Raw genomic sequence first — 119,447 nt, forward strand, 5'->3', positions numbered from 1 at the left:
AAAACTAGACAACAGAAAATCTCATGCTTAGTGTAAAATCCTACTTGCTTTCCTTCCTGCCTCTGAAGGAACTTTGAACTTCCTGAAAAATACTGAAACCTGAATATTTAGGCCTGAAGTAAGTCTTAAAAGTCTACTTTGTAAGCTTTCTCTTATTCTTTGAATTATCTTTCTTTTGGGGATGGGGTATCAACAATCCTTCCTCCCCCCCTTATTTTTTTTTTTTAAAAATACACTTGGCATAACTTCAGCCTTTACTACTCTTCATTCTAGTTCGGTGGCCCGTGAATTCATCGCTACCAATTAGTCTCTTGAACTCTCGTCCAACATGTTATGCAAAAGCATCTATGAACTTCTTGGGAAACTTTTGTCCTAGTAGCTAAGAGTCAGGCAAGCTAGCCAAGAAGGATTGTTTGCCATTACCTGGATTTAATTAGAATGTTCTCTTCTCAAGTAATCTTAACTGCAAAGCAAGCATTAAATCAAACACTTAGTTTCAAAAGTAGCTTTGTTGTGTTGTAGGGCAGTGGAATGAGAAGGGAAACGTATTTGAACATTACCTTTTAATTTTTGCTTCTGCTATACTTGTTTCTCCTTGCTGTTCTATGATGTTGCCTCTTGTTTTCAGGGCCCAGTGAACTGTTTATAATCATCCAGCTACTTTTAAGTATATGCACCACTTATTCTCAACAGCTACTGTGTACAGCATGCCAATTAGGCCTGAATGAAAACTTTGGTTTTACTATTTGGTTTCTTTTTTTCAAATTCATTTGTACTTCCACCAGAGAAAGCAACTCCTTTTTCATGATTTTTTTAAAAAAATGCTTACTACCCATATTTATTCGTTTTGTCTAGACTTAGAAACAGGCTTTACAATTTGCATTTTAAAGTGTTTTTGGCTCCTGGATAGGAATATATATATATATATATTCTCTTAATTTCCTTTTTTTTCTTACTGTAGAAACTATGCAGCATTCAAGAATGAAAGACAGATCTGGGGGCCAATTTCTCCTAGAGGTCCTACTTTTGGAAGGAGGTTTCAATAACTGAATTAGACCTCTTCATAAATACGTGAGTACAGCTAAGGATTTTTGCTGAAGTTCCTAATTTGGCATCCTTTTCCAATCTGACCTGAGAAACAGGTACATTGTCATTGCTGTCTTGGTCTTCATCTAAAATAATGAACATATTTAAAGCAAAAAGAAAAAGACGAATCTCGTGATTTCATTTAAATCCACCATTTTGATAAATAAAGATGCAAAAATCTTCAGTGCATTTCTTACTTTTTTTTCAGAATAAACTCATTGGTCAAATATATTTATGGGCAAAGGTGAAATTTTTCCTGGTAGATTGCCAGATAAATGGTCAATATAATCTATGTTGTAGCTGTTGTTTGGTTGATCAATTAGTTCCAGTTCTTCACAACTCCATGGATCATAGCACACAAACGCACACATCCCACTCGCAAACGTCCTCCACTGTCTCCTGGAGTTTGCCCAAATTTGTGTTCATTGCATCGATCTCATCCTCTACCATCCCCTTCTCCTTTTTTTTAAAATCCCATTTATATCCCGCCCTTCTCCGAAGACTCAGGGCGGCTTACAATCTAAGAAGCACAAATCAATGTACTTAGCAATAGCCTTCATTCTATATGCCTGCTTATTAGGGCTTTCGGGGCCCCCCCAGCGGCATTTTTTTTTACAAAGTCAGCTTATTGCCCCCAAAAATCTGGGTCCTCATTTTACCTACCTCGGAAGGATGGAAGGCTGAGTCAACCTTGAGCCTGGTGGGACTCGAACCTGCACTAATTGCAGGCAGCTGGTGTTACTTAAGGAGGCATTAGCACACTGCTCCACCAAGGCCTTCAATTTTTCCCAACCACAGGGTCTTTTCCAAAGTGTAATTATACCATGAAACAAAGGTCAGCTTCCGTTCCACCTTTTCTTTTTGCCATAGCATATGCTGACAAAACCTTTGAGCTGAAAATTGATTTTTCTTCCTGAACTTTGATATAGATAAGAGAGAGAAAATATAAATCTTTATAATTCGATTGTACTGCATTAATAAAAAGTATGACTTTCTTTTTGAAAGTCGAGGTAATTCCCTTTGCCCCGTTTGTTGCCTTAATTATGAGACTGAAAGCCTATACACCCCCCTGCTTTATGCCTTACTCAAAGCGATGAGATTGTATATAGATAGCGTAGCCTAATCAGCATGCTAGCTGTGGAATTCTGAGAATTGAAGGCCACTCATCTTAAAGTCGCCAAGTCTGAAAAGCACCGATCTAAAGCAACATTAAAATCATAACACAGGCATTAAGTCTGGTCTTCAGATTAAATAAGGAAAACAAGCCCAATGAAGACATGGGGAGCAAGCAACAATTTAACACTGACAAGCTGGAAATTGGGAAAGTCATCTAAACTCCATAGCCATTCTTGGATGAGTTTGTATTTCTGTGAAGAATCTGGTTTGGGTGGCAGAATATCATAGACTCACTGCTGCTACCTATGGAAAGTAGAGTGTTGACGGCCAGTGTCCTGGAAAGCTGATGACCTCCAGCTAATTTACCACCGTGGGAGAAGAACACTGGATCAGAGTCCTATTTATTTTATTTTATTTTTAAAAAAGAAGGATAAGTAATTATGCTATTTAAAGGTTTATGGATCCTGTCTTTCTTGTTTCTAGGTATTTATACTACTGGAACACAAACATCTGTAAATGCAAAAGGATTTAAGACGTAGAAGAAATTAAACTGAAGAACTTGACATTTGAGGGCAACAGAGGCACATACAAAACAGCTTTTGATTTAGAGGAGAGGAACAAATGTTTTGAAGAAATATGAAAAAAGGTATATGGGTCATTTTTAATTTTTTTTTTAAAAAAACTTCTGCAAAACATTAATGGTTTTGAACTTAAACCCAGAAAAAGTGCAGCTTCTTATAAAAGAAAAAATCAATGCGGCTGCGGCTCAAAGCTAGTTTACCCATTAGGTCAAAGTATTTTGGGCAGAGCTCCTAATGAGCACTGTGGCTTTGACTTATATAGCCTGGTTTGTTGGGAAAACTGATATATGAGTGGCCTGAACTCTGTCCAAGCTGTACAGAGACCTGACTTACGCATTCATGCTTCATAATGATAGCAATATCCTTCAATGAGAAAAAGGGAAATTTATGCACATTCTTAGAAACCTTTGACTAGGCTGGTTTCTCATATCTTAATGCATCTCCATTTGCCAACTATTTCTATGTGATAATTCTACTAATGAGAGAGTAGTAGAGTAGAGTAATTCTCCTCTAGGACTGATGAGGTTACCTACTTTGGGTAACAAAACGTCTTCAAGAAAACCAGCAAGCTCAGAGAGCACCAAGGACTCCTTAGGTCAACCTTGAGCTACAAATATTCTCCTCTACCCATGTGTCCCCGAGGCAATCTCACTGGTCTTTGAGCAACCTAACAATGATTGCTTGATTAATTATCACTGGATCCCACTGGATCACTGGAGAGCTCACTACTTGGGGAATAGGCCTGCCTTCACATTTTATCCCCACCTCACAACCCTGTGAGATATGTTGGGCTGAGAGGTAGTAATTGAGCCAAAGGCATCAAGGTATTCCTACATTTTAAACATAGGAAAAACTAAAGAGATCATTGTCTGTTAAGGAATTTGTTGTGCAGAGATCTCCTTGTACTGTTGCTATTGTGTATGACCTGGACTGTTTATTTTTTGACTGTGCATTTTGTTCCTACACCACCTCAAAAGTAAAATACTTTTTGCTTTTACAACTCAGTGTACTCTTGTGGTTACTGTGTGACTCTTACTGCTCTCAGTACCCTTCCTTGTCTGTGCAACTCTTTGGTAGCACAAGGAGACCTCTGCACAACAAATTCCTTAACATTGTCGATTTCAGAAAATCAACAAGGGAACAAGGGAAGCAAGAAGGAACAAGAGGCCATTTCTCTTTTCTCACTCAAAACAAGGTCCTAGTAAAGCAAAGGAAGAGGAACCAGTAACACCATCAAGAGATTTTGATTGTATCAATAGGAATCTGCAGAGGGCCTCACAGTTTCTTAGGAAGGACCCAATCATCCCAGATATGGTCCTGGTTCTTCTGCTGATTTGCTGCTGTGCCTAAAGGAATGTACAGGGAAAAGAGCAGCAGACTGAAAAAGCTGATGCCCCAGATTCCCTTTTCCTAGTTAATGCTTGTTTGGATTGTTCCTTCTCTGAATGAAATCAGTGGATCTTGGCCACTGCAGCAAGGAGAAGGTGGGCCTTGACTCAGAGAAGGAAGCAGACCAAGAGCACCTGGCCAAACGCCTTCTAAAATCTGGAATTGACACAGGCAGCAGGGAAAGGTTAGGGAAGGACCAATAGTTGTCTAAGTCATCCCAATGGCAAGTTGGACCAAGACACAGTAAGAGGAAGACTGTAATTCAACAAGAGTCTGCTTTTGGAGGGAGGATTCCCCCCCGTATAGCTCCCTGGTTAATTTGTGTGTGTGTGTGTCCCCATAAAAGAACAGCGACTTGTCCTCTTTAGTCATAGGGGCAGATCTGCTTGGCCCATCATCATTTAGGCCATTCACCAATTCCTGACTGAAGAAACAAATGTTATTATCTTACTCCCACTCACAGCCTATTGGAAATGATCCTCACATCCACGTTTTGATGCAAAACTGCTGTTTCCCAACCTGAGTTACTCTTCAAAGCAGATGATCCCAAGGCTTCATTTCATTCTTGCAGCAGCCACAACTCCTACTGGTGGCAGAACCTGGCATGGCCCTTTACCTCCAGTGGCTGGTAGCTGCCCAAGCAGTTATTTTGTCCAGAGCTGCCAGGATTCTGTATTCTCTGCTGGTCAGCAGCTGCTTTTTCAAAAATAAGCTTGTGCCTGATCCAGCGTGGTCTGTTAAATCAATGAACTATCCTCAACTCATGCTCTAGTCCAGGGCTGTCAAACCTGCCACATCACATGACGTGTTGTGACATATCACGACTTTTCCCCCCCTTACTGGAGTTGGGGTGGGTGCAGCCTTTGTGTGATGCATCCGCCCGGCAGGCTGGCATTTTGACACCCCTGCTCTAGTCAATCCTTACATCTCCCAGTGGACACCTTTCTTTGATTTCTGCCCAAGCTGAGGGAGGCATGCTCTCATTGCTTCCCCTTCCCCTCCCTTTCCTTCTCCCCCCTCAAAAAATATTTAACTTGCAAGATATGTTACTACAGGTAGACAGACTTTTTCACTTTCATTTAATGACAGTTCCACACTCATGTGCTTGCAATTTGGGTGTTAGGCAGTTGGCTTGCATTTACAACTGGTTACATCTTTCTGCCATCATACGATTGAGATTTGCAATTTTTTGATGCTTATTTCCAGCAAAAAACAGCCATTGGGAAGGCTGGATTTCTTAAAGACCACAAAATTTTGTCATAAAATTGGATGCAACTCAATTTACGTCTGCAATGATCTACATTGAAATTCTGGTCCCAGTTATGTCTATAAGTAGAGGACTAATTGTACTTTGCTTCCATGAAGCTGAACTATCAGTTGTGCTTCTCTATTTCCATCAGTTTCCATGGATCTACAGAGGAATTTATAAAGAACAATCTGTTCCCTATTGCTTTGATTATTGTATCACAAAGTGGGGGGGGGGGAGAAAAAGCCCTTGTATTAGTGTCAAGTGAGATATGTGGGAAGGGAGTGTGAAAGCACCCATGTGTGCAAACATTTTGGAATTCAAAGAAAAGGCCTGGGGACTAGTGAAGAGCAGACAATACATAAAAAGAAAAGGCTGACACTGGTAGGCCAGTCCACACAGGAGCCAGCCAGTGAGGCTAGCCTTCCTGCATACATAAGTAGCGCTAGAAGCAGAGGAACAACCCATGAGGTCTTGTGGTGACCAGAGTCTAAACCAAGCACCAGCCCAGTCCCCTTCCTGTCCCAAGACAATTCAGACTGGAATTTCTAAACCTAGTTTAAGAAACAGCCTGGGAAACAAATTGCTCAGGCTGGGGTGGAATTATCCATGGACGGAAGCAGTGGTGAGATTCAAATAACTGAATAACCAGTTCTCTGCATGGATGCAGGTCTGGGCCTCTGAGGCCTAGAATGGACTTCCGGAAGTGCCATCCATGCACTTCCGGCGGGCCGTTCTAGGCCTGGGAGGCCTCCTCCAGGCCTCCAAGGCCTAGAATGGACATCCGGAAGCAGTGTGCATTCAGCCAGTTCTCCAAACTCAACAAAATTTAGCTACCGAACCAGTGCAAACCAGCTGAATCCCACCACTGGACAGAAGGATGTAAATCAAATGAATTTATATAGGATAGTGTTCCTTGTTTTTTCCTGCAGAGTGCAGATCAAAATGTGGAAATGTCTTGGAAAAGCAAAGAACACAGACTTAAGAGTAGATATTCAGGGATACCCCACAGAGATTTACAGAAGAACGATTAATTCCTCCCCGTTTTTCCACAAAAGCCCTTCTTGAATAGACCTTCAATGCCTACCATCTTTATATTGTGCTTGTCTTTCGCCCATCACCATGGTCTTCAAATATGAAGGATTATTATGTTTCTCACAAATGGGAAAAAATGTATTCATGCTTTAAAATTTCTAAGAACTGTGTGGCATGGGAAGTCTATGCTAATTCTATCCCCCGAGACAGTAAGTCGTTGAGTTGGGGGAGTTGTCTTACTACCAGAATTTTCTAGAACCTTCTGCTTACCATTGAGAGAAGGGGGCTGGACAAGATAAAATTTCCCCTATCTTGTATTTAAATGGGATGGAACATGGAAGTTATGAATGAATGCAGATACTCTTCTGTTTGCAAGCATTTCTTTAATGGCCATTTAAAGTTATGATGACACTGAAAAATAGTGACATGACCAATTTTCACACTTATGACCATTTCAGGATCCTCACAGTCACGTGATCAAACTTTGGGTGCTTGACAACCGGCATCTAATAATGATGGTTGCAGCATCCTGGGATCCTGGAATTGTCGTTTAAAACCTTCCTGGGGAGCTTCTGATAGCAAAGCCAACGGGGGAAGCAGGATTCACTTAGAGATTGCATGGTTCACTTAACAACTGTAGTGATTCGCTCAACAACCATGGTTAAAAAAAGTCATAAAACAGGGCATGACTCCCTTAACTGCCTTGCTTAGAAATAGAAATTTGGAGCTCAATTACGGCGATAAATCAAGGACTGCCTGTCTTGAATAAGTATTGTATTCAAAAATATTCTAGATTTTTTTTTTAAATTGAGCTGTAAATGTGTAAGAATTACAGAATCAGTCTCAGGATGTTGCTACTTTCCATATCTTTCAGTAGCAAAAGATGCCTATATTTTTCAGTTTCAGTTAATAATTTTTCCTGCTGTTATCTGTTAGTTTGCTTTATATAGACAAATTTCATGTATAAGAATGGTATTTTCATGGAGAGAGGGAGGGAAGGAGGGAGGAGAAAGAGAGAGTGTTATGTATTGGGCTCAAGTGTAACACCACGTGGTAAGCTGGAGCAGCTAACGGCTCTCCAGCAACCCAGACTACAGGTCTCAAGTGCTGCTATTGGCTGCCCCTAGGCGGGAATGGGTTACTTTAAATCTATTAGCTGCCGCCTAGGGGCCAGGCTATAAATTGCTGCAAGCTGCAGCCCAATTCTCAGTTCAGATCCTGCAAGCAATAAACCATGAGCTTTGTTGAACTCACTTGCCTTGTCTCCTTTCCTGCACGAAGAACCCACTACACAACAGAGAGAGAGAGAGAGAGAGAGAGAGAGAGAGAGAGAGAGAGAGAGAGAGAGAGAGAGAGAGAGAGAGAGAGAGAGAGAGAGAGAGAGAGAGAGAGAGAGAGAGAGAGAGAGAGAGAGAGAGAACATAACTCAGTGTCATAGCACATATTGTTTGATGCAATGTTTCCAGACTTAGAAAAATAGAAACTATCAGTGTACATAATACAGGACTAAATGGACCAGTTATTTAATACGGTATAAAGCAACATCAACATTTGCTGAATGTAAAAGATAATAAGTAGAAACTTCTGTGTTATGTCTGAGCCCCAGAACTTGTAATTGTCATGCATCACTGTCTGTCTGGCAGCCATCTGCTTAACCGGAACTTCTGAGACTTCTTTCTTTGGGTCAGACTTTTTCTCAAAACACATTATTTAAACTAGCCTTTTCTCCCTTGGGGCTTGCCAGATAGATTGCAATCTAATTCCTGTTGGCCCTATAAAACAGCAGAACAAGAGATCCATGCCATATGGGGTTTGTGGCATATGGTTATGCTGGTGGGAGTCAGCAAAAAGAATGAGAAAAGGAGAGGAGAAAGCTCAGTTCTGGTCTTGCAATGCAGTTGTGCTGTCACAAGGCAGATGAACTAACCTGGCTGCTAACCAGGGCGGTTGTGGGAGATGTCGACATAGCAGTCCTATTATTCCAGCCTGATGTTCAAGTGTGGAAGGAAGCTGAGGAGAGGGAGGGAGGGAGGGAGGGAGAGAGAGAGAGAGAGAAAGAGAGAGAGAGAGAGCGAGAGCGCAAAATGGAATGGCTGGAGAGAAAAGTTGGAGAATGAAATTACTTCAATGTGTAGAGCAGCTGGTGCTTCCTGGTCAGGGAAGGGAGAAGAAAGGTCCATGGATAGCTTCCCTGGAAGAATGAGAGTGAAGACCCAGAGAGAGGACATCTTCACCCAAGACAGGAAAGATGGAGCCAGCTGGCTGCAGGCAGCATCTTCATCTTTCAAGGCCCAAGATAGAAAGGAGAGGTTTGTTGGTCATTGGCAAAGCCCTGGTCTCTGGGGAAGGACTGGGCCGAAGACCCTGAGACAGTGGTGGGATTCAGCCAGTTTGCACCAATGGACTTCCAGAAGCGGCATCCACACAGAGAACCAGTTGTTCACATATTTGAATCCCACCACTGCCCTGAGAGAGGTTCTTCCCTCAGTGAAGAAGCAGTGGATGTTTGGCTGAGCAGATCCAGGGGAAAGTCAACTTGTGCTGAGCACACTACAGTAAATCCAGCTGTTTGTTTCTTCTCCCTCTCTCTTCATAAGCCAGAAACAAGGGGAGCAAGATGAGGTAAAAGTGGAAGAGAGCAAGAGGGGCATACTCTCTGGGAGAAAGACCTGGGACGCTATTTGATACTAGGTGAACCTCAGGATTGTATATACCCCGGGAATACATGTTGTAAATAACCTCACCATACAGATAGTCAAGTACAACCACAATTGAGCCCATAATTTCTGTTGCCAAGCAAGACATTGTTAAGTGAGCATTGACCTGGGTTCATAATTTGATTGTTATAGATCTCTTCATAAAATAGCCAGTTTTGGGATTTCTCCACAGGACTTTTAGGCCAACATCTTTTTGAGAATTGACACTCACAGAAGGAATAACAGGAAGACAACATCTGGTAATAGCAACAGTAAGAGAATGAAAACATCTTTTGGAGGATAGAAACTGCTAAAAAAATTATCTCTGACCATATATGGTCCCTTTTTTCACATTAGCCAAACTGCCTCGTTATAATGTTTGATGTTCGTCATATGCTATCCAGCTGGGCAATTTAACTCGGGTATTTTAAACATAAAGCTAAATAAAATCAAAATCAATCATTTAAAGCTCAAAGAAAATATTGTCCTTTTCCAAAATAATAAATTGTGAACTTATCAGAAATTAACGTCACAATTATTTGTGCACTGCAGGTATTAGAGTAAATTAATATGCTGGGAAATGCAAGGTCAGTTTAATCAGAGCAATTTCAGAGAGGCTAATGTAACCTTTTAGTCTACAAAGGAACATCCATGCTAATATGTCTGATTAGCAAACACACACAAACAAATAAGTCTGATTCAAAATGCATTTCAGAAAAGCAAGGAGAATAAACAAGCAATCATCATCATCATCATCTGATCATCATCATACTGAGTTTTGTGAGTGTCTAGAGTCACCTTTGGAGAGATGGCAAAGGTGACTCTAGGCACTCACAAGACTCAGTATGATATATATAACAAGTTCAATAAATAAACCCCAAAACCTCATTCTAAAGATACCATTACTGAAAAACTGCAGGAAAATTAAGCATTATGTATTACACATTAATAATTGCATATAGTAGTAGATTTAAAAAAAATATAAGCAATTTTTAATGTGTAATCATTCTGTAATCATTCTGATGCAATCAATGCCATGGTTGCACAAATAAGTACTGAGAAAAAAAAGTGACTGGACAACTTCAAAATGTGTTTTCAGAGCATCATACGTTGAATTGCAAAAGATAATTTTCTTAGAAGAGTCCAAAAGTGAAATGTAAGATTCCTACTGGGATTAGAAATCCAAAGAAATGAAAGCCAGAAAATATCTGTCCAAGTACTGCAAGGAAATGTAGTGCTAATTTCGTAGTTGGGATTCATACAATCAGATAACTCCTTCTAAAATGAAACAAGAAAGGAAGCTGCTTTCAAAATAAGTGTCATGGTTCCGACAGATGAAACTCTTCAGAAGAACTTTGAGGCATTGTTTACCTTAAAGCAGGGGTGTCAAACTCAATTTCATTGAGGGCCGCATCAGCATTGCGGTTGACCTCAGGGGGGCAGGGGTGTGTGGCCTGGGTGGGAGTGGCCTGGGTGGGTGTGGCTCAAGTGCGTATGGCCTAATGGGTGGGCATGGCCAGCTGTACATCGTTCGCATCAAGGGTGCCTATGGGGGCCTGGGCAGGAGTGGGAAAGATCTGAGGGTCTCTGGCAGGAGGAGGGTCTCTGGGCCAGGACCAAGGCAGTGGGGGCCGTTCCCTCACTGTTTCCAGGATGGCTTCGCGGGCCGCATGAAACCACTTCGCGGGCTGGATCTGGCCCCCGGGCCTTGTGTTTGACATGTCTGCCTTAAAGGATCTTTTATTCGAGTAGCATAATATCGACACTTACATAATCGAAGCCAAAAACTGAATTCTCCTCCCCTGGGCACATAGTATCAAAGCACAATTCCCTCCTCCAATTAAGTCATAAATCACATTTCCCAATTAGCTTGAAGCATGGGCTTCCTATCTAGCTCTCCAGCTCACCAATTCTTTATCAGCTCTGAGTCCAATAACCTTGGTTCTCACGCTAAGTTGTAGTGTTGTTATGTCTAGCTGGACTCCCATTCACATCCCCCCTCCTCTTCCCTGGTTATCTGGATGTGGCATCTAAATCTAGTTTAATAAGGCTGCAATCCTGTGCCAATTTACCTTAAAGCAGGGGTCCCCAACCCCCGGGCCACAGACCAGTACCGGTCTGTGGCCTGTTAGGAACCAGGCCACACAGCTGGAAATGAGTGTCAGGAGAGCAAAATTGCACATGTGCAGTATTTAGGGATCTAGTTTCACTGTCAAATTAAGTAAACCTTTGGTTCTCTGCTTCTGAAGATTTCAAGTATATCATCGGATATAATGAGATGGGAAGTGTTTGTGTTTTGAAAGCTTCTTATTATAGTGGTTACAAAAATGTTTGAAATATTTGGGCAATCCCCTTGTCAAGCTGTCTACTTTTATTTCATTCTGTTCACTGAAATGTTGCACATTCCCAGATGCTGGAGAGTTTCCTGAAACAACCTCAAGAGCCCCAGAGGGTATAAAAACCTACTCCCTACATGTGCTCTCTCTCTTTTCTTCCAGAGCCATCTTTCTGTCTGGCTCTTCTCTTCAATAAACTGCAACCTTGTTTCTAAAGCAGTCACCATGTTGTTTATTCCCGGCTTGGACTGAACCACAATGAAGACTTTTCCTTCAATAGTATCCTACCACATTTCCTGTACTTTTGCCCTAGGAATGAAGTTATTCAGGGATAGGTTGGAGCCAAATTGTTCAGAAGCACCATAGAATAGAATAGAATAGAATAGAATAGAATAGAATAGAATAGAATAGAATAGAATAGAATAGAATAGAATAGAATAGAATAGAATAGAATAGAACAGAACAGAACAGAACAGAATAGAATAGATTCAGTGTTCTCTTGCTAAGCTTTTGTTATTTAAAGGGATTCTTCTCCATTAATATGGAAAGAGGTTAGAAATTCCTGAACAGAGTATCAGAAAGGAACAGGGAACATCTGTTCCAATGTTGTTGTTTATTTCCAACAACAGCATCATCCATTTAAAAATGAGAGTCTTTGTTTGCTGTTAGCTGAACGTGCTGGTGCAATGCCTGGAGGCTCAGTTCATTCTTTGTTTGTCCCTGCATGAAGATACCATATTGAGTTGTTTAGGACATCACTGCTCATCATCCTTCTCAATCTGCCCCAACTTATTGTCAACGCTGCTAACATCGGATGTTTTTGCATTGATAATATATAGAAATGTAGCCATTTATTACCTTTCGCTTTTAGAGTTAGATGCTCAGATTTTTTTTAAAAAAAATCAGAAGTCAGTAGTAAACAACTGCTATATTGTTGCCAAGAACAAAACATGGATGTGCCCTTTCAGTCTTTAGGAGTCCTGCTCAGGTCAAAAGAAACTTCCCCTTTATTGGGGAACCCACTTGATCCAAGCTCTACTTCTCAGGGAGTCTAGAGAAATACTGTAGCCTTATTCTCCATTAATATGGAGGCTATGAGCCTGAAAGGCAGCTGGTATTTGATTGTTGGATGAGGCTAAATTAGACATACTTCAATAACAGGAGACAATTTCTCAGGGTCTTGTGGAAGAACAGGGTAGAACAACGGCTAATGACCCTCTTTTACCGGTCTACTATAGAGAGCGTCCTCTCGTACTCCTTTGTGGTTTGGTATGCTGGTCTGACAGCCGCGGATAGAAAAGCATTACAGAGGGTGGTGAGCACAGCACAAGACATTGTGGGCTGTCCCCTGACACCACTGGATGACATCACCAGGGCTCGCTGCCTTGGAAGAGTGAGGAAAATTCTCAGGGATGACTCACACCCTGGACGGTACCTCTTTACTCTCCTACCATCGGGTAGGAGATATAGGAGTATAGTCAGCCATACCAACAGGCTGAAGAACAGCTTTTATCCATGGGCTGTTAGGCTTTTGAACGGGAAATAATTTTATAAACTTTATGCATGATTGACTTGCGAGGCCAGTGTGTTGTGCAATTAGCTCACATGGTGTAATAAGATGGAGGGTTTGTTGTCACTGTGAGTTGGGGTTGGGGGCACGAAGGGAGGCTCAGCCAATTTCAATGTATACATGGTTGTACTTTGACAATAAAGGTTCATTCATTCAATTGACATTGATACTGTGTGCTTTTCTGGCTGAAAAAAAAATGATACCAACAAATATAATAATATTGATTCTCTGTCAAATTTATAAAAGTCCGAAGAAGTCACTTCATCTTCACGTCTAACCAAGCATTTTAAAATCAGAAGCTCTAGCTAGAGATATTTTAAAAACGTGAATCTCACTGCATATTCAGTGGTAATTCTCAAGAAAAGTTAAGCATGATCAGACCTGGCTGACACTTAGATGAGTGAACACCAAGGAATTTCTGAACTTTCCAGGGAAAGCATGACCATCAAGGAATTCCAAATCACCTCCATATTTTGCTGAGAAAAATGCATGGAACGGGTTCTTCCTCACACCTACATTAGTTTCCCCCCAATCTTTCAGCAGGCAGAAAACTCCACTGGCATAAATTTTGCTGCCCCATTAATTTATAATAAGGATAAGGATTACTAGATTTTCACATAACAGCTTTGTTTTCCTCCCCATTCCCCCCACCCTACCCTATCTTAACTTCCTAATGGGTGACGGGACTGGCACTAAGAAAGAGATTTGGGACGAAGTTAATTTTGAGAGATGACGAAGCCAGCAGGTTTATCCATCTTCCAAAATTTACTCACGTCAGCTACAAATGTTTTGTGTGGGCAGTGGTGGGATTCAGCCAGTTCGCATCACTTTGGCAGAACTGTTAGCTAATTTTTTTGTTGCTCAGGCCCAGAATGGACTTCCGGAAGCAGCATCCACACAGAGAACCAGTGGTTCACATATTTGAACCCCACTACTGTGTGTGGGCAATAATCATCATCATCATCATCATCATCATCATCATCATCATCATCATCAGTGCTTTTTTTGTAAAAGAAAAAGGTGCCGGAACTCACACATGTCATACAACCTGCCTTACCTACCCTACAAGGTTCCATCCAAAAAAGGTGCCGGAACTCCGTTCTGAGCGTTCTATGAGAAAAAAAGCCCTGATAATAATAATAATAATAATAATAATAATAATAATAATAATAATAATAATAATAATAATAATAATAATAATAATAATAATAATAATAATAATAATAAGAAGAAGAAGAAGAAGAAGAAGAAGAAGAAGAAGAAGAAGAAGAAGAAGAAGAAGAAGAAGAAGAAGTTGGAAGGGACCTTGGAGGTCATCTAGTCCAACCCCCTGCTCAGGCAGGAAACCCTATACCATTTCAGGCAAATGGCTGTCCAGTCTCTTCTTAAAAACTTCCAGTGTTGGAGCATTCACCACTTCTGGAGGCAGGTTGTTCCACTGGTTAATTGTTCTAACTGTCAGGAAGTTTCTCCTTAGTTCTAGGTTGCTTCTCTCCTTGACTAGTTTCCATCCATTGCTTCTTGTCCTGCTACTGATACTGAGCCCCACCATGCTGGCGATCAGCTGGCAATCAGATTCCTTTCCTGAATAACAATATTTTTGAATAGCTCCATTCAACTTTTGTTCAACCTTTGCTCTTTATCCAAGAGACTTATTGTCCTTTTTAGAAATCTCTCAAAACGTGGTTTTCCAACAAGCCTGGGGATTCCTTGGAAATAGGGAGACGTGACATGGCTTTACAGTATTCTGTGTGAGTCAAACACTCTCCAGCAGTTTTACTTCTATGTGTGTTTTGTTGTTTTTAATGGTTAAGAAGGTTTTATTGTTTTGTCTTATCTTATGTCACCCAAAGTCTCATTTGGAGATGGCTGTATAAATAAATAAAAATTAAGTCCAGTGATGAGCTGGTATCAGCTGATTCTCAAGCTCCTTTTGAGTAAAGTTTGAAAGCTGTGGGGGAAGAGCATTAAAAGGAGGCCAAGAAGTCACTGGCAGATGTAAGCAGAGTTGTGTTATGAAGCAACTGAGATCCTTTTGATTTTACAGTGTCGCTCTCCCCCTCTGCTGCTGGTCAGACTGATGCAGGTATCTGACCTGGTGTTGGTTTGAAACCTGACAGGTACATAGGAGAGCAAAAATAGACATTCCTGCTACAAAAATAGTCCAAGAAGATGATGCCTTGAGACTTCAGGAGGGCGGCTGAGCCTGAACCAGCCTGAACCAGCCAATGGGTGTTGGGTAACCTTCCCATTTGCCACCCACAAAATAGTCAGCAATGTGCATCAAATTGAACTCATGTATTGGGATAAAATAGGGACGCGGTGGTTCAGTGGGTTAGGACGCTGAGCTACAGTAGTCGATCAGAAGGTCGGCAGTTTGGCAGGTCAAATCCCGAGTGCTGCGTAACAGAGTGAGCGCCTGTTACTCGTCCCAGCTTCTGCCAACCTAGCAGTTCGAAAGCACGTAAAAATGCAAGTAGAAAAATAGGGACCACTACGTTGGGAAGGTAACAGTGTTCCGTGCGCCTTTGGCGTCTAGTTATGCCAGCCACATGACCATGGAGACATCCTCGGACAAGCGCTGTCTCTTCGGCTTTGAAACGGAGATGAGCACCGGCCCCTAGAGTCAGAAATGACTAGCACGCATGTGCAGGGGAACCTTTACCTTTACCTATTGGGATAAAGGGGAAAGCACTACTTTAAGCACTACGTATGCCTGTATCGAAAGCAGCCTTGTAGAGGGTGACATTAAGCTTTTACCTCTTATCCATTTGGATTGCACATACTAATTTAAATCCTTAATAAGCCAGTTTTTCCTACTGGTAAATAAAAATTTTTGAATGTTAGTAATTTAATTTATTTATTTATTTATTTAATACTATTTCTATACCGCCCTTCTCCCGAAGGACTCAGGGCGGTGAACAGGGCAAGAATAAAAATACAGATTACAAAAGTTAAAACAAGATTAAATAAATGCCCACATACTAAAATACATCTTTAAAACCCAATAAAATAACCATAACAACCCCCCCCCCAGTCCCTTCATCAGGCCAGGCCAGCTTGTTCAAAAAAGTATGTTTTTAGCTCGCGGCGAAAGGAGCGAAGGTCGGGCGCCATCCGGAGCTCAACCAGTAGCTGATTCCATAGCTCCGGGGCGCCCACAGAGAAGGATCTCCCCCTGGGGGCCACCAGTCAACATTCTCTGACCGGTGGCACCCTGAGGAGGCTCTCTCTGTGGGAACGTGAAGATGTATCTATCTATCTACACACACATACTTACATAGAAACACACATGACTTGAAGATATATGTATTGTAGTTGACTTTCTTTTTACAATTGCTTGCATAAAATAAACATAAATTTAAAAGAATCATTAACTTTATTCAACTTCAAAAAAACCTTTTTTCCTAAATTAAATTAATTTTGATGCTACTTATTATTTTAAATATTTTATCCATCCATCCAGAAATCTGTGTCAAGTACCTTTCTTCAAAGCAAGATTTCTTATTATGGCTCTTCGTTATATTTATACAGCTTGCATTTATAATGAAGAAATAGTTTTTAAAATGTTTTAGATTGATGGAAACACTGATGCACATCACATAAAGTTTTTTTCACACTTCCCAAAGATGGGAACCCTGTGGATAGGATGTAGCAGATGGGATAAATGACATTTCCCATGACTCAGGGCTAATGTGCAAGCTGTCAGTTGACCCTGGAAGTCTGGGAAATGCTTAATAAATCTATCAAGTGTTGCCACCTTTTGGAAAAGAAAGGAAAGGAGAAAAGGAAACCATACAAAGAGAAGAGACACAAATATAAATTTTATATATAGGTAAAGGTAAAGGTTCCCCTGCACATGCGTGCTAGTCGTTTCCAACTCTAGGGGCCGGTGCTCATCTCCTTTTCAAAGCCAATGAGCCAGCGCTTGTCTGAGGACGTCTCCGTGGTCATGTGGCCGGCATGACTAGACACCAAAGGCGCACGGAACGCTGTTACCTTCCCACCGTAGTGGTCCCTATTTTTCTACTTGCATTTTTTACGTGCTTTCAAACTGCTAGGTTGGCAGAAGCTAAGACGAGTAACAGGTGCTCACTCTGCTACATGGCACATGAGATTTGACCCGCCAAACTGCCGATCTTCTGATCGACAAGCTCAGTGTCCTAACCCACTGAGCCACCGCGTCCCTTTTATATGTGATCAAATTCAAATGTTTGAGAAGCACATAAGGGAATCCTCAGGGTTTTATCAAGGGCATGCTTTTATCTTTAAATATTTAACAGCGATTGTGCTATCGGCTTGAATCAATATTGCTTGCATAAGCTCAAAGAAATATTTACAGTACTCCTCCCTCCAATTGTATCCCTTGACAACAACTCTGTGAGGAAAATTAAGAAATATTAACTGGCACAAAGCCATCAAGGGAACTCATGTGGCTAGAAGCGGACCTGAATCATGGGCTCCCTGGTCCTAGTTCAATACCTTGGTAAGTATACCACATTCAAACCCTGCCTGTTCAATTCAGTGGGTTGTGCAACCCATACACAGGATTCTTTAATGGTTCTTCAAGAAGTGAGGCCAATATGTACATTTGTCTATTCTGAGTAAACAACACAGTCGGACATCGATTGGCTGAATGGGTGGCTGAAATGATAAATGCCTCACTACTAGAGATAGATCTCGCAAGAATCTATGATAGATTTATTAAAGAACATTCTCCCGAAGGATACTTGAACATTCCCTAATATTCCAATTTTGAGATTCTTGCTCATGAAATAATTTCTCAACTTCAGATTGAATGAAATGGTCTCCTCTCTTTTAAAAGGTGAGCACCTCATTTTGGATTTTTTTTCCTAAACATGACCCAGGTGTTGACAGTGTCCAGGAGGCCAGTATTCAGGAGGGCCCTTTCCTAAAATATGCAGATCTATCATCTAGTCAACATGACACTTACATATTGTGTAATATCACTACAAAACTGGATTCTTACAGTGCATTTCACACAGCACTGCCTTTAAAGTCTTTGGAAACAACTGCCTAAAAAAATATTGTCCAAGCATCCATATGTTAACAAATCGTCATGGAGGACAGATCGTCATGGAGAAAATCTATTTATGTGTCTACTAAGAATTGACACCAACTTGATGGCACATAATCCATCAATACTTTAACAGGGCTGACTATAGAAAGCAGACTCTCTTCCAGAAAGAGCCATCTTAGCTTCCAGAGTAAACACTAACCACTGGTTATGACCTTTACAGCTCTGAATGATTTAGGACTATGAATATTTTAATGACTAGCTTATCTCATACGATCATGTTCAGAAGCTCTCTTGTTACACCCAACAATTTTTGAGATTCATTTTGAAGAGGATCATTTATGCCTAAGCTTTAGAATATCCTTCTCAGGAAGGTCTGTTTCACTTCTTCACTAACAATTTTTCAGAAGCGAACAATACAGCTTTATAGAAAGGCCTTTGTTGTTTATTCTTCCCTGCTATTTGTGTTCTGGGTTTTTTGTTTTTTGTTTGGCTACTGCTTTGTGTTTTCTGTGTTTATGCACTAAAGTCATTTTTTAAGAGCTTCCTAGAACTGTAGAGACTTTGTGGAATGTACAGTAAAAATAAAAAAACCACAATAAACTGCAAAAACCAAAGCTTAATATTGGTTATTCCTAATACTTACAACACTTAAGAGATTTATCTATGACGTGAACTTTTAAATAGTAACGGCTGATTCAACTGCAAGTTTCAGTTGCATTGTTTATTTGACCATAAACTGGAAATTATAAAGCCCACTTCATAAATACTATCCAGAAAGCATAAAGAAGTATTGCAAACTAAATAACATTTTTATAACCAAGAAGAGTTCAGAATACATCAACTACACTTAAATAGTTCACAACCAAACTTTGGCCAGGCTACTTTACGGCAGAGGAAAGTGAGACTGAGGGGATGATGTGGTACTTCCAAAGCCCATTCAAGAGATGAGCTGCACTCCAAATGCAGAACTCTGATCCGAAGCCTTTTGAGAAATTGTTAATTAATTGAGCTTCTGCCCACAAGAACTCTAATTCTAATTCTAATTGGTGATTTCAAGCTTCCTGGATGTAGGAGGTACAAAAGAAAGTTGCAGGATCCAATCTGGGTTGGTCACTGGGACCAGACCCAGTGACTGGTGACCAACCCACATTGAATCCTGGAACACTATCCTGGGACACATATATTCGCCTTCATTCGCAAGAAAAGAAAGTGTTTAGATTGGGTTTGTCTCTCAGATGCTTTTGAGGTTGGGATAACAAGAAGCTAGAATAGGATAATTGATAATAACAGAGAGATAGATCACAATAGAATTCCTACAAATATAATAATTGGAAATAGGAGTTTCAACCCCAAGTTGGAATCACTCTTTATAATAAAGTGTTGTATGACATTTACTCTGATATGTTCTAATATTGTTCACTCAGCAATTCCAAAAGACAAATGCAAAAAAAAGGTGGTGGTGGTGATGATGGTATTGTGGATGGAGTGTAATTGAAACTCTGATTCATGTCTTTCTGTATTCTTCATTTCATTTTCACAATATTTTTTGGACCCTATAATTTGTAAAATCTCTGTTGGTTGAGAAGATCTTTATCTTATGTGTGGATTCAAATTCTGAAGCGGCATGCGAGATTAAAAAATTCTATTGGGCTCTTTAGGGAACAGCAAAGTGTAATGAAATACTGCAGAATAAAGGTCATATTTTTATTATTTTATTTATTAAAATTTTTATGCCGCCTAGCTCTCCTATAAAATCTGGGTGGCTTACAAGTTATATAAGTTCTTTAACATTATGTTACTTAACTGTATTTGAGTTTTATTTTGTTGTCTAAATTGTCTGTTTAAGGGGTGAACTTGAATACTGATTACTGACCAATACTTCATAGATTAGTGGAGGTTTAGCTGGGTAAATTACTATAAAAATTTAATTAATGTCTTCTCCCAAGGAAAGAATTTTATTCTGGGCATCTCCTCTGAAAGCCATAATCCTTTCATTGTCTTTGGAAAGGAAGAAATATTGATTTTTATAGACTTAATAGATTTCTATGGATTCTGTTCATAATTTTTGTATTACCCTATGACATGTTGGCATTGCCTTTTGGGCATACTGGCTGAATCTTCAGTTCTGCTTTAAATCCCCTGTTTACTAATTATTGTTTACTAAAGTGTTAAGAGTTTTTAATGTGTAATCTCTTGGGGAAAATATAGTCCTTTTTGGGACTGTAGGTGTGCCAAATTCATCGTGAAATCCTAAATTGTGCTGTGTACACATTGTGCCAAAGTAACATAATAACTGCGCGTGCACATGTGTGGATGTGCGTGAGTCTTTCAGAAGGAAAGAAAAAAAGAGGAGGGAGTGAAACTTTGATCTGTCCCAGCTTTGCTTATATTACTTCGTGACATTTGTGAGGAAGGCAGAATGAGAGAGAGGGAGGGAGAGAGGGGGAAAGAGAGAGAGAGAAAGAGAATGTATGAGTTATAGGAAATGCTCTTTATATAGTCACAAAGTTGGAAGAAAGTTACCACCGCTATCATTTGGAGTCATCCAATTTAGTGCCGGGGGTGTGTGTGTAGAAGACAACTAGTGTTTACAATGCCGTCTTTTGATGAGGTTTTAAAACAGGCTGGAGACTTTGGAAAGTTTCAAAAGAAGGTCTTCCTCCTCCTCTGCCAAACTGGCATTACCTTCTCCTTTCTATTTGTTGGGATTGTATTTCTGGGACGAGATCCCGAGCAATATTGGTGCAGGATCCCTGATGTATCTGAATTGAAGAAGCAGTGTGAATGGACGCTTGAAGAGGAATACAACATTACCATTCAAGCCTCAAGCCTGGTGAATTCTTCGCAATGTAAGAGGCATGACATAAAGTGGAATAACACCAGGCATAATTGTACGTATCCACTGGCTCATCTTACCAACAACTTTGCCGGTGAGTCATTTACTACATGCCAGGATGGCTGGTTATTCAAAAAACCTCACTCAACTATTGCCAGTGAGGTAAGTAAAAGCAGTGTTATCCAGAAAATTACGTTTATTTTCATAAGGATATGAAATAAATGGTTATTATTAATGCAAGTCAATAAATTGTATGGATATACAGTATATAAGGTAATACATTGTACAGTGTAAAAATAGATTTCATATTTGGATTAAACATTTGGTTTGGTTCATTTCCTATTTTCTACACAGTGTAAAAGTGTCGTGGATAATATGAGCCTTGTTTCATTGCCTTTTTGAAATAAGTTATATCTGGAGAGAGAGAGAGACAGAGACAGAGACAGAGAGAAAAAGACAGAAGAATGGAGGAATGCTATTATAGATGTTGGTTTGAACATAGGAATGGGAACAACTTCAAAAATTGAACATATTTGCACTGACAGACAATACTGTCTCAGTTACAGAGTTGTGCCTTGGTCCTCCAGATAAATCAGATATATTTTTTCATTTGAATACATTTTTTTAAAGTATTCCATTGATGGAGCAGGTCAAAGGGAATAGATTCTTTCCCCAGCATCTCCCTTTTAGGACGTTCCATATAGTATAATAGGTGAGATCTTTTCCTTGAGTCTTGGAAGAGCTGCTGTCATTTACAGAAGAACATCCTGATTGAGCTAAGTGAACAGCTAGCCCTAGCTAGACTAAAGCCATTTTCTTTTAGTTTTTAAATTCCCACCAAATTTCAGGGCAGTTCAGTAGCATTTATTTTAGTACAATCTCGTCGAAAATACGAGGTGGGAAGAAACAGGAAGCAACAGCTAGTATCTCAGCCAATGCATTTTCAAGACAGAACTAGTGTGCATAGCACAAACTATTACTTAAAACTACCTAGGCAGTTTACACAAAACCAGATTTATAGCAGCAGCTCAGTCATTTGGCGTGGACTGAAAGTCAACAAATCTTGAAACAGCTTTTGAGTGTCAAGAAATACATAATCAGGTGTTAAATGGCTGGAGGGGGAAGGAAAGTAAGAGAAGAGAAAAAAGAAGGGCTGCTCATATGAGCTATAATGGAAGCTCATTTGTTCTTTATGGATGGTCATTAAAATTGCAGAACTGAGTTCAATTAACTAGGGAAGACCCTTCAGATAAGGGTCTTATGTCTGCCTTATGGGTAAACTAGATAGGAATCACAGCCAGGTAAGCTAATTTTATTTTATTTAAAGCAGCACTGATAGAATCTTGCAAATCTGAAAGTACAATCCTCTCTTCTGTCTCCTTTATAATCCTGAGTGGGAGGGCGTCTTCTAAGCCTCTTGCCCCACCTACTCTACAAATGTAGGCTATGCTGTCTCTTATCTGACCGTTCCCTCGGCAGCATTTCTTGGCCCAGTTTCTCAAGGTCTTTCCCACATACCATGACACTCTATGACCTCAAAAGTAAGTCTAACTGAATGCATTGGGGCTTACTTTTAAGTAGGCTTGTATCACATTGCGCAGAAGATTGGGCTACACGCCAAACCACATGGTGATAAAAAAGCAATAACTCTTTCATTAAAAAAATATATAGAAATAGTAGCTATTGACCTGCCCAGCTATGACTGGTGCACATAGTATCCTCATGAGATGCATGGCAGTCTATATATTATACACTGCATCTTCCTCTTAGGCAGAAACTTCACAAAATGTCTTAAAAACATAATGGACTAACAGAATAATGAAAATAATTGCTTTATAAGCAACATCCAAAATAAACCCTATTAGTACCATACAGAACCAAAATCAGTGCAGTCATAAAAGATATAGTAAGTAGAAAGAAAATTGCAGGAAGCTACTGGGTAAAGTATGCAGGTTATTCCACTAATCGTATTTGTAATTTGAAAGACCACTATCATAAATGCATGCTTCCTAGGTCCCATAAGATGACAAAGCTTACAAGAAGGAAGCATGGAGCATGCCCTCCCAATGAAACAGGGAATGTTCTTGGAAAGGCAGTCCTTCAAGTACTTATGCACCCATTACTACTCATATCCTGTCTTCTGGACCTACTGAACTTTCCAGATGGTCTTCAAGGGTAGCCCCAAGTACAGCATATGGCAATAATACAGTCAGGAGATGAGAAAGGCAAGAGTGACCATGAACAGAGCCTCCCAGCCCCCCAAAATGAGCACAACTGGTATAAAAGAAGCCATTGTGCAAAGCCCCCCCCCCCACAGTACGGATGAAACCTGCTCTTCAAGCATGAGTCAGGAGTCCAGAATGAGTCCACATTGTGCATCAAATTTGAATGGGGCACTGCCACCTCATGCAGAAGCAAAGGTGGGGACACTTTAGATCCCAGATCCAGGGGATTCATAAGGATTTATTCTTGGCAAGGCTGAATCACAGCCTCTTCTTCCCTTCTCATATTCCTACAGCCTCCAGATACTGGGACAGAATAAAAGTGATGAAAGATTAAGATAACTAAACACAATTAAAATGGATTGTCTTTGAGTTAAATTCTTCTTATTTAAAAATAAATTTAACAGATCACATATATATATTGAACAGAAGTCATTCAGTACCAATCCTATCATATTACATTTGTGGCTGGTTATTGACTAAAGCCCAATTTTTTTGTCTGGGAAGAAATGTACATGTGTATATTTATGTCATTTTGTGTAAATATTATTTTTACTTCTTGTATCTCCTGCCAATGCATGCTTTAGATAAATAAAGTAGTAGCAGTTTTATGGGAACATTCCAGCTGTGAGTGGGGTTAGAAAAATGGCCAAGTGAAACTCATCTTTTCAAGTCTTATTGTGGTCCTTCCTGCTAATATTTTGTCAATTATTAATACAGAACTGAGGCAGTCAAAGAGTTCTTTGAAAGAAAAGGTTGAGGCGTTAAAAGCAGTTACTTTTCTAGTGCGGTCTTCCCCCCACCTTGGTACCCTTTGGGATTGTTAGTTGTTCCCACCTTCCTGGTCTAAAGTCTGTGGCATCTTAAGAACAAACCTAGATCAGCTAAGTTTTAGCCACAATCTCAAGCCAACCCCACTGTAACACTCTGACTGAGATCATTTTGAGGTTGTGAACTCAGGAAAAGTGTTCCATCAGCATTAGAAAGATCAACTACCTTAAGCTAAACCAGACCATTCATTTATTTAGCTCTGTATTATTTCACAAAATTGTAGATGGACATCCTTTCCTGCAATTCCTGGAAAACGATAGGAACTGAACTCTTGGCCTTTCGTGCACATGGGCTCAGGGACTTGGCTTGTGACAGCAGCTCTAAACCTGACCTAAATAAACATCTCTAGTAAGGCAATGGGTCAGTTACTATGCACCAATAGGATTTGCTCTGTATGGGTGTTTTATTTATTTATTTATTTAAATTTCAGTTTAGCTCATGCAATCAAAGTCCCTCTCAATAGTGATTTTTTTTTTAAAAAAAATGAAATAAACCTTCTGTGGGGAGGATTCAAAAACTGTCAGTGCAATTCTACACGGTCCCAATTTTTGTCTCTTTCTCAGTGATTTATGGCTACTGATATTCATGCAAGAGAAACGAAGAAGAAAGCCAGCTTGAATCATAGTTTAAGAAGATCAAATTAGGAAGTAAATCTGACCTTGCCAGGCCCTTCTGGTGACGCTGTAAATAACCAGTGCATCCTCTTCTCTCTTTTTTTTGCAAGTTAATTTTTTTAGGGAATCTTCTTTACATACACCTTACATTAAAATGTAAAACACAGAGCACAATCACAACACCAGGTAGTTAATGACAGCACAAAGGATAGTTGTAATTGGACTAATTCACATCATATGCTGGACAAGTTATTCATTTTGTTTTGCTGTAAAATGTTATTATGAATGTTTTATGACTTCATAATGATTCATCAACATAATTGCACTACTCTACTCTACTAACATTCATTGAAAAATCAAACTGCTAGGGGATCCTATAAAAATAAAACAATACAAAAATCCTGAGGATTTTGTCAGGAAATAACTCTCCCAGGACGTTGCATCAAATCCTGAGCTCAGATCCAGCCTCCTGGAATATATCAGTTGTTTCCCCATTTTTCCTAATGAGAAGCAAGAAACATTTGTGAGAAAAGAGGAATTCTTGCAACAGGTGTTCCTGGCTTGTATTCCTATATCATCTGTATTTCCAGCACAGATTGTGCTGTCCGAAATGAGATTATTGATAGCAGAAATGACTGAGCTCTGCATATTTTTTTTTTGCATATTTAGAGGAGCCAAAATAAGAGTATGAAGGTCGTGCGTGCCTTCTTTTGGTTTGCAGTGTGCAGTTTGCATACTGTCATCTTCTATTGCTCTAACAAATTCATTGGCTTAATTTTAACACAATGAGAAGTTATTTAATCTCAAATGTAGTACAATTACTGCACAGTGTGGAGATCTGTGTGTATTGCTAAGCACATTGGTTTGTGCTTAAATTGTAAGCCGCCCTGAGTCTTCGGAGAAGGGCGGGATATAAATGGGATTAAAATAAATAAATAAATAAATAAAAAGTATGCAAAACAGATATCTGACAGACATGAATGTCCCCAGCCCTTAACCCATGTCCCAGCAGATACATCAACTATCAATGACTCTGGAATGGCTTTAAGAGACCAGGGAAGGAACAAATCCTCTTTAGATGTTAATTCTCACGGAGGCATTCTCACCAGGGTGTTATTGTGATGCATTCTTAAAGATCATTTTTTAAAAAATTTATTCTCTTCTCTCTCTCATATCCTGGAAGACTGGAACATCCCTTTACAAAGCGATGCATGTGCTGAAGCTCATGGGTTCAGTATGATAAGTGGATGACAAGTGGTTTGTTTCTAAGAAAAGGGAGTGGGGAAGGGAAGAGAGCAGCATTAAATCCATAAAGCAACAATAACACTATTATTTTTTTCTCCCAAGACCTAAAACCCATTGTCCCTCTACTGAAACTTACTGTAGTTTTACGCTTCCTTCTGCAGTATGACCTTGTCTGTGAGAACAAGTGGCTAATAGACCTGACTCAGTCTATACTCAACATGGGATTTCTGGTAGGAGGTTTTGTTCTGGGATACGCTGCGGACAGGTAATGTTTGCCTGTTGAACTATGACCTATGAACTATGACCTTTGGACTGTATTGTCTTCCATGACAAATAAGGCTATGTCGTGCAATATGTAGATGGAGAGAGAAATACTTTACAGATAGTCTTCCATTTATAACAAGCAGTTGGCCAGTCAGTTTGGCCCCATTTTATGACCTTTTTTGCCACGGCTGTTAAGTGAATCATTGCAGTTGCTAAGTTAGTAACTTGGTTATTCTGTGAACCTAGTTTCCCTATTGACTCTGCTTATCAGAAGTTCACAAAAAGGAGACCACATGACCCCGGGACACAGCTGCCATCATCAATATGAACCAATCATCTGAATTTTGATCACATGACTATGGGGAGGCTACAACAGTCGGAAGTGTGAAAACCGGTCATAATTCACTTATTTTCAATGCTATTGTAGCTCTGAACAGTCATTAAATGAATGGTGGTAAGTCAAGGACTACCTGTGTGTACTGCATGCTCCTCTTTCCCTCCCTCACATTCAAACTTGAGGAAAGGACACTGAAAGCTTGCATTCATGTTTTGCAATAAAACGTATTTTTCTTTATTGTTCAAGTAGGGGAAAGTGTGGTGTCTGTCCATTGCAGTTTGCTAAGAAACCAAAGTATCCAAGCATTATCCTAGTCGGGGGGGGGGAACTATGGCCCCTTTACATCCAGATGGGAGTTGAAGTCCACAGGTAATAAAAGGGCCATAGTTGCCCACCTCTGATCTGACTGATGGACAGAGATTTCCACACTCTGGAGGCAAATTCAGACATAAAGCAGATGGCCTGCTTTTCTGGCTCTGTTCTGACAGCTGCAAGCATTTAAATGTAGATAAGTAGAATTACTTTATTTAAATGTAGATAAGTAGAATTATGAGGGACGTGGTGGCTCAGTGGGTTAGGACACTGAGCTTGTCAATCAGAAGGTCGGCAGTTTGGCGGGTCGAATCCTGAGTGCCGTGTAGCAGAGTGAGCACCTGTTACTCGTCCCAGCTTCTGCCAACCTAGCAGTTCGAAAGCACGTAAAAGATGCAAGTAGAAAAATAGGGACCACTACGGTGGGAAGGTAACAGCGTTCCGTGCGCCTTTGGTGTCTAGTCATGCCGGCCACATGACCACGGAGACATCCTCGGACAAGCGCTGGCTCTTCGGCTTTGAAACAGAGATGAGCACCGGCCCCTAGAGTCGGAAATGACTATCACGCATGTGCGGGGGAACCTTTACCTTTACCTTTTTAAGTAGAATTAAGCAAGATGATGATGATGACGGATAAGCTTTTGTTAAAGTTTTGTCCACTTTGACTCTAGTCTCTTGTTCCAAAGCCTTCCCTGATGTAAGAGATGTGGGCTACCGAAAGGTAACAAAGATGGCAAAAAAAAGTTTTTAGGGATTTATTGACTGTCATAGTATGTGGCATTAGTCATTCTACTAATGTCTGGCAGTGCTTCTACTCATTCTGGGATTCCTGACTTGTGTTTTCATCGTTTTCAGAGGTCCTGAGTCATAATTTTGAACCCTTAAGGCCCAAAGCAACAACAAAATAAATAGCTTTTGAGTATTTAACTAAAATACTAAAGGATAAAAACTTCCAACCCGCTGTGCTCCTTTCATGATAAATAGACAGTGTTAATTACAATCATTCATAGGTAGAAGAATGGATGTAATTTTCACATCCTCAATCTTCAATTTCTTACAGTTTAAAAGTGTAATCATTTTAAGGCACTTATCTTCACTAGTACAATCAGTTGTGAAACATCTGATCTCTTCCAAAGATGTGCATCCACCCAGGATGTGGCAGTAATTAATACGTGGAAGGAGTAGAACTGGTGTGAGATACCTTAGCATTCAACTAAGAATTATATTTAGAAGATCTAGCTCTATAGCAGTAACAGAGTCCTATGCATGTTTATGTAGAAGATATTCCCAAATAGTTTTATGAAACAACCTAAGAAGTTAATCTAATAAAGGGAGTAGCAATAAACCACGTTGATTGACGATCATGTAGCTTGTAATTGAATGTATCTGGGCAAACGTAGTACAGCGTCTATAATCTGAGGGAAGAAGAGAAATTTCACTAGTGATTTTTAAAGTTATCTTTGCCTCCTCTTGGCTCCATTTCTTCTTTATTCATTCGTTTATTTTGCTTCCCTTGACAGATTTGGCAGAATCACCATTTATCTCTTTTCTTGCTTTGGGGCAGGACTATGTGGCCTAATAGTGGCTTTTGCACCAAACATTATTGTATTTTCAATATTTCGCTTTCTACAAGGAATCTTTGGAAAGGGAACCTGGATGACAAGCTTTGTATTGGGTAAGGCATGGTGTGTTTTCCGTTCTTTCCCAATGCAGCTGGGGCAAAGTACAGAAGCTGAATAGCTTCACTGAAGGAGCTTTGCTGAATTGGATTTTATTGTAGAATTTGCTACAGCATCATTCTGATGAAGGTTGGTTTCCTATTTTTTCTGCTGGAAGCACAGCTTGACTTGCGCAAGTGGCAGGCGGGTGCACATGTGCACATGTGAGTGCCAGCCCACTGCTTGCACACGCTGGTTCTCCTCTCCCTTTCCTGGTCTGCCAAGCCATAAAGGTTGGGGATCCCTGACATCAGACGCTGGGGGGAAAAAAAGTGCTATTACTTCAACTATGATTTTTTTTATAATGGATCTCTTGTTTTCTTTCAAAGTTTTTTGTTTGTCTTTTTGTCAATTCAGTAACAGAGCTGGTTGGTTCAGATCACCGACGGGTCGTTGGAATTGTAATACAGATGTTCTTCACACTCGGAGTTGTGATTCTTCCTGGAATTGCTTATGTGATTACCACATGGCAGGGGATTCAACTAGTTACCACAATTCCCAACTTTCTTTTCCTGTTATATTACTGGTAACTCTGACATTACTTTCCTTTCCCCCCCCCCCACAATTATTTTTTCATGCATTCATGACGAGTCCTATTTAATGCAAATAGCAGCTGTTTCTTGCAATAGAGCCTTTCCCAACTTAGTCTTTTCTAGAAGTCGAACTCTCAATGCATCTTCAGAGAAGCACATCCAAAAAATTATGAAAATCTTGAGTCAAACACTTATTAAGGGCACTAGGTGGAGGAAAGCTAAAATGAGTTATTGTAATAAGCTGAGAATCATTTTTGTGTTGTGATTAAGACAATTTCTCTGTCTAAATCTCAGTCATTAGATAAGCTTTTATGACATCTACATTATGGGAGCAACAATAATACTCACCTATATTTTGGAGTTGTCATATAGACTATGAATTTATATAAGTTTGAAATCTATAAAAAATAATGCTTATCATTATTAATGAATAGCCATAAGTCATCATCCTTACTATGCCATGACTATATTCCATTAATATAATTGCTGTTCTTAATAATAAGATAATTAATGCAATCAGTTTAAAACAGGGGTAGTCAACCTTGGTTCTTTTATGACTCTTGGACTTCAACTCCCAGAATTCTTGAGCCTGGCTCAGGAATTCTGGGAGTTGAAGTCCATGAGTCATAAAAGAGCCAAGGTTGACTACCCCTGGTTTAAAACAATCCTAATACCTAATAAAAATGGGAGCACGTTTAAATATAAAGAAAACCAAATTCATGACAACAGGTACAGCAATCAGGTTTAAGATTTACAATGAAGACACTGAAGTGGTGATTATCTTCAATCTTCTAAGATCATCTATCAAGAGGAAAGAAACTAGCAGTTAAGAAATATGCTGCAGACTAGCAATTGATATAGTAGCAATGAAGGCCATGAAAAATATATTCAGATGTTGGGATGTATCTTATATCCACAGAATTAGAACCATGGAAAACAATGTTTTTTTCCCATTTTCTTCTATGGAAGTAGTTTTCTTTTATGGAAGTGAAATCTGGACAGTGACGAAGCAGGATAGAAAGAGGGTTTATGCTTTTGAGCACTGATATTGGAGTAAACTCCTGAGAAAAGCACAGCCAAGGATCATTAAACAAATCAACTCAGAGATCTCACTTGAGGCACAGACTTAAATGATCAAACCCACCATCTGGTCAGAGCTGAAGAAGCTTCTCCGGTGAGATGTGAAGCGTCTTCAAAAGGAAAACAAGAAAATCCAGTTGCCTCTTGAAAAAAAGCATCTTCGGGACAACCATGACCGGGATGACTGAGAATCTCTATAGACATCTAGAGAAACCATCTATATGATCACAAGGACTTGACACACATTTGATTGCATATAATCAAACTTGTTGATAATAAAGTGTTTGTAAGTCCTAGGTAGAATTTCAGAGCCATCAAATTATAGGTGTGAGTCACCTAATAATCAATAACAACTTCTAGCTTACTGTTGGAATGATTAGGTTCACTAGTTTCACTGAGTTCAATTGCGCTGGACCTCTTGTTGCCTTATCATATGCAACATCATTTATTGGCTCAGAAAAAGTCCACAATATAATTAACAGTCTCAACCAAACTGACACAAAGAGTATGAAAGCTTTTGGAAGGATATTCCAAAAAGCAGGGGAGGGGGCTGAAGAGGCCAGATTTGCAAGAGTCATTTTCCCCAGCCAAAGAAGTTTTCAGGAGGGAGAAGGAAACTCGGGAGTGCCAGGAAAGAACTAAAAGGCCTAGGAACTCATTAAGATGCTGATGAAGTTTTGGCATTCTTGCAGGCAATAAATCTAACCTGCTGACAGCTGCCAACTCTTCCTCATTGGTCTCTCATTTTTGGCAGGCTGGTCCCTGAATCTCCACGGTGGCTGATCACTCGCAAAAAAGGCAAGAAGGCCCTGCAGATTGTGCAGTCCGTTGCCAAGGAAAATGGACAAAGCCTCCCAGAGCATTTTTCAGAGGTACAGACTTTAATTTAATTTGTAAAATGTAATGTTATTGCATTACAACCCAGGGTGGTGTACGATACACCAAATTTAAGGTAAAACGATCCATGCAATAGACAAAGGGTGTCTGGAAGAAACAAACCACCATCTCAGAAATCAAGCAACCCACTCTCGCCCAAGGTCTGGGAAAAGAGCCAGAGCTTAAGGACTCATCTAAATATGGTCAAAGTGGGAGCCAAACAGATCTCTGGGAGTGGAGCAATGTCATTCCAGAGGGCAAGTGCTATAACTGCAACAATGGCTGTTTTTTCTACCACTGTATCTTAAAGAAAGTATTCTGTAAAAAATATCTCTTGCCATTTATTTAGACAAGTCTTCATATAAACCCACAGACTGAGCCCTGCAGGGTTTCAAAGCATAGCATCCCCTCAGCACAGAAGTCCTGTAGTCAAAGCAAGAATGGCTTGTGGGTCACATGTGCATGTGATGCTAGCAACCATTAAATTTGCTATTGCTAATGCTAAGCACATTGGTTTGTGCTTAAATTGTAAGCCGCTCTGAGTCTTCGGAGAAGGGCGGGATATAAATGGAATTTTTAAAAAAAAATTCTTTGAGGTGTTACATCACCTAGCACAGTGATGGCGAACCTTTTAGAGACCGAGTGCTGAAACTGCAACCCAAAACCCACTTATGTATCATCGGGTGCTGGGTGGGCTTGGCCCATTGGGTGGGTGTAGCCCATTGGGTGGGTGTGGCCCATTGGGTGGGCGTGGCTGCGGTGGTCACAGCAGACTGGGTGGGACTAAATTTTCAATCAATCAATTCCAACTTTGCGAGATTTTTTCCCCGCGAGAAGTTGAAATTGAATTGATTGAACCTTTTTTTTTTGAACACAGCGGCGGAGGCCTAAAGCAAAAAGGTTTTATAAAACCCAGCTAAAGGCCTAGGACTGGGACAACAGCGCACGTGCCCACAGAGAGGGCTCTGAGTGCCACCTGTGGCATACGTGCCATAGGTTCGCCACCACGGACTTAGCATTTAGGGAAAACTCCCCACCCCCTTCAGTTTTTTTGTGGCTTTGATCTGCCTCCCATTTCTCCTAGATTCCAGTTCAAATGGAAGAGCAAACTGAATGCCACTTGTAACAGTGTTTTGATTCCCTTCCTCTGTCTCTTGCCTCTAACCAAAGCACATGTTTATTAACAGAGCCCCACAGCAATTTCTTCTTACTCTTCTGGTTATGTCCTCACGTGTTTTCTATACACAGCTTAACCACTCTACAGTTGTAAATTAATAAGATTACCGGTACTCTCAATAGTTCTCTTTCTTTCATGATGGATTTTCTCAGTGAGATGGGTTTTACACACACACACACACACATACACAGATATACACAGAGAAACACATAATTCTCTATCTTGGTGATCCAGCTTGCTTCTAAGTAGAAATAGGCAACTTCAAGAAGTCAGTTTCATTCAGTCCACTGCAAGATGAAAGGATTAATATGATAGGGGTTTTTCCAACAACAGCTTCTGTTTTTACTAACGTGGATGTCATTGGCCAGAACTTGAAGGATTTATCAAACTTTTCAGCAGAACATAGGCAGAGTGAATCCTTTCCCAAAGAAATGGAACCTGTCTGTTTTCAGAAAAGAAGGTGCAAGGATTTGAAATTCTGTTGTTGCTTTTTATGGAAAACATTGTTTTAGACAACATTTAATGATTTTGGATAAACTCTAACAGACTTTAGATCACGAAGGATTCTTGACAGATTGTGAAGGAAACATTTGCCAGAATCTCCCCACCAACAATCCTTCCCCAACAATTGTTGAACAACATTTATGAAAATAATAGACATTATACAGGCATCGCTTGTCTTCTGAGAAAAGTTAGTTAGTTCTAAATCCTATAGTTAGACGTTTATGGTATAGTTTGAGCAAGCCACCATCAAATTAAATTTTGGATTTTCCCCATTCCTAATAGTATATAATATTTCTAAAGAAGAGGGTTTATGAGCCTGCATTATCTGTCATTATATCTTAGTTTATCTTGTACAGTGCACTTAATTCCTTGCTTGGAAAATGTTGTTAGTAAACTAAACTATTTTTTTTTGAAAGCGAAATGGAATGGAAAGTTGGCTATTTTTCCAGTCTCTTAAAACAGCAAAATTATGCTCCATCCCACATTTCCAAGAAGAATGTACTAAAACTTCATAAATCACTTATAAAGAGATTTTCTAACTTTTCATAACACTTGAACAGCACTACATGAAAGAGTCTCTTTCGACATAAATGTTATAAAGCATTGTGCATATTTAAGTATATTTATATATAAGGTCAGATTAAAAATAATGAACAAAAGTTGATGCTGGGGAGGGCATCAAATCAGTTTAGATTAAATTCAGTTTGTTCAACCACAATATTTTTAGAACTTTAACCTTGGCTTCCAGATTGTATTACTTTTCCTGCGTCATTTCAAAAATTTTAGTCTAACGTTTCGAGCTAGTGTTCTCAGCCACAATCCTAATTTATTGACAGCTGCACCTGGTCAGTTTTCAGTCATATCTACATATCTAAAGTGCACTTTGGCTCTTTTCCAAAGTCCTTTTGGATATACAAATACAGTCATTCTTGGCTCTGTGCCCAGCAAAGAGCACGATGCTTCCGGAAGTACTATGAAGGGAACATCAAATGCATTTTACATTCTGTACTGTCAGTGGAGTTTCTCCCTAAGTTTTGTAGCTCCAATTTCCAAAGGAAGGTTGAGGCTGGGTAGACAATTACATCCCAACAACTAAGTGTAGCAAACACCTAGTGCTAGGCTTGTAACAGAACAGAAAAGGATTGTGTTATTTAACACCCTATCATTGGTGGAAATAAGTTGGCGCATTTCTTTTGGGAAAAAATGATATGAAAACATTTCAAATCATTATCTATGTAAGACTTGGAAGAAAAGAGCAGTATGGGAGATGCCAACCCTTCCCCTCCTTGGATAAAGGATGCCAAGATGCCTTCATAATATATATTTTCTTCCATGTTCCCATGACTCCATCTTCAGCTTGTTCTCTGCCCATGAATGAGATAGCCATAAGTTATTTTGGCTGTACCAATATTGCTTTCTCTTTAAGCCAACAGTATCAAGCATCAATAGGAAAATACATAACTGAATTTTCTTTCCTACCCATTGTGCCAGTTGACAAATAGTAAGTGGAATTGGACTGGTGCTATGGGCCATCTCATGCAGGTGTGCCCGTTCTCTGGTCCCTGATAAGACTCCTATACCACCATTTTGCAATTCGCTCTTTAAAGAGCTGATTATGTACTTTGCTGCTGCTCTATCAGAATAGACTATTCAATAGGCAAGACAGTAGGTGTCCCAAAAGTTCAGTGAATACTTTAGTATTAAGATCAAAGATCAAAACTTATAAAATAATTCAGGGCATTTTGCAACTGTTCCTCAATGTCGGGCTTAGCATTTGTACAGTAACCGTGCGTCGTGGCATTTTAAAAGCCATATTTAACCCTGATACAAACTTTTTTTCACCACAGTGTTAAGAATTACTATTTTTTATTGTGTAAACAATAAAAAGTATAAAATTTTATAAAATGTAGCTGGCTAGTTTGTGTTCAGTCTGTTCTATAAACTTAAGTATTAAGTAAAGTTCATTCCAACCTGGTAATTGTTAGCTCTAAGCTAAAAATAAGAGTCACTTTTTTGGGTAGTGAGATGGATAGCATATACATTTAATAAATAATAGGTGGGGTGGAGTGGGGTGGGGTGGGGTGGAGTGGAGTGGAATGGAATAGAATAGAATAGAATAGAATAGAATAGAATAGAATAGAATAGAATAGAATAGAATAGAATAGAATAGAATAGAATAGAATAGAATAGAATAGAATAGAATAGAATAGAATAGAATAGAATAGAATAGAATAGAATAGAATAGAATACATTATAGTAGATTGAACATTTGTGGGGGTATATCCAACTGTACTCTGTTCACAGGGATGTAGCCATGTAGTTTAGGGAACGCACATATGCCATGGCGAGGAAAAAATGAAAAAAATATTAAGATGAAATGTGTTGGCTTATTAACAACTCTTTCATCATCCCTCTTGCCAATTTGCCTTTTGTTTTTAAAATTAAAACTAGTGCATTTCAAAACTAGAACACTTTTCCCCAAAACTATTTCTTTGCTGTTATTGGGAATATGAACTCTGCCTCTCTTACTTCTTAGATCAAGGTCTCCGATGAAGAGGTGAGCAACCCTTCTCTGTTTGATCTGGTTAGAACTCCGCAGATGAGAAAATTCACTTTGATTCTCATGTACGCCTGGTAGGTATCTCGCAGATGCACTGTGGCTATGCCTGTCACGTTTGATATTTCCCAGGCAATCCTGGAGGCCCCACTGTTTCTTGTTTTGTCTTGCTCTTCAAGGTTCACCAGTGCAGTAGTTTACCAAGGGCTTGTGTTGCGCCTGGGACTCATAGAAGGGAATCTGTATTTGGAGTTCTTCATCTCTGCGGTGATAGAGTTGCCTTCAGCTTTCTTAATCTTAGCGACCATTGACCGACTTGGCCGGCGTCCTCTGTTTGCCTCAGGAACCCTCGTGGCAGGGGCCGCCTGCTTAATCACAGCATTTTTACCAAAAGGTAACTAGATGGCTTCATTTTTCTTTTTCTTTTCCCTTTGTTATCTCACTTGTCTCTCAAAGCACTCAATTTAAGTACAAAAGTGCTTTTTAAAACCAGGTTCAAATATTTCAGTTGGTTGAAATAAGACTATGTGATACTCTTTCAAAAGAAACGCACTGCTTTTCTGAACATGATGGAAAATAATACAAGGGGTGGCAGCATTCAGCAGTAACACACAAGGCTCTTTCACACTGGGCGTTGATACCAATCTAGCCTGGAGGCCATATTGGGGGATTCCTGTTATTTGCCCTCCTTGAGCAGCTCAGTTGATTTTCCTCCAGATTGTCTGTGGTGTAAAGCTCGCCTTTTGCACTTTGTGACTCATACTGGAGTTACCTATTGGAGTTAATATAGGGGGGTTGTTTGCTGAGCAAATGAAAACAGATGGAGGCTATATACTCCCGATACTCCCGATACTCCCATTTTACACCTCTGCTCCGCGAGCTGCATTGGCTTCTAGTTGTCTTCTGGGTGAGATTCAAGGTGTTGGTAATGACCTACAAAGCCCTACATGGCATGGGTCCGGAATACCTTGGGGAGCACCTGCGGCCGGCATCAACTTCCCTCCGCCCAGTGCGCTCCCACAGAGAGGGCCTCCTCAGGGTGCCACCGGTCAAAGAATGCCGACTGGTGGCCCCCAGGGGGAGGGCGTTCTCTGTGGGCACGCCGGATTTATGGAACCATCTTCCGGTTGAGCTCCGGATGGCGCCCGACCTCAGCTCCTTCCGGCGCAATCTAAAGACTTACCTCTTCGAACAAGCTGGCCTGGCCTGATGGGATGGGGTTGGGTTTTATTAATGTGTTTTAACTTTTTTATTGTATTTTAACTTATTGTAAGAGTTGTGGGCATTCTGTTTAATCTCTTTTAATTTTTGTATTTTGTCTTTTAACATGCATTGCCCTGTTCACCGCCCTGAGTCCTTCGGGAGAAGGGCGGTATACAAATAAAATTAATAAATAAATAAATAAACTTCAAAACACCTTAGAGGTATTGGAGAGTGACCCCAAACCAACAAATAGAAATGTCTTAGTTTCCAACAGTGCCTGATTCTTATTTGTTGTATGATTGATAACAAAGTATATGTTTAAGTGACAATAGTACTGTGAAACTCTGTAATATAAAATAATGAGAAATCAATGAAGGCCACTGGGCTTGTTTCCCAAGACTTTTGCTTCAGACTTATCAGTCAGCTTTCATTAATTCGCTATTTATCTAAGCAGAGACAGCTGCGTTAGCACAGAAGGATGTGATTTGCCCGTCATTTATAATCTGAGTTCTCAACTCAGGCTTCTGAGAACAATTATCAGGTGATTCATCATCAATGCGTCATCCTGATCAGAGTATCTAGAGCAGGGGTAGGCAACCTTGGCTCTTTTACGACTCATGGACTTCAACTCCCAGAATTCCTGAGCCTCGATTGCTATGCTGGCTCAGGAATTCTGGGAGTTGAAGTCCATGAGTCGTAAAAGAGCCAAGGTTGCCTACCGCTGATCTAGAGCCTGTACTAGATAGACCTGCCCTGAACTACAGAGAGAAAAGGGATCATTGGAGTCATGAATGGGATATGAACTTGCAGAGCTCAAAGGAGCCTTCTAAAGAGCCTGAGAAATATCTCTTTGATTAATTATAATTATGATCCCTCCTAACTTTTAGGCCAGAAGGATCCTTCAACTTTAAGCAAAGTCCACAAAGAACAAGAGATATTGAGGATGGGGGCATGCAGGGTTTTTTTGGAGCCCATTGTGAATATCTTCTGAAATAAATTTCACTAAGGAAATTTACACACGTACAATGTAGTTGTATTAGAGGATAGAAAGCTCCTCGTTTTGATTTTTATATCCCCAGAACGTTCCTTGCTATTTACAGGTCACTTTTGTTATTTTTCTAAGCAGGTGGGTATACTTCCAGACCAAACCCTCGATGGCAACCTGCAGCTATCTTTGTTTTGCAGGAAAGTTTATGGTATTCAAAGGCATAAAGATGATGTGGCAGGCTGGGGATTCTATTTTGTGGAGTGTCATCTTTTCTGTTAGCTCTTTTTTTAAAAAAAATAAATACCTGCTGGCTGGGGAATTCTGGAAGTAGAGGTCCATACACTTTAAAGTTGACAGGGTTCACTGATTATACAAAGCTAAAGTAGGTGGGGAAGGAAGCCTGTAAGAATAGACTCATAGATGTATAAGTGTTCATAGATGTATAAGTGTCTTAGACATCAGAGAGTGGTGGGCAAGAATACATCTTACAAATACATTCCATTCATTGGTTATTTCTCTTCCCCTGAAAGAATAAAAAACTGATGCAATCCTTTAAGATTGGAATAAATATTCTCTTTGCTGGAATATTGAAAGGGGTTTGTTTTTTCTGTACGATCAATTTAATTAAAAGGAATTGCGGTCCTGTTTTCTCCTTGGGAAAACAAGTTCATAATACGCATCTGCCCACCATCGCCTGCTGCTCAGGAGCCCAAGCCATATAATCAATGCATTGCAAAGATTTGAGATCAATAATGGCAAAGGTTAGAAAAACTAAGAAGTTTTTTTCCCCTGGATTTTTATTTGCTGACCTCACAATACACTAGAAGTTAGGCAAGTTTTTCCGTTCTCCCCTTTTAATGAGATACTTGGGCACCATTAGCCCTAAGGCTTTGGCAAACATTGGGCAAATAATTCATCTTATCAAGGGTTTTTTTAAAGACTTTAGACTTTCTCCATTGGGCAAAAGGGGGCATTGATTTCCAATGTCACAATCAGACACACCGTGTCCATGATCACACCCTAATCCCATAATTACCGAATGGTGAGGATTGCCACATGACATTATCAGGCTACCTTATTGGCATCCAAATTAACTATAGTGGATAGGCTAAAGTTAACTATATTCATCGATGTTTCTGTGATCATTCAAGAGAGATCCATTATCATTTTTAGGTACAGTTGAGGGAGTAAGAGAGGACAAAACAGCCTATGTCTCTTTTTGTCTGCAATGACAAAAAGTTTCAAATACTTCCAGAGACCTGTTGATTAAATCCAAAAGCAACAGTTGCTGGGCAATACGCTTGAGTGAAGCTTAATTCCTGCGGATTTCCTTGGCAGGATTGCTAATGTCTTTTTGCAATACTGTATTTCTTTTTTCCTCTCTAATTCTCAGTTAAACCAACAGCCCCAGATCAACTGCAGGTGGCTCAGTGCTGCCATCAGCTGCAGTAAAATCAACAGTACAAGCAGAGTGATTTGGATCTGTCCCTTAATGCAATCTGGAAATAATGGGCCCTATGAAAACAAAGACTAGAACTCAAGGGGGAAAGAAAAAACAAAAAACGAAATAATTCTTCTCTATTTTTAGTAAAGCTTATCAGTTCCCTTTTGGGCAAACCTGAGAGTTTGCGGATTTTAACAATAATGCTATTTGCACCAAGAACAAGAATCCTTAACAGGATAACAATACATAGTTATTGAAAAGTAAATTTCAGCAGGACCAGTATTCTTCCTCTCCACCCAAAATGAACAATTTACGGTTATATTTTCTCCCCTTTTTCAAACACTGCAGTCTTTTAAGCTGCAGTTAAAGGTAAAGGTAAAGTTTCCCCCACACATGCGTGCTAGTCATTTCCAACTCTAGGGGCCAGTGCTCATTTCTGTTTCAAAGCCGAAGAGCCAGCGCTTGTCCGAGGACGTCTCCGTGGTCATGTGGCCGGCATGACTAGACGTCAAAGGCGCACAGAACGCTGTTACCTTCCCACCGTAGTGGTCCCTATTTTTCTACTTTTCTACTACAAGGGGAAAAAAGAGATTCATTTGATGTTATTTTCTGTTGTGCAGATAGTAAAAGTTATTCCTCTCAGCTAAAAATGATTTGCATCATGTCTTTAAGGGGGCAGGTGAAAGTACATATATTTATTGTATTAACATACTGTGATGGCTTCACTGGAATAAAGTTTATATGTATTCACCCTGTTCAAGCAGGAGACCCTATACCATTTCAGACAAGTGGCTTTCCAGTTTCTTCTTAAAAGCCTCCAGTGATGGAGCCCCCACAATTTCTGACTGGATAGTTGTTCTCACTGTTAGGAAATTGGTTCTCTCTTTGATTAGTTTCCAGCCATTGCTTCTGCTCTGCCTTCAGGTGTTTTGTACAGTAGATTGACTCTCTCTTCTTTGTGGCAGCCAGTGGTGGGATTCAAATATGTGAACAACCGGTTCTCTGTGTGGATGCCACTTCCGGAAGGCCGTTCTGGGCCTGGGCAACAAAAAATTAGCTACTGGTTCTGCTGAAGTGGTGTGAACTGGCTGAATCCCACCACTGGTGGCAGCCCCTTGCAGATGCTGCAACCATTGTAAATACGAGACAGTTGCCAAGATCCTGAATTGCAATCATGTGAGTCAGGGTGGTGGTGGGTGGTGTGACAATCACAACTACAAGGGTGGGTTGTAAGTCACTTTTCCCGAGGCCATCTTAACTTCAAACCATCATTAAACAAACATTCATAAGTCAAGGTCCACTGTATACCTGTGATCTTAAAGATAAATCTAAACTTCCGAAGCATTCTTAGACAGTGTTTCTGTTCAGAATGGCAGAATATTTCTACTATGAACACTAACCCTCATGCAAATTCTTTGTTAATAAAACTTGCCACCTAGAGATTGTGAGGATTAAAGGTACTGGATGAATTGCATTATCATTATTATTATTATTATTATTATTATTATTATTATTATTATTATTATTATTATTATTATTAAAATATAAGTGCCCCGGAGGTGCTTTTCAAAAAGCACCTGGAATTTCTTGTTGTTGTTTTTTATTTGAAAACATTTTGCTTCTCATTAACAAGAAGCCTTTTCAGTTCTGGCTGAATGGTGGGGAATGGAAGTATTTATATTCCTTAGCAATCATCTGGTCATTGGTGCTCTGAAGGTCAGTCTGTATCATTAAAATCACTAAAAACTGGGCTATTTTCTCAGGCCTTAAGACAGGGGTCTTCAAACGTGGCCCTTTTATGACTTGTGGACTTCAACTCCCAGAATTCCTCAGCCAGACTCGCTGGCTGAGGAATTCTGGGAGTTGAAGTCCACAAGTCATAAAAGGGCCAAGTTTGAAGACTCTTGCCTTAAGATAAGGTGGTTATTGGAATCCCCTGTACTTAAATCTGGCTTGGTAGCTGTTTGTTTTGTTCTGGCTAATCTCTCTCTTTTATATGTACTGGTTTTTTAAAAATTTGTAATCCACCCAGAATCATGAAGAAATTGAGCAGCCTTGAGCCTGGATAGTAAATACTTCAATGACTCTGAAATCAATCTCTTTGGCTAATTTATTTGGAAGATGATTCATGAAATAACAATTGTCAGACACCAAGATAATAAAATCAGTTAAGGTATAGGATCGTGATGCCTGGGTCCCAAGTTAAGTGAATTTTTTAAACATTTTCTTTCTGCATACTGTGTATCTCAACAGATATACCATGGTTAAGTACAGCAGTAGCCATCTTGGCAAGATTGGGGATCACTATCACTTTTGAACTTGTGTATCTCGTGAATAGTGAACTGTATCCTACAGTTTTCAGGTAAGTGGAATCTACATGTTGAGCAATTTTCACAAGATCACAGAAAAAAAATCAGCTTTTTCTCTGAAGGCATTTTAAAAGTAAGAAATAATATTTAACAAGAAAGTGGCTCATAGAGTTGCAGGGCAATCCTAATGTCTATACATATTGAGAAGTGAACCCTATTTTATTCAATATGATGTAGTCATTAATAAATATATAAAAGATGGGGACTCTAGAGAAGAGGCAATTCACAGGTCATGAGCTATATGCAACTGTCAATACCCTATTTGGATCAGCTTACAACATCCCCTAAATCAAAACAAATTTACCTTAAGAGATAGGCTTATTTCTCAGCCTTTTTGTCACTTTTCAAGAAGTGGGGAAAATAGTTTCCTACTTTAATGTCATTATGTTTCACCAAGCAATGTAAAAGGCCAATCCAGTATTAACTCATTAGTTTTCTAATTCTTACAAATTAAGACATTTATTTATTTATTTATTTATTTATTTGTTTTTATAAACCGCCCTTCTCCCGAGGGACTCGGGGCGGTGTACAGAGTAAGGTTGGTATACAGATTGAACAATAAAAAACAATAGTAAAAAAACAAACTGGGACCCCAATTAAAGCTATCACGCCAGGCCGGACTGCTGGAACAGGAGGGTTTTTAAGTCGCGCCGGAAGGTGCGTAGGTCGGGGGCCATCCGGATTTCGGTTGGTAAGCTGTTCCAGAGGGCTGGCGCACCCACTGAGAATGCCCTCCCCCTGGGGGCCACCAGCCGACATTCCTTGAGCGGTGGCACCCTGAGGAGGCCCTCTCTGTGGGAGCGCACAGGACGGTGGGGTGCTGACATTGGCAGAAGGTGCTCCCGTAGGTAGTCCGGACCCATGCCATGTAGGGCTTTGTATGTCATTGTTAGCACCTTGAACTTCACACGGAAGGCAACCGGAAGCCAGTGCAGCGCACGGAGGAGAGGTGTGATATGGGAGTATCGGGAGGCTCCCAAGAGTGTCCGTGCCGCTGCACTTTGCACCAGTTGAAGCTTCCGAGTGGATCTCAAGGGCAGCCCCATGTAGAGAGCGTTACAGTAGTCTAGGCGAGAGGTCACAAGGGCATGGGTGACTGTACGTAAGGCATCCAGATCCAGATAAGGCCGTAGTTGGCGAACTAGTCGAACCCGGGAGAAGGCCCCCTTGGTCACAGCTCCTATGTGATCTTCCAGGGAGAGCTGCGAGTCTAGGAGGACACCCAGGTTGCGGGCCCTGTCAACAGGGGGTAGTAACTTGTCCCCGATGTTAAGGGATGGGACGTTCTGAATATCCTGGCTTGCCGGTACGTACAGCCATTCAGTCTTGTCCGGGTTCAGTTGAAGCCTGTTCCTCCCCATCCATTCCCGGACCGCTTTCAGGCAGCGGGACATCACGTCGAGGGCATCACTGATATTGTTTGGAGTTGAGATGAAAAGCTGGGTGTCATCAGCATACTGATGGTACCCTACTCCAAAGCTGCGAATGATCTCACCCAGCGGTTTCATGTAGATGTTGAACAGGAGAGGCGAGAGGACCGACCCCTGAGGAACTCCGCAAGCGAGAGGCCTCGGGGTCGACCTCTGTCCCCCTGCCAGCACCGACTGCGAGCGACCCTGGAGAAAGGAGGAGAACCAACGCAGAACCGTGCCTCCCACTCCCAGTCCCCTGAGGCGTCGCAGCAAGATACCATGGTCGATGGTATCGAAAGCCGCCGAGAGGTCTAATAAGACTAGGACAGAGGAATGGCCCCTCTCCAGAGATCATTCATCAGAGCGACCAATGCCGTCTCCGTGCTGTAGCCCGGCCTGAAACCCGATTGGTACGGGTCTAGATAAACCGCTTCATCCAGGATCTGAGGAAGTTGGTGCGCCACCACGCTCTCAACAACCTTCGCAAGGAAGCGAAGATTGGAGACAGGACGAAAGTTATTCAAAGAGGATGGGTCCAAGGTGGGCTTCTTGAGGAGAGGTCTCACCACCGCCTCCTTCAAGGCGGTGGGGAAGTGACCCTCACTCAGAGAAGCAGAGATGACCGCTAGGAACCAGCCTCGTGTCCCCTCTCAAGCTGCATAGGCCAGCCAGGAAGGGCACGGGTCCAGTAAGCATGTGGAGGCACTCAACCTTCTCATAATCCTGTCCACTTCCTTAGGAGTCACAGGATCAAATTCCTCCCAGATGACGTCGACAAGACTGTCCATGTCTTGTTCTTCCAGCTCAGCCCAGTTGGAGTCCAGGCCAGTCCGAATCCGAGCAATTTTATCCAGCAGATATTGACCGAATTCCTCGGCTCGACCCTGCAAGGGTTCCTCCCTCACCTCTTGGTTCAATAGGGAACGAGTCACCCTGAACAAGGCAGCCGGGCGATTATCTGCGGACGCGATGAGGGTGGAAAAGTAGTTGGATTTTGCCACCCTTATCGCAGCGAGATAAGACCTGGTGAGGATTCTTAATCGCAATCGGTCGGATTCGGATCGACTGGATCTCCAACGGCTCTCTAGGCCCCGTCTCCGACGCTTCATCTCCCGGAGCTCCGCGGTGAACCATGGGGCTCGCTGGGATCTGCGCCGGGTCAGAGGCCGCAAGGGTACAACTCGGTCCAGAGCCTCCGTGGCTGCCTTTTCCCAGGCTTCCACTAAGGCATCCGCCGAGCTGTGAGCAGGGAGTGCATGTGTGTCCCTAAGCGCTGCCTGGAACTTATCAGGGTCCATTAGGCGCCTAGGGCGGTACCATCTGACTGGTACCGTGCACCCACGGTGGGGGGTGGCAAAGGGGAAGTCTAGCCGCAGGAGGTGGTGATCGGTCCATGACAGGGGTGTAACAGTCGTGGCACCCCCACCGATATCATCACGCCACCGTCCAGACAAGAACACCAGGTCTGGGGTGTGGCCTCTCTCATGAGTCGGTCCAGAAATTATTTGCGACAGGTCCATGGCCGCCATGGAAACCATGAACTCCCGAGCCAGTTCGGAGGATCCTCCCAGGGACGGTAGGTTAAAGTCGCCCAAGACCATGAGTTTTGGGACTTCAACCACCAACCCTGAGAGGACATCGAGTAGCTCGGGCAGGGCCGCCGCTGCACGATTAGGTGGTAGGTACGCCAGCAGCAGGCCCAACTGCGCCCCTGGGCCGTATCTCAGTAGGAGAGACTCACACCCGACCATCTGAGGGACGGTGGTCTCTCGCGGGCTAAGTTTTAATGAAACTTATCTGGAAAGTGTCTGATTCCCTCCAGTTCTGAATGCATGGACATTTCCATACAAAGGTTTATGTGAAAGTGTTTGTGATCCACTATTTGTAATGGTGTGTATTAAACTTTGTGACAAAATTGGTCTTTTCTTGGAAATACCAGTTTTCTAGGACTTTTTAGTGGCCTCTGTTTTGCCATTTGTAGGAGGTCTTCCTTATTCAGATCCAGTCTTCAGGGCTTCAAGTGCTCTAACAGCAAGAGAAATTTGCATTTCCCCTCAGAGGAGCCTTCCTTCCTTCCTTCTTTCCTTCCTTCTTTCTCCCTTCTTTCCTTCCTTCCTTCCTTCCTTCCTTCCCTCCTTCCCTCCCTTCTCCCTTCCTTCGCTTTCTCATTTCCTCCCTCCCTCCCTCCCTCCCTCCCTCCCTCCCTCCCTTCCTTTTTGTTTTAATTCCATTTATTTTAAAGATTTATACAGCTGCCTATCTTATGCAATGTAACTTTGGACAGTTCACAAAAAAAAACCCCAGAGATAATTCTTTCCCCTCCAATCCATTCTTTCCTCCATTCCAAATGTTCAATGTAGTTGAAAGGTTATTTGCGAGATACTTCAAGTGGTTGTTTTGACCAAACATGTCCTGAATGAAAAACCAGTCTTTTGGACTGAAAAGCCTTTTATGAGGTATCAGATTTTTGCAACCAGGTACTTTTCCTGATACAGTACCTCCACCCATGCTGCTATAGAGGATGGAGTGGGTTGAAGGGAAGATATTTTTCTAAAGATTGCCTACAACCAGACATTAAGAGAAGATGCTGAAGCCTTGAGAGAAGGAGAGATTAATGGTTGCTTTGGAACCTACAGCTGGGAGATGGAATAAGACAAAGTGCTCATCAGTGGGATTATGAGCTACCAATAAGAGCTCAAGAGCTTCTGTTTTGCAAATGGAAAGCTAATCTTTCCTAGTTTTCTGGATACACCACAGATGAGTCAAAGACAAGTAGGTAGCAAGCAAAGGATCACATGCGTGATAGATACCTTGCACACCTATGGGAAAATTTCTTGTATATGGTGACAAGAAGTAAATATGTTCATCTGAAACTCAAAACTATACATGATAAGTAAGATGTTTTCTTTTCTTTTACAGAAATTTTGGTGTTTCGCTATGTTCAGGAATGTGTGACATAGGGGGCACGGTAGCCCCATTTCTGCTTTACCGATTAGCAGACATCTGGTCAGAGCTTCCTCTGATTGTCTACTGTAAGAAATTATTTCAAAATTTGCTTTTCTTTTGCCAGTTTGGAAGAAAGATCGAGGCTGATGCTACCTCAGAACTAAAAACCCCCACATACAATACAATGAGCAAATGCACACACCGACACCTGTGTTTAAACCAACTTTGAAAGGGAATTTTCAGAAAACAGGGTAGGGGGTTTGGGAGGCAATGTGTATTATCTGCACTGTATCCTCCTTCTTTGTACGTTCTTTGTAAAATATCTTTACAAAGATACAAACACATCTGGAATTCTGCATAAAGGCAAGTAGTTTGGAGGAGAGGAAGTTGCAGGAATGGCTGAAGGGGATGGGATTTAATTTCTTTTGTTATTACGTCCCATGGAAATGGCTCCTTTCCAAAGTCAAATCACCATACACAATCAGTGTTTAGGTGCACGTTTGCATAAAAAGTGATCTTTTTACTCAGGATGATGATGAATCTACAATACAGGTAGTGTTCAACTTACAGGCATTTGGTTAGTGACAATGGCACTGAAAAAAGTGACTTAGGATGGGTTTTTATATGACTGTCACAGCATCCCCTGGGTCACAAGATCAATTATCAAGTTCTTGGCAACTAGCTTGTGTTTATGACAGTTGCACTGTCCCGGAGGTCACTATTTGTAACCTTCCCAGCTGGCTTCTTACAAGCAAAGTCAATGGGGAAAGACAGATTAGCTTAATAACTACATTGATTCAGTTAACTGTGGTTAAAAAAAAAGGTGATAACATGGGACAAAATTCACTTTACAACTGCCTTGCTTAGCAATGGAAATTTGGGGCTCAATTGGAGTTGTAAATTGAGAATGGGGGCTGGACTAGAAGACCTCCAAGGTCCCTTCCAACTCTATTCTGATTCTGAGAAGTACCTCTATTTTATTTTATTTTGTCCAGGAATTTAGTTTCCCGTAAGAATACTGTGCATTTCAAAAAAAGACCTCCATGTTGGTGATCTCACCACATTCAGTTTTATATACTCTCAATTAAAGAAGAGAATAAACTTTGTTGAGGACTGGAATTTATTTTTAATGGAATTCATCTATGACTGAGACCACTGTTTTACAATGAAATAAAAACAAATGGTTATACTATTCCTTAAATAAAATAATTATATTAACCAATCCTTATATTTTAATCCTTATATTTTAATTCTAAGTGCAACAGTTTCTGCACTTTTCTAAGTGCAACAGCTGGTCCTGAAATCCTAATGAACCAGAAAAGTTTAAATTATAGCATTCTTGCTAGGAAAACACAATAACAAATCACATCCATATTGTTATCAAGAAAATGGCATGGTTGTACCTATGTAGTCAGCAGGAGTTGAGCTCAGCTCGAGTAACCTGACACTACATCTTTCCAAGCATCATTTCCAACAAATATGACCCTAACAAGTATGGAACTGTGGAACTCTGGCTTGGGAAAAATTGACTTATGGATCACCATCTATAGGGCTATGACAGGATTCTATTTCAGGTCTGCCTCTTATATATGCACCATGTCTGCTAGAACAATTCATTGTCAAGAGTGAATTGTTTAGCCCAAATCCTATTTCTGATGCAACTGGATAAATTATATTTTAAATATATAAAACGTGGTGGCTCAGAAGGGACGTGGTGGCTCAGTGGGTTAGGACGCTGAGCTTGTCGATCAGAAGGTTGGCAGTTTGGCGGGTCAAATCCCGAGTGCCGCGTAACAGAGTGAGCGCCTGTTACTCGTCCCAGCTTCTGCCAACCTAGCAGTTCGAAAGCACATAAAAATGCAAGTAGAAAAATAGGGACCACTACGGTGGGAAGGTAACAGCGTTCCGTGTGCCTTTGTCGTCTAGTCATGCCGGCCACATGACCACGGAGACGTCCTCGGACAAGCGCTGGCTCTTTGGCTTTGAAACGGAGATGAGCACCGGCCTCTAGAGTCGGAAACAACTAGCACGCATGTGCGGGGGGACCTTTACCTTTACCTAAATATATAAGATGCTGCCTCAATGGAATATTTCATGGGATTGGATGAATTCTTTAATCACCTTTTCTTTTCTTGCTCCTTACATAAAAAAACCCTATTTAAACTGTAGCTTTATTTTTTTTCCCCAGCACAAACAGTAGAATTACAAGAAAATTCCAGGACAAATGTCTAATGCTTGATATATTTCTCATTTCATTTTTTCATAGGTGGACTTTCTCTTCTCTGTGGGATTCTGGTGCTACTTTTACCTGAGACCAAGGGGCAGCCCTTACCAGAGACAGTGGAAGACGTAGAGAAAATGTCAAGGTACTGACTAAGTATCCTTAGCAGAAAATATATGTATCCTTAGATATTCTTGCATATCTGCTGGAAAATTCAGCCTTCCAATGATTAATTCTAGACTTTAGGTCTAGTTCAACAATTTTTGAGAGACTTAGCACAAACTCTACACTAAATACGTACGCATCTTTGTGTGTGTGTGAATTCATGCACCTAAACATCCATGTATGACCTGGCAAGGAGCAGCGGCAATTAATCCCCCCTCCCTCCCACAGCACGAGTAAAATTGTCTTAGCACAGACATAAGCTGGTTATGACATGCAAATTTTACCTTCTTCCAAGAAAATGAAAGCAGCATTTGTTTTCGACCGTTACTGTTCTAATTATCACAATTCTTCAAAATAGGTTAGGCTAAAAATAATAGATCAGTTTGTACTCACATTAAGCTATTGATTATTTTTATACCATTTGGTGATTAAGCCATAAAAGCTAGGTTCAACTAAGCCAGAATGGCTGAATTCATACAGCATGGTAAGCCAAAACAAGTCACCTTATACTTATGGTGTCATGCTAGATGAGTTGGACTTGCAATGTTATCTCCTTGGTTTAGTCTGAACACAGCACCCCTAATTTAGGAGAGAGAGGAATCAATATTCATCGGTTCACTGGTACCGGAGGAAATTCATTTGTAACTTCATTCATGAACCCGCTCTACATTTGGCCCTCTAGAGCTGCCTATTTTAAAACATGCCAGTGCACATTACAAAGTAAGATTCAGTCTCAAAAATTAATTACTTTAAAGAAACAGCATTTCTGTTTAAATTGGTCTGCCCAATAAAGTTAATTGCTTATAAACTTTTTCCCCCTTCTCTACACAGTTTCAATGGCTGTTGTGAAAAAAAACAAGCAGCAAAATTCCAGCAAAGAAATTTGACCTTTTGTTAAAACTGCAAAGCCTCATGAGCTACCCGGTTTTCAAATTCATGACTGCTGGACACCATTTTCTTTTTGGAGGAGATGGATTCAATTGTGTCATAAGCCCTAAACGAACCTTTTTATAAAGTAAGCATAGAATTTTTCTATGGGATAAATATGAACATATTTTCAGAACCTATTGTTTCCAGATAGGGAACTATTATAAATGGCTCTCATAGAAGAGTAATCACTTTCATTAAATATTTTGTTCTATTGTCAGCTTACATGGAATCAACCAAAAGCCATTCATTTCATTCATTGGAACAGGATCAGAATGGAATTTTTAAAACGTTTTCAAAGAAATATGTTCCTTATTTCAAAGGTACATATAAATAAAGACCTTTTTACAAGAAGTGTAGGAATTAACTCTGCTTCCTATGGATTCAGAACAACATGTGTATCACCTTTATCCTCACAATGATGCTGTGGTGTGAATAAGACTATAAAATTGTTTCTTGATGCAGACTCAACATGGACTTTCACGTTGGCCTGGGGATTAGAAATTAGCTTTCTATTAGAAACAGCTTTCCATTAAACAGCAGAGTTTAGCACTACAAGCTGGTGTTAAATTGCTAGCCTGTCTCTGGATGAACCCAAGTTCCTGAGATTAGCCCAGCCACAGTTAAAAAAGTTAAAGATGCAAAAACTGCAGGTGCTGTTAATACTTAAAGTTTACTTAAGTTCTTGATATGAATGAAGGTGAATATATGTGTCCCAGGATAATGTTGGTTTGGTCACTGGAACCAAAGGTTTAGTCTTTCGAACTTTTGGACTTTTGCTGGATTTGGATCACACAGACATCAGGCTCACATAGAAGATATGGAGAAGGAAATTCGCTCTTTAGGTTTTTTACCATCCTCCAGAGGAAATTCCTTCCTTTGAGGGTTTTAGTTGCTTTGGGTAAAAGTTCGTTCAGAAGCAAAAGCCATTTCAAATTCAAATGAATATATAACTAACGTAACTAACTTTGCTTGCATTATAGCTGTGTGCTGAATATAAAGCCAGATTAAATCTCTTCTCTGATTTCTTTCTGAAGATTTATGGGCCCATTGTTTTCTCCTCCCACACCCAGCAACTGGTCAGAAATTATAAACTGATGATCAGCTGACTTTGCCTGGAGAAAAGTAGCACTGTGTCTACAAGGATGTAATCTTAAATACTGAATAAAAGAAAAAGAGTAAAATTTAGACTGCAATTTAAATGCTTTTGGATGCTTTTGAACAAAATGAATGAAAAAACTTGGCAACCTTAAGACTTGTGGACTTCAACTCCCAGAATTCCCTAGCCAGCATGACTGGCTGAGGGATTCTGGGAGTTGAAGTTCACAAGTCTTAAAGTTGCCAGGTTTGGAGACACCCCCCCTCCCCCAGACTTAAGCAATAACTATTTTAAATTCTAAACAGTAGTCTTAGTCCAACAAATAAAATGTTTCTTGTAGTTGTACTGAATCAGAAACAGGCTACTTTTCCATTTAATATAATGAAGAGTAACAACCTCCCCATATAGGCACTCCAAGTCCCTTGAACAATGTTTCCCCCTCTATCAGCTTGCACAATCTGTTATAAGGCAGGTTTTACTCCTCTCCTGGGTAACTTTCTCCCTCATCCACTGGAGGAGGTCTCTATGAAGGCATGCACTGAAGGCAGATGTCTGCTTTAGCATCCATGTTAGAGTAATGGTCCACATTGAGTAGGCCAAATGCACCCTTTGTTGTGCCTAAGAATCTCTCTCCCATCTAGACCAACCAACTTCTCTACTCTAGCTTAATGTCATGAAACTTAATGTCATGAAACGAGCAGAATATCCCGTTCTTTGGTCTTTGCTTTTAAAAGCTAAAATTGTTTATTTTCTAGAACACACTTTATCATTTCTTGTATGCCAGATTTTTTACTACACTCCTTTTCCAAATAAATGAGTTTTTTTGTAGTACACAATGACCTGTTTTGCACCTGGTTGTTCAGAAGTCTTGTTACAAGCACAAAACTGAATCAACAATTCTAAACCAGACCAATAATTTGGATTATTAGATCTGAACTGAAAAAAAAACAGACAATCACTAGGTGACAGCAGACGGATCTAGAATACTCTTGCTCTCCACTCCTGATTAACTGCTTTGAAGCTCAGACTTCATAACCCCATTATAGGAGGCAATACTAAGATCAAAACTAGCATTCCCTTAAAACTTCCCTTAGATTTTAACACTTTTTCTTGAAGCAAAAGCCATTTCAATTTTTTCACACATACATAACTAACATTACTTGCATTATAATTCAGCACCGAATATAAAGCCAGATTAAATCTCCTATCTGGTTTCTCTCTGGTCAGTTACAGGGTCCACTCGTTATACTGGGCCAGGCTTTCTTTTTAGCCATGGTTTTAGATGCACTCTAAAAGTGACTCAAAGCAAGTCAGACAAAATAATATATAAAACAGAAATAGTCAGAGAGGGATGTTGTATATGCATATTCAATTATAACTTGGAGAAACATTTCTTGGTGAATTTTCACTCATGGTGCTCATGAAACAGAATGAGCAATGAATGTAAGGCAGCATTAAAGATGATGCCATTTGTAGAAAGAATTGAATCTGAATCATTGAATTGAATCATAGCCATCCAACACTGCTGTACAGAAATTTTGTAGAAATCCTTCTCCATGTCATCTTAAGAAAGAGTCTTTCCTTTTGAGACACATTGTGTTCTTCTGGATACTAGGTAGGTAGATTGGTAGGTAAGTAAATTAGATAGATAGATGATGATGATGATGATGATGATGATGATGATGATGATGATGATGATGATGGAGGAGGAGGAGGATGGATGGGTGGATGGGTGACCTAGATGGATGCATGATAGATAGAGAGACAGAGAGACAGACCAGACAGATAGAGATTAGAGATAGCAATAGCACTTAGACTTATGTACTACTTCACAGTGTTTTACAATCCTCTCTAAGTGGTTTACAGAATCAGCACATTGCCCCCAACAATCTGGGTCTTCATTTTACCAACTTCAGAAGGATGGAAGGCTGAGTCAACCTTGAGCCGGTCAGGACTGAACTGCTGGCAGTGAGCAGTAAGTTAGCTTGCAATACTGCATTCTACCACTGCTCCTAATAGAAAGATGATCAGACAGAAAGACAGACAGGCAGGCAGGCAGACAAACAGACAGATGACCTAGATGTCATGTGTCCCACAGATCAAAAGTCACACTATATTATATCGAAAGTTTTCCTCCTTCAGTGGCTGTTAATCCTGCCAAATACCAGTGATTCAATTTCCTCAGATTTTCTACGTCATAACTAACACAGCTTACTGCTCCACAAACTCAGGCATCTTGTAAACCAGTGTTAACCAACCGACAAAGAAAAGGATGCTTACAGGATATTCATGATATTTATTTTTACATTCATGTAAATGATTTCATTATATTGCACTTCACTCCTACTTATTCTTCTTTCTCTTTGTTGATTTCGGCAAGAGGTTATGGACAGCTCAATTTTCACTCAGTGTTTTTTGGATCCATGTAATAAAGCGAGACACTCGTGCATAAACGCCAGGTTTCATGGGCTGGGCACAGCCCAGACCCCAGGAGGTGACTCCATGTAGCACATATCGTCCTTGCTCTTCACAGACCAGAGGTCCACCACTGTCACCCTGGAACCAAGTATTTAGAAAAATGAACCAGGAGTGCAAGAGAAATCAACATAGCCCTAAGATAAGTTACACATCATTCTCACTGGATGATTTTTATTGCCTGACAATGTCTTACCAAGCTAATCATAAAAAGGACTTCATGAGGGTCAAACTGGACCCAAAGGGGGGGATGTTATACAATGTCATGTTATACAAATAACACGAACTGGATGGGTTCTTAAGTCAGAGGATCACAGCAGATATTTATTTAATTAATTGGCTGATTTATCTAGCCACCCATCTCAGCACGTGCCTCTGGATGGCTCACAACATCAAAAGAAATAAAAGTACACATAAAGATAAAATAAACAAGAAATAAAGCAAATAGTGCTGGAGAATCATAAAAAACATCCTCAATATAGCCTGGAAACTCGGTTTCGGGATACATATGGAGATAAAATGAATCTTTTCTTCACTTGCTGTAATAATGAGAGGGAAAGGCCCTGTGAAGGTGGCATTTTCACTAGGAAAAACATTGAAATATCCTTGGGTTTATCTACAAAGCCAACATATAATACTAAAAGGTTTCCTCCTTCAGTGGTAGGATGGAAACATATCTTACCTGACAGCTATCAGCTATGCCATCAATATTACCAGCACAAAGTTCGTGGTTACGGACTCTGTTATTTAGAAACTCAGGCCGATTGCACACTTTATTTTCAATGACAGGGAAGCCAGTCTCTTTAAGGAAGCCTTCTCCACCAGTTCCTTTGAAAAGCAGAGGGGAGGGAGGAAATAATGAAAGGAAAACCCATACAGCATAATATATGTTTCCTGATTTGGTAAGAAGGAGAGCAGCTATATTGTTCTAGCTTCTGCGTTTGTTTTTTAATGGAAATGTTACTTAAAGCTTCAGGATGCAGGCATAATTTGTCCAGGGTATAAAACAAAACCAATATTATTCTAATATGCTCAGGGAAGCATTGTCCTCACCAAATATGGCACTATATTTAAAAAAACTCCCTTTTTTATCACCATTATTCCCTGAAAATTCCATATGACTGCTAACTGGCAGCTCAGAAATTTTTTTAAAAAAATAATCCTTTGCTGCCATCTGGTGGTCATATGGATTTTGCAGTCCAAATCTAGTTTAGGAAATCCTCATTTAGCAATCACAAGTGAAACCACCACAGTACTTATGATCTTACTTCAGCTTTACAGATCTGTGAAGGTCATAAATGTGAGCACTTGTCACAAAGTTACTTTTTCATCACCGTCATAACTGCAAATGGTCACTATTACTCTTAACCAAGTGTTTTGTAAAATATTTTCTTATTAAATTATATGGCTGTCCATGCTAAAAACAGAAATGTGTCTAATTTGTGTGGGGTTGTATAGTCTCTAATGCAAGTAGAATTCCTTTACTTGTTAAATTAATACTGATCTCTATATTAGCCATCACTGTGATGGAATTTACCTATCCAAGAACCATCCAGAAGCCTGAAACATCCTATTGTAAAGTACACCCCTTTAATAAATATTTTTCTTCCCCAAATTTCCCATAGTAACTAAATTGTGTTGTGTCCAGATAATAAATATAAATGCATTCATTCATTTTTATTCATGCATTCCAAGTCTCCCCTGATGTATAAAAGAGAAAATCCATCGATAAAAATTCATCAGTTTTATAAACTGATAAAAAAGATGGGAAGAGGAATGGAAGAATTGTAGTAACAGAATGGTGGATATTTTGGATTTTTTAGCCTCTCTGAGGTTACTCACCTTTTGTTTCACCCCATCCTGTGACATAACATTCTGACCCACCGGCTACAACAACATTTGCTGAAGGCAAGCAGACTGGAATGACTTCATTGGTGATCGTTACTGGGCTGGAAGAAAAACGATATTGCCCCTCTTTTCATTCTAGTCACTCTATTGTATTACACTATGTGTCTGTATGTGTCTTGCCTTTATAATTTTTTTTGCAAATAACCCACCGTGGCGAAACCAACATCCAACACAACATCCAACACACTGCCCCACAACGACAACCCTATGAGGTGAGCTGAGGCTGAGGGAAGAGAGTGACTCTCCCAAGTTCACCCAGCTGGCTCTCATGGCTGAGGCAGGACTTGAACTCATGGTCTCTTGCTTTCTAGTATTGTGCTTTAACCGCTAGACCAGTGTTTTTCAACCTTTTTTGGGCAAAGGCACACTTGTTTCATGAAAAAAATACACGAGGCACTCCACCCTTAGAAAATGTTAAAAAATTTAACTCTGTGCCTATATTGACTATATATAAAGTAATTCTCTTGAATAGGAATCAAATAAACACAAAGAAAGTATTTTATAATTACTTTTCAATTTTTCCCACGGCACACCAGGCAACATCTCGCGGCACACTAGTGTGCCGCGGAACAGTGGTTGAAAAACACTGCGCTAGACCAAACTGGCTTAGTAGCTGCTGATTGGTTAGTCACTGGATATTTTGTTAAACAAAACATTGCTAGGAGGCTAAAGTTTACACCTTGTGAAGTCAGCTTACTTGCCAGTTCCTTAAGCACATGAAACTTCAGAATCTGACCTCTAAAAGGAATATAAACATAACATTTACATAAATGCAGTAGCTGTAATTGAGCATTGTATGGTATATCTCCCTGTGTCAGCTAGTCTGTTCTTCAAGTCAAACAACTCTGGCTACTGTAGTCACTTTCTGAAAGAAAGATAAAAGGTAAAGGTAAAGGTTCCCCCACACATGTGTGCTAGTTGTTTCCGACTCTAGGGGCCGGTGCTCATCTCCGTTTCAAAGCCGAAGAGCCAGTGCTTGTCCGAGGACGTCTCCGTGGTCATGTGGCCGGCATGACTAGACGCCAAAGGCACACGGAACGCTGTTACCTTCCCACCGCAGTGGTCCCTATTTTTCTACTTGCATTTTTACGTGCTTTCGAACTGCTAGGTTGGCAGAAGCTGGGACGAGTAACAGGCGCTCACTCTGTTACGCGGCACTTCGGATTTGACCCGCCAAACTGCCGACCTTCTGATCGACAAGCTTAGCGTCCTAACCCAGTGTTTTTCAACCACTGTTCCGCGGCACACTAGTGTGCCGCGAGATGTTGCCTGGTGTGCCGTGGGAAAAATTGAAAAGTAATTATAAAATACTTTCTTTGTGTTTATTTGATTCCTATTCAAGAGAATTACTTTATATATAGTCAATATAGGCACAGAGTTAAATTTTTTAACATTTTCTAATGGTGGAGTGCCTCGTGATTTTTTTCATGAAACAAGTGTGCCTTTGCCCAAAAAAGGTTGAAAAACACTGTCCTAACCCACTGAGCCACCACGTCCCTTGAAAGAAAGATAACCTCGTATAACAGGTAAGAGGGTTGCACTTCATAATTAGCTTTGAGCCATCCTTCGTAAAAGCGCTGTCTCCAGGAGACAATCCTTGATATGACAGAACTGAATCTTAATGTTGTATGAATAAAGAACTAGAAACTATTAACTAGTTTCAGCGTCACTGTCGTCTCTAGCGCAGTGTTTCTCAACCGTGGCAACTTTAAGATGGGTGGGCTTCAACTCCCAACTCCCAGGCTGGCTGGGGAATTCTGAGAGCTAAAGCCCACCCATCTTAAAGCTGAGAAACCCTGCTCTACTGTGGCTCTTTTGTGAAGTCAGCCTATTCCACATTGTCTGCTATTTTCCAGCAAAAAAACCACAAATACCTCAAACGGATCTTCCCAAGCGGGCTGAAAAAAGCCTGGGTTTTGAAATGAGATACATGTGGTCCTTGACTTGCAGCCATAATAGAGTCCAAATGTTCTGTTGCTAAGCAAGACAGTTGTTAAGTGAGTTTTGCCCCATTTTACAACCTTTATTGCTACAGTTGTTAAGTGAATCACTGTCGTTAAGGTAGTAACACAGTTGTTAAGTGAATCTGGCTTCCCCATTGACTTTGTTTGTGAGAAGGACGCAAAAGATGATCACATGACCCCAGGACACTGCAACTGTCATAAATATAAACCAGTTGCCTAGCATCATGTGACCATGGGGATGCCACAATGGTCATTAAGGATAAAAATGGTCATAAGTCACTTTTTCAGTGCCACTGTAAATTTGAACAGTCACTAAATGGACTGTTGTAAGTAGAGGACTACCTGTCTTTACACTTCTCTGGAAGCAAAGGAGCAAGAAGGGGTATCAAGCTTGGGGGTGGGGGAGAGGTTAAAAAAAGAAAGAAAAGAAAAAGAGTAAAAATTTCCCAAATTTAAGCTGGAATCTAGCCAAAGACAAAATTTTCCAGGAAGTGCATTGCCTGTTCCAGGATGAGTTTACTCATACTCATATTTCTCATACTTGGCAATTTTAAGATGTGTGGACTTCAATTTGCAGAATTCTGGGAATGGCTTCTGGGAGTTGAAGTCCACGCACAAATTACCAAGTTTGAGAAGCATTACTTTAGACGAATTGAGATCAGACAATCAAAAACTTGAAAAACATAAACTTGTGTGGAGGGAGTGTTATGCATACCACCTTGAGCTTTTGGAAGAATAAAGGTAAAGGTAAAGGTTCCCCCGCACATGTGTGCTAGTCGTTTCCGACTCTAGGGGCCGGTGTTCATCTCCGTTTCAAAGCCAAAGAGCCAGCGCTTGTCCGAGGACGTCTCTGTGGTCATGTGGCCGGCATGACTAGACGCCAAAGGCGCACGGAACGCTGTTACCTTCCCACCGTAGTGGTCCCTATTTTTCTACTTGCATTTTTACATGCTTTCGAACTGCTAGGTTGGCAGAAGCTGGGACGAGTAACAGGTGCTCACTCTGTTACGCGGCACTCGGGATTCAATCCGCCAAACTGCCGACCTTCTGATCGACAAGCTCAGTGTCCTAACCCACTGAGCCACCGCGTCCCTTTTTGGAAGAATGGAAGGACATAAATCTAAGAAACAAGTAATAAAAATAAATCGTCTGTTAGAAGAAGAACTCTGCATTTTGATCATTAGTGGACCCAAACTTAGATTCTCATGCAACAAAAGCACCAAGTACTGTGTACTGTTGTTATAGATTGCTGGTTATATTTGTTTCACATATATTTACTGCTGAAGCCAAATTTAAAATTAGTATTCTTACTCCTAAATTGTACATAAACCCATCTATATCATTTTTTTAAAAAAGAACTATGTCGATATTCTTCCATGCCAGAAGTTTACCCCAGTTACAATGATTTTGTCCATAAATGCAATGCCACTACCTGAAAACAAGAGGCACAGTGTGCACCAATAAATTTGGAAACTACTTCAGACAACTACTGACCCATAATGAAATTGGATCAATTCAAATGTCATGTTAAGCAATGTTAGTATATTCACAGCAAGGAGTTTTGGAATGGAGGGTAGAGAGATTATTAAAGATAAATATGGTAGCCCAAAGGATACCTGCTTAATTTCAGCAAGGCAATGTCTGCCCTATGTGGTTCTTTGAATATTTTCTCAACATCGCGATGCTGGGCAGATGGTTCAGAAGCTGCCTCCGTGTGCAGGCCAAGCGACACTTTGTAATATTCAGCAAAGGGTGACCTAAAAAAACCCAAATTTCCCAGGTGAGGATATCTTTATAGATCCACACTCGGTTAGATAAGAAGAGGACAATTCAATGAGAATTTCTGAAGACTGGAACCATAGCTCAATCTATGTTATGCAAGTCTGCAGGTAGGACAAATAGGGCCAGGCTAGCTCTGAGAACTGTGAAAAAAAAAGGTCATAGGTATTGCAAAGATGCTTTTTCACAAGGCAACTGGACTTTCTTGTTTGTCTTTGAAGGTGTTTTGCTTTTCATCCAAGAAGCTTCTTTAGCTCTGACTGGACGGTGGGGAATGGAAAGATTTATACTCCTGCAGACAGCTGTTCATCGCTAAAAGAATGCAAATGAACAGCTGTCTGCAGGAGTACAAATCTTTCCATTGGATTTGGAAAATCTGGTCTCTTGCCCAAGGAAAGTTTTATTTTTATTTATCATATTTTGAAGCTGCCCATCTCCCTCAAAGAAGAACTTTGGGCAGTGTACAAATAAAGATTTTACCGGTCTAAGCAGTGAGTTGCTGTCAGAACCCATTGTGGGTGTATTAATGTGCCACCACAAAAATGTAGATTGGTACGACTGAAAAAGAAAAAAGAAAACAGAAGATTAATTTTACAGTAAATAATTCACATAAAAATCAGAGGCTGTCCATTATTAATTCAATCTCCTCATTCTCAAGCATTACACAGAGCTAATACCAGCATCCATGAAATGGTTTAAATTTACACAGTTCATAGCAAACTGAATGGCATTTCTTTTCTTGCTTCTTTGAGACTAATAAATTTACAGAGTGAAGCCATATTTGCACAGCAGAGTCTTGTACTACCTTAAGTACATGATTTATTATGGCTTTAGGCTTTGTGGATCAATCATGCAAAGGGATATCTAAATTAACAATGTATTACAAGTAGATGAGAAACAGATGTGAACCATTAGGGAAAGCGACAATAGAATGCAAACAGCACTGTTTCAATAGTACAAGGTAAATGTGAAGAGGATAATAATTGCTCGTGACACTATTCCAAGTAAGGATAGAGTTGGCTAGTGCTAGAATGGTAGACCACATGGAGATCTCACAGTTGCATGCTAGACTTGGAAGTTGAAGGCAGACCACTTCCAGGTATTACCACTAAGTCATGGATATATAGTTCCCAGGAGTCAAATGTTATCTGAGAGAGCCTTTACGTCTTTATTATTACTGTTATATTATTATTATTATTGTTGTTGTTGTTGTTACTAGTACTATTATTTTGAATGCACTGAATACAGTGAGTCCTTTCACCACTGCTGAGTTGAAGAGCTGCTATCCACTAATCAATGATTTGAAAAAATACTATACCAGCATGAAAATTGTAGCCAATCCCAGGCCTGCCTCTACTGTTACCTCTACTAAGTCAACATAACCAGTTGACTCTCTTCCAGAGAGGTGAGTGACAAAGTCCAGGATAATTTATACCCTCTCAGGCTACTTTGTGGCACTATCACAATAAGATAAGAAATAGTATTTTAATAAAGTTGTAGTTAAAGGCAATTTATGCCTGTCTCACTCATGGACTGGGGAGAAGCTATGAAACCAACATCATGGGATGGTGGCGGAAATGATGTTCCCACTGTATGTTTGTGCCATGGATAGAAGCAGCTGGGGAAAGATCCTGAGTGATATAACATTGCACAATTAACTTCTCTCTTCCTCATCCAAAATGATGTCTGGAGATATCAGCAATGTAAGAGAAGGCTCGGAGAAGGAATGCAAACATGGGAACACCTGGCACCAAGATTTAGTGAGAGGATAAAGTACTGGTGTCAAACTCGATCGCGATTCATATCGTAACGTATCGCAATGTTTTTTGCCTTTGTGGAGCCGGGGTGGGCGTGGCCTGTGTGTGACGCATCCAGGCCACCAGTTTGACACCCCTGGGATACATAAAGGCTTTACTGCTTGCCTGGAAGCGAAATGCAAGCTAATTTCACCCATGTGGAATAATATATTTTGTCTGCTCTCAATAGCCAGGGTATACAGGTAAGTCCTCAACTTATAACTATAATTGAGCCGCAAGTCATAGTGACCATAAAGAAGGTCACTACATGATCTGATTTGACATTATATGACATTCCTCGTTTACTCAGGTGTGGTCATTAAATGGATGGAGCAAAAGAACTGTCTGCTGAAGCTATCCCCTTCACGGGCAGAAGAGAACAAACAGCAGCAATGAGCTGGAGAAAAGAATTTGGAGTCTCATGATTCAATTTCTTCCAGCTTCTCTTCTCCAGGTCAGTGCTGCAATTCCCCTTCTGCCTGCCAGACAGCTCTGCCCCAAGCGGGCTGAAATCAAACCATCAGGCAGTGTTTTTGCTCTCAATGAGGCTGAATGAAGAAGTCCCTTCGCGACAGATCATTCAACCCCTCTGAGAGCAAAAATGCTGCCTGATGGTAAGGCTCGGCCTCTCTGGCAAGCCGCATTTTTTGCTCGTAAGGAGGCTGGCTGAAAAAGGTCTGGAAATCCGGAAATCCAAGCTTGGATTTCAGGATGGGACTTTTTTCAGCCAGCCAGGTGGCCACGGCTTGCGGCTTTTCCTTCCGGCTTCCCTAGTGACTTCCTGGGGAAGCCAGCAGGGAAGACTATGAACAGTGATCACATGATCATGAGGCACTTGGCAACTTGTCATAAGTATGAATGCTTGCCAAATGCGTAGATCACAATTATGTGACCGTGGGTGTCCTGCAAGCTCAGGAGTAGGTAATCAGTCCCTTTGTTCAGCACGGTTGCAATTTCGAATGGTGGCTGAACAAATGGTCGTTAAGCAAGGACAAACTGTATAGAGAAACAAGCTTTGGAAAGGAAAGAGGTGCTGCTATTTAGAACTTTGGGGAAAATAATCTGGTCCTTTAAAAAAGATGCATAAACAAATTCATTTAAAAGTTTCAAATAAGGAAGGTACAATAAAAATAGTAAATCAAATAGGACATGGGAGAAAAATCAAAATCCAAGTCCAGAATATAACAACAGAGAAAGATTTTTGCTTATTAAGTGGATCAGAAGTATAAAAAATAATCCTATTATTTATTTATATCCCACCTTTATTATGTTTATAAATAGTTCAAGGTAGCGAACATACCAAATATTCTTTCCTCCTCCTATTTTACCTACAACTGCAGTATGTAGGATATTTATATTATAGGTAAAGGTAAAGGTTCCCCCGCACATGCGTGCTAGTCGTTTCCAACTCTAGGGGCCGGTGCTCATCTCCATTTCAAAGCCGAAGAGCCAGCGTTTCTCAGAGGACGTCTCCATGGTCATGTGGCCAGCATGACTAGACGCCAAAGGTGTGGTCCCTATTTTTCTACTTGCATTTTTTACGTGCTTTCGAACTGCTAGGTTGGCAGAAGCTGAGACGAGTAACAGGCGCTTACTCTGTTATGCGGCACTCGGGATTCGACCCGCCAAACTGCCGACCATTTGATCGACAAGCTCAGTGTTCTAACCCACTGAGCCACCGTGTCCCTTCATATATATATTATATATTATATTTAATACCGAACACGGAGACTGATTTGCCAGGGCCAGGAATGGGGATTTGAAACGCAGCCACCAACAACTCTTCCAAAACAAAGAAGGGGTGGATATTTCGCTTTTCCGCATCCATCATCAGGAACACCTAAAATATGAATGGGAGAGATGTAAGATAGACGTATTTCAGCAAATGTTCAATAATTTATTTCCTTTAATATGAATTTCCATTGTTTCTGGGGGAATAGGTCCAAAGCTTAAGAGTTAATAATTTCATCAATAGCTGAAGCCTGAAATAGTTTAGTTGGGGGTATCTGAAGAGAACCATGGGCAACGTCTGTTTGCGTATGATGGGACAAGCGCAGGGGATTAGCGATGGCTACTGTTATCAAAAACAACCTTAAGCTATTTAGTTCAGCATGGAAAACTCTTTGGAATTTTTTAGTGTAAACCACTGAAATACTTTGATTGCCATAGTACATCAAGATCACAGACAGACAGATGGTTGGATGGTAGATCAATATAGATAGTTGATAGATTAGATCAGGGGTAGGCAACCTTGGCTCTTTTACGACTCGTGGACTTCAACTCCCAGAATTCCTGAGCCTGGGAGTTGAAGTCCACGAGTCATAAAAGAGCCAAGGTTGCCTACCCCTGGATTAGATGGTAAATGATAAATTGATGGATATAGATGGAAAGATAGAGATAGATGATAAATACTTCTACTGTAGACAGATACAGATAGATGAGAGAGAGAGAGAGAGAGAGAGAGAGAGAGAGAGAGAGAGAGAGAGAGAGAGAGAGAGAGAGAGAGAGAGAGAGAGAGAATATAAAACCTTTCAAATGAAATATAACAAAATTGAGAAGTCAGCAATGGGAACCAGCAATCTAACTTCTGGCTGCAACCTTCAGCAAATTAATCATTAAGAAAAATAAGTATGTGTTTAGGGCATCCAGGGCGGTGGGGGTAGGGACAACATAGAATCTTCCCCCCCCCCAAGTTATCTTGCTCTCAATTCTTTCACTGCAACATTCAAACTTTACTTTTATTGAGTAATGTCTTGTCAGTTAAGCAACAGAAGGGCAAAGGGGCATCACTGTTGGGCTATGCTTAGGATGTCCATTGGCCTTAATCTGGCCCTCCCTTACATCTAAATTACTCAACTGAATGTGAGGAGAAGAATTTTGGGCAGGGAAAGTAAATTCTATAGTGAGAAGTAGCAGAAGAGAAGAAGATGATAAAAATTAAATAGTCATTGCCAGATATGGTTATCCCACGGTGGCCCCATCCATCATTTTTTCTCACTAAACAAGGATTTCTCACTCTCAGAATAAAAACGCACTTATGAACAGTGTACTTACGGCACTGTGGAACATCACAGTACTCCCAGCCTCTTCCTTTATCTGTTGTATAGCACCAAGGACCATTTGCATCACCATCAGGATTTCTGCAATACTGTAAAGAAATAAAGTAATATTAATAAGACTGGACTACAGTTAGCCTCACTAGTTTAAAAAATGCAGCCAAAGTAAATGTTGACTTAATAAAATGAATATAGTTATGGGAATATGAGGTGAAATAGTAGTCATTTATTTATATATAGTACCGACAATGTATTGCCTTGCCCAGAATCATGGTCTGACATTCAAGAGTGAGCCCTTTTGCTACCTTCTGTTTCTCCTATCGTAAACACAAATCTTTTCACTTCTTTTAGTAGCCTTAACAACAATAACTCACTGTGTCTGAGTTTTGCAGCATGTCATTTTCAATGAGGTTATGAAAATAACCTAAGAGACCAAGAAGCTAGAGATCCAGTTTGGTCTAGTGCAGGGGTAGGCAACCTTGGCTCTTTTATGACTCGTGGACTTCAACTCCCAGAATTCCTGAACCAGCTGGAGAGTTGAAGTCCACGAGTCTTAAAGCTGTCAAGTTTGGAGACGCCTGTCTCAGCCCAACCCACCTCACAGGCTTGTTGTGGTAAGAAAAATAGGAGGAAGGAGCATTAGGTATGCTAATGAATTGAATTATTTATAAAAAATAATAAAGGCAGGAAAAAATATATTAAAAAACATAGATTGTAATAAGTGATTTCGATTTACTACAGTGTCATGTTTTCTAATTAAATAAATTTTAGAGCAAGATATAGAATATTCATAGAGAAGGGAAGGATAGAAAAAAGAAGAAATCATGTCCAAGAACAAGAGATATTGATGGGGAAAGGTCACTTTTATAATTCCTGTCGCAAACCTGAACATAAACTTGTCTGATAATATTGTTATTATTATAGTTGGTCACATAGTCAGCTGTTTAGATGGAAATTGGCATTTGTTTCTGCTTATCAATGCTGGTGGTATGCAGCAGATATTTTGGGATTGTATAAGGTAAAAGGTAAAGGTTCCCCCACACATGCGTGCTAGTCGTTTCCAACTCTAGGGGCCGGTGCTCATCTCCGTTTCAAAGCCAAAGAGCCAGCGCTTGTCCGAGGACGTCTCCATGGTCATGTGGCCAGCATGACTAGACGCCAAAGGCGCACGGAACGCTGTTACCTTCCCACCGTAGTGGTCCCTATTTTTCTACTTGCATTTTTACGTGCTTTCGAACTGCTAGGTTGGCAGAAGCTGGGACGAGTAACAGGCGCTCACTCTGCTACGCGGCACTCGGGATTCGACCCGCCAAACTGCCGACCTTCAGATCGACAAGCCCAGCGTCCTAACCCACTGAGCCACCGCGTCCCTTATATTTTGGGATTGTATACTAAGTGTCTATTATTATTGGTACTATCTTTGCTTTCTTTCTTTTGCCATAGTCCTTCTACTTCTATTTACAGGTCTTTGTATTTTGTGATTTTTCTCCAGTTCCTTCTCTTCTCTCATCTCCAGGGACTACCATGTCCATTATTCAGACTTTTTTTTTGTCTTTCTTACTGACAATTGTTAAGTCCAGGATCTGATTCTTGTGGCCAATGGTACTTACATTTTTCTCCAGTCCTGACCTTGGGTGAGTCTCTGGTGTGAAAGAAGAATGTTCATGAGGGACCTGTGATTGCCATTCTTGGCAGGTCCTACCACTCTCTGTGGTTGCAATATGTCCACGATAGTCTCTACCGCTTTCAACCCTACAGTCTTTAAAGATGGAAATGGATGAATTAGAATTTGCTATTATATAGGATACAGATTTGTTTCAGCACAGGTTGAATAGCTATTTCCTTTTATGAGAAATTCTGGGAGCTGCCATTGTTTGCTATTAGAGTTATTAATGAAAAGTCCTTGGTGCTCTCTTGCAGATGTTTCTTTACCCAACCTAGGTAACATCATCAATGGTAGTAATGAGTGCAGTTTGCTGTCAAGAAACTGCCAAAGAAGCCAACAGCAAACAATCCAACCAAAGAATCTCTAAAACCACCCCCACCAACACTGTCAGGGCAAAGCTACCAGAATATAAAGTGACAGCATGCTGCACTCCTTACTAGCACAGATGATATTATTACCTAGGTTGGGTAATAAAATGTCTGCAAGTAAACAAGCAAGCTCAGAGAACACCACGTCAAACCTGACCTACAAATATTCTCCTTTATTAGAGCTGTTAATTTTACCAGTAGCTGTGGTCTGGAATAGCAACATTTGGGCTATCTGAAGAGAATAGTGAGGGCAAGACTTTTCATGTTGCAAGAAGTGAAGCCCAGATTACTTCTGAATGTTTTAGTTTCTGACATTCCCTGGACTGTAACCCCAAAGGGCCTTAAAAGCAATTCAACATTCGTGTGGTAGATGCTGGATTTCAGGTGAAAGGGCCCAACTTTTCCAGGCTTTTCTGATAGGTCTGCAGGGATGGCTAATCTGAAGAAAAAGGGGAATGGATAATTTTACAATGTCAGAAATGAGAATTAACAATCACCTGAGGTTTATGAGTAGACACAAAAGAAATAGATGAAATAAAGCAAAGTAGATTGAAATGAAATAGGAAAGAAGGAAGACTCAGAACAGGATCCAATCTGGGAAGGTCACTGGGACCAGAGGTTTAGTCTTTTGAGCTTCTGGACTTATGTAGAGCCCATCCTCAGGGAACTTCTCTCTAGCAGTGTGTGTGCTTTGGGCTATTCTGTGTGTGGTATTTATATGGTACCTGGTTATGTACGACTTTTTAGTTGTCAAAACAACTCAGAATAATCTTATTGTGGATTTCAAGAGCTATAGTACTGTAAGCCCAAAAATATATAAATATGTATATGTATATGTATATGTAGAGGGACGCGGTGGCTCAGTGGGTTAGGACGCTGAGCTTGTCGATCGGAAGGTCGGCAGTTTGGCGGGTCGAATCCCGAGTGCCGCGTAACAGAGTGAGCGCCTGTTACTCGTCCCAGCTTCTGCCAACCTAGCAGTTCGAAAGCACGTAAAAATGCAAGTAGAAAAATAGGGACCACTACGGTGGGAAGGTAACAGCGTTCCGTGCGCCTTTGGCGTCTAGTCATGCCGGCCACATGACCACGGAGATGTCCTCGGACAAGCGCTGGCTCTTCGGCTTTGAAACGGAGATGAGCACCGGCCCCTAGAGTCGGAAACGACTAGCACGCATGTGCGGGGGAACCTTTACCTTTACCTTATATGTATATGTATATGTATATGTATACGTATATGTATATGTATATGTATGTGGATCTTTGGTCATTCGGGTTTTTTCCCGCGTAGAATTGAAGGTGTAGGAGCTCCTACACCTTCAATTCTACGCAGGAAAAAACCCGAATGACCAAAGATCCACATACAAACACCCGTGAAAACATGCATATGTATATGTATATGTATATATGTATATATGTATATATATGTATATATGTATGTATGTATGTATGTATGTATGTGTATGTGTATGTGTATGTATGTATATGTATATGTATATGTATGTATATTAGTGAGTCTCAATCTTTGGTACATGTAGAAAACAAAATATCTTCAGCAGGATACATAGTAATCAATGAAATATTGTGCTACACAGATGGAATAAATGACTACTATAATAGTGGAATGCCTATTAAAACAAATTTCCTTCTCAGAAATTTTTTTCCTTTTTATTTCTGCTCTGGTAACTCCATGATTCTTTGACAGAATCCTTGATGAGATTTCAACATGAAACCTGTGCACCAATGTTACACGTGATGACTCAAAAAACTGACCACCAAGTTCAATGAAACTTACATTCACGTAAGTAAATGTATCTATTCAGTCCTATATCTATTTATCTTGAAATAAGTTTCTCAGATGAGCTTAATTATCTAATTGTCACTGAAAATTCATCAAAATGGAGTATGACTTCTATTGAAGTATAGACAAAGATTAAACAAAGTTTTGGAAGAAAAGGTTGATATTAAGAATAAAGTATGGAGTGATGGTAAAAACCCCAAAGCTGCCCATTCCTAAAAAAAATCAAAATCAAAATCAAAATTAAGTGAGGGGAGAGGTAGGAAATAGCCAGATCTCTCAGAACTCTTAAGTCCTAATCATCTGGTCCTCTGTTCTTATGCATAATTTTTTCAGAAATAATTATCTGAAAAATTAATAGAACATAATAGAAAGAACAGTGAGCTTGGCTATGGATTGCTAATGGTCCCTTAAAAACTTCATGGCTTGAGGTGGAGTTATCTCCAGCCACTGAGTCACTCTTTTCTGCATTGAAAACAGCGTCATTCACAGTTTAAGATTAGCTTTTCCCTGGTTGTTTGTTCTAGGAGAAGAGGAGAAGTCATACCCATGTTTAGTGTCAATGTCTGCAAAGTTTCCGGTTTTGCACACTTCTGTAGATTGCAGTAGTCCCACCTTGTCTCAGGATCAGTAGTATAACACCAGGGTGCTTTGTCACCATCAGGGTTTCGGCAATAGTTCCTTCTCAAGTCCCTATTAATAAATGCATAAAGTGAGTTAATTGTTATGTTACAGAGCAGACAAGGGCAACATAGCTGGCTCAGAAATTCTGGGAGTTGAAGTCCATGAGTCATAAAAGAGCCAAGGTTTCCTACCCCTCCCCTAGACAAAGAATGAATTATGAAGACCGTATGTTTAGAAAGGCATCTCTCATTTTCTCAGAACAATATTCTACAAGTTTGCCATCTAATACTTGTTTATGTCTTTATAATAGTCATATTAAATGTTACTGTCAATTGTAGAGGCAAAAAAAGTTTTTTCTTGTCAAATTTTCAGATAAAACTGCCAACAAATCTCCATGTTCTGATAGATGTGCGGCTTCCCCTTTGTCCCATATTGTTCCCTTTTTCTTAAGCATTACGTAGTTATAAAAATATATAGAACACTATCTCATCGCCCTGCAGGTTTTATCACACCCATGTTTGTAGGGGGGTTCAGTTGCTATGTCATGTCTGACTCTTTGTGGTCCCGTGGACCTTAGCACACTAGGCCACCCTGTCCTCCACTATCTCCCCAGGTTTGCCCAAATTCATGTTCATTGCATCAATGACACACACTATCTAACCATCTCCCCCTCTGCCGTCCTCTTCTCCTTTAGCCTTCAATCCTTCCCAACATCAGGGACTTTTCCAATGAGTCTTTTCTTCTCATTTGGGGCCAAAGTATTTGAGCTTTGTGCTTGATCACACTCATACGAAGTCCCATTCTATCCAAAGTGAAGTAGAAGAACAATCAAGTGGAAGAACAGTCAAGAAGGATCAAGTTCTTCCTCTCTGTAGATAGGGCTGGAGTATCTCTGAGATGCTGGTTGCCCAAGTGCATAGCGTGATTGCTCACAGAAAGGATTCCTAATGGATCTCTGCATGTGGAGATCAGCTATGTACTGAGATCACTTGGAGAGAGGAGAGACAGTTCGCTGCTCCTGTTGTGTATTACCTGAACAAGGCTATTTTGTACCCAGGGGAATTTTGACATTGAATGGTGAGCACACACAACAGATAACAAACACTTCAAGAAACCTACGCATCTGGGAATGCAGATGGTGTCTTTAAGTGACGATGGGGCCACATAGAAATCCATGCTTGGCATTTTTTCCCTGTGGTAGTCACTGCTGCAGTACCCCGATAATTTGAGCCATTGTCATAATAGCAATCATCAACCTGTTGAGGTACTTGTGGAGGTATCTGGGGAGGAACAGCAGGGGCAGCAGCTACATTAAAGGAAAAAAGCAGAAATAAAACCAACTTGTGGGAAATCATAGTATCGTCTTTGTTTCAAAAGCCTTATTATCAATGTCCCATTCTCACATAACTGTATAGTAAAAACAGAGCAAGCCTTCCAATTTTTGTTATAGATCGGTGACAATACATTATTTATTTACTAATACGTAGTCAATTCTGTTTTACAAGTTTGTAGCAGTTGCAAGCCACTATCCAAAATATTTTAGCCAGAAGAAAGTTCTTCTCACAGTCCTCTTAATAGCTGACTATTTCTAAAATTAGAAGACTTCTATCAAAATTTTGAACTGATCCTGTCATTTTATGTAAATAAGCACTAATATGAAATAGATATAAGCATAACATCTGAATTTAAAACATGCTGTACATGAATCATATTGAATTCACACAACTTGCCAAGTCTATTTCTATTGCCTTTTTCTCAACTTTATTTTAGTTTTGCACCTTTACTTTCCTAGAGTTTTGTTTAAAAGTTCAAAACATTTTAGTTACTTCGTCCCTTTCTCAATTACACAAATACCGGTACAAATATTCTTACCAGTAACTGTGATGACATCATCACATTTAGTAGCAATATTGCAGTATTCCCATCGAGTATTTGGGTCAGTTGTATAGCACCAAGGCTTAGTCTCTCCATCAGGGTTTCTACAATAGTTTTCTTCTAAACCTCTGAAATAAAATGTGCATAAAAGTAAGAAAAGTTTAAGGGAACAAGAGAGGTAAACATTACTATAACATGAAGTCTGAGTTACTAACTTGAAAACAGGTATTGAATAAAGCAAAAGTCTTCATTAAGTTTCAGATTTCAATCTGATTCTGCACCCATTTTTAATGCAATGGTTGGGTTCATAACAAGGATTTTTCAATGAGCGTTTGTTAAGGAAGCCATGGGGGCTGCTCCATGTATAATTTGTTATTTGTTAGAAATTTTTCCACAGTCGCTCCCGTCCTTCTTTTGGAGATTAGAATGGCCCCAATCTTGTTAGCTTTTCATAAGGCTCTAAAAATTTGCCTGTATTCCCATTCCTGATGCACTGAATGTGTTAAGGGGACCATTTCCTGGCTGTATTGCTAACTGACCAAGTATCCTGGCTGCTATGTATATTTATTTTGGATGTTTCTGTTATTTTTATTATTTTAAAACATATTTTTAATCCCATTTATATCCCGCCCTTCTCCGAAGACTCAGAGCGGCTTACAATCTAAGCACAAATCAAATGTGCTTAGTAATAGCCTTCATTCTATGTATATGCCTGCTTATTAGGGCTTTCGCCCCCCCCCCCAAGCGGCATTATTACAAAGTCAGCTTATTGCCCCCAACAATCTGGGTCCTCATTTTACCTACCTTGGAAGGATGGAAGGCTGAGTCAACCTTGAACCTGGTGGGATGCGAACCTGCAATAATTGCAGGCAGCTGGTGTTACTTAAGGAGGCATTAGCCCACTGCTCCACCAAGGCTCTTTTAAATATTTTTACTGTAATTTTTTAAATTATAAGCCAACCAGAGTCATTATCTATGATGGGCATTTATAGAATTGAGTGAATTAATGAACGATTAATGATGCGCCGTGATTGAAAGATGCATGCATCAAACAAAGCCAAGAAGAAATAAATAAATAAGCCATGTTGTAGCTTGGCACAATATGGAACTACTTATTATTTGAAAGATGCTAAGTGAAACTATGTCCCTTAAACAGATTTGGGCAGCATTAGCTTCTTAGACCAAGCCTTCCCCAAATTAAGGTCAATGTGAAGCCTTCCTTCAGACGAACCTGACCCCTGACTATATCAACACATCCATTTGGGGTATTTTTAGCAACACTAAAATCATGAACTCCTTCCAGTATTTGGGAGAATGAAAGAGAAAGGGAAACATCTTGGGATTTCTTAGTGGTTTTCCATCCAAATATTAAGCAGGTCTTAATATTTAGCTTCTATGAGATCTACTAGCTAAATGAATTCAGCTTCAATACTTACAATAATCAGCTGGCACCAACTGGAAGCCTTCAATATGAGGAAAGCCAATTAGTTTTTAAGATGCCTAACACAAGTTGCATACTAGTTGGCAGATATGATATCTCTGCCAAGTTCTGAGGTAGCAGAATGAACCTGAGACTGAATTTCGAACAGAATTCTCTGGTTGAAATTTGTTTAACTCACGAACCTTCACCCTCATCCTACATCCGATATTCGCCACTATTGCAGAATGCAGTATCGCAGGCTACCTTACTGCTCACTGCCAGCAGTTTGATCCTGACTGGCTCAAGGTTGACTCAGCCTTCCATCCTTCTGAGGTCGGTAAAATGAGGACCCAAATTGCTGGGGCCAATATGCTGACTCTGTAAACCGCTTAGAGAGGGCTGTAAGGCACTGTGTGAAGTGGTATATTGCTATTGTTATCTGAGAAGCAAAATAACTGAACTGTTGTTTCTTTCAAGATGCCTTGCCTTTTTCTTTACCGTAGCAACAAGGTGATGACAGAGTTGTTTAACATACTTGCAAGGGTAGTTTTCTGGACTTCTTGCATGGGCATGAGGTTCTTGGGATGCCCATGATTGACAGGTTTTTCCTGTTTCAGTCACTCCTATATTTCCTCGGTAATCTTCTCCATTTCCTACAAGGCACTGTTGGCCCGTAATAGCTGGCAGAGGTGTAGCTATATCCGCAAAGGTAATGCAAAATAAATCAGCACCTTCAGACTCTGTATGCTAAAAATTGCAAGGCCCTGGCAATCCAGAGGTGAAAGGCCAAAAAAGCTACTCCATATGAAAAAAAAAATTACAGGTAGTTCTCATTTAGTGACTGCTTAATTTGGTGACCATTTGCACTTACTACAATGATAAAAAAAGTAACTTTGTGAACAATCCTTGGACCTTTTCAGGTCTGTAAAGCAAAGGAAAGCTGAAGAAAATCATAAGCAGTTTCACTTAGCGACCACTTCATTAACAACAATTGATGGTCCCATTTGTTGTTACTAAATGAGGACTACTTTAAAAATATAGACATATGGAATATACATGCTATATAGACAAATAGAATATATGTGCTATTTTCTGAAAAGCCACTTGTGTATATGTTTTACGTTTATAAAAGTGAGATCACAGAATTCCCCCCCCCAAACAATTAAAACATTGTTTTCTCCACAGAATTGTTACTATATTGTGATTATTGCAGGTCAGTAATTACATAAATGATACTTACCGCACCGTGGAATATTACAGAATTCCCAGCGTTTCGTCAGGAGGGAGGTGAAACACCAAGGACGTGGCTCACCATCAGGATTACGGCAGTAGTTTGATATCAAATTCTTTTCTGGGAATCTGAATATTGGATGAAAAGATAGAAATGTCTTCCTAACCATCTCTTGACAGGTTTGGTTGAACCCAATGGTGTTTCAATTTGAACCCAATGGTGTTTCAGTGTTGATAGAATGGTGTTCAGCCAAGATAATGTATTCCTGTATTCCTCTTCCACAGTACCACATTCTCTGATCTCAAATTTCTTCCTGTTAATCTCTTCAGAGATTACTCAGAGCAGATTTGATATGTGGGAAATAAAGGCCGAGGAGAAAAAGGAAAAACTCCTTTTGAATCCCCAGAATTTCCTTTGGATGTAGCCCAATATCACCTCAGAAAACTATGTAAACGTGGGTGTTGGGGATTATGTGTGTGTGTTCCAAAATCCAAGACAGTAAGGCTAGTGTGACTGAATGCATCGATGGTAATGTGTAAAAAGGGACAATGACTTTTATTTTATTGACGCCTAGCATTTTGACTTCTTTTAACCACCTGCCCTCTGAGCAGATATCTCTGCATGCTAAATTACATTATTTCTGTTCAGACCACATATCTAAGCTAAAAAAAAACAACAGCAACCGAAAATTTATTTATTAGATGCCAAAACCTTTAGTTACGATACAGATAAAAAAAAAATGCTACTTTCAGTCACCCTTAATGAAATTTGGAGTAAAAGTCTTTCCAGTGAACCAGGTGTGCTGCTTAATACATTACATTAAAAAAATAATATATGCTCTTATTTTCCTTTTCAAGGACAAAAGTTACCTGAAATGATTTGTCTCCCACACACACTTTCACTTTTCCCCATATGTCTCTAATAAGGGTCCACGAGTGAAACTGAAGCTTGTAGACTTACTTTGAAGGAATGTACCCGTGAGCATGGGGCTCTTGGGAAGCCCACGCCTGGCATGTGAGCCCAGATTCCGTGGTGGAAACTTTGCCTCGATAGTTTTCCCCACTGCAGTGCATACACTTGTCTGTAAGGATAAATATCCGTGAGTCAAGCAGGTTTATCCTACAGGATTTTTTTCCCCCTGCCCTCTGGATGGTAGGAATCATGATGCCCAAGTGTTCTTCTGTCTGAAATGGGATCTGTTATCCTAGGTTGCTCAGCGATGAGATTTCTCATTTTAGAAGGAATCTAGAATGGTCAGGATTCATACTTCAAATTGCTTTGAACTACCGGTAAGTCAATCTAAACAAAAATTTATACATTAATCTTTTCATTTTGTCTTTATAGATGCTTAATTTATGCTATGGTGAGAGCCAGTTTGGTGTAATGTGAAGGCATCAGGTAAGGTTAGAAACCAAGAGGTTGTGAGTTCTAGGCCTTACAGGCAAACACACCTATTGACAATTTGTTTTGATTTATGGAACGATTTTTCTTGTTTTTATCTTAAGGGAATCACGTTTGGGGGTGATCAGATATGGGCTAATACAGAATTTTTCTCTGCTAATTTATTTATTGACTAATAATAGCTTAAACATAACAATAACTTTTAAATATAACAACATTTGAATCATCCTAGGTTTGCAAATGTTTCAACTTCTGTTAGTTGTAAATGTTTTAAAATATTACCATTTTCATTATTATCAAACTATTTCTATTTACGAAATGCTATTGTTAGAGAAGTTACACGATCCTCGAGAATAAATATATTGCAATTTAATATAACCTGTTCTGTATCATGAAACATACATAGATTAATTAGATTTAAGTAATTATCATTCCACCTTGATCGCTTCATTGATATTGTTATAATTATGTTCGCACTTTGTTTTATTTGAAATAGAAAATAAACGTTTATTTTCTTTGTGATCCTGGTTAGTGACCATAAAAAAAGAATGAAATAACATCATGTCTAGTGGGCACTTACTCAGAATAACAACAACAACAACAACAAAGTTGGAAGGGACCCTGGAGGTCCTCTAGTCCAACCCCCTGATCAGGCAGGAAGCCCTATACCATTTCAGACAAATGGTTGTCGTGTCTCTTCTTAAAAACTTCCAGTGTTGGAGCATTCACAACTTCTGAAGGCAGGTCGTTCCACTGATTAATTGTTCTATTCAATTATCGGCTGTTAAATAAATACCTAGCATTATTTCATGTTCTCTCTTACACTTGAATAAGAAAGTGCTACTCCAATGTTTACTTTTTTCCTAAATATTTTTTCTAAATTTTGTACAGCAGACTTGTCAAACTTGCAACATCACACGATGTCACGCAACATATCGGAGGTTTTCCCCATTGCCGGCAATGGGGTGGGCGCGGTTTCCCCGTGACATGTTCAGCCTGCAGTTTGACACCCCTGTTGTACAGTGTATAGGTTGTCTACCTATACATCATTAAAAAGAACAATACTTTGCATTCAAAATTTTCTTGAGGAACTAAAATTCCATTGTGTGCAATTCTACCTTCGCATTCAGGAATGTTGCAATAATCAAATCTGGTTTTAGGATCTGTTGTATAGCACCAGGGACCTTTCACATCACGATCTGGATTTCTGCAGTAATTTTCCTCTAATGAAGCATTAGGGTAAAGAAACGGTGTATACCTAATGAAAACAAAAGACAAGACTATTGTTACATAAGTCATACCTTTTTTTCTTAGAGATTCAAAAGATTAAGTTATATTAGACAACATTGTGACTCATTTAATCATCCTTTGGGAGAAAGGTAGTGAAGTCTGATTTGACCAGAATGAACATTAATTTTCTTTATGGCATTGCTATCGCTTTGCTTTGAAAACTAAAGAAGAAAACATCATTTTATTAAAGAAGAAAGACCTAAACAGATAAACAGAACGATCACAGGCAGGCAAAAAAGCAGCCAGAGTGGGGGCAACTTCTGACTTCCTGTAGGCTTCCCCATTGACTTTTCTTGGGGGAAGCTGACAGAGAGCATCATAAATCATGATCATATGACCCCAGAGATGCTGCAATGGCCACCACTTTGCAAATAAAACCGATCTGAATGTGGACGTTTCACTTTCACTGGAGTAAATGGGTCCTAGATTTTTTACACGTTCTTTGAATAACATTAAGGTAAGGTAAAGGTTCCCCCGCACATGCGTGCTAGTCATTTCCAAATCTAGGGGCCAGTGCTCATCTCCATTTCAAAGCCAAAGAGCCAGCGCTTGTCCGAGGACGTCTCTGTGGTCATGTGGCCAGCATGACTAGACGCCAAAGGCGCACGGAACGCTGTTACCTTCCCACCGTAGTGGTCCCTATTTTTCTACTTGCATTTTTATGTGCTTTCGAACTGCTAGGTTGGCAGAAGCTGGGACGAGTATCAGGCGCTCACTCTGAATAACATTAGGTTAGACAAAGAAATGTGAACAGGACACAGTCAATAAGTGTTTAACTTGTTAAGGCTTCCAGCACTCTAAACAGGAGAGGACACTAGAGCTGAAGTTGCTCACCTTTTCCCCATTTCAACTGGGGGAAAGGAGGGGAGGGTTTTAAGGGAAAGACAGCTGTCTCTCTTTGGAGACTTCACATACGTAAAAGCATTTATTTCTTGCTTATACTATTGCTTTCACCAATATTCTACACAGGTAACTGCAGCATGCTACCTGGGTAATTCTGAAAGTTGAAGTCCACACGTCTTAAATTTACCAAGTTTGAAAAGCACTTAATTATACCATATACCATTTTTTATATATCTCTCAAATTGTCCTCCTAGTCAAACTAAGTACTGTCTTGCAACTTTTAACTACTTGGAAAAGTGTCATTTAACAACAGCAACAATCTCAACAACAACATCATGCTCATCCACTGTATGAGGTTTTCCTGGCCATGATTCAGAAATGGTTTTAGCTTTTTTTTTCAAGATGAGAAAGAATTGGCCAGAAGCCATTGCTCATTATGGTAATTTTGTAATAAGTGAATTTGTTGTTGTTGTTAGCTGCGAAGTCGTGTCCGACCCATCGCGACCCCATGGACAACGTTCCTCCAGGCCTTCCTGTCCTCTAAGTGAAGTGAATAAGAGAGCGATAATAAAAAAAAGTATTTTAAAAGGTATTGAACATGTACTAATTCAAAACTTTTGGGGATAGCTTTAAAAAAACAGTAACAGCTACTTCATACAGCTGGAGTTCAGATATATTAGCATTTAATCATATTTTCTGCAGCATGTGGGAACAGAGAGAAGCCAATGGAAATTCTAGTTGTGGCACACTAATATGCTTCACTATATTCTATGCACTTCCAGAAAACTGTCTGTTCAGTAAACCTGCTCTTATTAATGGGACAAGAAAGCAAATCTTAGAGTCGCCTCAGCGAGATGGGTGATTTAGAAGCTTAATTACAAAATATTTTTTAAAAATCTCTGTTCAGAAGGCTCTCTTGAATTCAATATAGTTAGTTCCTTTCAAGTAAGCAAGCAGAAGATTGCAGGCTTAGCCATGGCTCATTTTTGCTGAATCGTGCTACACACATTTCCTACAAAAATTCAAGTCAAATCATTCTGAATTCATATGGCTATAGAAAATCGAAGGCCATTTTACTGAGATAGGAAAAGGTCATACTTGGGTCTATGAGGGCTGTTTTCGGTCCATTTCTGACATAGTACACCATTCTGTGTTTTTGATTCAGTTCCTCTGTAGTCCACTCCGTTTCCAATTCTGCACTCCAGGAGATACACTGAAAGAAAATGTGGTTATTAAGAATCGCTATTGTTATCACAGAGCACCCTTTCGCCAAAGAAAAATCATTGTTTACAGATGGACCTCCACCCAGGTTGAACACTTTTAACATGTGGCCTTCATGTTCAGTTTAATTAGGCGATCACAACCTGAGATCATGGAATTGCAAACCTTGGATTACAAGCAAAATGTTTAACAAACTTAATTTAAAAGGTAAAGATTCTTTCAAGCTGAGCTTGATTTTTAAGGACCACATGGCTACAACATGGAAAAAGTATGTCATTATCTTCTTCTGCTTTTTTTTTTAACATTTGCCAATCGAGATTGCAATCCAGATTTTTCTGGTGGTCTCCCATCTAAATGCTGGACCTAATGCTGGTTAGCTTTTTTCAGCTCTGCCCAGGTTGGTTAGCTTCTACCTCTAGCTATGGTCTCAAAAGTGTTACCAGATGGGTATTTTAATTACAATAGTTCAGGGGGAATGCAATGTGAAGTAGGTGACTAGAGAATAATTATATTAAATCAGTTCTAATATTAATTCAACAAAAGTGTAAATCAAACCAAATTTAGGTTACTTTTTTTAATGCTCTGATTTCCTGATGCTCATTCTCTGAGCACAGAATAGAAAATTGAGCTGAGCAACAAATGAGTGATTATCCAAATGAAATGAAGGGCTGCTTTAAACCCAACATTGGTGACTACATCAGCTTCTCTTTCCAACTGCAAATACAGTAAGGGACATAAAGGACACCAAGAAAAACAAACATATAGCGGGTGACTGTCAATTTTGATTAAGAGGACCATTTCCTCCTGTGTTGTAGCCTCCTATGCTCCTTAAAACTAATTCATGGAGTATCCCAATCTCACAAAATAGTATTGGACTGGGGTGTGTGTGTGTGAGACACTGAAAAAGAGGGGGCAAACAATGTCATTTTGTTGGCAGTCAGACATCACTGAACAAAACTACAGGTAGTCCTTGGCTTACAACCACAATTTAGCCCAGAATTTATGTTGCTAAATTGAGGACTACCTGTGGATGTCAGAATGTGGATCAGTCAGAAACGCCATCAACATCTTGCATTCATCCACGACTATCTTGTAATGTGTTCTGCATTTTTCAACTTACATGGGCTACTGATGGGTAAATCTTACATGGCTGTTGATTGTAAATCTTACATGGCTACTGATTGGTTTACATATAGCAGGCTTTGAAACAACTGCAGATAAACAATTTCTTGCTTGATTCCATGTTTTACCATATCACAACCAATGCCTTGAATTGAATCACCTTATAGTCTTTTCTCCTGAAGTCAAGATTCCCTGGACATCACCTGCAAAATTCATACTACCTCAACTAACAATTCCTCCAAATTTCATGAATCGTTACGTCGCATAAGGAACTGCAAAAGGCATAATATCCAAAAGTGTACACTTACTTCGTTTTTCAAAGAGAATGGCCCCTGCTTTTCTGAACACACCCGCTGTTTTAGTATTGTCGGCCAGCGTAATGCATTGCTGCTCTTTCGCTATAAATAGAAATGCCCTGTAGAAAGGGCAGAGAAGAGGGATGCTGTCACTTTAAAGTGTTGGTTTGCATTTTATTTAGAGGCATAATTTGCCCAGTTTGGAGGCACATTCCAACTTACCATAAAAATAACAGAAATAAAATACATGAAAAGCAAAAGAATGTTGACAATCATAACACAGCAGCATTAAACCTAACCTAGATCAGATAAACGGTAATGGCTCTCCTCTTCTTCTGTATCCCTTATACCTTCACTAAATTTACTTGGAAATCTAGATTTGGAGCAGAGGAAGAATTGCTAAGGAGCAAAAGAATCTCCTTCTTTCACTGGTTCAAGCTGTGATGGATCCAGTCCTAATGGAGTAGCAGATTAAATGTCAATACTTAATGCATAATTCTGAGGATTCATTTACTAATTTTTACTAATGCGGTACCTGCAAAAGAAGAGCCATATTTAAAAAGTCATGAGATTGTTATTATGTCAAAACATAGTTGCATAGTGGTATCTACTACCAGAAACCAATCACAATTCAATACAAAAATCGTAAGGGTCCTTAATACAGGTAGCCCCCGATTTACAACCATTCGTTTAGTGACCATTTAGTGACCATTCAAAGGTACACCAGCACTGAAAAAAGTGACTTATGACTTTTTCACACTTAGGACCGTTGCAGCATCGGCATGATCACGTGATCAAAATTCAGCCGCTAACATGTATTTATGACGGTTGCAGTGTCCCAGAGGCATAAAATCCTCTTCTGCGGCCTTTTGACCAGCAAAGTCAATGGGGAACACCGATTCACTTAACAACCATGTTACTAACTTAACAACTATGGCAAGAAAGGTCGTAAAATGGGGCAAAACTCACTTAACAACTGTCATTAGTCTCTAAGGGAGATTTCAGATAACAATCAGCAACAATCAAAACATTTGAGCAACTTTCACAAAATGCGGAAATACTATGATTACCTGCAGGTAAATGCTGTTTCAGTTTCACATTTCAAACCACAAGCTGTTTTAGTTAAAGTTCTATAGGTGGTGGATTCTTGACTAAGGATCCAAGCACCATCTGTCCTTACATAATCATCCAGAATACCTCCTTGAACTGAAAGGGGAAAAAAGGTGAGACGAATTGAGATAGTAAAAACACCAAACACATACTTTTCACCAGATGACAAGCTTCCTTCTTCTACACATGCAGGGAAGTATACGTACCAGAAGGTAAAGTCTGCAGATTGCCTGAATATGCAAGAATTACATTCGTGCAAAGGGTTAAATTAACACTTGGGGGAAAACTTTAATTATTCCAGTGGCAGCTGAGAAAGAAGTTTTACCAAAAGTTATTATATGGTGATCTGAGTGGCAGAATAAGAGTGATTGTGAGAGGGTGACATTCCTGGAACTGGAATCATGGCCCCCAGAACTAGAATGACAGGCCAGCAGATGAACGTTTGATCCCCCAAGCAAGGGATGATAAATATGCAAATGGAATGACAATTCCTAGGTTTCTTATGAAAATGACAGAGTAGGGCTACGGTGAATGGAATGATTACGGCAAAGGAAGAACCTGAGATTATGCCCGATTTTTCTGTAGTACTTGATATGGAACCCTTCTAAACAATTCTGCTGGTTTTATAAGTGTGTCTATTGAGAAGCACCGAGTTAGATAAAAAATAATTGCCTCAGGTACCAAATAAGTGTATATGTATTTGCAAGAGAAATAATGTCAGCACACCCTTTCCTTCTTGTTTAGTTTTGGTTTAACTCGCCTTTATTTTTATATATAACTCAAGATGGTGAACATAGCAATACTCCTTCCTCCTCCTATTTCCCCCACAAAAAAACACCCTGCAAGGTGAGTTGGGCTGAGAGTGAATGACAGGCCCAAAGTCCCCCCTTTCATACCTAAGGCAGTACTATAATTCCCAGTGTCCTGTTTTCTAGCATGGTGCCTTAACCACTAGACCAAACTGACTCTCTACTTGAGTTCCTTGCACTTCCTTATGTAGTTATCGCTGTCTTTTGAAGAAGCAACAGTATTTAGATGCCATCTCTTCTGAAAACCAGCTGCTGCCTCAGGTGAAGTGAGGGGCATTCTGTCTCCTTCAGAAGAGTCTTGATAATCTTCACTTTCCAGGCCAGGAGATAAAATGGGGAAGAGACCGCAAACCCATCTTTTTCAAGGCAGTGCATCAAAGTTGTGCCGTCATCAGGCTCATCGCTAACTTTTTGTCCCAAGAGCACTTTCATAAATTTATCCAAGGGGAAAAGGAGAGATTGTGAGATTTTTGAGTCCCTGTATGCTATTGTTTGTTTCACTGGTAAGTGTCCTTTCTCCGCTGGCTTGATTTTGGCTACGTTTTAAGCAATGTCTCCAGTAAACCTTATGCAATCGCAAACTGCTGAGCCATTGTTGAGCCAAATGAAAGGTCACCTTTGGGAAATTAGCATTTGTTTTGTTTCTACCTTTCTTCTCTGGTGAAACTTGGGTACGAATGATATGTCTTAGGCATTTTCTATTTAAGCAGGAGAAAGCCTAGGACTAGGTCTTAATAGGCTTAGAAGAGCAAAGCTGCTGTTTTATTTCCAGCCTCCAGAATCCTCCCTATCCATTCCTGTTGATAATGGTCTTCAGCACCCGACACTGTAGTGAATTGGTGATTGGAAGCTACTGAAACAGGAGAGAAAAAAAACCCTAAGTGATAGAAACCTTGTCCATCTGGAATATTCAACAATCTGCTAAATAAAGTCAAAACACAATTATGGTGAGTTGAAAATTATCGTATAATGGAAGTTCTAGCTTCTTTCTGGTTTAGGATGAAGAACGCTCCAAGGGCCATTAAAATGGCTGCTGAATTACTGTAGTCACATGTTCCTGCTGTCAGCTTTGTTGTATTCAAAAGCATTTTGAGTCCCTTTTAAGAAAGTATTGTCTAGCTAGAAAGCTTACCTAGAACTTGTTTGTAATATGAAACATACTTAGCTTGCGCCTCTTCTGCAACAATTTGCGTTTTTCGACAAAAGATGGAGTTGCCCCACCATTAATTAAATCTAGCCCTGTAACCTGCCTGCCCAGTAACATTATTTCTAAACAACCCAGAGACATGTATTAGAAAAGAAGAGGAATATAATCCAAGAGTAATAAATATTAATAGAAGATGCAATACGATATATGATATTAAATTTTCATAGAGAATATGATATGTGTGCTCACTTTATATGAGCGGTTCCTAGATTACTGAAAGTTACATAGTATACAGGACACAATTTGCAAAATTTTAGGTACAGAAAATCTCACATCTCATTTTACATTAAATCGGGCAGTCAGTCAGTTTCTCTTAGCACCATTAGTTCCTGGGACTGTAAAACATTTAGCAAAATCAGATTTCATTGCAATGTAAGGTTTTAGAAACAGAAATGTAATTATTTAGTATTTTATATATAAAGTTAGTAACATCAAGCAGTTATCAAGTGTATGTCCATTCAAACTTCCAAGGTTCAGTCCAACACTCATTAAATATGATAATATTTCTGAGAGTTCTATTATCTCAATTCTTCTGAAAAGCAGCAAAAAGAAACATACCTGTGTAGAGAAAGAAAACTAATCCAAAAATATATTTGCAGCACTCCATTTTGGGACAGGCAGGTTGTGTGCTGAGAGCTGTGTGTGTCTGTGGACAAAGTTTTATTGACTTAGTTTAGTTAGACAAGCCTCAAGCAAAGGAGATTAACCAAATTGGGTTAAATATTCTCTCAGTACTTTGGGCTTCTCTTGTCTGGATGAAATGTTCAAACATTACCTTGAATTCAGGATCTTACAAAATAACATCTAAATGTTTGAATTGATGAAACAGAAAGGTAGATATTGTGTGTGTGTGTGTGTGTGTGTGTGTGTGTGCGTGTACATTTTTTGGCTTGCTAACTAAGAATAAAGGGAGACAGATATGATCATTTCAAACTTATTTGTTCTCATCAGTCAGCCATACCCTTCTGAGATTCGAACCTGGGCCGACTGCATCTTAAGCAGTTGTTTTAACCCCTAGGCCCTTTGTTAGCAAGCCAAAGAATTTACACAAATATGAGCTGCCACTGCTGTGGCTACTGCCTGTAGATGGCCTTGGGTTAGGCTGAAACAGGAAATAAGATTTGTCCCGTGCTTTGGACCTAAGCAAGTGCATTCTAAATACTTAACAAACATTAAACACACACACACACACACACACACACACACACACACACACACACACATATATATATATATATATATATATATATATATATATGCATGCTAAATGCATATGCAGCTTTTTTCAACCTTTTTCAAGATACGTCACTAATGGGAAATCCTATCTCAGGCTGATTTCTAGCTATTACAGAATGTATTTGTTGGTTGTGTACATCTGAAGTTATGCACTCGATTTAACTTTTGGACATATAAGCAACAACTCTCCTAGTGTGGCACAACCCTATCCAACATATGGCAGCAAATGAGTAAATGTCACTACAAGGTTGGAAAGCTGCCTTTCAAATGACAAGCTTTAAAATATTAACTTGGGCTCCATTTATGTGTATAGATTTCTTGCTCCAGCCAATTCTCCAGAATATTATCATCTGGTAAAACATAAGGTAGGAATCAGGTATTTGGGGTATTTGTAGTGTTACATTCAGTTCCTAGTACAGAAAAGATTAAATCATGATTATTAACCATTGCTGAAATTCTTCTTTAAGAAAGCCTATGTATTCCAGTACCATCTTTTTGACTAAACATACACCTAACCCTTCTTAATAATCAAAATTTGATTTTCAATCCCAGTGTAATCCTGAACATTCCATTACAGAGAGGTTCCCTGAGGGTGGGCTCCAGCACAAGTCCAAAAGCTTGGAAGACTAAACTTCTGGTCCCAGTGACCAACCCAGGTTGGATCCTGCAACATTATCCTGGGACACGTATATTTGCCTTCATTCGTAATCCTAAACTCACTAAGTACATGATTTTCTCTAAATGGGCAAGTTGTATAGATAACTGGGAAGGATTAACCTTGCTAGAACAGAAGAGAATGGAATGCTTAACAGAATACTCAGAGTTGGAAGGGACCTTGGAGGTCTTCTAGTCCAACCCCCTGCTCAGGCAGGAAACCCTATACCATTTCAGACAAATGGCTGTCCATTCTTAAAAACTTCCAATGTTGGTTCAATCACAACTTCTGGAGTCAAGTCGTCCCACTGATTAATTGTTCCAATTGTCAAGAAATTTCTCTTAGTTCTAGGTTGTTTCTCTTCTTGATTAGTTTCCATCCATTGCTTCCTGTCCTGACTTCAGGTGCTTTGGCGAATAGATTGTCTCCTTCTTCTTTGTGGCAACCCCTTAGATATTGGAACACTGCTAACATGTCACCCCTACTCCTTCTTTTTATTAAACTAGACATACCCAAATCCTGCAACCATTCTTTATATGTTTTAGCCTCCAGTTCCCTAATCATCTTTGTTGCTCTTGTCTGCTAGCTTCTTTCTACGGCCTCTTTGCATGCTATCTTTTTATTTAACAACCTGACAATCTTCATCTGGAGGCTGGAACTACTAAGATGCTGACAGTGCACTGCATGTTAAGGATGCTTTGGCTTGTAAATAGGAAGAAGCTCCTACTAATGCTGCTTCCTCCTTATCATGTATGTTGACTAAATCTCATCATCTTTGTGGACCTGTTGATCTAGTCATGTTTGTCCTCTTTGATACACTCAGAGATTTACCTAGAGGAGTGTGTTTGTTGGAGATAACTCAGTTCTGGCCCTTTAGTTAGCATAGTGGTTAAATTGTAATCAGCTGCAGAACACATTTAAGTAGCAGTGTACTACTGAAGGTTTCCTGTCATGTGACCACACGTTACCTACTAGCATAGAAATCATTTTGGTTAATGCTTTTGTCTATAAATTTAGGTCATTCTTGAATGTTGGGGGGAAGTCCCAAAATTACAACTCTGACAAAATTATTTACAAAATTATTTACAAAATTCAGAAGGCAAGAAGTGATATAGAAAGAATTGGACAAAGGCCAAACTACAAGAGGCTTACCAAGCTGATGGCAAATGACTGATATGCAAGTTTTTTAAATGCTAGGTCAATGGTGAACAAGTCTCCTGATCATTCCTGTTGTCTTTCTCTGAAGCTGTTCCCATGTGAATCCCATCACTGGACAAAATGCTTGAATTTGACCAGAGTAGAATAAAATGGAACAATTACTTTCTGCAGTTTAAAATTATATTTCTGATAATGGATTGATGATCCCAAAGATGGAAATTCTTTGCTGCCACCATATGCTGATGACTCATGCTCAGTTTGCAATCAATTATTAATCCAAGGCCTGTTTTATGCATACTATTGCCAAGCCAAGGATCCCCAATGATTTCAGTGTCCTAAGTGAATAATTTTGTATCTGTCTGGTACATTTTGTTCTGTTAACTTCAAGTTTTATTTCTGACTAAACCACCCACTTTTATTATTTGCAAGTTTGAGATGCATTCCCTCCCTGTTTCATCCCAACTATTTATACAAAAGCAAAGGATTGAACTTTGTGGAAGTCCACTATTCTCTCCATCTTTTCCATTTGCTTAACAATGGATTTTCCTGCAGCTTGATATCTGCATTAACACACAATCTGCTAGTCCTTGCTAGAAAAGTATACTGACCTAAAATTTGCTGTGCCAATTAGCCAAATTCTATTCTAACTCAGAAATAAGGCTGGCAAGTGGTGCTGTCCTTAAAGGTATTAATACAGGATAAGTTAACAAAAGAGACTGGTAGATTCTCCCAGAATTCATTTCCCCTTCTCTCACCAAGCATTATTTGCCAATAAGAAAAGTAATCACCAATTCCTCACCTTCGTGGGGAAGGGAGAGGAGGCAGGAATAGGTTGAGAGGGGCGAATGAAGGCAGATCCATAGGATGGCTGATTTAGGAGCCCTCAAAGGTTCTTTGGACTAAGAAATACAATGCGGGAAGGGAAGATCAGGAGAAAGAGCCAGCACTGTTGCAGTGGGGGACAGGGGTGTCTGAGGTGGTACTGATGATTGCCTCTCACTTGTCTGTCCTTTTGGTGCAGCTGGCTGCAGTAAAAAAAGTCTCGGGGTGGCTTATGTGGGTCCAAGGAGGGCAAGATGGCTGGCAAAGGGAACCCAGGAAACCAAAGGCTGCCTCTCTCCATCTTTGGTCTTTTTTCTATTCAGGAATGGAGGGAATGTAGCCTGTCAGTTCTAGGTGGAATCCAAGATATATTGGGGAGATGAGTGAAGCCAAGTTACAAAGCACCCTCGCTGATAGCTGACCAGAGACAACCCATGTCAAGGAAGTAGCTGTGAGACCTGCCTGGTTCAGTGACCTGCCAGCCACATTTCGTTTATAGTCCAGTGAACCCAATGCACTCGCCCACCTGGGCATTAATTAAGCACATCCATGGGGCTTTGTGGTCAGCAGTAGGCTTGTTTGGCACTGCACGCAATGGCTCTTGCTTCCAAGCAAGGACAGGCTGCCTGAAGCTGCATTCTGTTACATGTTTATCTAGCGGTAAACTTGGTAAAAGAACTGAAGCTGGCTGATCGATAGGTGTTTTCCTTCCCCACGCACAATTGTTGTCAACAATATGTGAATGTATCACTTTGTCACCCACAACTTCTCCTTTTCCCTCACTCTTACACACAGATATGCAGAATACCAGGTGTGTTAACGGCAATTTACTGGAGAGTTTTCTCTGTCTCTCTAAATCCCCTGATGCTTATTTGCTGCATCAAAGAAGAAAACTGGGTGGGGATTTCTAGTTCAAGCTTTTTTCCATCTTCAGCTTCAGCATTGTGGGCCATTTCTTTTCCTGGTATCACTTGATTCCTCAGAAACATTCTTTTCTACTTCTTTCATAGCCTTGTCTAAAGAACTGTAGTCTTCTGCAGGATTGTACAACCAAGGAAATGGAATAAGCATTTGCAGATTGCTGCGAGTGTCTTCTTCAGAAACAAAGTCAAGCAGAAGTGTTACAGAATAACAGAATACAGATGTGGAAGGGACCTTGGAGGTCTTCTAGTCCAATCCGCTGCTCAAGCAGGAGACTTCATACCATCGTTTCGCCGCGACCTGAAGACTTGGTTGTTTGAACAGGCCGGCCTGGACTGAGGGATTGGATTTTAGTGTTTAAATTTTTTAAAAATTTAAATTTTAGATTGTATTTATTACTTAGGGCTATTGATTTAATCTTATTTTAATTTTTATACCTTGGGTGTTGTTAGCGTTTTAATTGCCCTGTACACCGCCCCGAGTCCTTGGAGAGGGGCGGTATATAAATCTAATTTTAAAAAAATCTATTCAGAGAAGTAGATGTCCAGTCTCTTCTTAAAAGCCTCCAGAGATGGAGCACATACAACTTCTGAGGGCAAGGGGTCCCATTGGTTAATTGTTCTCACTCTTGGGACATTTCTCCTTAGTTCTAGGTTGCTTGTCTCCTGGATTGGTTTCCATCCATTGTTTCTTGTCTTGCCTTCTTGGATATCTTTCTTACCTCTTCTTCTTTCCCATTGTTTAGTTAATGCTTCTTGCATTCCTTCTTCAAGGTCACCTCTGTATTCTTGTACAGTAAATGCCTCCACAGAGGCTAGGCCTTTCTTGATCTATTAGGAGGGAATATGGTAGAGAAAATATATTAAAAATATGTCTATGCAGAGAAGTTGAAATTTATTTATTTATTTATTTATTTATTTATTTATTTATTTATTTATTTATTTATTTATTTACGGTATTTGATTTATATACCGCCCTTCTCCCGAAGGACTCAGGGCGGTGTACAGGGCAATAAAAATAAGAATACAGGATACAAGATTTAAAGTTAAATGATTGTGCCCAATGTAGTAAGTTAGTTATAAACAATGTTAAAACCCCAAACCCATCAGACCAGGCCGGCTTGTTCGAATAGATACGTTTTTAGATCACGCCGGAAGGAGCGAAGGTCGGGGGCCATCCGTAGTTCAGCCGGTAAGCGGTTCCAAAGGACTGGTGCGCCCACCGAGAATGCTCTCCCCCTGGGGGTCACCAGTCGACATTCTCTGACCGGTGGTACCCTGAGGAGGCCCTCTCTGTGGGAGCGTACAGGACGGAGGGAAGTTAGTGACTTCAGTTACAACTTCAGCTCAAGATACCCCACAGGCTTGATGCGGTGAGGAAAAGTAGGAGGAAGGGGCGTTACAAGTGCTGTCTTGAGCTCCCATGCAGCAGTTGGAATATAAATCTAATAAAACAAAGCAGTGTACTGGAAGATTCATACAAATTTTCAAGTATATATTTTCTTTGCTGGCTTTGCAAATTAATGAAGGAAAGGCGTAAAACCTTAGCAATGGATTCACCCACCCACTATGAGACCCATTCGAGTAACTATAGTATATTATTCTGATTCTAAACAAATAACATGCAGAGAAAGATTTAAGAGCACGTCTATTTGTGAGTCACACTAGTTCATTGAGAATTTTAGAATGGGATTTTCAGCCTGCGTCTAGCTTAGGGAGGAGTTAGGTTTTACATGCTAAAAATAGCACTACTGTATGTGACACATTTTTCAATACCAGTCATCCACAACATATATTTTGACACCAGTGAAATTCCTCCCATTTTTAGGGAATAGGCAAACGTAAGAGCTAACTGGGAAGGCTTTGACTCAAATCTTATTCATTCTCCTTGAGTGATCTTAGGCACCTCAGAACTTCATTCTGAAGATGATCATGGAAGTCAGAACAGACATTTTGCACTTTAAGCCTGAAAATTATGATTATAATTATATAGGACCTTTTAGTCATTCCTTAGGTAAGCTTTCATTCAACATACAGTACGCATTTGGATAATGTATTCTCTATTATATAAAATGTTTTATGGATCTAATTGCGCAATACATTTTAAAAATCTAGTATTACTTAATTTGGAAAAGCAACTATGTAAGCTAATTATATAATGATATAATATATATGTATATTTAATTATGAACATGAGTACTGAAGTCCCACTCCAAAATTCAGATCTGTAATTCTGTATATATATATTAGAGTAATTTATTTTTTTCTATTCTATCTTTACAATTAACATTTCACATTATGATATATTATACTTTACATTATTTAAGCAAGAAAAGAAAACCAATTTACATAAATCTTATGAAGATATCCTCTGGATTGAGGCTGGACAATTGAAACAGCACTATTATTCACTTTGATTTACAAAAAAAGCTTTCATTTAACCTTTTTGTTCTGTACTCTAGGCTGAATTATTGATCAGTTTTGCTGTTCTTTGCCCCCACCCAAATCATCATTCAGTCTTATACACTACCCAACTCAAATGAATATTAAAAGAAAGAACACAAGTGTTTGCACCTGTCTTTGTTACTAAAAGCTTGTTTTTCTTGATTGTCCCAAATTACATTTTATTTACATAAAGGTAGATAAGTTATCACTCTCCAAATGTTGTTTAATAATTTGTATAGGTGTCAATCTAACAGGTCTATGGCTTCCTGGGTCCTTATGCTTTCCTTTCTTGAAAACGGGTGGTGGTGATGATCAGTATTTGGCCTGGTCCAATTTTTCTGAGACCTCACCAGTCTTTTACAAGTTTTCAAAATTTACCAAGAGCAAATCTATTCTTTCTTGGGGAGAGCAACCTTATCCAAAATAGTTCCCAGCTTTTCCTTTTCAGCAGCCATTCTTGCTTTTCTGGATTTAATTTCATAATCATTATCGTAATAGTAAAGTTGGAAGGGACCTTGGAGGTCATCTAGTCCAACCCCCTGCTCAGGCAGGAAACCCTATACCATTTCAGACAAATGGCTGTCCAGTCTCTTCTTAAAAACTTCCAGTGTTGGAGCATTCACCACTTCTGAAGGCAGGTTGTTCCACTGGTTAATTGTTCTAACTGTCAGGAAGTTTCTCCTTAGTTCTAGGTTGCTTCTCTCCTTGATTAGTTTCCATCTGTTGCTTCTTGTTCTCTCTCACCCAGTCCTTAATGAGTTTAATCGGTGCTCAAGGATACTGAGTACTTTCTTGGTATTAGATAGCAAGTGGCAGCAGAACTGGGGAACATCTTCATACTCCAAAGGAACAAACAGTACCCAACAGTTCCATATAGATGATAAACAAAGTAACAACATGGCTCCATAACCTAGGTGGCTAACAATAGTCCACAGCACTACTTTCAGCATGCACCATAACAAGGACTAAAACCATGGTAAAAAAAATGTGTTCAAGGGACCTCCTGGCCCAAAAGGATACCATGGTTGACTGCACTGAAAAAATAGCAAATTGACTACCCCAACCCACAGTGCCTGGACTGTTTGTCTCCTAAAGTACATATAGTGTATGCTTGGCCCAACCTGACAGAGTTGATGTGCTCCAGGTTCCATCTATTAAAGAATGCCACCTATCAGGACCCCCTCTATAGCAGCTCCTGCTGTCTGAATTGACATTCCCATAAGACTGAAACTGTCCCATCCTACAGATATTTCTAAGAGCCTTAAAACGTAGTCCTGTGAGGACAAATGATGGCTCTTTCTTTTTTTCCCTTGTTCCCTTCTGGATTGGTTTTATGTTCCATCATTGTTCTTTTGTCTTCTGCTATTTTCATGTTTTTGAGCACATGAACAAATCTGTGCAGTTTCTTGGCAACAGTACAGAAGCAGCTTGCCAACTGTTTTTTGATTTCCACCTGGTCTTGGGATAACTTAGTGGTCTTCCAAGTGGTAATGCTTTTTCAGGAGTATCTAGTGCTAAATAGTGTTACTTACTGACCTGTGTTTTTATATTTGTTCTGGCTAGTAATTTTTAGATTCTATTGCCTGCACTGTCCTTTATTGCACAATATTTGTGTTGATTTTTAGATCTACTGCAGGAGTTTTATAGCAGTGTTATGATGTTTATGGAATATGCAACATTAGAATATTTGTTTTATAATGCATCTAGCATAATAATTAAAGAAATTTCAAGATAACAGAGTTCTACTATCATATATCTACTAGTATCCATGTATACATTGAGACAAGCAAGAAAACTGCTGGGTGTAATTTTAATTACCTTCTAACGTTTGGATTCTGATTTGACCAGAGGTAATAAGGCTAACATTTTTCAAGATATACAGTATAAAAAAAATCTAGTAACTAAACCAAAATGTTATCATAGCAGTGAACGTTAAAGCAACATGCCAATTATCTCACATTCATACATGTTCCTAACCATGATGATGCTATTGCCAAAACATACATTATGAGCTCCACCTTTTGGTATTTGAATCATGGCATTGCAAATAAATACTTGAGTTTGTCACAATCCATGTTTTGCCACTTGCACTGCCAGGGTAAAGCTGCAGACATAGTGAACGTAGTGAACAATTTGTCTCATTTCCATGCAAATACGCAAGGCCAAGCCTACACTGGTTACATACTGTTCAACTCGGGACTCTGAAAGATTTTTCTAGAAGTGCTTAGCATTCTCCAATAAAACTGCAATTCTCTCTGAAGAAGGGCTTTAAACCAATTGAAATGTGTGGCCACAAATGTCTCTGGAATACCAGCAGATGGAAAGCTCTTCTTAACTATAGTCATTTTTATGTGAAAGCCAGACTATATGGTAATCCACAAGTATACAAACAGCAGACTTACAATGAGAAAATAGATGGTCATATTAAGAGAATGTTTACTTAGCCAGAGGCAGATTAGTGGTATCACTGCTTTATCATTTTAACAGACAGTGTTGCCTAGAAGCCTCCCAAAATCAGTCCTCAGTTGATCTTACTTTAAATTAGAGCTAGTGCTAAATTAGAAAATTCAAACAATTTTTACAACTCCAGTGGTAAATGACCATTTCTAAGACATAACCCAGATCTAATTGGATAACCTCAAAGTACCACTGGGTTGAAGCCAGACTAGCAAAATGCAAGAAAATGTTGATGTTTTCCACCAATTCTGCAGGTATTCTTGAAAAAAAAAATTATTTCACATTCACTATCATTGAAACATTTGATTTCCTCCTTGTGCCAAAGAACCAAAAAACTGCAAAGTGAGCTTTATCAATGTCACATATAAAAAAGAGGTAGATCACACTGTTGATCACACTGCTGCAGCTGCTAACCTGACTTTTTTGACCATACCCTATGGGTGACTCTGATTAATAGAAGAACAGGGAACAAAGTGGTCACCTAATATCAAAGTAAGAAGGTGTAGGTTGTGTATGGTCCCTACAGTTTGAGTGGGTCTAAAATCTAAGTGACCATTTTTAATTCTATGTGTCTGTGGGAGGTGGGTTAATGGAAAGTAGCTGACCGGTGCTTTAGTATTTGTTCTTGCAATGACAACAGAGTAAGTCTACTGGCCATTCTACTGAAGTTGTGACATCCTCAGCCATTATTTCTATGTTCCCTTCCCTTTTCAGGGTAACAATATATTGCCAATATCAATAACTGATAAGTAATGAATAATGATTTATAATCCTTAAGTGTCTGGTTCATGCAACAAGCTAACCCCAAATCATACATTAGCTTAGCTGTTGAGATCATAACTCAACATTATTCAGATATCATTCAACTCAACTAGTGACTAACCTGCATAATGTCAGTATCTATCCATAAGTCATCTACTTCTAATACCTTTGGGGTGTTAAACACAAGTGTTTATTAAGCCATGCCCAGTGTCTACGGTGATTAGGATGACTGAATTGCAATTCAACTGAAGAGTACCCGAATTGCATTTACCCCGGTTGTACAATCCGAGCCTTTGGCGAGAAACAATTTATCGCGGATTTACTGCACTAAAAATATGCTTGTCCAACTTTCTAGGAACATACTAGATGTCCCACTTGATTACTACCCTACCTTCCGCTAGAGCAGCGTTTCCCAACCTTAGGAACTTGAAGATGCGTGGACTTCAACTCCCAGAATTCCCCAGCCAGCATAGCTGGCTGGGGAATTCTGGGAGTTGAAGTCCACGCATCTTCAAGTTCCTAAGGTTGGGAAACGCTGCGCTAGAGAAGAAGCGCAGGTCAATCGCAGGTACTTAGTTAGCTCCGACCTCACATTATTTTTGGGGGAAGCTGGAGCAACAGGGCTGCGCTCCGAAGAGCTCCCAAAAGAGGGCAGCCTTCTCTAGCGCCTGTCCGGGCTCTTTTCCCAAAGTCACCCATCCGGGGAGATGCTAGAATCTGGAGAGCCTCTCCCTCGGGGCCGCGCCTTCTCCAACGCCGCCTCACGCTGGCAACCCAGTGAGTGGCTTGATCGCCTCCTTTCCGCCAAAACAAGAAGCGGAAGGGAAAAGGGAAGATCCCCAAACTGGCCGCGGCTTCTCCCCCGCCCTGGAGGACGCGAGGAAGGAGGTGCAGAGTTGCGCAACCCCGAGCCTGAGCCGGAGAAGCTGCTTGTTGCCTTCCGACCCAAGGCCGCGTGGGAACATCGCGGGCGTCCTTTCTCCTTTGTTCTCCGGTCTTTCCCAAACGGGAAGACTATGGGTGTAACGCCAGCGCGGCAGCCGGTTTCTAGCAGCTCTTCTGATCCGCGGTGGAAAACTGGATGATTAGCGGATGCAAGTAAGGCTCCCTTATTGGGAAGGAACGGTTGCCCCCCCCACCCCACCCCCAACCAAAAAAAGGTTTAACACCCAGCCCCGTAAATACTCGGGCTGCAATCCTAAACAAGTTGGACCCCGCGGGATTTGCAACTTTCGAGAAAGGTTGTTGTTGTTAGTTGCGAAGTCGTGTCCGACCCATCGCGACCCTATGGACAACGTTCCTCCAGGCTTTCCTGTCCTCTACCATCTTCTGGAGTCCATTTAAGCTCACGCCTACTGCTTCAGTAACTCCATCCAGCCACCTCATTCTCTGTCGTCCCCTTCTTCTCTTGCCCTCAATCTTTCCCAGCATTAGGCTCTTCTCCAGTGAGTCCTTCCTTCTCATTAGGTGGCCAAAGTATTTGAGTTTTAGCTTCAGGATCTGGGCTTCTAAAGAGCAGTCAGGGTTGATCTCCTCTAGGACTGACCGGTTTGATCGCCTTGTAGTCCAAGGGACTCGCAGGAGTCTTCTCCAGCACCATAGTTCAAAGGCTTCAATTCTTTGGCGCTCAGCCTTTCTTATGGTCCAGCTTTCACTGCCATACATTGCAACTGGGAAGACCATAGCCTTGACTATACGCACTTTTGTTGACAGGGTAGGCTGCTGGAAATGGCAGGTAGCAATCCTGTAGGCATGGAGATACTTCATTACGTCCAGGGGGACATTTCCTTTATGTGTCATTTTTAATTAAGAATTTTAAACGGAAGTTAAAGACTTAAACGAGAACTACTGCAAAGTAAAAATGAAATAAATGAGGGAAAAGTCAAGAGAGCAAAAAGATAAATTAGAAGACGCTTTGGATTTCCTTTACAGCAAGTATAAATACCAATACAAAACTACCTGTAATTCTTTGGTTACAAAAACAAACGCTTTTTTCCCCCCTGTTTATTTTTCTTCTAGTCATCAAAACCTTCAGTCCTCAATTCATCCCCCCTCCCCCCCTCTTGTATCTGCTACCAAGGAAGAGGGCCCTTTGCTATCTCCATGTCATCTGGCATTTCAGCCATGCCACCTTTCTTGGCATTACTGATTTCCTCGTCTTTTTTTGGAAAAATTTTTAAGACTGCATGACTGAAGGGTTTGAACCATTATGTGTTTTATACCTACTAGGCTTCCTGCATTTATTTAATTCTCTTTATCACATTTGTAAAGTGATTGTGCCCATTTCACATGCAACTACTGAGTTTCTAGAAGATGAACATTTTGAATTGAATGTCTTCCAATCAATATGTCTTTCTTGCTATGCTCTTTCTCTACATTGCAAAGATACTGTAATTTGCTGTGGCTGGCTGTCATCATTTGCTGTGGCTAATAGGATCTCATACAAGAACTCTTAGGGAAGGGTCAAAAAATCATGTGCAGCTTGCAGGAGGTCTTGAAGATTGATCCTCGGGCATACTCAAAAGCCTACTGTCCATATTTGTTATTCTAGCATCATACGGTTTACCCTAATTGGACAAAATCTCTGAATATGTGCTGGATTCAAATATGCTAAGGTGTGGTTTGTTTTAACCATGGTTTGATGAAAAAGTCCAGTTTATATATACTGCCTCATGATAAACTGTGGTTCACAAATCATACTGAGCCCAAACCAACAGTCCACATAACAGTTCAGCATGAAACCAGCTACTACTGCAATCATGGAGAGCTATATTCAGGAATTACGCTTGCCCTTTTGTAATAATACATCCAAAATTGCTGAAAATTTGTGGTTAATACTGGAGCACCACATTAAGTGGAGAAATATTCGCTTCGGGTAGGTTGGGAGGTGTTTCTGCAGAAAGCTGTGATTTATCATAACTCAGGTATATATGAACTTTATGTAAGAGTTGTTGAATAATTTTCTAGAGCAACCTGATTATGGACTAGAAACCTGGATTTGCACAATGTTCTAAGTCAACTCATACTTTAGTGTGATGGCTTCTTCAACAAACCAGAGTTAGCAAATAAATTTATTAAATTCCTGGTGACCAAGTTCTCATCCCCTGAAGAAAAGTTGACAGTGTTAGATGTAATTAACTAGGTGAAACAGAAAGTTTGATAAGCTTGTTACGTTGAAGATAGCACAAATTTATTTTTCTTACATTTGAGAGCAGGGCCTAGGCCAGCCTGGTGAGGGAACGTTGGATCTGCTCTGTCTTATTTTGGCACAAATATTGTGGTAGTTACAGATGCAAAGTTTTGCAGGAATTTCTTTTAGAGACAATTTGTTATAGTAACCTAGGGAGCTGAGATACAGTTGCAAGAAAAAGTATGTGAACCCTTTGGGATTACGTGGAGTTTTGCATGAATTGGCCATAAAATGCGCTCTAAACGTCATGTAAGTCACAACAATAGAAAAACACAGTCTTCTTAAAATAATACTACACAAACATTAGCTGTTGTCATGTTTGAATTGAACATAAGATGGAAACATTCACAGTGCAGGGTGGAAAAAGTATGTGAACCCCTAGCCTAATGACTTCTCCAAGAGCTAATTGGAGCCAGGAGTGAGCCAACCTTGACTCCAACCAGTGTGATGATATTGGATGTGTTGCTGACAGCTGTCCTGCCCTTTAAAAACACACAACTGTTTTGGGTTTACTGGTCTCAAGAAGCACTGTCTGATGTGAACCATGCCTCGCAGAAAAGAGCTCTCAGAAGACCTACGATCAAGAATTGTTGACTTGCATGAAGCTGGAAAGGGTTACAAAAGTATCTCCAAAAGCCTTGATGTTCATGTGTCCACGGTAAGACAGACTGTCTACAAATGGAGAAAGTTTAGCACTGTTGCTACTCTCCCTAGGCGTGGTCGTCCTGTAAAAATGACTGCAAGAGCACAGCGCATAATGCTTAATGAGGTAAAGAAGAATCCTAGAGTGTCAGCTAAAGACCTACAGAAATCTCTGGCACATGCTAACATTTTTGTTGACACATCTACAATACGGAAAACATTAAACAAGAATGGAGTACATGGGAGGACACCACGGAGGAAGCCATTGCTGTCCAAAAAAAATTTTGCAGCACGTTTGAAGTTTGCAAAAGAGCACCTGGATGTTCCACAGCACTACTGGCAAAATATACTGTGGACAGATGAAACCAAAAATTGAGTTGTTTGGGAAAAACACACAACACTATGTGGAGAAAAAAAGGCACAGCACACCAACATCAAAACCTCATCCCCACTGTAAAACATGGCGGAAGGAGCATCATGGTTTGGGGCTGCTTTGCTGCCTCAGGGCCTGGACGGATTGTTGTCATTGATGGGAAAATGAATTCCAGAGTTTATCAGGACATTTTGCAGGAAAACGTACGACCATCTGTCTGCCAACTGAAGCTCCGCAGAGGATGGGTGATGCAACAGGACAATGACCCAAAGCATACAAGTAATTCAACAAAACAATGGCTTCAACAGAACAGAATATGCCTTCTGGAGTGGCCCAGTCAGAGTCCTGACCTCAACCCGATTGAAATGCTATGGCATGACCTTAAGAGAGCGATTCACACCAGACATCCCAAGAATATTGCTACACTGAAACAGTTTTGTGAAGAGGAGTGGTCCAAAATTACTCCAGATCATTGTGCAGGTCTGATCTGCAACTACAGGAAACGTTTGGTTGAGGTTATTGCTGCCAAAGGAGGGTCAACCAGTTATTAAGTCCAAAGGTTCACATACTTTTTCCACCCTGCACTGTGAATGTTTCCATCTTATGTTCAATTCAAACATGACAACAGCTAATGTTTGTGTAGTATTATTTTAAGCAGACTGTGTTTTTCTATTGTTGTGACTTACATGATGTTTAGAGCGCATTTTATGGCCAATTCATGCAAAACTCCACGTAATCCCAAAGGGTTCACATACTTTTTCTTGCAACTGTAGGTGAGTAAATTAACATACCTTGGACTATATAGCATATGAGAAAGAAAAGGCATGGCAGTGAAGTACTGTGTTTCCCTGAAAGTAAGACCTACCCCAAAAATAAGCCCTAGCTTGATTTTTTGGGCTGGGCCTAATATAAGCCCTACCCAAAAAATAAGCCCTAGTTTGGGGGCGAGGCACACACTTAAAAATCAAGCTGGGGTGGGGGATGTTGATCTGCCAACTTACCTTGCAGCCAAGCCTCTCCTCGCCAGCCCACTTCTTCTGTGGTCTCTTCTCCAGCCAGTCCTGCATTTGTCAAGAACCGAGCTATGGATTCAATCTATAGCTGCAGAGACCTTACAGAAAGGTGTGACTGCAAAATGCAGACTGGAGTGCAGCTGCAGATTAAAGCTGCTTCTTTGGCCCCAGAACAAGTGGACCTGCTGGGTGGTGCTGTCGGTGCTGGAGATGAGTATAAAAGTCATCCCCTGAAAATAAGAAAAAATAAGAAAAAATAAATAAGACCCTGTCTTATTTTCAGGGAAACATGGGCAGTACTGATGTAAAAAAGAAAAAAGAAAAACTAGTCAGAACATGAAGGTTAAAAGGAAGATAAAAAAATCTATTTATATGTAAACTTATATTTTTGTCCCATGAAATGAATCTGAAGCAATCATTGGACATGTAAAAGTGCAATCCTCCACATATTTGGTCTGTAGCAAGTAATTACAGGATGTAAATGAGTAAAGGCTTTCTTCAACTGAGCTGAATTCCTGGTGACATTCATGTTGGTTTCTCAGCTGCAATATGGAAAATGTTCCATTCACTGCAAATTAGATGTCCTTCATCACATGAACTTAAAACCATTCCCCATTCTTTCCCCAAATAGCTGACATTTATTCTGCTCTATGGAAAGAATCCTGAGTTCTTTGTAGAAGGTGGAAAAATGCAAAGGGAAACCAGAGAAGTTGGGCTTTAAGACCACAAGACTAACTTCCTCTCTTGCTTGCAGGAACCCAGATGTAATGTTTTTGAAAAGTTTTTTTTTATATCCTCCTCTCCTATCTGCCTGTTTTCAAGCATCGTTATTATTAAACAATACAATATTGATGCTTTTGAACATTATTGGATACTTCTCAAAGTAGGATAAACCACAGAGAAGTCGCCCTTTTAATTCTTGCAGATTTCCAAATTGCAGCCTCATTTAATCTCTTTGTGGATGTATACTCTGTTGGATACAAGAACAGAACAAGATAAAGGATTTGTATCTATAATTAAGCCTATTGTACAAGCTCATGCCTATTATGAAATTTCTAGTCCTTGGTGTTTTAGCTTTCATCCTGTTTTTGACTACTCTGCCTCCTGTAACTTCTTCCCCCCTTCTCTAATTCTCCCTACATCTGGAATTGCTTTTTTTCACAGTGTTGCTTAGTTCTTTTCCATTTTTATAAAAGTTGTGCTAGTTCTGTTAGACTCAGTAATTGAGCAAAGGCTCACAGACACAAGCAACCTAAATTCCACATCTTAACACAAATATTTCCAGTAAAATATCCTAAGAAATAAAAAATAAATGAAATATTAATATATACACGTGCTGTTTCTATGCAGATCTTTTACAGGATTTGTGGATTAATTACAGGGAAAAGCAAGCCTCTTCTTCAATTTGGATGTCATTTTATAGCAACCTAATTAAAAATCCTGATTGCTGTTTACAGTCCAGCTCCCTAAATATGAAGTTGGTAATGAGGAGCAGCTTCTTGCCTGCGTTCGGTGACATTAAAATTTCTGCTTCTGTTTTTATGATAGTGCCAAGCTGCTAAGATTTGACTAAAATTGAACTTGTGCTTTGCAATTTCTTCCCTCATTTCCAACTATTGTGTTCTGTGATTTCTGAAGTTTAAGGATATTGATTTTTAAAATGGGATCCTTCTGAGGCCGAGTTCACTTGAACCCATTTCATTATCTTAATAGGTGGGTTCTTGTGGCCTAATGTTGCAAAAAATATTGAATATAATCTTTTTCCCCTATTTCAGATCATATTTATATTTAAATTTTCAGCATTAAAATGATTACAGCTTGAACCTTGAGAACCGTGGACTGGAAACACAGACATGCTTGTTTATATTCATGAGATTTGGGAAATGGATTAATAACACATTTGGCATGTAAAGCATGCAACTGGATTCATAGTATACAGTACTCGGTATGTAGTGTGTGCATTCAAGTACCCTTTCCATTCCATGTTAAGTGAAAAATTTTCAGTGAGATAGATAGGCTTGCAGCACTGGATTTCATTCAACATTAGTCTTCATACAATGGAAGATCTTTGTACTTAGACCCAGCAAAGACACCTACCTATGATGGAGTTTAGCATCAGTGGTGCTTTTGAAACAAATACTCTTTAAATTACTTTTGTAAGCCACCGAGAATCACTGAGAGTGAGTTGGGTGGTGGTATAAATGTTCTTAAATAAATAAACTGGACAATTGTTCCCAAGTCCTGTTACACTTCTTATATAGCCACTCTGGGTAAGGAACAGATGAAGTCTTATACAACATTGTACAATTTAGCCCAGTTCCCACCGGCCCCTGCCTTCCATCCACCTCATATTAATGTTCTCCATCAGTGGTCAGGTTGGGTATTGGTGACAGGAGCTGTAGAGTCCGTGGTGGTCTCTGAGTTTGGTTGTTTGCGTGCAGACATTTTGTTACCCAAATAGGTAACATCCTCAGCACTAGTGAGTGTGGATTTCCTGAGAAAAGTCCAAACCTAAGAATTGAACTGAAAAGTAATGCTCTGAAACTAAAAAAATAATAATGCATACAGTGTAGTATGAACTGAAAAGTAATGCTCTGAAACTAAAAAAATAATAATGCATACAGTGTAGTAAAGCTATTCATGAAACAATCTGAAGTTTATAGACAATTTGTTTTAAGACATTGTATTGCTATAGTTCTTTTAATGTTTACATTTTGGAAAGGAGAAAAATATTTAAAATATACAGTGCAGTTATTTTCAGGTGGCTCAAGCAATAACACATTGATCACTTGAATTTACTTCTACTTGTGATCATTTGTGTAGATAGTCCCTGATTTATGACCGCAATGGAGCCCAAAATTTCTGTTGCTAAGTGAAATAGTTGTTAAGTGAGTTTTGTCCCATTTTACGACCTTTCTTGCCACATTCGTTAAGTGAATCATTGCAGTTAAGTTAGTAACATGTTTGTTAAGCGAATCTAGCTTCTCCATTGACTTTATTTATTTATTTATTTATTTATTTATTTAATTCCATTTATATCCCGCCCTTCTCCGAAGACTCAGGGCGGCTTACAAGCTTTGGTTGCCAGACATTCACAAAAGGTGATCACGTGAACTTGGACACTGCAACTGTCAGAAATATGAGCCAGTTGCCGAGGGTCCGAAATTTGATCATGTGATCACAGGGAATGCTGCAATGATCGTTAAGTGTGAAAAACAGCTACGGGTCACTTTTTTCAGTACCTTTGTAACTTTGAACGGTCACTAAATGAATGGTTGTAAGTCGAGGACTATTTGTATACATTGACATACAACAATACCTTGTCCACCACTGTTTCCCTGTGGGATGCCAGTGATTGAAGAACAGTTTTGACACCCTTCTGCGCTCGCATATTCTTCAGGTATATTGATATTGTAACATCAAGAATTCTCAACCTACATGGCTATCCGTTGCAGTTCCAAAACAACTGGAAAATACCAGATAGGTGCAGGCTAGGCTAGAAATATGGGAAATCTGTCAGCCAGGGAAGAGGATACAGCAGTTGTTAATGTTATGGTAATACAACTGCATGTGCTGTTGTTTTCTTATGCAGGTTGCCTCTTTGGTGTTTGCATGAGTCATTATTCTAGACTTGCCTTCTTCCAGTCAGGAGGCATGCCTCGATCAGTGATTCATACCAACATGTTGGAGGTAAAAACATGGGAAGGTCAACTGGAGTTGTTCAGACAAACTGTCTATTTCATCCATAATTTGTTTTCTCTGACTGGCAGAAGCCTTTTGCATTAACTGTCAACTGTTTGGAGAAAAAGAGAACAGTAGGTTTATCTCCCCAAATTTCTCCAGTGTTGAGGGTTTTGGATTGTTTGCTTGAGATTCCTAAAGCAATCATTCATCTTGCTCTACGTAGAAAGATGTATTTGATCTTCTGGTCTGTATTCCTAGCATACAGAGCCTATCGGAGCATCAGGTACTAGATTCTTTTTGTTTGGTGTATATTTTGGACAGGACAGGGAAGAGAACTTCTAAGAAATTTGATGTAATATTACAGATTTCTGTCTGTGATTATGTATTCCCACGTAATTTCTTTTGAGAAAGAGAGAGGTAGGGATTATATAAAGACAAGGTTTGCTTAACTGTAGCTTGTTGAATAAACTGACTGGCTGTATTCACACATTATGTTAAACCACAAAGTTTGGTTAACAGAGCACAAAATGGCTGGGTTTACCCAAACCAGCAAAACTACAGTCTGTCTGTCTGTCTCTCTCTCTCTCTCTCTCTCCCTTTCTCTAATACAGCCACCCATCTCCCCAATGTCAACTCTAGGCAGCACACAACAATATAGTTTACAATAGAATAGAATATTAGTGGCTTATGGTTGAACTAGGGCTGAATCCTTAGTGCTCTCTGAGTTTGGTTATTTGCTTGCAGGCCTTACATTACCCAACTAGATAACATCATCAGTGCTAATGAGTGTGGAATGTGCTCCCTTTATATATACAGTCGCCAGTGTTGATGGGAGGGTGGTTTTTCTCCTTTGTAATTCCTTGATTTGAATATTGTTTTCTGTTTGATTGTTTAAGCTACAATAGCTTAATATGTAAATCTAGTTGTACTTGTAATTACTCTTTATTTAATATAAATCATAGGGGCTGGAGTATTTAGAAAGTATTGCCCCTATTATTTTATTTGATTGTTTTCCTTTCTTTAATAAAAGGACAAGGAACAAATAGCAGCCACTAAAAGACGAGCTTGATCATCAAGTTAATATCTATTTAAATGGAAGCCTTACCTCTTAATTCTTGGTTGGTGGCTTTTTAGAGATGAAACCCTGCATGCGATGCCTTTAGTCCAGAACAGGAATAAAGCAAAGCAAGGAAATGAAAGAGCAAAGTGTGTTTGTGACTATAGCTGGAAACGTTGTGATCCATGTTTTGTGTCTATGACAGCCATTTTATGAATGGGTAGGTTTCCTTCCATAAGCTATTTTATGAAAGCACCATAGCTTGATTCCAAAATATCAAATATTCCCATCAGCTGAGAAGAGTCTGGAGCCCTGGTGGAAGTTTCTTCTACTGCTCTAATTTTCTCTTTATTTATAAACAATTTCTGTCAGCTTTTGAAACTCATTAAAAAAGTACTATTATAATAAGTTCTACTGTTTCTAGAAACATGCATCCTGCGAGTTGAACAGAGGTCAAGAGAAGCTGCTCTACAAAGCAGGAAGACCAAGTTTGAATGCCATATACCGGGGTAGGCAACCTTGGCTCTTTTATGACTCATGGACTCGCTCAGGAATTCTGGGAGTTGAAGTCTACGAGTCATAAAAGAGCCAAGGTTGCCTACTTCTGCCATATACCAATCCACATGGAAGCCTTGATAGCTTCTGCCTCTAAGGTTGGAAGGAGCAAAAAAAGGGCAGATTCAAATCCCTTCTAGTCCCCAGACATCTGCCTATCTAGTTGCAAGTTGAGGGAAATTCTACATGGAACTAAAGACAGAATAAGCTCTTCCCTCCCTTCTCTTTCAGCAGCACAAGCCCAATAGGACTCTGGATGTGGTGGCACCTCCATTTTTCTGCTGCCGACCGGATCACTGTCCAACTGCTTAAGTCCAAGTGAAGTCAGTAGCATTTCAGTAGCAAAACTGTAGCCAGAGCTTCAGCCTTTAGGTGGAATTGGGTTCCTGGAAGTCTACATTTCCTGGAAGAAAAGTTAGAATGGTTATGCCCTAAATAAAATACGGAATGTTAGACTTTGTATAATCTTTTCAATTTATGTAGATTTTAGTAACATTTTAAGGAATTTGGAAAATTATAATTTCTGTTGTGTGGTTTAGAGCTGAGCAGTTTCTCGTAAAGAGGTTGATCCAAAGGTTAGAGCAGCTAAACTTAGACTGACTCTATCTTAAAATCCCTAATTAGGGAGTTGGATGATAAATAGTTGCATGACCTCATGCAGCCATGATACAGTTATGTAACTTTGGCACAGAACTTTGCAACCAATCATATCTAATGCCTATTATAGACAGGTTTGTCAGCAATCTTTTTCTCACTGCTAGAAGGATAACACTGGTCCTCTTTAAAATGGTTGTTGAACCCAAGTGAGTATGAATGATGAGTGAGTGATGAATGTACATGGAGACTCCTCAAGAGTTTGGTGAGATTTTCCGGAATAATTAAACAAGCTTCTTTTAAATTGGGGTTTCTCTCACTACCATTCTCTCAACTGATTTAATTTTGTTGCTTATTTATATACAGGTAGATTATTATTGATATTATTTGCCTTTCAATTAAATGTCCATGATGATATAAAACAGTTAAAATATTTTGTTTAAAAAATAGAAAATTAAAATAAGATGAATTTATCTTTCTCAAACTCTGAAATCAGTTTTATTTGTTTTTGAGGGATAATTAGTGATTTAGATAGTTTATTTATGCAACATAACATTCTAGGATCTAAGTTGGAAAGTTTAAAGGGTTTGTTTCAAGAACTTCAACTTTTCTGAATTGGATTCTTCATTATAGTGATGGTATCTTTGAAATCTCAGCTTTGATGGCCTGAGGTAGAGGAAGAACAATAGTGTTATGAAGTCAGTTTTCAAATGAAAGAAATTAGGGTCTTCTGTTCACTGGCTTTTAAGACTGAGATCCACAAAGCTCCATTCTAGCTCCAGTCCTGCTTAACGTCCTTTGGAAATGATTGCTTAGATTTGATCTTCAGTGATGTAAGGAGGCTGGTAATAAAAGGTGAGAGAGGCGTTCTTAGGTACAATGGGACATTTCAATTATCCTGGCCTCTGGTGAAAATCTAACTCTGACAAGACTCACAGGTCCAGCAGATTCAGAGGGTAAGAGAGATTTTTGCTAATTTAAGCTAATTTGGGTCTCTGGACCAGAGAGATTTTCAACCCAGGATATTGAATGAACTAGCAGAGGTGTGATTATAGAATAGCTGTCAGGAAATTGTTGAGAGTGTCTGTTGGATTGGCAAGGTCCCAGAAGGCTGGGGAAGAGCAAATGTTGTCCCCATCTTCAAGTAAGGAAACTATGGACCTACAGTTTGATGCCTTTGCTGGGCAAGATCCTCAAACAGATTGTTAAAAAGCATTTGTGAGCTCTTGGGTAGGCATGCTGCAATTAACAGAAGCCAGTCTAGGTCTCTCATAAACAAATCTAGCCAGACCAACTTCAGCTCTTATAACTACAGTAATTTAGTAGAGCATGAAATACCATGGAAACGATGCACCTAGATCTCAGTAAAGCCTTTTGACAGTCTTATGCAAGATTTTTTGTTAATAAAATGAGAAAATAAGGGCTAGAGAGAAGATTCAGGAAGACCCATATATATATATATATATATATATATGTATGTATGTATGTATGTATGTATGTATATGTATATGTATATGTATATGTATATGTATATGTATATGTATATGTATGTATGTATGTATATATATATATATATATATATATATATATATATATATATATATATATATATATATATATATATATATATATGTATATGTATATGTATATAAAAGGTAAAGGTTCCCCCGCACATGCGTGCTAGTCGTTTCCGACTCTAGGGGCCGGTGCTCATCTCTGTTTCAAAGCCGAAGAGCCAGCGCTTGTCCGAGGACATCTCCGTGGTCATGTGGCCGGCATGACTAGACGCCAAAGGCGCACGGAACGCTGTTACCTTCCCACCGGAGTGGTCCCTATTTTTCTACTTGTATTTTTACGTGCTTTCGAACTGCTAGGTTGGCAGAAGCTGGGACGAGTAACAGGCGCTCACTCTGTTACGCGGCACTCGGGATTCGACCCGCCAAACTGCCGACCTTCCGATCGACAAGCTCAGCGTCCTAACCCACTGAGCCACCGCGTCCCTATATGTATATATATACGTATATATATATGTGTATATATATATATATGTATGTATATATATGTATGTATATATATGTATGTATATATATATGTATGTATATATATATATATATAATATTAATATATTAATATATTAATATATTAATATATAAATATATAAATATATATATATATATATATATATATATATAAATATAAATATAAAATAGATTTGGGGAGCCTGTTGACCGCAAATTAAACATGAGCCAGTGGTGTAAAGCAGCTGCCAGGAAGACAAATACCTATTGCAGAATATATTAATAGGACTATAATGTCCAGATCATGGAAGAAATTGTTCAATTCAATTGCTCAGTTCCATTCTGCCCTTATCAGATCCTGTTTGAAATATTTTGCCCAATTCTGGGCACCACAGTTCAAAAAGAACCATGATAAATTAGAACAAGGAAAGGATGGTCAAAATGGTAAAGGCTCTTGAAAATAAGTCTTAGGAGAAATAGTGAAAGAATCTGAGCATGTTTAATTTACAGAAAGGACTAAGGGATGATCTGATAGTAGTCTTCAAATACTTGAAGGATTATCACACAGATGAGGTACTGGATTTATTCTCTATTGTCCCAGAGAGCTGAATCAGAGTCCACAAGGAAGGAGTTTCAGGCTAGATATTAGGAGGAACTTCCTGTCTGTACAAGCTGTTAACCAGTGGGACACACTGACACATGAAGTGGTGAGTTCTCCTTCATTGGAGGTTTTCAAACAATCTATTATAGCTTTGTATTATATTAAATACTGTCAACTCCTCGTCTTCGCCGGATCAACAAGCACACAGGAAAAACCACGACGAAGTACGGATGACTGGAAAGAGTACCTTTAATAGCAGGATCTCTACACCATAACAAAGTCAGCGTTGGGAACCACTCGTCCCAACGCTTCTTTTAAACGTAACTACCAATTGAGTAATAGCCCCACCCGTCAGCCCCACCCGTTAGCCCCCACCCTCCCCTACGCAGACCAGCATCCACCCGAACTACGTAAAACCCCGCCCCTCATTCCCGACGCCCCACGCCCTGCTGCCGCCCCTGTCGCCGAAGTCCACACAGCGCGAAGGAAGGTGTAAGTCCAACATCCCCCTCCCTCACCCCCTGGAATCCCTAACGTGCTCCCCTCCACCAACCCAGTGCTTCATGTCACACCCGTTCCAGGCCGCCGTACAGCTGTTAAGGCTGGCGCGGCTCTCCTGTGCGCGACAAGCCCCGTTCGGGCAGAGGCAGGTCCTTTGCCACGCGCTCCCGGCCGCCGATCAGCTGTGCGAGCAGGCGCGGCCGTGGTGTCAACGCCCGGGGACTCTGTCAGCCGTCGAGCAGCAGGTCGAAGAGCCTCGGCTCCAGCGCGGGCGCCCGGGGTTTTCTTCGGCCGCGGACCAGCTGATAGGCGCGGCTGCGGCTGCAGGCCGCCCGGGGTCTCCGTCGGCCGCCGAGCAGCTGGTGGAAAGGTAACGGCTCCGGCGCGGGCGCCCGGGGTTTTCCTCGGCCGCGGACCAGCTGACAGGCGCGGAGTCTCCGTCGGCCGCCGAGCAGCTGGGCGAAGCGTTACGGGCCCAGCGTGAGCGGCCGGGATCTCCATTGGCCGCTGAGCAGCTGACAGGCGTGGCTGTGAGCTGCGGGCGGCGTCTGGATCCCTCTCCCGGTGAGTATGTCGAGCCCGAGGGGCTCGACAGTCGGCCCCTCCTACCAAGGCTCCTCCTGAAAGGCAAGACGTAGAGGTCATACAAACACCAAGGAGAGCAGCAGTCTCCCCTCGACCCGTTCCCGAGGGTTTACCAGGGTGCCTCTGGTGGAACACCTTAACCAATCTGGGAGCCTGAACATTCGATTCCGCCACCCAGGATGCCTCAGTAAGCGGATACCCTTTCCAAAGCACTAGATATTGCAGTCTCTCTCTCTGCCTCCTGGAATCTAGTACCTCTTGTATCTCATATTGTCCATCACCCACGGGCCCTGGCCCTACTGGCTCCCCCCGGACAGGAACAGGGGCTGGTTTTAGCAAGCTGCCGTGAAACACGGGATGCACCTTGCCCAGAAATTTAGGCAGCCGGAGGCGCACCGTGACCGGGTTGATGACGTGGGTGACCTGAAAGGGACCTATATACTTAGGGCCGAGCTTCTTGCTAGGTATCTGTAACCTCAAGTATTTTGTAGACAAGTACACCCAGTCCCCAACCCCTGGGGTGCAGAATGGTTGGCGCTTCTTATCTGCTTGGGCCTTTACGACACTGGCTTGCTTGTTCAGAGCCTTTTTGGTTGCCGCCCATGCCTTTCTGACTTGTAGCATCCACTCCTGGGGTTGACAAGGGGAAGCCGATCCCTGGTCGCACTCGGGAACAGGAGGGAAGTCGTAGCCAGACACCACTGTGTACGGTGGGAGACCAGTACTACTGTGCACAGCGTTGTTGTGGGCGATTTCTGCAAACGCCAGTAGGTCAGCCCAGTCTGCCTGCTGGTACGAGACATAACTGCGTAGGTATTGCTCCACTGCCGTGTTGGCCCGTTCTGCTGCACCGTTTGTGCAGGGATGATACCCCGAGCTTAGTCCCTGGGATGACCCGATGAACTGGAGGAATTCACGCCAGAACCTGGCGGTAAACTGTACCCCTCGGTCCGAGATAACACGTCTAGGCGCCCCGTGTAAGCGGTACACGTGGGTTATAAAGAGCCAGGCCAGACGCCGGGCCGAGGGTAAGCCCCTTAACGGAACAAAATGGGCCTGTTTGGAAAACAGATCAACTATGGTTCAGATAACAGTGTACCCCCGGCTCTCTGGTAGGTCTACGATGAAATCCATCCCGATGTCCTGCCATGGCCGGCAGGGGTCCGCCACCGTCTGTAACAGCCCTGCTGGTTTCCCGGGCTGGGGTTTGGCCATAGCACAAGTGCAGCAACGCTGGACATACTCTTTGACCTGCCGCCTCATCCCGGGCCACCAGAACTGACGTCTAGCAAGGTGCAGAGTTTTCAGGAACCCGAGGTGTCCGGCCTGCTTGGCATCATGACACCTATAAAGCACAGTGTCTCGCAGGGTTTCTGGCACATACATCTTACTCCCATACCAGGCCAGGTCGTCCCGTCGTGTTAGGAGCCGCGGGTGCTGCTGTAGCCAGCCATCTCCCTCCAGGGCTTTTTTCAGCCGCTGTACCAGATCATCCGCAACCCTGTTCTGTACGGCCTGTACCATCTCTGGGCCGAGAGGAGGGATAAGAGCTTGCACCACCTCCTCCCGCTGGTTGTCATACTGCGGAAGCCGCGAGAGGGCATCCGCCAGGAAATTCTTCCCCCCTGGGACGTATTTCAGGGTAAACCTAAACCGCCTGAAATACAGGGCCCACCGTACATGCTTAGGGGCCAACTTACGTGGGGATTGCAGGGCTTCTAAATTCCTATGGTCCGTCCATACTTCGAAGGGCTTTTCTGCCCCCTCTACGAGATGGCGCCACGTCTCCAACGCCCACCGAACGGCGTAGGCCTCCTTTTCCCAGATAGCCCAGGCGCGTTCGGTGGTTGATAGCTTTTTGGACGCGTAAGCACAAGGTTGCAATGCGCCTTTACTGTTGTGCTGCAAAAGGACAGCTCCGACTGCCACGTCGCTAGCATCTACTTGCACAACGTATGGCGCTGCTGGGTCAGGGTGCAGAAGTATGGGCTCTCGGGTGAACAAACCTTTTAGGGTCTCGAAGGCCCGTTGACAGTCTATGGTCCACGTTACACGCAACCCTGGCCGTGGTTTCACCGCCAACTTCTTGGTTTTTAGCAAGTCTGTTAACGGAAGAGCCACTGCAGCAAAAGATGGTATAAATTGGCGGTAAAAATTGGCAAACCCCAGGAAGCTCTGTAGCTGCCGTCTGGTCCCCGGGACTTGCCACTGCAGTATAGCCTCCACTTTCTTTGGATCCATTGCAATCCCGGCCGCCGAGACCCGATAGCCTAAGTAGTCCAGTCGAGACGCGTGAAATTCACATTTTGATAATTTCACGTACAATCGTGCTTCTAGGAGTTTCCGCAGAACCTGGCGCACAAGGGCAACGTGTTGGTCCATTGTCTCCGTATATATAAGGATGTCGTCAAGATACACGAGCACCCCCCTGTATAAATGCTCATGCAACACTTGATTTATTAGTTGCATGAACACGGCGGGGGCCCCCTGGAGTCCAAATGGCATTACACGAAATTGGTAGCTGCCCAATGGGCAGTTAAACGCTGTTTTCCACTCGTCTCCTCTCTTGATACGCACCCGATAATAGGCTTCGCGTAAGTCCAAGCGGGTAAACACCCTCCCCTTAGCCAGGTGGGACAGCATGTCTTTCATTAAGGGCAGTGGATACAAATGTTCAACACACACTGCGTTGACCCCCCGGTAGTCCACACAAAGACGCAGGCCCCCGTCTTTCTTTTCCCTAAAAAGAACTGGTGCTGCCATCCGCGAGCGAGCTGGTTGTATGAACCCCCGTGCGAGGTTCTTGTCGATGTAATTCCGGAGTTCTGTCATCTCCCGTGGGGTCATGGCATACATCCTGGGCTTAGGAAGTTTGACCCCCGGCTCCAGCTCGATCGCGCAGTCCGTCGGTCGATGGGGAGGCAGGAGGTCGCATTCTTGCTCACTGAACACCTCGAAGAATTCGGCGTACTCTGGCGGTACGTGTACTTCTGCCCCAGCCCTGCAACTCTCCTCCGGCTTCCCTAGCGGGCCAGACGGCCCTGGCTGCTCATGATCAGGGGGCTGTGGCCCAATTCCTAGGCGGAGGCGTCGACAACCCCCCTCCCACCAGATGGTCGGGCCCCACCTGTCCAGCCACGTTAGCCCCAGAATCACCTCCTCCGTCATGGAGGGCACCACGATGAACCGTAACCGTTCCCAGTGCTCCCCCATATCCAGCCGCACGAGTTCTGTGACATGGGTGATAGGTACCCCCCCCAGAAGAGACCCATCCACCTGCTGGAAGCGTATTGGATTCCTTAGCCGTACCACCCTAACACCCAGTTTAGCCACCACCTTCCGGCTAATAAGACACCTCGTGCTGCCCGAATCAATTAAAGCCTTAACCTCCACCACCTCCCCCGTGGCGGGGTTTGTTAACGTAACCGGGACTGCAAATGGGCTAACCGAGGCACTTACCATGGGGTCCTCCTCTGGTCTATCCCCATGCCCGTACAACTCCACGTCCACATCGATGGCACTGTCCCCTTCCGTCTGGCCGTTTCCTCCTGGTGTTGACTCCACAGCCTGCCGAGAAGCCCGGGAACGCTCTGCAAAGTGCCCGGGGGTTGTGCTCCTTGCCGGGGTTGCTGCCGCGACCACCCGGGATGCAGGTATTGGGCAGGCGGCCACGCGGTGCCCTGGCTGATCGCACCTGAAGCAATGCAGAACGGACCGTGGGGGCTGGACGGTAGGACCCAGCGACGAAGACGACGGCTTCTGCACCTGGCCCTGCGCCCTTGGCGGGACCTGACGGGAGTCTCCTACAGCCCGCACACGGCGTTGACAACCCCGTAAGGCCACATCCAGTTCAACCGCGACCCGCAGCCAGTCTTGGAGCCTAGAAGGGATTCCCCGGACGATACAAGCCCGTAGGAGGTAATCATCCAGTCCGGCCCGGAATTGGTGAACCAGCATCCTCTCTGGCCAGGAACTGAGCCTGCCGGCCACTTCACGGAAGTCCTGCACATAGACTGTCGCTGGACGGCCGTTCTGCCGCAGGCCAACGATCTCAGCCTCCGCTCGATGCGTGCGCGTCACATCCTTGAAGCGTGTACGCAGAGCTTCGAGGAAAAGGCCGACGTCCCCCAATTCACGGGCACGGTCGCCGTAGAGGTTCGCCACCCAAGCCGCTGCCTCCCCTTGTAATGCCGTAGTGACAGCCATCACCATCCCCCACTGGGATGTATATAAAGGACCATACTGGTCCAAATGGTGGATGGCTTGTCCAAGGAACAGGGCCAAACGATCAGGGTTGCCGTCAAAGGTTACGGGCAGCGGTGGTGGGCCCCAAACCGCAGGCCCTCCCCAAGGACCTGCCGGGCCTCCCAGTCTCTGTGCAACCCCTGGTTGTTGCCACCCCAGCACTCCTGCGGGTACAGCACCCCCCGGTCTTGTTCCACCAGGTCCTGGGGGCCCCAAGTCAGGAGCAGCCGCCGGTCTCGGCGGTGGAAGGCCTGGGACCTGCGGGGTACCAGGAGCCTGCGGGGCCCGGAAGCGGGGACTCGCCAAACGGAACCGGGTTTGGCTTCTGCGCTCCGGGTCGGTCCTGGTTTGTGTCCATCTACCGGTCTCCAGGTCGATGTCACTAGGGGTCCACGGCCGAGGTTCTCCAAAATGGTCCCTCAGGACGTCCATCGTGTAACTGCCAGGAGCCGTGGTGTAGCTCCACTCCTCTCCGCCTTCGTCGGTGGCACGACGCTCTCTCCACTCCCAGAGGGACCCCTTCCCTCTAGACGGTTGGTTTTGTCCAGCCACTGGCTGACTCAAAACAGGGCTGAGCCACCATTCCCCAGGCTTCTCCTGGACAGCTGGTTCCGAGGCCTCAGCTCCCTTTGGCGCTGGTCCAAGGTCCCGGACCTTAGGCCGAACCACAGGTGGGGCCTCTGCCAATTCCCCCACCTCAAGGGGCACAGCAACCCCAGCTGGCTCCTCCCCTCCTGCCACAGGCACCCCACCCTGGGTCCCCTCAGCCATGGAGGCAGGCAAAAATCAGAGCCCAACAGAAGGAGCGCTGTGCTAATTGAACGCTGACTTACTGTCAACTCCTCGTCTTCGCCGGATCAACAAGCACACAGGAAAAACCACGACGAAGTACGGATGACTGGAAAGAGTACCTTTAATAGCAGGATCTCTACACCATAACAAAGTCAGCGTTGGGAACCACTCGTCCCAACGCTTCTTTTAAACGTAACTACCAATTGAGTAATAGCCCCACCCGTCAGCCCCACCCGTTAGCCCCCACCCTCCCCTACGCAGACCAGCATCCGCCCGAACTACGTAAAACCCCGCCCCTCATTCCCGACGCCCCACGTCCTGCTGCCGCCCCTGTCGCCGAAGTCCACACAGCGCGAAGGAAGGTGTAAGTCCAACATCCCCCTCCCTCACCCCCTGGAATCCCTAACGTGCTCCCCTCCACCAACCCAGTGCTTCGTGTCACACCCGTTCCAGGCCGCCGTACAGCTGTTAAGGCTGGCGCGGCTCTCCCGTGCGCGACAAGCCCCGTTCGGGCAGAGGCAGGTCCTTTGCCACGCGCTCCCGGCCGCCGATCAGCTGTGCGAACAGGCGCGGCCGTGGTGTCAACGCCCGGGGACTCTGTCAGCCGCCGAGCAGCAGGTCGAAGAGCCTCGGCTCCAGCGCGGGCGCCCGGGGTTTTCTTCGGCCGCGGACCAGCTGATAGGCGCGGCTGCGGCTGCAGGCCGCCCGGGGTCTCCGTCGGCCGCCGAGCAGCTGGTGGAAAGGTAATGGCTCCGGCGCGGGCGCCCGGGGTTTTCCTCGGCCGCGGACCAGCTGACAGGCGCGGAGTCTCCGTCGGCCACCGAGCAGCTGGGCGAAGCGTTACGGGCCCAGCGTGAGCGGCCGGGATCTCCATTGGCCGCTGAGCAGCTGACGGGCGTGGCTGGATCCCTCTCCCGGTGAGTATGTCGAGCCCGAGGGGCTCGACAAATACATTATAAGCCATCTAGAGTCATTGTAAGCCACCAGTTAGAATGAGGAGGTGTATTCATTGCAAATAAATGAATAAAGATGCTCTAGTGCAGGGGTGGGGAACAGTGGCTCTTTTATGACTTGTGGACTTCAACTCCCAGAATTCCCAAGCCAGCCAGCTAGCCAATTCTGGGAGTTGAAGTCCACAAGTCATAAAGGGACCATTGTTCCCCATCCTTGCTCTAGTGCAGGGTGTTAAACTGCCGGCCCATGGGCCGGTTGCAACATGCAGACGCCGCGCTCACTCCAGCTCTGGCAATGCGAAAAAAGTTGTGATATGTCGCAACACATCACATGACGTGGTGAGTTTGACACCTGTGCTCTAGTGGATCCTACACTGAGCCGAAGATAACCACCAAGGTTCCTTCCAACTCTCTATGATTCCACAGTACTTATATTACTCTCTCTCATTTCTGAGTCTAGACATTTGGTGGACATCCTAAGTTAGTTTACTAGGATCAGTGGACAAAAACCCAAATGTATTAATTCAATTTACTGAAGGTTCCCTTGGGTTTATAGCCAATATGGAAATGGATTTTCAGTTTGTTGTGGCTTCAGTTTGCACTTCTCCCTAAATAAAAGGTTCACGGAGTGGAAATGTGCCAGTCTCTAGCTTTGCACTTACATAACCATGTAGCAGCAATTTCCCATTACTTTTGCATAAATTCAGTTACTGGGTTGACTATTTTCCTGGTAAAACAGAGGTTCCCTTGGTAACTTCCTGCTTAAACGACTTCAATACATTCTCTGTAAAGATGCATTGGAAAAAAGCTGATATTCTGTTTGGGAGCTTCTTTTGAACTTCAATTGATGCAAAATGAAGATTTGTATCTTCGCAGCACTAATTCTTTTTGGACGATCTTTTGAAATTAGGTAGTCTTCTCATAGAGATTTTGTGCCAATGGCAAGAAATTCTTCTGTCCCGGGAGTTGTTTCCTTTCTCAATTTTTAACAGAACATCTGTCAAGACAGAAGGGTTTGCTCCATCCTTTTGCTATCACTGAAAACTTCTTACTCCTTTTTTAATCATCTTCATTGCTGTGAAACAGTGCTGTGCAATTAAGAAGGTGGAAAAACTCTCCCTATTACAGATTTTAGCAAGGTTGCTGACTACCAACACCCACTAATGCCTTGATATGACAGTGGAATTAATCTGTGATTTAAGACATAGTGCTAGGGTGTTGAATAATCTTATACCTTTTGTTCACAACCTGTTTATCATGATTTATGACATTTAGCTCAAAGACAAACTATTTTGGTAGTCTCCATGTTTTTTCCTAGACATTTATTGCACATTCATTCTTTCTTAGAAGTCAGGAGTTCCTAATATTCCACCTATAGTCTTTTCCAAGTTTTTTCATGCCCCGGAAGTGAAAAGTGGGAGATGCTAAACAGAAAAATTCTGTTCAATAGATTTGGAAAGTCATCTTCTATCTAAAAGCACTCCTTATATCCCTGCCTGTTACTCCCTTGTGCTGATTTTGACCTTAACAAACTCACAGTATGGTAGTTATCAGATCAGTATGTCAAGGTTTGAGGAAGAGCATAGGTCAGCAAACAGACACCAAACTACTGTGTGAATACAAAAATAAAAGCAAACTCTATAGGTGGACATGCAGGCCCTTTTAATATAGAGAAAACTTAGCCATTTTCAGCAGTTTATATATCAACTGGCAAATGCTGTGATAAGTAACTCTTGTTAAATGAATTAGTCACAGTGTGTGGAGCTTCATCCTTTCTGGATATGTCCTGTGCTGAAGCCAGTGTGAACTGGGGGTGTACTGTTTGGATTCAAATGTTTCTTCAGGCATGAAGCTTATATAGAGGATGAAGGACAGGTAATCCCTGACTTACGACCACAATTGAGCCCCAGTTTTCTGTTGCTAAGCAAAACAGTTGTTAAGTGAGTTTTGTCTCATTTTACAATCTTTCTTGGCATAGTTGTTAAGTGAATCACTGCAGTTGTTAAATTAGTAACACAGTTGTTAAGTGAATTTACCTTCCCCATTGACCTGGCTTGTCAGGTCACAAAAGATGATCACATGACTCCACAGGACATTGCAACCACCATAAATACATGCCGGTTGCCAAGCAACCGAATTTTGATCACATGACCATGGGGATGCTGCAATAATTGCAAGTGTGAGAAAGTCATACACATGCGCACACACACGCGCACACACACACAAACAACCATACCAATTCTTCTGGAATAAGTGACACTATGCAAAAAAAGCACAGAAAGTGAGAAAAACAAATTAAAGGGAGAAAATAACAGCAAAGGAATTCTGTTTACATCCAGTTTACACTAAAATCTTTCCATGTTTTACTCTCATTTCCCCCTTGCCATTTTTTGTTTTTTAAAATTGTAACTTTTTTTGTGGATCTCTTCAACATTTGTATTTCTGTCTGTCCTATCTACCTTCCTACTACCTACCTATTTACCTACCTGCCTATCTCCATCCATGATTTTCTTCCCCTATCTCTCAACTAATTCATGCTTCTTTCTTATATATATTCGGGCATTCAATCCTAAAAACTTTAAGGTGTTGTCAGGAAAGCTTTGGAATCAGATCTTTGGTATTTATATCATATTATTTACATGACTTGTATCTGCCAATAAAAATTAGAAACAGCTATTATATAAGAAGGCAAGATGTACTGTTATTTATAATAGCTTTTCAAGACAGGAAGTAGGGACAAATTCATTAGCTGGCAGAAGCAAGAGAGGATGAGGCTCAAGAATGTCTCTGACCTTATGGTACCACATTTTAAAGTCTCCCAGAATAGCAGTGACTTAATAGCACTCAGATTTGATATGGAGGGAGTAAGTTGAAGGTACTAAGACAAAAATATCCTTTCTGTCAAAGGTTTTCCTTGGTGTGTAATGTAGGCTCAGAATTAAAATTTTGCAGGTATGGCAATAGTAGCTTCCAGGAAAGAATGTGTTGCAGCAGAAATGCCTCACTGAAGAAAGATGTATTCACTTAGAATTATTTAGAAAACGTATATGGCTGCACCGCTTAAACAAATAACTGCAAGTGATTAATAATTAGTTCAGATGACAATTGCAGTATCCAGGGGTCATGTGATCACCTTTTGCAACCTTCTGAGACGCAAAGTCCACTGGGAAAGGACATTCACTTACTAATTTAACTGCAGTGATTCACTCAGCAACCTGTGCAGGAAAGGTTGTAAAATGAGGCAAAATTCACTTAATAACTGTCACATTTAACATCAGACATTTTGGGCTCGGTTGTGGTCGTACATCGAGGACTACCTTTATTGAGAAAAGGAGGTGGCCTTGTAATAACAAGCACCTAGAATTGTAAATGGAAGCCTAATGGAAGCTAGAGCAGCTGGATGGTGTTGTTACATAGGTGAACCTTGCTCAAAGCTGCGTATGCCACTGCATTCTGGACCAGCTGAAGCTTCTGAATGTTTTTTAGGGCATTCCCACATAGAGTGCATTGCTGTAGGCCAAATGGGAAGTGACTAAGGCATCATATATTGTGAAATGATTTTAATGATAGGTTAATTTATTTTAATTATATTAGGTTTTACAGTATGTCGTATTTTGTATTTTGCATTTTGTTTTATTGTTGTAAAATGTTTGGTAGGTTTGGAAAAGCAGAAAAGTGGGGTATCTATTTAATAATAAATAAATACTTGAGGTGGCAAGTTTATGGTATCCCAGATATGCAATTCCCATACTTCTTAACCTGGTTGTCATGCTGAATGAATTTTAGAAGAGTCAAAGGTTAATAGTATCCTGAGGGCAACTCACTATCTGTCCCTGCTTATTTTACACACACACACACACACACACACACACACACACACACGCATACAGGACCTGCCACCAAAAACCAATGTGAACTCTTTATCTGGGCAGAGAACATTGTGTGACACTGAGTATAGTCAGTCTTTGTGCTTGCTTGGCATTTTTTTTTAAAAAAAAGAATGTACCATTTGAACTGTTTTAAAACATTTATTAGATGTATTAACTTACTATTTCACTAAGAAGTCAAAATAATGCATTTATTTCAAAAATTGAAGACAGAGCTGGGACCTCATAACAAAACAACACATCAATCACTAGTGTCTATGGAGATTTTCAGTCATCCAGGTCATGGTTGTCCCAAAGGTGCTTTTCAAAAGGCAACTGGACTTCGGGGTTTTTTTTCTTTGAAGACATTTTGCTTCTTGTCCAAGAAGCTTCTTTAGTTCTGACTGAATGGTGGAGGATGGATTTATATTCCTTGCAGTCATCTGGTCGTTCGCACTTTTTCTGAGAGTCATTAAGGCAACTTGGAGATTTATCTGTGCCCTCAGGGTCACCTGAATAGTGCAAATGGGTGTGGAATCTTCTTGGAGCTGCTGAAAGGACTGTGTGGCGAACAGGAGATAGGTGGTGTTGTATCCCTCCCCCTCTGTTGAGAGAGGGCTGTTAGTGCTATCCAAGCGTGTTGAGATAATTGAAAAGAACAAAGGGTACCTCCACATGTGATGCTTGTGGCATTCCTAGATCAGTCCCACTCTTATGAGGTCTCCTAATATAGTCTCTGCTAGGCAGGCAAGCCATTTTAGTTCCACTTGAGGTGCAGTTTAAGACGAAGGAAAGTCATGGAGGGCAAGAAAACTAAACTCTCTTGATTTCTTCAGAGTTTTGAGGGCTGACCTGTTTTCTACTGGTGGGAAACATTGCCTTACTGCCCCCAGTGCTTATGTCACTGTTTGCACTATTTTTCTCTTCTGCTATTTTAATACTGAACTCTTGAGCAGACATACTGTATATGGTACTTAGGCTGCCTTGCAGTTAACTGGGATGACAAAATACCTTTTAAATGCCAAACAAAATACTGTGAAATGGTTCAATGCCATTTCTTTGCAGTCTCTTAGGCAGCTGGAGACTGACGGCATTGATTGTCCCATCTGTTTTGAGCCAGCTGTGGGAAACATGACGGGGCTGGCTTGAAACTGTTTCTCAGAATGGTGGCAGAATGGATGAGACCAAAGGTGAGAGGTTTTTTTTCCTCTACTATTCAATTGTGGCCAATTCTCAGAAATTTTCTAGAGAAGTCCCTGCAGGTTTTTTGGTGAGATTTTCAGAAGTGGTTTGCTATTGCCTCCTTCCTAAGGCTGATAGTGATTGGCCCCATCACCCTACCTGGCTTAGTGCCTAAGGTGAAACTAGAGCTCACGGTCTCCCAGTTTCTAGCCTGATGACTTAACCACTACAGCAAACTCAGGAATATCTACTCTTAAGCATGTTAAAAAAGATGAGAATTTTAGAAATAAACGTGCAACCAGTCTGCATGCAAAAGAGCATGTCCATTATCTCTTTTCTGTTTTCCCAATACACAATCTGCATGTTATGTTGATTTATCAGGTTTAATCACTTCTGTTGGTCTTTTGGGGATTCTCCACCACCACCCTTTTACTTTTTTCTTACATATTTTTGTATTTTGCTCTGCAAGCAGGGGGGGATCCTCCTATTCCACCCCTTTTTGCTGCTTTGCATTGCTTCAATACAGCTTCCTGTGAAATCCTACCTCAAGTGATTTTGGGTCAGTCATTTTGTTTCCAGTGAGGAAAATTAAAAGGAGGAAGAGTACTTATACTACCTTGAGTTTATGAAGGAAAGACAGATTATTCTAAAAAAAATCATTAAAATGAAATAATCTGTGAATTGATACAGTGACTAGAATATTGATCATAAACCATGGACCACTTAGTTGGAATCCATGTTTACCTTTATGCTTTTGGAATAAATCAAATAACATTCATTTCCCTTAAATTCATTTTCCTCATTTATTTAATCCCATAGCTCTTTCTAAGAAAGTTTGATGGCTTTTAAAATGTCAGCACTTCTTTAATATGTTTGTGTACAGCAGTAATTGTTTGCCAATTTGTTTTTAGATACCAAGAATAACACATGGCATAGATTTTTCCAAAATAACTATGTGTTGACCTATAATAACATTACACTTTATTTTATAATTAACTACTGGCGCAGACAAGTACATTGAAGCTCACTACACAACTGTTTCATAATGACACATTAGGAAGGCATGAAATGTTGGTGGCTGATACAGTGTTTGAACCTTGGCAGGAAACAGGCATACCATCAGATAATCCCTGGATAAAACTTTTGATCAATGGTTTTACTAACAAAGAATATTTTTGGTCTTTAGAGTCTTTTTCAGTTTTACAACTCTGTACACACCTTTCACTTTCAATGTGCTTTAATAACATCTTGTCCTGAGCTGAACTTCCTGTATTTTAGAATAATTCACCTTTGGGTATTTGGCATTTCCTCTTCAAGACTAAGCAGCTATGGTGTCCCTTCTGGGAGTCACAGTAAATCGTAATCCTTCGATTTTAGTATCAACTGGAAAGCGCTTCTGATCTAATAATTCCTTTAAAGAGCTATTACCATGGTAGAGTATTCACAATGATTTATACAAAAACAATAGTTGTAATGAGTTATTACAATAGGAACTTCTTTTCCTGTCTTTTGAAATGTCTGCAGCTATCCTTCAGGAAAACAGGAAGCTGCCTTATACCAACTGGATTTAGTAAACCATAATGTGGCTTGTACAGTTATAGCTGAGCATGTTGCACGATCCCATCTAATGTGGTTTGGTTTATGGCTTTGTAGTTATGAACCAAGTTGCTGTGTCTTGTTCAACAAATTATGATTAAAACAAACTATGTCTTTGGATGCTGTATAGGTTAATGACTTATATACCGTAATTGAGTATAACCAACATGAACAGGCATAATTTTCCAAGGGTGCTGGTTAAGTTGCTCTTATTCTCCCCTTCTTGCAAATTATATATTTGAGAGTGTGATATAGTAATAGATTTGTATACATTTAGACAGAAAGTCATATATCCACATTTTTGTTGTTTGGG

General features: G+C 40.9%; 2 protein-coding genes across 2 annotated transcripts; one reads left to right on the forward strand and one right to left on the reverse strand.

Moving 5' to 3' along the window:
* Positions 1-20,557: 20,557 nt before the first annotated feature.
* Positions 20,558-49,116, forward strand: SLC22A3 (solute carrier family 22 member 3). The gene is given in 12 exon segments (XM_081313393.1): positions 20,558-21,094; positions 26,006-26,109; positions 28,278-28,432; positions 28,833-29,001; positions 30,843-30,960; positions 35,182-35,279; positions 35,382-35,596; positions 41,091-41,199; positions 45,538-45,650; positions 47,831-47,930; positions 48,782-48,800; positions 48,802-49,116. Coding segments are annotated over 12 exon segments (1,641 nt in total). The 5' UTR covers positions 20,558-20,689; the 3' UTR covers positions 48,838-49,116.
* A 3,254-nt stretch (positions 49,117-52,370) lies between these two features.
* PLG (plasminogen) lies at positions 52,371-81,839 on the reverse strand (the record flags this gene model as incomplete). The annotated part of the gene is made up of 19 exons (XM_081312796.1): positions 52,371-52,532; positions 53,134-53,279; positions 54,294-54,400; positions 57,940-58,080; positions 58,583-58,660; positions 61,618-61,738; positions 62,953-63,046; positions 64,565-64,713; positions 67,331-67,476; positions 68,527-68,713; positions 69,268-69,410; positions 71,238-71,397; positions 71,943-72,061; positions 72,894-73,014; positions 74,453-74,592; positions 76,566-76,680; positions 78,119-78,225; positions 79,177-79,312; positions 81,791-81,839. The coding sequence occupies 19 exons, from the start codon at positions 81,837-81,839 to the stop codon at positions 52,371-52,373; spliced, it is 2,421 nt and encodes an 806-aa protein (XP_081168922.1).
* Positions 81,840-119,447: the final 37,608 nt, after the last annotated feature.

This window comes from Vipera berus (assembly GCF_964194415.1).
Source record: "Vipera berus genome assembly, chromosome: 1".
NCBI lineage: Eukaryota > Metazoa > Chordata > Lepidosauria > Squamata > Viperidae > Vipera > Vipera berus.